Here is a 116,029-nt window from a genome sequence, read left to right on the forward strand (position 1 = left end):
CTTTTTCTTTTTTTTGTAAGAGAAGATTCATTGGGTGAATCACAGAGGTAGATTCCTAGAAGCAATGGACTTAGGAAACAGGTCGTAGAGGTAAAGGAAGGGCCCTTGGAGCTTGGGAGAGAGGAAGCTAATGGTGACGTGCCCGGGGCAGGGAGGGGAAAGGCCACAGGGGCTCCTGGGAGGGAGAGGCACTGGGTCCTCCTTCCTAAGGGCTTTAAGGTGGAGAGTTTAGGGGGGTCCCCAGGGAAGGTCTCAATAGATCATTCAGCAGCTTTCCGGGTATCCTTTCAGGGTTGTGAGCTCCACTGATTGATTGGCGGCACCAGGGCAGGGGTCATTACTCCATGCAGCTGGTCCTAACGTCAGCCTTCAGCAGTGGCGGGTTTTGTCGCTCATCTGGGCCTGGAGCTGAAATACAGCTGAGGCCTAGAGGTTATCTCTCGGGAGGAAAGGTCAGGGGGACCAAACCCCAAGACCAGGGATATGCAAGGGGGTAAAAGTCACCCTGGGGCGAGTCCCACCCTACCATGGATTGTCCATTGCTAGGCACCTATGGCTTTCCACTCTGATGTCCTTCTGACCTGGCCCACCTCCCGGTCTGTGTAACCGCCTACAACACCAGTAGCTTCGGCGTCTGGTAAGAACCTGCTTTCTGGCTCAGCGATGGCCTCTACTTGGGCACTTGCATGGCAAAGGGCTCTTTGTCTTTTCTCGTTAGGGAACTGTCATATGGAAGAAAATGTTCAGACTTTCTCAGGTAAAGTCAGAAGGTATTTTCATTTAGTCTAGAAATGACTCGAGATAAGTAGAACTTGAATAATTATCTGATCTTCCTAAGGGTTATCACTTACTAATTCTTTTAACTCATTGATTTTGTTACTTTGACCAAATGATTCATTTCACCAATGGGGACTCATGTGAAAAATAAAAATGCGTCTAAATTTGATCAATAATAAATGAGATGTTAATTAAGTCATATAAAATAAATTTAACTGGTTTTTCTTTTTCTTTTTTTTCACTTAAAAATATCCTTGAACCCTTATTATATAACTTGTTATATTTAAAAAAATAGGTTTTACATTTTGTCCAAACTCCTCTATGTGATTTCCAGTTATTTAAGTGGAAATTAGTTATTATCTGTAAGGCTTATTTCAGCCAGTTTCCTCTCTTTCAGAGAAAAGGGCATGATTTACTGTATAGCAGTGGTTCTCAACCTTCCTAATGCCGTGACCTTTTAATACAGTTCCTCATGTTGTGGTGACCCCCAACCATAAAATTATTTTTGTTGCTACTTCATCACTGTAATTTTGCTACTGTTATGAATCGTCATGTAAATATCTGATATGCAGGATGTATTTTCATTGCTACAAATTGAACATAATTAAAGCATAACGATTAATCACAAAAACAATATGTAATTATATATGTGTTTTTCCGACGGTCTTAGGCGACCCCTGTGAAAGGGTCATTCAACCCCCAAAGGGGTCGCGACCCACAGGTTGAGAACCGCTGCAGTGTATAGGAAGGGACAGCAGTTTCTTACAAGCAAGTGTTGCGCCCTCTAGTGGATCAAAAGAGACAACACAGTTTTTGAACAACTGGCTGACATTCTGAGAAGAATGTATTTGGGGAAAGCAGATTACTAATGCAGAAGAAAACAAAGACACCAGTTATTTTGCCAAATATCATAATTGTTTTCGATGAAATCAGATAATATTAGGATAATTGATTACCTACTAAATTTAAAACTTAAAAATGTATAAAACATCATAAGCACAAGTAAATTAACTAGAGAAAACACTTCTCACAAACAGGGCATAAAAATAGAGCAAAGTGTACAAGAGATTTGAAAACCTACAAGAAAAAAAAACAGGAAACATACAAAAATGGGTGAAAGTTATGATTAGGTTATATATTCAAGAGGAAACCTAGAAAGCAATACTCAATACTCGCAGTCGTTAGCAATCAGAGAAATGCAAATGGAAATAATAATAACTTCTCACTGTTACATGTTAGAGTGACCAGGACGTGTAGGAAAAAAATGTAGGGATTTAGGAACGCTTATCCACGGCAGGTAGGAATGTATACTGGAGTTCCTATCTGAAGAGCAATTGGCAGGTTAGTCAGATTAGGTATGACCCAGCCCGGTTGGCGTGGCTCAGTGGTTGATCTTGGACCTATGACCCAGGAGGTTGCTGGTTCAATTCCCCATCAGGGCACATGCCCAGGTGTGGGCTCCATCCCCATTGTGAAGCGGGCAGGAGGCAGCTGATCAATGATTCTCTCTCATCACTGATGTTCCTCCCAGTCCCTTCCTTTCTGTAATCAATTAAAAAATACATTAAAAATAACCAAAACAAAACTATGTTTGTGGGTTTTCAGATCTATGTAGTTCAAGGTTGCAGCCTAGTTGAGAATGAAGAGGGCTTAGAGGAGCCAGGCCAGTAAGGAGAGAACCTTTGTCCCTTCTTAGTTAAATTGCTTACCAAGCGTCACCTCTGTCCCTTCCTAAAGTCTCTTAGAGCTCATGCTGCACCTCCTGTTTCCCTGGAGCCCCTTTTTAGGTTTTAAAAACAACAAAGACACGCGGATGCGCTTTGAACTTCAGCAGCTCTGAACAAGGCTGTGGTCGGAAAGAACTACAACTCCCAGCGGCCCCCGCGCGAGAAACAATTCTCCACTCCCTGGCGCCATTCCATGTTGACCAATCAGCTCAGCTCTTCCCGCCCCTTCCACAGGCTGCATGGGCTTCCGGCGGGCAGCGGCACCCGGAGTCGCAGGGCTACGGGACCACGGTCGCTTCCGGGCAGAACGCCCTTCCGGCGTCGCGGAGATGCGTGACGTCACTTCCGCTGGGCGGGGCGCGGGCCCTCCCGCGCAAATTGAAAGATTGGTCCGTGCTGCGCGGCGGCGCCCCGCTCTAGTGCCGGGACCCCGGGAGTCAGCGGCGCTGGGGCCGGGTTTCGGAGCCCCTGCCCGGCTGCCCGAGGAGTGAACGGAGCGGGCCGTGCAGAGGCTTTGGGTGGGTTCCTGCTGGTCCCCGCGGCGGAGGTGGTCTGCGCGTCCCCACGTTCCGGGCTGGGGGTTCGGGGTCTGCGTGGTTCCCGCCCCCCGACCCTGCAGCCGGGCCCCGGGGAGCGCGGGGGGTCGCTGCCTGATGCGGCTCGTGGCCCGGGCCGGTGTGGGGTCCGGAGGGAACGTGCTGGGCTTGGTGGGGGCTGCAGTTCGTGAACCGAGGGGCCGTCCGCGTGGCCTGCAGGCCATTCATTCCCTGCCGGGCCCGGCCCCGGTGGTCGGACCCCAATCCCCCCGGTCTTTGTGCAAAAGCTCGCAGTCCCGTTTTCGCATGCGATCTCCCGGCTTTTTTTTTCCTTTATTGATTAAGGTATTACACGTGTGTCCTTATCCCCCCATTTCCCCCCCTCCACTCCCTCCCCCCCCACTCGTGCCCTCACCTCCCTGGTGTCTGTCCATTGGTTAAATGGGGACAAGTACATTTTTCCTTTCCGCAGGCCAGGGAAAGGCGCCTTCTGGAATGGGCCTGCGGGCCTCGCCCCTCCACCTCTGGGCGACCTAGGAGCCAAGAGGCGCGGGTGCAGCTGCTACGGCACCTCGGGCGCCCCAGGGCGTCTCCGGGAGTGACCGGTGGCCTATGGCGCGCCGCCACCGCCCCTGTGCCGAGGAGACAACATGCATCCGAGGGCATTTACCTAGTTCAGAAGAAACCACGTTTCACGCAATGTCCGCGGCGCCAGTTTCCCTCCCGGTGCAAGGAAGCTCTCTGTGAGGACGGTATCGGAGGGAGACTCATTGTGATTCGGGAACTGTGGCTGGAGGGCCAGCCGCACCCGGATGGCCTGCAGCGATTGCAGCTGAGCATCTGCGAGCTGCTGGCATTTGGGGACTGGCTGGACAAGCGCATCAGGCATCGGAGCTTTCAGCCCGGGATCCGCAGGGTGAGGCTGCCTTCTGGTCCTGCACCTGCTTCCTTCCCTTTCTCCCAAGCGCGGTGTTTGCGGGGAGAGATTCACGGTATGAAATGCCACGCACCTGCCCAGTGCCCACTGCTGCCTCCGCTCATCGTGGGGAGCTGGGAGGTGGCGCTTCTGGAAGGAACGGGGAACGGGGGCAGTTCTGCAATTTCTGTATAGAAAGGGCTCAGAGGGTGCCACCTGGGTGGAAGGGGTGGGAAGTTAAAGCGTTTGTCCTGAAGCATTTACTACACTTTTGAGTTGAAACGCCTGCTTTCCTACAAGCCTTTTTGAGTTTCCACTCCCGTGCTCATTTGCACGTGGCCTCTTATAATGCCTGTGTAGAGGGAGTGTGATGCTATAGCAAGAACAGGTTCATAGGTTTTAGCAATGCCTCTTTTTAAAATGTATTTATTGGTTTCAGAGAGGAAGGGAGAGGGAGAAAGGGAAACATCAATGATGAGAGAGAATCATTAATCAGCTGCTTCAGCTGCTCTGCACCAAATGGGCAGATGGAAGTGGATACTTAACTCTAATCCAGGGGTCAGGGACAGATCCTGGAACTGTGGCCGCCTCCACAACTTGTTGTTGCTGTTGTTTTTAATATTTTTATTGACTTCAGAGAGGAAGAGGGAGAAGACAGAGATAGAAACATCAATGATGAGAGAGAATTATTGATCCGCTGCCTCCTGCAGGCCTCCTGCTGGGGATCGAACCCTGGACCCTTCAGTCCTCAGGCCAACGCTCTAGCCACTGAACCAAACCAGCCAGGACTGCTGCTGTTTTTTTTAAAATATATTTTTATTGATTTGGGAGAGGGAGAGAGTGAAGCATCAATGATGAGAAAGAATCATTGATTGGCTGCCTCCTGCAAACACACACACACACACCACACTAAGGATTGAGCCTGCAACCCAGGCTTGTGCCCTAACCAGGAATCGAACCGTGACCACCTGGTTCATAGGTCCACCCTCAACCACTGAGCCATGCCGGCCGGGCAGCAATGCATTTTTAGAGAAGAGAGACTCATACCTCTTCAATACCTCCCATGTGTCTAGTACTGTGTTAAGGGCTTGGAGCACACATCATGATCCCATGTGGGAAAGCGCTTTGGAAAGAAAATTCTAGACGATGGAAATTGTTTGACAGGGAGGAGCCCAGTTAAAATATTTGAGAACATTGATTCTCAAATATCTGAATAGTAACAGGTCTTTATTCGTTTCCAGACTCTCTTTTTCTTGTTTTGTTTTTATTTTCCTAAAACGTTTGGGTAAATGTATATTTGCCTTTAAATGTTGCTGTTTTCCCCTTCTCCTTTCACGTCATGTAGTTCGCTTGGCACGATGGGGATACAAGGATTACTGCAGTTTATCAAAGACGCTTCGGAGCCCATCCACGTGAGGAAGTACAAGGGCCAGGCGGTGGCCGTGGATACGTACTGCTGGCTTCACAAAGGTGCTATTGCTTGTGCGGAAAAACTAGCCAAAGGCGAACCTACTGATAAGTAAGTTTGGACCTCGTGTTTCTAGTAGCTTGTTGCCAATGAAGAATGAGCCTTATTTTCTATTTTGAGTTAAAAGATCCCCCTTTTAAATGAAAGATGGGAGATGTAAATTAACGTTCATTTCCTATGAAGACACTTTAAAAAAAAAAATGCCTTATTTTTCATTCAGTGCCAGGTTTATCCAAAAGTGTGTTTTAGAACATTGCCTAGTCAGGAATGACTTCCTTCTGTGATAGAGACCTAGTTTTTACTTGGATTAAGCCAGACCATCAGCACACTGATGGACAAAACCCCAAAATCGTCTCCTATTATTTTTTGTCTGAGATAAACAGTTCTGAGAATCCATAGTGATTTCAGACGCCTACTTTCTCGGGTGCCGACAACACTGAGCCCAGTTACCGAAGCAAGGCGTCCGCTTCAAAGGAGCAAAGGGGGTGTGGCTCGCTTTCCCTTCACTTGGAGCCATCTTGACGTCCAGTTATAAACTCCGCGACCTCATTTGAGGCAGGACTGATGTCCTCTTTATTTTTTAGATAGAAACATTAGAAAAACAAGCACAATTTTTGGACAGATTTTCGGCAGGGATTTGGGCACTAATCATACATTTTCTTTTTTGTGCCCTAACTTATCTCCTAGAGCAGTGGTTCTCAACCTTCCTAATGCCTCGACCCTTTAATACAGTTCCTCCTGTTGTGGTGACTCCCAACCATAAAATTATTTTTGTTGCTACTTCACTGTAATTTTGCTACTGTTATGAATCGTAATGTAAACCTCTGATATGCAGGATGTATTTTCATTGTTACAAATTGAACATCATTAAAGCATAGTGATTCATCACAAAAACAATATGTAATTATATATGTGTTTTCTGATGGTCTTAGGCGACTCCTGTGAAAGGGTCGTTCGACCCCCAAAGGGGTCGCGACCTACAGGTTGAGAATCGCTGTCGTAGAGGAAAGGCTCACAGATCTTAGTATTACGTAAGCTCAATAGACAACAGGTGAAATGTGTTAATCCTGTTTGTTTCTTAGAGGGAAGGGGGGAAAGTCATTATTGCATGGTAATGTTTGGGGCTGTTAGGGTTAATTTGACCAGGCGGCCTGTAACTGTGGGATCTGAAGGAGCCTGGGCACACCTGCCACTCCCGCGCTGTGGTCATGTTTTAAAGCAGTTTCTTTTCCACCATTACATTTAAGCAGTTGCAGCTGTGCTTGAAGAATACAGGTTTTCCATTGCTTCTTAAGACCAATGAAGGGTCGTTGTCAGTAGTTTATAGTAAAAAGAGAAGCACAACGTAGTGAGTCTTTCATGAAGATGAATATGTTTTATTTAAATGATTGCTTTTTAAGATTATGCCTTCTTATTTCTATTTTGAGTTAAAAGATCCCTTTCTTAATTTTTTTAAATATATTTCTTTATTGATTTCAGAGAGGAAGAAAAGGGAGAGAGAGAGATAGAAACATCAATGATGAGAGAGAATCATCAATCGGCTGCCTTCTGCACACCCCCCACTGGGAATCGAGCCCACAACCCAGGCATGTGCCCTTGGCGGGAATCGAACCTGGGACCCTTCAGCCCAATGTTCTATCCACTGAGCCAAACCGGCTAGAGCAAAAGATCCCCTTTTTTAATGAAATGATGGGAGATGTAAATTAATGTTCATTTCCTATGAAGACATTTTCTTTAAAAAGAATAAAAACCTCTTTTCATAATTCATTTTATCAGGTTTTGAAAAGAGCAGAAGTATTACTTACAAGGTGCAAAACACTTAAATGCCTTTTCTTTTCATAGGTATGTAGGATTTTGCATGAAATTTGTAAATATGTTACTGTCTCATGGGATCAAGCCTATTCTTGTGTTTGATGGATGTACTTTGCCTTCTAAAAAGGAAGTGGAGAAGTCCAGAAGAGAGTAAGTTGAGCCTCTGTTTCATCTCTGACGTAATTGTATTGAGGTCTGATGCTATGGTTTGTAGAATACTAGTTGTGTTTTTTTTATCTATTTTTATTGATTTCAGAAAGGAAGGGAGAGAGATAGAAACATCAATGATGAGAGAATCATCGATCAGCTGCCTCCTGCACGCCCCACACTGAGGATGTGCCACCTGGGCATGTGCCCTGACTGGGAATCAAACCGTGACCTCCTGGCTCATAGGTCAATGCTCAACCACTGAGTACTTGGCCGGGCTAATACTAGTTTGGTTTGTTTGTTTGTTTTTTAAATATATTTTATTGATTTTTTACAGAGAGGAAGGGAGAGATACAGAGAGTTAGAAACATCGACCAGCTGCCTCCTGCACATCTCCTACTGGGGATGTGCCCGCAACCCAGGTACATGCCCTTGACCGGAATCGAACCTGGGACCTTTCAGTCCGCAGGCTGACACTCTATCCACTGAGCCAAACCGGTTTCGGCTAGTTTGGTTTTTTGTGTGGTTGTTTTTCTCAGCCGCACTGAGAGCTTATTTATTTCCAGGTGATGTCAATAAAGAACCCTTCCCACTCCCACCTGACGCGAGCCCCACGCAGGGGCCCCGGAGAGAGGCAGCCGAGTGTGGCCTGGGCAGGAGCTCGGGGCTCCCTGTGGGGTCAGCTGTCGGCTGTCGGCCAGGCCCGCTCGGCCTCTGCTCCTCCTGCGGGATGGAGCTGGATCTCCATCCCAGGGAGGCCTGAGGTTCTGTCCGCTGTGCTCCTGCAGGGCGGCTGGGGCCTGCTCCCCGCCCCCCGCCCCCGCCGCCCGGTAGAGCGGCAGGAGCCCGTCTGCATGTCCACCCACACGCAGTCGGGGCAGCCGCTCGCGCAGCAGTTTGTGGGGGGCTGCGGCCCAGATGCGGGGGCGCTGGTACGGGGCCTCGGAGGTGCCCCTCCCGGGCAGGGAGAACTGAGGATACCTGGTACCATGGGCACCTGCTTGGGAGCCCTCCTCCCTCGGTCCTTCCCGAACCCTCCTCGGCCTTCCCAGACCGGATCCGGGGGTACCCGTGCAGCGGTCCCAGCGGGGGAGGCGGCCTGGCCTCTAAGAAGGCAGGTGAGCCTGTGAGCCTCCAGGAAGCTGGTAAGGCCTGGCCGCCCGGCTCCGTGGGAATCTCGGCCTCGGCAGTGGCAGAAGGCACCGCAGCCTCTCGGCTCCCTCACCCCGTGTGACCTTAGACAAGTCACCTCACCTGTGGGCTCGGCTTCCATCCAGCACAGGCAGCTGAGGCCGCCGTCGTACCCAATGCCAGCTTTTTGTTACATATTTAATTTATTGAGGCTGTTTTATGGCCTAGGTCACAGTGGTCAGCAAACTCAGTCAACAGAGCCAAATATCAACACTACAACGATTGAAATTTCTTTTGAGAGCCAAATTTTTTAAACTTAAACTATGTAGGTAGGTACATTGTTATTAACTTAATTAGGATACTCCTAAGGCTTAGGAAGAGCCGCACTCAAGGGGCCAAAGAGCCGCATGTGGCTCGAGAGCCGCAGTTTGCCGACCGCGGGCATAGGACATGAACACATTTCCTTAAGTCTTCTGTGTGCTGGAAAGGATTCTGTGTTCTCTAATTATTGAGTGTAAATCGGGCTTATGATTGTAGGATTCAAATCTTCTATATCTTTACTGGCTCTTTGTTTTTCATGTGTGTCTTCTTAATCCATCAGTTTCTGAGAAAAGAATGTTAAAATTTCACTGTGATAGTGAATTTCTTAATTATTAGTGGTGTCCATTTTTAAAATGGAATTTATTGGGGTGACACTGGTTAACACAATTATTTGGGTTTCAGGGGTGCCGTTCTATAATACATCGGTCTGTATGTTGTGTTGTGTATTCACCACCCCAAGTCAGTCCTCCTTCCATCTATCCATTTTGTAAAATTGTTTTACTGATTTTGAGAGAGAGAGACTGCTGTGAGAGCGAAGCATCGATAGGCTGCCTCCTGCACACCCACTGCTGGGGACCCAGCCCACAACCCGGGGCATGTATGTGTGTGTGTGCATTTACTTGATGAAAAAACCTCACTAGTTCAGACTGATAATTCCCTCTCAAATTCAGGGCACAGGCTCTTACTGAACTTCTGTGCTTCATCCGCATCTCCTTCCTTCCATACTGAGAATCCTTGTTCTAAGGGTACAGGGGATGATAAAGTTAGAGCATCTTACAATTACAGTCGTCCCCCCTATTCAGTGGGTACACATGCAAGACCCCCAGTGGGTGCCTGAAACCCCGATAGAACCAAGCCCTATCATACTGTGTTTTCCTGTACATACAGACATATGACCAAGTTTAACTTGTAAATTAGGCACAGTGATTAACAACAATAACTTAATAAAATACAACAACCATAATAACCTATAATAAAAGTTATGTAAATGTGATCTGTCTCTTCTCCCTCAAAATATCTTATATTCTACTCACCCTTGTTCTTCTTATTTTCTTTCTTTTAATATATATTGATTTCAAAGATGAAGGGAGAGGGAGAGAGAGATAGAAACATCAATGTTGAGAGAGAAAATCATGGATCAGTTGCCTCCTGCACAACCCTCACTGGGGACCAAGCCAGCAACCTGAGCATGTGCCCTGGACTGAAATTGAACCCAGGACCCTTCAGTTCACAGGCCGATGCTCTACCCTCTGAGCCACACCGGCCAGGGCCTCACCCTTCTTGTGATGTAGATGATACGATGCCTATGGGATGAGATGGAGTGAAGTTGAAATGGCACAAGATTTCATCCTGCTGCTGAGAATGGCACACAATTTAAAACTTACTAATTTTGTTTATTTCTGGAATTTTCCATTTAATATTTCCAGTCTTCACTTGACTCTGGGTAACAAACCATGGAAAGCAAAACGGGGGATTTACTCAACAGGACCAATACTCCCACCACCAGTGTGATTATTGAAAGCAGTTAAAGTTTATTTTTCTTTCCCACACACTCTCTCCAGTGTAGAGCCACTCCTGTCAGAGCATGTCGCTGTGGCTCTCTGCTTACCCCTTACTGAGTTTTGATTCTACAGTTTACTATGTGGTCATCACCAGCCCTATGTCCCTGCCTCTCATCATGTTATTTTGGCTTTTCTGAAGTTTGTTCTCTAATAGATTTCACAGAGAAGCTCACAGAAGCAGCGTTCCTCAGCTTCCTTGTGTGCTGGTATAGTTCCACCCTTTACGCGTGGAAGTGGGTTTGATGGTGTGAAAGCCTTGACTTGCGTTTTCTTAAGCGTCTTGGTTCACCTTCTTCTGACAGAGGCGTTGCTGTGGCAGAGCCCGCTGAGCTGGCTGTGAGTGTGCCCTAGAAGGCGCTTGATCTTTGCCTTAGGAGCCCAGGGCCTGTGGGCTAATGCTCTCAGGGACCAGGGGTGCACTTTCAAATGAGCCAGACTTTTTTCTATTCAAGGGAAATGCCTCGCGTTCGAGTTGTATCATAGTTTCTTTTTTTTTTTTTTTTTTTTAAATATATTTTATTGATTTTTTTACAGAGAGGAAAGGAGAGAGATAAAGAGTCAGAAACATCGATGAGAGAGAAACACCGATCAGCTGCCTCCTGCACACCTCCTACTGGGGATGTGCCCGCAGCCCAGGTACATGCCCTTGACCGGAATCGAACCTGGGACCTTTCAGTCCGCAGGCAGACGCTCTATCCACTGAGCCAAACCGGTTTCGGCGTATCATAGTTTCTTGATCCAGCTCTGGGTTTTCTTATTCCTTGCAGGCGACGACAAGCCAACCTCCTTAAGGGCAAGCAGCTTCTTCGCGAGGGGAAGGTCTCGGAGGCCAGAGAATGCTTCACCCGCTGCGTCAACATCACACATGGGATGGCCCACAACGTCATTAAAGTAAGCCAACAAGGAATAACGCGCCCTCGCCGGTGTGGCTCCGTGGAGAGGGCCTGCGGACCGAAGGATCCCGGGTTTGATTCCTTCCGAGGGCACATACCTCGGTTGCAGGCTCCTCCCCAGCCCGGGCCCTGGTCGGGGCTCGTGCAGGAGGCAATCAATCGATGTGTTTCTCTCACATCGATGTTTCTCTCTGTCTTTCCCTCTCTCTTCTGCTCTCCCTAAAAACCAATGGAAAAATATCCTCGGGTGAGGATTAAAAAAAAGAAATGATGCCTAAGTAACAAATAGTGACGTTCATGAAAGCTGGTTGTAAGTTGTTTATTGATGGGAGAGCAAGGAAATGGAGGGAGGGGAATTACTGTAGGCCTGACCTTCTGGAGAGGGCTAATGTCAGCAAGAAGGGAACAGTTTGCTTAGATAGAATTCAGCATTTCCAAGGGAGAAAGCCCGAGGAATGAGCTGAGCTCTCCCTTTTTAAATAAGACCCCTAGGTCAGTGATGGCGAACCTTTTGAGCTCGGCGTGTTAGCATTTTGAAAAACCCTAACTTAACTCTGGTGCCGTGTCACATATAGAAATTTTTTGATATTTGCAACCATAGTAAAAGATTTATATTTTTGATATTTATTTTATATATTTAAATGCCATTTAACACAGAAAAATCAACCAAAAAAATGAGTTCTTGTGTTACCTCTGACACGCGTGTCATAGGTTCGCCATCACTGCCCTAGATGACCTCCACCAGCATGTCCCGGAGATGGAGGGATGCACTGCTGGGGGCTCAGTCCCACCCCCACTGGCATCGAGTCTTCAACACCTACTGACACTTCGCTCCTGGATGCCTGTCCGAGACCCTGAACCAGCCTCGCTGACTCGGGAACTCTGCAGACTTCCAGGCTACCTCATCTGCTCTGCTTAGACGGGTCTTTTATCACCAAATATTAGTGTCCACGTGCCCACAGTCCCAGCCCTCCCTCCCCCTTTTCAGGCCTGTGTTCAAACTGCTCGAAAACAACTGGGATTATAACTATGGTGATTAGATTCTATAGTTCTTCAATGTCAGGTAGACTCTTGTCTGACAAGAGAGCCTGTTGTTTTCATGGGGAAAATAGATTCAGAGCTCTAAACATGTCAGATACTTTTGGAGCATTCTTTTTTAATATATTTTTATTGATTTCAGAGAGGAAGAAAGAGGGAGAGAGAGAGAAACATCAATGATGAGAGAGAATCATGGATCTGCTGCCTCCTGCACGTCCCCTACTGGGGATCGAGCCTGCAACCTGGGCATGTGCCCTTGAGGGGAATTGAACCCAGACCCTTCAGTCTGCAGGTGGAGAATAGCCATTCTTCAGATGGAAACTTGTCTTTTGTGACTTACAGTTACTGGCCCCCTCCCCGTGTAAAGCAGTGTTTCTTTTCTCCAAATTTATAAGTTGATTTAAAAAAAAGACTCAGTGGCTATCTGATCAGTTCATTATACACTAGGACTAAAAGCAGAAAAAGCATACTTGAAAGGATATGATTTTTATATGTATACTCGAGGCTCGATGAAATTCGTGCAAGGGTAGGCCTTCCTTCTCCCGGCTGCCAGCACTGGCTTCCCTCTGGCACCCAGGGCCCGGGCTTCCCTCGCAGCCCCAGCTTCATCCGGAAGGACGTCTGGTCTAATTATGCTTTTATTATAGACATTTTTATTGATTTCAGAGAGGAAGGGAGAGGGAGAGAGACAGAAACATCAAAGATGAGAGAGAATCACTGATTGGCTGCTGCCTGCACGCCCCCTACTGTGGGTTGAGTTTGTGACCCGGGCCTGTGCCCTTGACCGGAATTGAACCTGAGACCCTTCAGTCTGCAGGCCCACACTCTATCCACTGAGCCAAACCGGCTCCAGCAAGGATATGGTTTTTGAAAATAGTATCAGCATGTGCGCGGTGAAGCTGGTGATAAAATGGATTTGAAACAGGGAGTTGTTCAGTTCTTTCCAGACGCTGTTCTGCACATTGACCGCCCCTCTTCCACAGGCTGCTCGGGCTCAGGGGGTCGACTGTCTCGTGGCGCCGTACGAAGCAGACGCACAGCTGGCCTATCTGAACAAAGCTGGTATCGTACAGGCCATCGTCACGGAGGACTCTGATCTCCTCGCTTTCGGCTGTAAAAAGGTGCTAAAATAGTGTGAACCAAGGAATTAAAGTTTCTCCTCTGCAGTAATATTTCATTTAATACCTGAAGTTACTTACAGTGTTCATAGTTATATTATTTAAAATGAAAAGACGGGTTTTGCTGCTTGACACTTGTATAATCTGGGTGCTTTTTCAGAGTAAACAGGGTTAGAGCATTTTGTTTTGAACAAATTTTTTAGTAGAATATAGACTTAGTCTTATTTTTTAATAATTATTTGCTTTATATTTTTCAATTAGATTAGGTAAACTTTTTTATAACGGGATTGTGTATAAACTGTTGAATGGAAATTTTTATGATATATTAAGTAGGAAAGTTAAGATACAGAAATATAGGATGATCTCATTTTTGTTATTCTTATCTATACATAGATGACTAGAAGGATCTATGTCAAAAGGATTACGCTGGGTAACAGCAACAGATGAGAGATTTAGGGCAACTTCTATTTTATTCCTTCAGAATTTCTGTTTTCCAAGTTTTCTATAGTGAACATGTCTTACTTTAAAAATAAGAAAACAGTTTACTTTTTAAAAAGTAACAGTGGCAGGTAAGGGTGGAGTGCTTTCTGTATGAATTGCTATTTGATCACCATGACAACCTGTAATGTCAGTAGGAAGTCAAGGTGTGGAAAGGGTATTCCTTGCGTCAGAGTCAGCCCCTGCTTCCCCTTGATTTGTCTACAGATTTGACAGTAGTTACCTGGCCGACCTGTCTCGGCTCTCTCGTTGCCCTGATGAAGAACAAGAAAGATTTCTTAGAAATATTGCAGTGAATTGAATAATAAAAAATAAAAATGGCCCTTATAGGTATTAACAATTTCCTTTCCTCTTAAAGGTGATTTTAAAAATGGACCAGTTTGGAAATGGACTGGAAATTGACCAGGCTCGGCTGGGCAGGTGCAGACAGCTCGGGGATGTGTTCACAGAGGAGAAGTTTCGGTACATGTGCATTCTTTCAGGCTGTGACTATCTCTCCTCACTGCGAGGGATTGGGTTAGCAAAGGCCTGCAAAGTGCTGAGGCTAGCCAATAACCCCGACATTGTAAAGGTACGAGGACTCACCAAGGGTCATACTCGACTTCTGAAGCGTTTCTTCAATAATAGATAAAACACTAAGAATATGGACTTTAAATATTATACTACGTTAATAGCCAATAATGTGTCACTGAAATAAAATGACTAAGACACTAGAACTTTGCTTTTGGCAACTATAATGAACCATGTTTTCAACAATTGACAAACTAGTGGTTTGTAAAATGAGTAATATAAAGAGACTTAAGGGCTATTTAAAATATTCTAGGGTAGGAATAATGTTAAAACGTACCATCTTTTGTAAAAAGAATTTTTTTTAAATATATTTTTATTGATTTCAGAGAGGAAGGGAGAGAGAGATAGAAACATCAATGATGAGAGAGAATCGTTGATTGGCTGCCTCCTACACGCCCCCCACACTGGGGATCAAGCCTGCAACCCAGGCATGTGACCTTGACTGGAATCAGACCCAGAGATCCTTCAGTCCACAGGCTGGTGCTCTATCCACTAAGCCAAATCGGCTAGGGCAAAACGTGTACCATCTTATTTACTTACTTCAGAGAGGAAGGGAGAGGGAGAAAGACAGAAACATCTATGATGAGAGAGAATCATTGATTGGCTGCCTCCTGCATGGCCCCTACTGGGGATTGAGCCCACAACCTGGGCATGTGCCTTGACTGGAATTTAACCTGAGACCCTTCAGTCCCTAGGCTGACTATCTACTGAGCCAAACTGGCTTGGGTCCCTTTATACTCCTAAAAGCTTTTGGTGGTGGTAGTTTGGTTTATATAGGTTATAGCTACTGACACTTACCAAATCAGAAATTAAAACAAAAGTTGAAATTATGTATTACTTTACTTAAAATTAATAAGTTCATTACATATTAACATAGCTGGTACATTTTTATGAAAAGTAGCCATGTCTTGTAAAACAAAGGAAAATGATGAGAAGAATTGCACGTTTATGTACGTGAATCTCTGTGATGTGGCTTAACGGGAGGCAGCGGGCTCTCATCTCTTCCTCCCGCGATCTCATGTGCTATCCCAGGTGTCAGGGAGCCTCTGGGAAACCCTGCCTGTCATTCCTCACATCACATCTCTGCTCGCATCACTGCTCTGGGATTCCTCTGCTGTCTTGGCCCTTCCCCCTGCTGGGTAGTTCTCCAAAGCCCTAGGGTAGCAGAGCAGAGTCCCCTTTTATTTCCAGGGGTCGGCGTGCGTCCTCAGGGCTGAGGCTAGTGTAGTCTCATGGTGTCTGGGGTGGGAGACGGTGGGAGAGCTGGGAATGGAGGGTCAGGCCCTGGCCTCCTGGATCCCTTCAGTTCTCTGGGTTTTCCCTTCTCCATCTGTGAGTTTGATAGCAAATATTTAAAACCACGTCAAGCCCTAACCGGTTTGGCTCAGTGGATAGAGCGTCGGCCTGCGGACTGAAGGGTCTCAGGTTCGATTCCAGTCAAGGGCATGTATTGTGGTTGCGGGCGCATCCCCAGTAGGGGGTGTGCAGGAGGCAGCTGATCGATGTTTCTAGCTCTATCCCTCTCCCTTCTCTGTAAAAAATCAATAAAATATATATTTTTTTTTTAAAAAACCACGTCAATCTTTAATCATTCATGACTGTTAGTAGGGGTTAGAATGCCAATTTTTCTTTCAATATGTGACCTAAGAATACTTGGGGGTTTTTAATTCTCGAGTCGTGTATGTTTTGGTTTTTTGCCTTCTGAATAAAAGGGACTTTGAGTGTGAAGAATATGTACTTAGGAATGTAAACTTGATGTGTAACTGAATTTCTCATTATTTGGATTAATAGTAGAAAATGCAAAGAAAATACTGTTATAGAAACACAGCATTTTAAGTGATCTGACATGGTTGTGTTTGCTGGTAGAGGTTTTTAATGTAGATAAAAGCAACTGGTTTTTCTATTTCTCCTCATCCTCTCATGTAAGCAGGTGGGTCTTGGGGCTGATACGTTCTGTGTTCTTGCAGATAACGCGTAAATATTTTTGCATCATTGTTAGGTTATCAAGAAACTTGGACATTACCTCAAGATGAACATAACAGTGCCAGAGGACTACATCAAAGGCTTTATTCGGGCCAACAACACCTTCCTTTACCAGCTCGTGTTCGACCCCATCAGAAGGAAGCTCGTCCCTCTGAATGACTACGGGGATGACATCGACCCTGCAGCGCTGGGCTATGCCGGGCGGTATCCTTTCTGAACCACGTGGTAGGATTTTTCAGTCCCTCCGTGTGTCCATGGTGGCATTTCTAGCGAGACATTCAGTGAAAAGCTTACAGACTGTTTCTTGCTTTATTTTCTATAATGAAATCTGTGTTTTGTTCATTTTAATTAGCATGCTGGTGAAAATTTCGAGCGACTTCTTGTTTATAAATCTGAGGCTCATTCGCTATAGCTTGTTAATTACTTAGTTTGACTTGATAGGAACATATTCCAAAGGTGACACAACTCCTTTCTGCAGCATTAGGAATGCTGCCTGATCTGTGAATCCTCCAATGAAGCCAAATAGATCTTTAAAAAACAACAAAAACAAGGTGACACTTAAGAGAAACACTTGTGGCCAGCAAGCTGGATGTATTGGGAGAGGCGTTGTGGGTGTGCGAGGACTCCCGATGACGGTGCCCTTCCCACACCCACTGGCCATTCACTGGGCAGTGCCGAGCCCGAGCCACTCAGCTGGCAGCCAGGACTCTTCTCCAGAGGGAATAAGCGATGCCTCGGGGCTTTGCTCCAGGACACAGCCCGCTCCTGCAGTGACAAGTAGAGATGCGTCAATGTGCTTGTGGTTCAGGAGTGCTGAGTGTGGAAGTCAGCATCCACTGACGTTATAAACCTAAGGATTTTCTGTGACAATGGAATACACCTTCCTTTTCTTTTCTTTTCTTTTCTTTTCTTTCTTCCTTCTCTTTCTCTCTCTTTCTTCTCTCTTCTTTCTCTTTCTTTCTCTTTCTTTTTTTTCTTTCTTTGTTTCTTGATTTCTTTCTATTTATATTTTTATTGATTTTAGAAAGGAAGGGGGAGAAATAGAGAAATATCCATGATGAGAGAGAGAATCATTGATTGGCTGCCTCCTGCACACCCCCCACCGGGAATCAAATCCACAACCCAGGCATATGCCGTGACCTCCTGGTTCATAGGTCGACGCTCAACCACTGGGCCACGCTGGCCAGGCCCACTTTTCTTTCTTAATATAGTGGGTTTTGTTCCATTGTTAATAAAAAACATTTTTCCTTAATCTTACCAATCTAGGTATATTGATGATTCGATAGCTCTTCAAATAGCACTTGGAAATAAAGATATAAATACTTTTGAACAGATTGATGACTACAGTCCAGACACTGCTACGGTAACCTAATGGCTTCTTTCTAAATGCACATTCAGTTATGTCTCAGAACTGTGACTGAAGGCAGATCTTCGTTTAGTGAACATCTTTTAAGCATTTTTATAGCCAGGCACTGTGCAGAGTATAGATCAGAAACAGCTTGGTGCTAAAGAAATTATGTCTCTTAGAACATAGGCATATCGGGTAATTTCCTTACATTTAAAAACCTTTAGACTTGAACATTCCATTTGAATATACCAGTGGTTCCCAAACTTATTTGGCCTACCACCCCCTTTCCAGAAAAAATACTACTCAGCGCCCCCTGGAAATTAATTTTTTTTAAATTTTAATAGCAATTAAACAGAAAGATATATGTATTAATGTTTCTACCTTTTTCGTAAAATATAGTAAAGAAAGGTGTAAATTAGAAACATTGAAGTTTGAAATTATGAAACTATTTATTGAACTCAGAATAGAAAGGTAATACAAAAAAAGCTAAAACAAATGCACCTGTGACCATCACCGCCCCCCTAGATTGCTGCAGCGCCCACCAGGGGGCGGTAGCGCCCACTTTGGGAATCACTGGACTATACCAAGCATTTGATGCCTTTTTTCTCCTCTCACCCTGTTCACCCTGTCATGTTGCTGAAGACCCAAATCTAGAAACACTACCCTTGCAAGTACAACTTGGTTTCCACTGATTCACAATTTAGCAAATGTTTAATTAATGAGCACCCCCGCTGTGTTCTGTAGCCCTTTCCTGGTTTCTTCTACTTCTCCCCCAATTCTATTATCCCTTATGGTCCACTCTCCCACCATTCTCTCTTTTCTGTTCATATTTTCATTCAGACTCTGTTCTCATTTCATATTAACTCTAACCCAATCTCTAGTGTGTGTACCAGCCACATAATCTCTACTTAAATGACTTCCTGTAACCTGAAATCTATCCACAAAAACAAACTCTTCATCTTCATCAGCTTTCTCTAATAACATTTCTCTTTTTTTTTTTTTCTTTTTAGCACTTACTGCTATGTAATCTGTGTCTGGTTTATGTTCTGATGCTTCTCAAAATAGTGTAATCTTCATAAAGGCAGGGTTTTATGAGCTTTCATTGCTAAATCCTTACAAGGAAGGGTTATATTTTGTTTTCTTTGTACTCCAGAACATCAGCTAGCCTAACCATATTTTATGTGCTTAGTAAATGCTTAGTAAAGGACTGAATTATTAAATGAGAGTGAGCAAGGGTAAAAGGCCTGGATTGGGACTGGAAACTACGAGAAAGAAGACACTTATTAGCCAGCAAGACAGCTAAAGGAAGCAAAAGGACTTGGCAGTCAAAGCAGGCCAGCTTGTTCCCAAGTGTTCTGGTCTGAGAATGAGAGATCCTGTAACTGACATTCATTCATTCAACAAATCACCATGGTAAATACACCAGTCCTGACTGCAATAAGCCCTTTCTCAGAGAAAGTGTTATGTAAGTCTCAGTGTAGACCGAAGGAGCTATTTCTTCATCTCATCCACAGAGGTCCCTTTGAATCGAACCCGGGACCCTTCAGTCCACAGACCAATGCTCTACCCACTGAGCCAAACCAGCTAGGGCTATTTTTTCTTAGGATGAGCTAATACGGTCACTTGCCTCTCGTTAGAATAGGTACAAACCTAAGCATACAAGGTACATGTAACAGAAAGTGTAGGACATGTCATTAGAGGACAGATAATTCATTAAAAAGCTGTTCTTTTTAAGGATAATTATTTGCTTATAATTTATGTTGCTACAGAGGGAAATAATTGACTATTTTTTTCAAGAAACCTTTTTGCTTTTACTGTTTTAGCCTGCCCTGCCGAGAAGTCGTAGTTGGGATGACAGTACATCTCAAAAGCCGTCTAGTGTTCATAGCATTTGGCATAGGAACTACTGCCCTAGACCTGAGCTGGCCCCTGTTCCAGGTGCGACAAGACTGAAGGAGAACCCAAGCACTGCGGGCAGGGAACAGGTGGTCAGCACCAAAGGGCTGAACCTGCCAAGGAAGCTGTCCATTGTGAAACGGCCAAGAAGCGGTATGTATTTCGTTTTTGTGAAATGCTAGTTAGTAGTGGTCATGTTTGCTAAACCCAGGGTCACTAAGATTTCTCCTGTTTCTTTTAGGAGTTTTATAGTTTTAACTCATATGTAGGCCTGTGATCCATTGTTAATTGATTTTCTTATGTGATATGAGGTAAGGATCAAGGCTGCGTTTTTGCCGGTTCAGTCGTCCCAGGGCCATTTGTTAAAAAGATGATCCTTCCCGACTGAATTGCCTGGCACAGTTGGTGGCAATCAGTTGGCGTGTGTGTGAGTCTCTCTGAAGTGTTAGTATGAAGCATTGCTCTCTCTCCCTATCTTTATGCCGGACACACTGTCTTGATCACTGTAACTTTACAGTCAGTTTCAAAATCAAGTAGTATAGTCCCTTAGTTCTTCTTTTGAAAAGTTTTGGCTAACTCTGTATTTTGCACATTTTCATTTAAATCTTAGAATAAACTGTTAGTCTGTTGTTTTTTGTTTAATTTTTTAAATTGATTTCAGAGAGGAAGGGAGAAGGAGAGAGAGATGGAAACATCAATGATGAGAAAGAATCATCGGTTGGCTGCCTCCTGCAAGCCCCCTACTGTGTATCAAGCCCACAACCTGGGTATGTGCCCTTGACTGGAATCGAACCCTGGACCCTTAGGTCTGCAGGCTGATGCTCTATCCACTGAGCCAAACCAGCTAGGGATGTTGTTGTTTTTAAGAAGCTTGCTGTGATGTTGATTGGGAATTAGTTTAACCCAGCCGTGGGCAAACTACGGCCCTCGGGCCGGATCCGGCCCGTTTGAAATGAATAAAACTAAAAAAAGAAAAGACCGTACCCTTTTATGTAATGATGTTTACTTTGAATTTATATTAGTTCACACAAACACTCCATCCATGCTTTTGTTCCGGCCCTCCGGTCCAGTTTAAGAACCCATTGTGGCCCTCGAGTCAAAAAGTTTGCCCACCCCTGGTTTAACCTATAGTTCAATTTGGGGAGAATTGACATCTGAATATTGAATTTTCTGATCCATTTATTTAAGTCTTCAGCAGTGCTTTATAGTTTTCACTACCCAGGGGTTGTACATCCGTTATAAAATTGATCCCCATATTTCAGATTTGTTATGCTATTGTAAATTATACTTTAATTTCGATTTCTAGTTGGTCATTCTAGTATATAGAAAGATAAATGGTTTTTGTAATTTGCAACCTTGCTGAATTCACTTTGGTAGACTCTCGGATTTTCCATATAAACAATCAGATTACCTATAAGTAAAGACAGTCTTGCTTCTCCTTTTCCAGTCTGGATGCCTTTTTTTTCTTTTTCTTGCCTGCTGGAACCCCCAGTACAATATTGAACAGAAGTGCTGAGAATGGAAAACTAGGTATTGGGAAAAGTTTTTGTTCTTTGTTTTTCACCATAGAACATGTTAAGAAGTAGAAAGAATAACTATGATCTATTTCTTCTTTCCCTCAAGCATCTACATGAATGAATAAAAGACTAACCACAAAAACTAAGCAAACACCTTTGCAAACTTATAGTTCATGCTTTTACTTTTTATTATTTTTTAAAATATATTTTTATTGATTTCAGAGAGGAAGGGAGAGGCAGAGAGAGAGAAACATCAATGATGAGAGAGAATCATTGATCTGTTGCCTCCTAGACTCCCCCTACTGGGGATCGAGCCTGCAACCCAGGCATGTGCCCTTGACTGGAATCGAACCCAGGACCTTTCAGTCTTCAGGCCAACGCCCTATCCACTGAGCCAAACCAGCAAAGGCTAATTTTTAAATTTAGGTATAGTTTATACATGTTTGGTCAAAATGTCCAAATTCCTTATGAACATAAATATTTTTCATGATAATATCTCTCAACCTTTGTTTCCTCTTCTATTATGGGAATGAAACTGACTATTTCACAAACTTTTGTGTTTGTTATGTAAGATAACGTATAAAGGCACCTGGTACATAAGCAAGTAACTACACGTGTTCGTTCCTTCCTGTCCTGCCAGCCACAACATAGAGGATCCTTTTTGTGTAGGGCTCATTATTAGTAGGCTCTTTATGTCACACTAAGTCTGCTTTGTTAAACTACATCTCATCAATGGATCTTGTCCCCTGGGCATACACACAGACCCCAAAATAAAATAAAATAGAGTAAGTCGAATCCCTCTTTCCTGTGACAGCCCTTCATATAGTTAGAGACAGCTCTGTGACCCTCCTGAATTTCTTCCCAAACTGAACGTTCCCCATCTCTTCCCGGGTGAGCGCCATTGTGTAACTGGCGCAGTGAGTGGCCGTTAGCATGTGGTCCGCTAACCACAGCACAGTAGAGGTTTAGGGTTGTGCACTGTTTCAGTCCTTGGTCCAGACGGGGATTTTGTTTTTGCAGACGAAGACAGTGTTAGCTTTTACTTGCATTCTTGTCATTTTGCGGGCATTTACTGAGTTTATCATCAAAATCCACCAGTTCCTATTAAACCAGGCACACTTACACATTTACACTTAACTGCAGGTGAAATTATTCTTATTGAGGTGTTCTGAATTCATTTTAATCCATTGTCCTGCCCACTAGTCTTTCCTTTTTTTTCTTTTTTGAATCTGTATTATCTAATATATGGGTATTATCTTTGTCGGCTACAAATTTGAGAAGTATGGCTTCCTGTGTCTTAAAGTTTGGTTTAAAATGTGTTTGCTTATGTAATGTTCACCTGCATCAGAGACAGTGCAGAACTCTAAAGCACTATAGAGACACCCTCCTTTCAGACTGATCACCGCCACTAGTGTTTTAGCTGACCAGCCTGCTGCTAACCCCACGTAATAATACACAGTAGATTCTGGCTGCTGTCTACTGGGAGAGGCGCTGAGTGTCCTCCTCAGGATATGCTAAATCTCCTGAGTAACTCGTCTAAAGCTTATTCCAAAAAGAAAACGAGGATAGTCTGGCGTGGCTTCTTAAGGAAGCCTTGTTGGGGTTCCTACAATATTTGTTTTCTATAAGGGCTCATAATTCCCTTCATAATAAACAAATTTAGGCTCATGCCAGGAGTCAAAATCACTGATCTATAGCTTTTTAAAAATCTGTACCTTTAAAATTGGATTGAGGTATCTTCTTGCCTGTGGTATTTTGGGGCCCTCAACTATTTTACTGACTTTTTCGAGTAATGGGCATTCAGTCCTATGAGAGTGGAAGCTGTTCAGACTGAGAATTCATTGAACTAACTTAAGACACTACTGCTATCGCTATGTCTCAGCCTATCTCGGGCTGCAGCCTTTGTATTGCTTTGTCTTTGATCTATTCTAATACCACAGGATACGTTTGCCGTGCAGCCGATTAGGGCTCCTTAGCAAATTACTTCTGACTCCTGACAGTCACCATATCACATAGATATGGTTTTACTGGGACATTTTTTAAATCAAACATTAAATTAATTACGTATCTACATGTAAATCCCCTTAAAATTGGTTATTTTTTACATTCAAAATTAAGCCCTTAGTATAATGAGTATATATCCTTACAAAATTGATTGTGTCCTGAAATTTTGGTTTGGGTACTTTCACATAAAATTGTACAAATAATTGATATTAAAGCATACTAACTTGTGCCCTAACCGGTTTGGCTCAGTGGATAGAGTATCGGCCTGCGGAATCAAGGGTCCCAGGTTCGATTCCGGTCAAGGGCACGTACCTTGGTTGCTATCCCTCTCCCTTCCCCAATAAAATATATATTTTTTAAAAAGCATACTAACTTGTGAAATTGTAAAACACAGCCAAGAAAAAAAAAATCAAGTTATCCTTGGATTTTCTTTTCTGGTGCATAGTTAAAAAAAAAAAAAAAGACTTTATCTTTAGGACAAAGGGACATGGACTGTGAAGCTAAAGCCAAATCTGTAACTGCATGTGGACAAACATTTATTCATGGTCACTCTGTTTTTATTTAGAAGAGCTGTCAGAAGATGATCTGCTGAGTCAGTATTCTCTTTCATTTACAAAGAAGACCAAGAAAGATGGCTGTGAAGGTAGTACATCATTGAACTCTTCCAAAATGCTGATGCCTGACCTGGTGGATGGAACTACTATTAAAAAAACCGTAAGCACACCACCTACGACAAGAAATAAATTTGCAGCATTTTTGCAGAGAAAAAATCAAGAAAGTGGTGCAGTTGTGGTTCCTGGGACCAGAAGCAGGTACGGTTCCATCTCTAGGATGCTGTTTGTTGTGTTATCTACTGCGTTGCCATGTGCTTTAATGGTCTCAGGTAAACGTCGAGTCTAGTTGGGGGAGGTGTGGGACCTGACTTAATCCAAGGACAGTTTTTATTGCCTGAGTTCAGGCCTGAATGCACAGCTTTCCCCTTGAATTTCTGCTACTTTTTGTATTAGAAAAACTCTTTTTGGAGGCAGTCCCTACTTCTTTGTTTCTACTTTCTTAGTTTCTTTAAAAACTAAGTACATTTTGCAAAGTATTATTAGAAGCATATTTAGCCGAAACCGGTTTGGCTCAGTGGATAGAGCGTCGGCCTGCGGACTGAAAGGTCCCAGGTTCGATTCCGGTCAAGGGCATGTACCTTGGTTGTGGGCACATCCCCAGTGGGAGATGTGCAGGAGGCAGCTGATCGATGTTTCTCTCTCATCGATGTTTCTCTCTCATCGATGTTTCTAACTCTCTATCTCTCTCCCTTCCTCTCTGTAAAAAATCAATAAAATATATTTTTAAAAAAATGTATATTAGAAGCATATTTAAATACTGATGAATATAAGAGCTCTAATATTAATTAAGAACTTGATACAATAGTAGGTGTGGGCTACAAAAGTGAGAGACGTAGATTTTATTCTTGAGAAGCTTGTAGTATAGTTGGAAAAATAGGTCCATAAACAAAATCTTTTCATCCCATGTGGTAAGTGCTGTGATAGAAGCGTGCATAAAATTATTTATGAGATTTCATTTTAAAAAGAAACTGGGCCATATTCTGAATCTTTACACCTTGCGAGGAAACTAAAATACTTATGCATTCTTTCTGTTGTTTTTTCTATTAGGTTTTTTTGCAATTCTCTGGATTCTATGGACTGTGTATCAAAGAAAGCAAGCCCCCAACCTCTAGAAGAAACTGCTGACACAGATAAAAAGACCAATCTCAATGAATCAGATTGTCTACATGATAAGAAGGTGGTTGATCCCAATGAATCAGATTGTCTGGAGAGCAAGAAGCTGGTTGATCTCAATGAATCAGATTGTCTGGAGAGCAAGAAGCTGGTTGAACTAAAGGAATCAGATTGTCTAGATGATAAAGTTGTTGATCTAAAGGAATCAGATTGTCTAGAGAGCAAGATGCTGGGTGAACTAAATGAACCAGATTGTCTAGATGATAAAGTTGTTGATCTAAAGGAATCAGATTGTCTAGAGAGCAAGAAGCTGGGTGAACTAAATGAACCAGATTGTCTGGAAAGCAAGAAGCTGGTTGATCGAAATCAATCAGATTGCCTGGAGAGCAAGAAGCTGGTTGAGAGGAATGTAGCACACACTCCGAGTGCTCAGACTCCGGATGGTGCAACTGTGATTGCTGATGAAGAGTCTCCGTCTTTTAAGACCATCAGGTTCACAAAGACCATTTCACCACCCACTCTGGGGACACTGAGAAGCTGTTTTAGCTGGTCTGGAAGCCTTGGCGATTTTTCAAGAACTCCGAGCCCCTCTCCGAGCACGGCGTTGCACCAGTTCTGGAGGAAGGGGGACTCGCCCAGCTCTCTGCCTGGGAGTACGGTGTCCGATGTGTCTCAGGTCAAGGGCGAGGCATCGGGTGATGAAGCGCTTCCTGTACATGAACTGAGTTGGTCCTCGCAGTCTCAGGAGAGTGCGGAATTGTCCCCACACAGCTTAAGTGCATCAACACTTCCTCAGCCTTCCAGGAAGGACTGCAGTCCAGAGGTAAGCCACACGAAACCTGTTTTCAAATCTATATGTAAGACAAAATGGGGTGATTATCCTATGATTGAGAAAAGTCTGCCTACATTCTGGGAATAATTGGCTGTCTTAATTTTTCACTCTAGGTATTACTGTGTAGACAATTTACATTCCATTCCACTGAAGAGCTCCATGTCTTTGCTATGTTAAACTCATATCCATTTAATCTAACTACATTTTTTTAATCACTGTGTGTCCCATTGATAGGTGCCTCAAGTTGTGGAGTAGTTAAACCTAAGCAGAATGATAAGCTATGAAATGAAAAGTTGTTATAAATTTAATATTTATTCCTTAATGTACTCTTGAATTCAGAGAACATTTTAAACCTTATAAGGAGAAGGCCCTATTAATGTAATGGTGTTCACCTTAAGTCCTAGTACTTCAGAAATACCTTCTCATTTACTCTTATTCTTGCTAAACTTCCCCTTTATAACAAAACAAGTTAGCATCCTAGCCATTTTTTAATTTATAAAATACCTTTTAATTTGACTTTAATAAAATCAAAACCCTAAATAAGTGTGTTCATAAGACCCAGTGGCATATTTTAAAATGACATGATGACATATAAAAATCTGAGTTATGTCATCATACTTCAAAATCTCAATTTGAGATACCTCAAACAGCATAGCAATGTAAGATACTTCATTTCATATCTGCCATGTTGTGAGAACAATTATAACCTCGGGGGTATTTGACTGAATTTCGATGTGTGATAATCCTGAATTTTGGACAGCATCTAACCAATCAGTATAGCTTATATTTAGCAAAAGGAAAGTATTTTATTTAAGTTCCTAAAGGAAATGTTGTATTGGACTCAAAGAAAAGAACTAAGTTAAGATGTGGAGACAAGTTGTTTTGACTCGGAGAAGCTGAAACCAGTTAGTACATTCGGATCCCCAGTCTGTTCCATGTGGTTTAAGTTGAAGAGAGCGCCGCCCTAGTGCCGGGCTGCCTTTATGGCTTTTCCTTCTTTTCCCTTTGCTGTTGGTTCCCCCAGACTGGTCTGGAAGACTCTGTTTCCTTTAACTTGTGCCTCCATTTCAGTGTCATCTTTTTCTTTTTTCAATTCACACAATGCACCACGGGGTACAGCTACACTTGCTAGCTCTTGAACGTCTTTCATCAAAACACCATCTATTGCCCGGCTCGTGTTGCTTAGAGTTTGAATGTTGACCGGAGGTCACAGTTAGATTCCTGGTCGGGACACATGTCAGGATTCGAGCTCAGTCCCCAGTAGGGGGCGTGCAGAAGGCAGCCGATCCATAATTCTCTGTCATCATTGATGTTTCTATCTCTCTCCCTCTCCCTTCCTCTCTGAAATCGATACAAATATATTTTTTTAAAACGCCATCTATTTGTGAGGATACTTTAAAGTTTGCTGAGCTCCTCTGGGAGATTTTTTGCCCTTTCCCAGCGGATGTCTGTGTAACTGACTTTGTAAGCTCTTAGCCATGGTTTACTAAGAAGCCTTGTTCCAGCTCACAGCCGGTGGGCCAGTCGTGCCCAGAGCCCGTGGGCCAGTCATGCCCACAGAACTCCCGAGCTCCGTCTTCTGGGCTAACCATTTGTTGTACTAATTCATTACGGAAACCTGGACCCTCTTCCCTCCGCAAAAAGACCAGCTGAACTAGAAGTGATTCTTTAAGTCATCTTTTGCTTCGGGTGTAGATATAGTAAATTCCCATTAGGATAAATGAATTGTTAGTGAGAACTGTGTAATCAGTGTTTGATTCAGAAACTGTTTCAGAGCCACAGTGCCTGGGGGTCTCATTCGAATATGGGAGGGAGACTCACTCCATGTGACTCAGTGAGGTCAGCAGCCCCCGGGGTCTGCGTGTATGAGTCCAGTGGCCCCGTCTGAGGTGAAGTAATCTTGGGATCTTACTCGTGATCTGTAAGAAACTGATAGCCCAGGGTCACCTCCTGTTAGCTCTGAGAGGAGAATATTAGAGTTTCTATAAGTTACAGTCCATATTAATGCAGTATTTGTCGCTTGGTTTTTTTTAAGTATATAGTAATACTATGTAGAATCCCAAGATAAATATTAAAAGAAAACCCTCATAAAAGGGCAGAAATGTGAGCCTTCTAAATTTTCCCCCATTGGACAAAGCAGAGTCCCATCAAGATACCAAACCTTCACTTCAGCTAATGTGAAGTTCTATTTTCTTCAGGGAAAAGGAGATAATGTAGATTTTTGTCTATTTTATACTGCTACCAAAATGTGAGGATATCCTTTATAAACATGTGCTTTATGTAATATCTTAGTTTATTTGGTGTTCTGGTACCAAATCTTGCCAATTTATTAACCTTTTCTATTTAGGGTGTATTGATCATAAATATAGATACTATATATGATAGGGCATAAATATTGCAGGCAAAAAAATTGTTCAATCCATTTATATAGCTACCACATCACTATAATCTCTCAAAATGTAACCATATTGTGATTTAGAACAAAAGAGCAGAAATACCAACATTAAAGATTATAATATCGAACTTCCAACTTGGAGGAATCGAAGATGGCGGCATAGGTAAACACCGGAGACTGCCGCCGTGGACAACCACTTCAAAAATACAACTAAAAGTCGGAGCGGACATCAACCAGAACCACGGGAAGGCTGGCTGAGGAGAGTCTCTTCAACTAGAAGCAAAAACAACAGCATTCCGACGCTCAGCGGAGGCGCAGTGTGGAAAATTTAAAGGTACGGCAGTGCGGTGGTGAGGGTGCGCGCGCAAAGCGGGCTGGCGGCTGAGGGCGCGATTGTCGTTTTCAATCAGGAGCGAGTCTCAGACTCTGGGCTACAGATCCGGGCGAGTCTCTAGGGACCCAGACTCAAACGGGAGAAGCGGGACTGTCTGGCTACGGCCCCTCCGAGGTTTGCAGCGGTTGTGGGGACAGAGAGGCAGAGCCCCTGGGGACGGACTGAGAGCGGCCATAGCTGCTCCCTCCCCCCGCCCTGTTGAGCCCGCCCCGCCCAAACCCTGCACACAGCCATTTGCCGATCGCCTCAGGCAAGGGCTGGACTAGCGCCTCCCCTGAGGACTGAAGTTTTCCCACAGCTGATTTCCACAGCCAGTCGGCCTGGTGGTCAAATCCCTCTAGTGTTAACTACAACAATTAAGGCTTGGCTAGAACAAGACTGCGCACAGAGACCACAAGGGGGTGCACCAAGAAAGCATAAAAGATGCGGAGACAAAAAAACATGACAGAAATGGAGGATATGGAGCTAAGAATCGCAATTTTGAGGGCTTGCCATAAATTTGTGCAGAGCCTCACGAAAACTAATGAGACCCTCGATGCTACGATAAAGAAATTAGAAAGTAAGCATACACGGACTGAAATAAAGAATATTATACCCAATAGCAGACCAGAGGAGCACAAGAATCAAACCAAAGATTCGACAAGAAACACCCAATTGGAAAAGCAAAATGAAAAAAGAATCCAAAAGTGTGAAGATAGTGTAAGGAGCCTCTGGGACAGCTTTAAGTGGACTAATATCAGAGTCATTGGAGTGCCAGAAGATGAGAGACAGCAAGATATTGAAAACCTATTTCAAGAAATAATGGCAGAAAACTTCCCCCACCTGGAGAAAGAAATGGACTTACAGGTCCAAGAAGCGCAGAGAACCCCAAACAAAAGGAATCCAAAGAGGACCACACCAAGACACATCATCATTAAAATGCCAAGAGCAAAAGACAAAGAGAAAATCTTAAAAGCAGCAAGAGAAAGAGGCTCAATTACCTACAAGGGAATACCCATACGACTGTCAGCTGATTTCTCAACAGAAACTTTGCAGGCCAGAAGGGAATGGCAAGAAATATTCAAAGTGCTGAATACCAAGAACCTACAACCAAGATTACTTTATCCAGCAAAGCTATCATTCAGAATTGAAGGTCAGATAAAGAGCTTCACAGATAAGGAAAAACTAAAGGAGTTCATCACCGCCAAACCAGTATTATATGAAATGCTGAAAGGTATCCTTTAAGAAGAGGAAGAAGAAGAAAAAGGTAAAGATACAAATTAGGAACAACAAATATGCATCTATCAACAAATGAATCTAAGAATCAAGTGAATAAATAACCTGATGTACAGAATGAACTGGTGACTATAATGAATCAGGGACATAGAAAGGGAATGGACTGACTATTCTTGGGGGAAAAGGGGCGTGGGAGATGCGGGAAGTGACTGGACAAAAATCATGCACCTATGGATGAACTCAGTGGGTGGGGAGTGAGGGTGGAGGGTGGGGTGGGAGCTGGAAGGAGGGGAGTTATGGGGGAAAAAAAGAGGAACAAATGTAATAATCTGAACAATAAAGATTTATAAAAAAAAAAAAAAATTTCCCCCATTGTCCTTTTTATTTGACGTTAGTGGGGATCCAGAGTTTTCTGTCTGTAGAAAAGTCTCACCTGAAGGGTTGGGAGCAGCGGGCAGGCCTCGCGTCATCGCTAACGCTAACTGTGCACTCGATGTAGCACAACCCTACCTCCTGAAAGCAGGTGCCTTCTCTCTTTCACGTTGAACACGTTACACCATTAAAAGGTGTAGAACTATCCTGGTTCAGCGTTTGGGGCTGGGGATTTAGGAAACGGAACAGAGAGCCAGGCTTGTGTAGGAGGCGGCTTGTGTTATCTGAACTTGAGCATTTGGGCCGGCTTCTGGGTCGATGCAGAAACGCCTTCCGTTTCAAATTGTTTTCTCCAGCTCACGCACCTTGCCCGTTCCTTCACTGCATCTCGAAGTGACACTGGCTAACCCCATTCTTTCCGCATTAGGCCCATTTATCTTTACTCTATCCTTAGTTTTATACTTGCTTTTCTGGGGGGGAAAAAACACACAAAAAACCATTTTATTTATACTGATTTTCTCATTTCATTTTATGTTTTGTTGAATTTTGGTTAGTCGTCATATATAAATTCCATAGTAAAAATCTAATTTCATTTTATTTTTTGATCTGGGGGATCTAGGAATCTGATTGCAATTTTAAGTCACTTGCTAATCAAGGTAATCAGAAACCCAAGCTACATGTATCTCACTTTTCAAAAAAAGACATGCTTCTAAGAAACAAGGTAAAACATTTATTTATTTATTCCATGTCAGAAGCAGCGTGTGATTGTTCCCAGAACATGAGAAACATTTCATGTCAAGATTAAAAATTGAAATGCCTATATTTTTATTTACACAAAAATGTCTACTTTCAAACAAACCTTCTAGCATCATGTTTGTGCTTGACCAGTGGTTCTCAACCTTCTGGCCCTTTAAATACAGTTCCTCATGTGGTGACCCAACCATAAAATTATTTTCGTTGCTACTTCATCACTGTAATGTTGCTACTGTTATGAATCATCATGTAAATATCTGATATGCAGGACGGTCTTAGGCGACCCCTGTGAAAGGGTTGTTCGACCGCCAAAGGGGTCGCAACCCACAGGTTGAGAACCGCTGTGCTTGACTGCAGGTGTTTCAGTTGTGAAACCTGCTATGTTTCCTTGTGGTATAAAGTATAAAGGTCTTTGTTCCATGTGCTTATTTAGCATTTATTTGTAATGACTACATAGTCACGTGCCTTTTCACAATGCAGATATGTTCTGAGAAATGCGTCATTTTTATGAAAGTATAGTGAGATATAGAATCAGATATTTAAGAGATTGAATTGCCCTACCATTTCTGGAAAGCAATTTGAAGGAGTTCAAATTATTTAACCCGGTAAGTGCATTCTAGAACTTGAACCTCAGGAAATGGAGTTTTACAAGAACATTTACTTGTGTGTTGGTCACAGTGGTGAAAACTGGAGATAAAAGGCGAGTTATTAAATACATTTTTGGTTTTAGGTCTTAGCTGGTAGGAATAAAGGTGAGTTTCTTTGTTTTCCATGTTTTTCTGTAGTGAACATATTTTTAAAGCATAAAAACTTTTAAGTATTTCAACAGTCTTCATATCCAACTGAAAGGTTTCCATCTCATACTCTAAAATATAATCCCAAATATATTAAAACATTAATGTAGCCCTAACCGGTTTGGCTCAGTGGATAGAGCGTCAGCCTGCGGACTCAAGGGTCCCAGGTTCGATTCCGGTCAAGGGCATGTACCCTGGTTGCGGGCACATCCCCAGTGGGGAGTGTGCAGGAGGCAGCTGATCAATGTTTCTCTCTCATTTATGTTTCTAACTCTCTAACCCTCTCCCTTCCTCTCTGTAAAAACAAAACAAAACAAAAACACAGTAATGTAAAGTAGCAAATATAAGACTTAACATTATTGAATAAGAAAGGCTTTTCAATCATACCCTGCCTTAGAAAGATGTCCATTTTATTTTGAATGAAAAGGAAAAACCATGTTATTAACATGGTGTTTTTGTTTGCTTTATAATACTTAAAAATATTCATGCGCATGTGTATGTTTATATGATTACAGTAAAAAGTCTGGAAACAAATACCACAATTATTTGCAGTAACCGATGGGACTAGAAATGTAGACAGTACTTTCCCCAGAGGAGTTAGGTCCAGACATGAAACCATCATCTTTTGTTGTTGTTCTTGCCGGCAGCGATTCGCCTTGTCAGGGTTTTAACGGTCACTCCTGGTTCAGTGAAAACTCCAGTGAACCCTCCCTCAGTCCCGTTGTCATCACCTTACTTATCGCTAAGCAGTGCTTCTCAGCATAAAATTCTATTATTTTTCTCATTTAGTTTCAAAATCTTAGAGTTGTCCTTTTTCTTTGTAACTGCCAGCTCAGTCCGTCTTGGGCAGGGGATGAAGTGAAACCACCAAACTTTGTCCCGTCCGAGTCGGACGTTTCTTTCTTCGTCCTGTGTCTTGCTCTCTCCGTCATCCCTCAGCCGGGATTTCCCCTTACACCTGTGAGTCTTCTCGTTCTTTATACACCGTCTGCCGGCTTCATGGGTTCTCTCTACCGCACTGTTCCATATGCCTCACTGTTGCTGTCCTGAAAAACACCCACACTCCGATGGCCCCGTATTTCATCCAGTAAAAACCAACCCTTTGGTGTAAATAGCCTCTCAGTAGAGATCTGTTTAAGTAAATGATGGCACATTTACACAGAGGAACAGGCAACCTACTCAAGACAAAGGTAAGTTTTATGTGTGAAGTGGGAAAATCTCCAAGATACATTATTAAGTGAGAAAAACAAAGTACGCAGTAGTGTGTATTATGCTGCCGTGTGTGTGTGTGTGTGTGTGTGTGTGTGTGTATAGTAGTTCCCTTATCCACGATTTTGCTTTCTGCTGTTTTGGTTACTCATGGTCAACTATGGTCTGAAAATATTAAATGGAAAATTACAGAAATGAACAATTCATAAGTTTTAAGTTGCATGCCATGTTCTACGTAGCACAATGAAATTTCATGTCCCCATCCGCCTGGGAGGTTCATTCTCTCTGTCCAGTATATTCACGCTGTAACCTACCCACCCATTAGCTGCTCAGTAGCCATCTCTGCTCTCAGACCAACTGTCCTGTTATCTCCGTGATTGTGTTCAAGTCACCCCTGTTTTACTTAATAATGTCCCCAAAGCGCAACAGTAATGATGCTACTACCACAATTCAGATATGCTAAGAGAGAAGCTGTAAAGTGAAGAGGTGAATGTTCTCGGCTTAATAAGAAAACTGTGTGCAGGCTGCTCAGATCTACGATAACAACGAATGTTCTGTTGTGAAATGGTGAAGAAGGAAAAGGGATTTGTGCTAGTTTTGCTGTCTCACCTCAAACTGCAGGTTACAGCTGCCGGCTGGGTCCGGGCTTAGTGTAGACGGGAAAGGTTTTAAACTTCATCACAGGTGTGTGTGTGTGTAGGACAAAGCATAGAATTTACAGTCAGGTACTGTCCACAGCTGCAGGCATCCACTGGGGTCTTGAAACAGATCCCCACAAGTAAGGGGGGGGCGACTGTAAATGGATTCAGGCAGCGATTGCCTAGAGGCAATGAAGGAGTAAGGCAGAGAGAGACTCGCTTAATTCTTGAATTTAGTGCTAGTTGCTATGTGTATTAACTGCTAACATTATAATTTTTGTAGTACATATCTATAAATAGCACATTTTTACATATTGCCTATGTTATGTTTCTGTTCCGGAGTATAAAGGACAGTTTGAAATTAACTAAAGATAGCTGCGTTAACAAAGGAGTATTAAAACAGGCATGTATTCTTCAGGTTCCTGGGCTGTATAGATCTAGTTCTCTGGACAGTCTCTCTACAACCAAGATCAAAGCGCTAGTGCCTGCGAGAGTCAGTGGGCTGAGCAAGAGGCCAGCGAGAGTCCAGAAGAGGAAACATCACAACGCCGAGAACAAGCCGGGACTGCAGACGAAGATCAACGAGCTCTGGAAAAACTTTGGATTTAAAAAGTGAGTTGTCTTGTTACTTTAAAATAAGATAAATTTTTTCCCCTGCAATTTCAGTCCTTCTCCCAAGTCTTTCTGTTCCCATATGAATCAACTTCTTTTCCTCTTACCTATTTCCTTTAGCTGACTCTCTACAACTATATTTAATTGCAGTATCTGTGCCTTCTTTTAGTGAAAAGATGGCAAACTGAAAAACCTCAGTTCTCAGTCGGCTCTGGGGATCTCTCTCTTGTTAAGCAAATCACATTACTTTTCCTGGCCTGGGTGTCTGCGCTTTCTTTCCTTAGGACTGTAATGAGAACAAGGTTAAGACATGGGGTTTGGGAAGATAATGGTGCTTCTGGGTTTAATGCACTTTGTTTCCTTAAATTATCACATCTAAAATGGGAGGAGCCCTAGCCGGTGTGGCTCAGTGGATGGAGCGTCAGCCTGTGGACTGAAGGGTCCCGGGTTCAATTCTGGTCAAGGGCAGGTACCTTGGTTGCAGGCTCCTCCCCAGCCGGGCCCTGGTCAGAGCTCATGCGGGAGGCAACTAGTTGATGTGTCTCTCCCTCTCCCTCTTTTTTTTTAAATATATTTTATTGGTTTTTTACAGAGGAAGGGAAAGGGATAGAAAGCTAGAAACATTGATGAGAAAGATCCATCAGCTGCCTCCTGCATGCCCCCCACTGGGGATGCGACCCCAACCAAGGTACATGCCCTTGACCGGAATCGAACCCGGAACCCTTCAGTCCGCAGGTCGACACTCTATCCACTGAGCCAAACCGGTTTGGCTCTCCCACTCTCTAAAAAAAATAATTTTTAAATGAATTACTGCCCTGTCCGGTTTGGCTCAGTGGATAGAGCATCGGCCTGTGGACCAAAGGGTCCCGGGTTCAATTCTGGTCAAGGGCACATGCCCGGGTTGTGGGCTCAATCCCTAATAGGGGACATGCAGGAGGCATTATCTCAATGATTCTCTCCATCATGTTTCTATCTCTCCCTCTCCTTTTCTCTCTGAAAGCAATAAAAACATATATACATTAAAAAATAAAAAATGAGCCCTGACCAGTTTGGCTCAGTGGCTGGGGCGTCGGCCTGTGGACTGGGGAGTCCCGGGTTCGGTTCCGGTCAGGGGCATGTACCTTGGTTGCGGGCACATCCCCAGTGGGGGGTGTGCAGGAGGCAGCTGATGGATGTTTCTGGCTCTCTGTCCTTCTCCCTTCCTCTCTGTGGAGGGTCAATAAAATATATTTGGGGGGAAAAAATGAGGAATTACTGAGTTTATAAGATGAATTGGCCAGATTTCTAATGTATGTGGCAAACATGGTTTTAAATGAGTTGACTCTGTGTATATCTACAATACTTGTTAGATTACAAGATTAACCACATAGTAACATTGATTTACAATTCACTTGTTTCTTTTTAAATCTTTATTATTGAGAGTATTACAGATGTTCCCCCATTTCCCCCCAATTGCCCGCCCCCCTCCACCCGGTTCCTGCCCCACCCCAGGCCTTCACGACCCTACCTTTGGTTATCTCTTCCACACCCACCCTCCTTCCCTCTGAGATTCATCAGTTCATTCCATGCTGCTGTGCCTCTGATTATATTTTATTCACCAGTTTATTTTGTTCATTAGATTTATTGTTCATTTTGATTTTTAGATTAGATTGTTGATAGATAAAATATATGAACAATATATTTTCTTCTCTTTCTTCCTTCATTCCTTTCCCCCTGCCCCCCCCACCCCAGCATTTTGACTGCTTCCCTGTGTTTGTTTCTGTGTATTAGGTAGAGCTGCTCAGTCTCCTAGAATTGGTAGAGTGCCCCAGTCACCTGAGCTGGGGGGCACTCTAGGTGCGCCTTGATGGCTGTTGCTGTCACTGGGAGGAGCCGACCCCCAGGCCAGGCTGTGGGACCAGCTGCAGCTACAGTGGAGAGCTGCTGTGCAGGAAACACCCCTATGCAGCAGGGCTTGCTAGTGGGGCCGTGGTGCTCACTGAGTCTGCCTCTCGGTGTGTAGAGCTGTAATCTTCTGTGGTCTAAGGCTGTCCACTGGGTGCACTGGCTCCAGGGCCACTGCCTGGGGCCACCCAGCAGGAACTACAGAGAGATCTGCTATCTGTATTGGGCTTAGAGATGCCCAGGCAAGGCCTGGCCAGGCCAGCTGTGGAACAAGGCGGGCTGGTGCTAGTGCTGGGTCTTGGGCCTTTTGTTGATAGCTTTGAGAGATTTGTTTGGGAGATTTTAGCAAAGTCTGAAGCCAAGACAGGCCATTCATTTGGAAAAGCAGCTGGAAACAGCTTGGGTGAGGCTAAAATTGGATGGGTTGGGGTCTCAGGGAATCCCCAAGGCAGAGCAAACAGTGTGCTGACTGAGACTCAGTTACGGCTGCCAGCACAGGAACAGTGACCACTGTGAGCATCCCTGTCTGGGAGAAAGCCGCCCCCGAGTTCCTGCCACGATGCCAGACAATCCAGTTCCTCCCATGTGTCTGGTTCCCCAGCGCTGGAGCTTGGAAGAAGTGGGACCCTGTAAGTGTGTGTGTGCATGAGCCCCTTTGCTAGAATCCCAGTGTTCCCCTTAGTCTCCTTGTCACTTAGCCACAATCCCCTGCTTTTTACAGCCTGTAGTTGTGTGGACTTCTCTTCCCAGCCCTGGAACCCTAGGCTGGGACCCCTTGCTCCTCGCTGGCAGCCTCCTTAGGACATCTCCCTCCCAATTAAAAAAACACAACAGCACACGTGGCTGTGGGACCAGCCCGTCCCGCCCCTCCTACCAGTCTCGGTGCTTTCTTCATTTCTCTAGTTGTAGGGCTTCTGTTCAGCCAGCTTTTGGGCAGTTCTGCATGATGGTTGCTCTGTATTTTAGTTGTCATGTTGCCGTGGTTGCGGGAGGCTGAGTACAGGCGTTTACCTATGCAGCCATCTTGGTTCGCTCTTCATTTATTTTCTTGTTAAAGCAAATGTGCTAAAAATAAATGAAAAACAAAGAAAGGTTACCTGGGTGCGGTAGGATTAAACCTTACCTAATAGAGATGTCACAACCAGATGAAATGGTGCAAATGGGAACACTTTAAGTTCTGGGCAGTGTTTTTACTATTTTACATTGTGTAAAGTCTAGGATTAAACCATATAGCATGAGTTCTCAAACACCTGTCTTCAGAAACCCTTTATACTTTTTTTAAAAATATATTTTATTGAATTACAGGGAGGAAGGGAGAGAGATAGAGAGTTAGAAACATCGATGAGAGAGAAACATCGATCAGCTGCCTCCTGCACACTCCCTACTGGGGATGTGCCCGCAACCAAGGTACATGCCCTTGACTGGGATCGAACCCGGGACCCTTCAGTCCACAAGCCGATGCTCTATCCATTGAGCCAAACCAGTTAGGGCCCTTTATACTTTTAAAAGTTAAGGGCCCCAAATTACTTTGAGTTACATCTGTCAACATTTAACCATTTAGAAATTAAAATAGACACTTAAAAAATAGTTTTAAACTTATTAAGTATTTAAAACCAATAGCATAGTTGTTTTACAAAATAAAAAGTGAGAATACACATTTGCAAATCTTTATTGCCTAGTGTAATAAATTAGCTGGGTTCTTGTATCTGTCCTGTGTTCGATCTGTTGTGGTATGTTGTTTTGGTGAAGTATATGGAGAAAACCTGGCCCCACCATATTTGCAGTTTGAACATTTGTATTTTGATAGCCTTTTTATTTCACTGTAAATCTTTTTTGACATTACATAATAAGTCAACAAGCAGTAGGTGTTTAGTTATTGTGATGTCGAGCAGGAAACCCTGACCGTGAACTTCCCACGCTGGTATCACGCATCCCACTGGCCCGTGTTGCACTTGTGCTTGACAGCGCGAATTGATCATTTGTAAGATGATGTGCCTGGAGGTGGAAAATACCAAAAAATGGGGGGTGGGGGTAAGAGTAGGGCTAAAACATTTGTTCATGCCTCACTTACATTGGTTCTTAGCAAGACTTGAGGTGCCAAATAGAAAAGAACTCGTTTCTCTATTGGAATCATTCTGCCTTAGCGCGTGTGTATTTACTAGGGAGCCACGCCTATGGGCATTGAAGCAGGATTTACTGGATGTGCCCACACCTATGGGCATTGAAGCAGATGTTATTGGAGGTCCTCAAAGAACTTGGATGTGCATATGATGAACTGAGGCATATTCCACACTAAAGGGTCTTGTCCTCTTTATATGCCGTCACTTTATCCAGGGAGAGCATTCTCTAGGAATCACTGCCATTTAAAGACACCAAATTTGCCCTAGCCGGCTTGGCTCTGGATAAAGCGTCAGCCTGCGGACTGAAGGGTCCCAGGTTCGATTCCGGCCAAGGGCACATGCCTGGGTTGCACGCTCGATCCCCATTAGGGGGCGTGCAGCCAATCAATGAATCTCTCTCATTATTTGATGTTTCTCTCTCTCTCTCCTTCTCCCTTCCTCTCTGAAATCAACAAAGAAATATATTTAAAAAATAAAGACACCAAATTCATGGCATTCTGTTCTGTTTTGCAGAGATTCTGAAAAGCTTCCTTCCTGTAAGAAGCCAGATCCCCTGTCTCCAGTCAAGGATAATATCCAACTCACTCCCGAAACGGAAGAGGACATCTTCCACAAACCGGAAAGTGCGCGAGTGCAGAGAGCCATATTCCAGTGACCGGCAGCTGGGCCGCCCCGAGCCTCTCTGCCCAGTGAAGTCCCCTTGGCAGGGAGGCGGGTACCAGTCTGAGAGATTTCTTCTTAGAGTCACGCCACTTTTTTTTAATAGAGTACATTTTGTATATGAACTATGAGGTGGTTTCCTTTGTTCAGCTTTTTATATTTTCATAAGAAGCTAACTAGGGAAATTATTTTTAACAGTTTTGGAAGTTTTAATGTTATTTAGGCAAGTTCGCTAGAAATTTATAAAAATTTAAAGATTTCTGTTACATTGTCAAGCATAAGACTGGCAAATGGAAAACCACATTTCTGTAAATTATTTTACCCTAGAGGAAATCACTGAATTCTTCCAAGCTTTACAATTTTCCACGTGCCTCTGTCTTTCGGGGTTGAATGGAAAATAAAGTTGCTGGGAGGGGAGGGGAGGGGCAGTTGGAAGGCGTGAAGGTCGTTGCACAGCGGGACAGGGCTTTACTATCCCTGAAGGGTTTGGTTGCGATACACATTTGACAGTGCAAGGAACTACTACTTACATCATTAATATTCTTACACTTCAAAATAGCCTGTTTTGAAATATGTCTTTTTAAAAAATATATATTTTTACTGATTTCAGAGAGGAAGGGAGAGAGAGATAGAAACATCAATGATGAGAGAGAATCATTGCTCTGCTGCCCCCTGCACACCCCCCACCGGGGATTGAGCCCACAATCGGGGCATGTGCCCTTGACCAGAATTGAACCTGGGACTCTTCAGTACACAGACCAATGCTCTATCCACTGAGCCAAACCAGCTGTGCAAGTGAAGATCTGGCATGACGTAAAGAAATTTTTTTTAAATGTTTTTAGTGACTTTAGGGAGGAAGGGAGAAAGAGGGATAGACAGAATCATTGATCGACTGCCTCCTGCACGCCCCACACTGGAGATGGAGCCTGCAACCCGGGCGTGTGCCCTGACCGGGAATCAAACTGACCTCCTGGTTCATAGATCGATGCTCAACCACTGAACCATACCAGCTGGGCTAAAGAAATTATAGAATTACCTAAGCTATAGAAGATAAAGGATAGGGACCCAGAATATTTTAATTTTTAAATGAGACTTAATAGAGGACTATTGGCTAAAAGAAGTCAGTATGAACATAACATTGTAAGAAATAGCATAAAAATTTTTAAATAACCAATCTGAAAAGAAAAATCCAAAGAACAGAAGCAAATCTGAATTTTCTATGAATGTTTCCTGCTACAGAACAATTCAGAATGTGAACCAGCCTTAGCTGGTTTGGCTCAGTGGATAGAGCGTTGGCCTGGGGACTGAAGGGTCCCGGGTTCGATTCCAGTCAAGGGCCCACGCCCGGGTTGTGGGCTCGATCCCCAGTAGGGGGGGATGCAGGAGGCAGCAAATCAATGATTCTCCTCATTGATGTTTCTATCTCTCACTCTCCCTTCCTCTCTGGAATCAATAAAATATTTTTTTAAAAAATGTGAATCAAACACTGTCTACAAATATTTATCTTTTTTTTTTAATATATTTTACTGATTTTTTACAGAGAGGAAGGGAGAGAGTCAGAGAGTTAGAAACATCAATGAGAGAGAAACATCGATCAGCTGCCTCCTGCACATCTCCTACTGGGGATGTGCCTGAAACCCAGGTACATGCCCTTGACCGGAATCGAACCCAGGACCCTTGAGTCTGCAGGCTGATGCTCTATCCACTGAGCCAAACCGGTTTTGGCAAATGTTTATCTTCTCACCCATTTAAAATACCACTTGAAGAACAAGGAATAAAACATACTGTAGACTCACAGAGGTTAAGAGAAGAGACAGGCGAGGAAACGCATTAGTGGCAAGTAGTTTATACCGTCTCCAGGGGCAGGAGCCAACGGGGGTAAAAGTTCAGATGAGCTCAACGAGTGGGGATACCACGCAGGTCCCTTAAAAGTGGGGGCTCGAAGTGAGGCTGAAACGGGGCTCCTCTAAGCACTTGAAGTTGGGGCGGGAGAAGAGGAAATGGCAACAGCGCAGTCGTTCCTCCATCTTCAGATCCCCACACCAGAGAGCAGATCAAAACCTGTGAGCATGACGACAAATCCAGGTAACGGGTCTCCCCGAGTCCCAAACCACCACCAAGACACACGAAGGCGCTGGCATCTGCTCGGGAGCAGAGGCGGGAGCGGGGCCGCTGGTGGACCCGAGAGGACAGCCACCCACACGCACAGCAGGCCCGGTAGGAAGTGGCACAGACAGGCTTTGCCCTCCAGCGGCGTGAGTGCAAGAGGCCTGCGGTAACCTGGGAGACGGACGCCACTTAGTCTAAATGAATCATGGGAACTGGCTGGCCCAGGCTTCCTTCTAGGGTAGGGGGCCCTCAGGAGACAAACTGCTGGAAGCTGAGCCAAAAATGAGCAGGAGAGAGACCACAGAGACAGAAAGAGGTTAAAGGAGAAGGGACAGTTGACCAAGAAAGCTCAGCAGAATACCCTGCTCCTGAGCCCGTCGGGGGCAGGGAAGGGATTAAAGCTCCTGTAAACCATGTTTCTCAGCTTACATTTTACTTCAAAAGAAACCACAGAATAGCTTTTAGATTCATCTCTTACAAAGTTAATATTTTTAAAAAGAATCTCCAGCAGAATTACATCTTTACAGATGATGGAAATCTACCAGAAAGGCCCACAAGTAGATTAAAACCAGTTCCCTAAGATTAGGAAGTGACAAATGTTGAAGTTACAGACAGAAAGTCTAATATGCAGTTAATAGGAGTCTCTGAAGAAAACACTGATTTCAGAAAATCTTCCTAATTTAACAAGATGTATAACTCCTTAAAGTGGGCCCTTGTACCTACGACGATTGATCCTAAACAGCCAACAGCAGGACAGGCAACAAAGTTACTCTAAAGAAATAATTATATATTTGATAAAAACAGCAAGTGACATGTAAGGAAAAAACTAGATTATGTCATTTTCACAATTCTGAAATCAAGAATACTTCTTAAAAAAACCATAGAGAATGCATAAGTAAGTGGAACAACAAATCAATGTTTCTCCCTCTTTCTCGAATCAATAAATAAGTAAAAAAAAAAACAAAGATGACGGCATTTGCCTCTGAGTATCTCCTCCTCCAGGCAGGAAGGGGCTTTTTGGTGGGAAGTGCTCCGTCCACCTGCTGGGACCAGGGGCAGAGGACTGGGTTTCCCCACATCCAAGGCCTCCCACTCAGAACAAAGGCAGGTGAGCGAAGGCCGCTGACTTAGAAAAGCTTAATGGGTTACAGCGGTCACCTGCCAGCTGAACTCCATAGAAAGTGACAGGACACTAAGACAGCTGAGTGGGCGGTGCCTGAAACCTCAAGTTTCCCGCTGATGCAGTTTCTCTGGAGCAGTTACGGTATGTTATGAGCTCCCTGAGAACCTGCCGCAGCTCCGACCTGCTGAGGGTTAGGCCAGTGGTCGGCAAACTCATTAGTCAACAGAGCCAAATATCAACAGTACAACGATTGAAATTTCTTTTGAGAGCCAAATTTTTTAAACTTAAACTATAAAGGTAGGTACATTGTTAGTAACTTAATTAGGGTACTCCTAAGCTGGCCTTTGCTAAAAACGTCCTCATTTTATAATAATAAAGCCACCAACACAAAATAATTTCAATTCTTAAATCGATGACACAAATACCTGTAGGATTTGCAGCTGGTTGGAAAAGTACAGGTAACTTTATGCTTCGAGTTGGTACTTTTGTCACCCGCGTGGGATTTGCGCACGCAACTAGCACTAACCACGGCACATGAGGCTGCTGACTGACTGGCTCACTCAACTCGGGCATGAACCCCGCGCTGCGTATCCCGCGGCCCGCCTGCGCCAGACCGACACCCACCACTTCTTCTAACGCCACTTCTTCAAAATAGACTCGCCCAGGCCGAAAACCGACTTCTGCGCATGGGCCACGAAGTTTCAATCGCACTGAACGTGCGCCCACACGTGGTATTTTGTGGAAGAGCCACACTCAAGGGGCCAAAGAGCCGCATGTGGCTCGCGGGCCGAGGTTTGCTGGCCACTGGGTTAGGTGTATCAGTGGGAATGAAAGAAAAGCCTATGTCAGGCTTAGGTCCTCAGACTATAGGTTGCTGGGGCCATCAGTGGCTTCCCAAAAAAGTGAGTCTTGCCACGCTTTCCCCCTTTTCTCCATACAGGTGCGCCTCTAATTTTCGTGCACCCGCCACTCTCCAGCCCAGTAATTGTGAATCTACATGAAAGCATTTAAACATACTGACAGTGAGCACACTATACCAGGCCGTGTTCTGGGCTCCCCGCAAAGAACGATGAACAAAGCAGATGGAAAGTCCTGCTCTAAACATCTTCCAAACCACAGAGTCCTCACTCCTGGGGACTCCTCAACTTAATCACATGAGAGCCAGGCAGCAGCAGAAGAGATGAGAGGCAGCTTCGGGACAGGAGCCCAGAGCGACAGGGCCACCTTCGGCGCCACCATCTCCCATGCAGACAGGCATTTGCTCACCACAGGAGAGCAGACCAGGGTCAGAGCTCACTCTTTGGATTATCCAGCTTCAGTTAACCGCCTTCTGAAACTATTTCCCCTCCCACCCACCGTGTAAACTTAGCCACTCCTGATGAACAGGGATACCCATTACCAACAGCCTCAACTAGCTTTGTTATCAAAAACAACTCAGGCATAAATAAATAATGAATAAATGAACAAGTGAATGAATTAATAAATGAATGGATGGATGATGAATAAGCAAATGGATGGATGAATGAATGTAGAATAAATGAATGACTGAATAAATAATAGATACATAAATAGATAAACAAATAGCATTTTCCTGCTCCTATTTCCCATTTTGGTCTGTTTCATATAAATTACATTTCCATATTGTGTGGTTATGATTGGTCAGTATAGATGCAAATAAGGATATAATTTGCATAGTTCTGATAGGACGGGGCCAATCTCGGTCTGTTGGTAGAAAGATGAAGCCAAAAGAGGCGAAATAACAACAGACCCCTCAGAAATTCAAAGAATTATTAAAAAATACTATGAACAACTCTAACAAACTAGACAACCTGGAGGAAATGGACATATTCCTAGAAAAATACAATCTTCCAAAACTCAATCCAGAGGATTCTAAAAATCTCAACAGGCCAATAACGATGGAAGAAATTGAAGCAGTCATCAAAAAGCTCCCAGCAAACAAAAGCCTGGGGCCAGACGGCTTCACAGGGGAGTTTTACCAAACATTCAAGGAAGAACTAAAACATATCCTCCTCAGACTATTCCAAAAAATTCAAGAAGAAAGAACACTTCCCAGCTCATTCTATGAAGCCAGCATCACCCTAATACCAAAACCAGATAGAGACAACACAATGAAAGAGAATTACAGGCCAATATCCCTCATGAACATAGATGCCAAAATACTCAACAAAATTCTAGCAAATCGGATCCAGCAATACAGCAGAAAGATCATACACCATGACCAAGTAGGATTCATCCCAGGGATGCAAGGATGGTACAATATCCGCAAATCAATAAACGTGATTCATCACATAAACAAATTGGGAGATAAAAACCACATAGTCATATTAATTGATGCAGGAAAAGCTTTTGACAAAATTCAACACCCTTGATAAAAACTCTCAGCAAGGTAGGAATAGAAGGATCATACCTCAACATAATAAAAGCCATATATGACAAACCCACAGCCAACATCATAATCAATGGGCAAAAACTAAAACCATTTCCCTGAGAACAGGAACAAGACAGGGATGCCCCCTCTCACCACTCCTGTTCAACATAGTCCTGGAAGTACTAGCCATTGCGATCAGACAAGAAGAAGAAATAAAAGGCATCCAAATTGGAAAAGAAGAAGTAAAACTGTCCTTATTTGCAGATGACATGATACTGTACACAGAAAACCCTAAAGACTCCATCAAAAAATTATTAGAGTTAATAAATGAATTCGGCAATGTAGCAGGATACAAAATTAATGCCAAGAAATCTAAGGCATTTCTTTACACCAATAGTGAACTTACAGAAAGGGAGACTAAAAAAGCAATCCCATTTACCATCGCACCAAAAAAATTAAGATACCTAGGAATAAACTTAACTAAGGAGATAAAAGACTTATATGCGAAAAACTACAGGACACTGAAAAAAGAGATAGAGGAAGACATAAACAGATGGAAGAACATACCGTGTTCATGGACTGGTAGAATCAACATCATCAAAATGTCCATACTACCCAAAGCAATCTATAGATTCAACGCAATCCCCATTAAATTACCAATGGCATATTTCACAGATCTAGAACGAATGTTCCAAAAATTCATCTGGAATAAAAAAAGACCTCGAATAGCTGCAGCAATCCTGAGAAAGAAGAACAAAGTAGGTGGGATCTCAATACCAGATATCAAACTGTATTACAAAGCCACTGTTCTTAAAACAGCTTGGTACTGGCACAAGAACAGACATATAGATCAATGGAATAGAATAGAGACCCCAGAAATTGACCCAAAGCACTATGCCCAATTAATATTTGACAAAGGAGGTAAGAGCATACAATGGAGTCAAGACAGTCTCTTTAATAAATGGTGTTGGGAAAATTGGACAGATACATGCAAAAAGATGAAACTAGACCACCAACTCACACCATACACAAAAATAAACTCAAAATGTGCCGAAACCGGTTTGGCTCAGTGGATAGAGCGTCGGCCTGCGGACTGAAAGGTCCCGGGTTCGATTCCGGTCAAGGGCATGTACCTTGGTTGCGGGCATATCCCCAGTGGGAGATGTGCAGGAGGCAGCTGGTTGATGTTTCTCTCTCATCGATGTTTCTAGCTCTCTATCTCTCTCCCTTCCTCTCTGTAAAAAATCAATAAAATATATTTTAAAAAAAAACACAAAACTCAAAATGGATAAAAGACTTAAACGTAAGACAGGAAACCAGAAGAATACTAGAGGAATCCATGGGCAGCGAAATTGCAAACATATGTCGAAGGAATTTCTTCTCTGATAATGCTCCTAGGGCAATGGAAACTAAAGAGAAAATAAACAAATGGGACTACATCAAAATAAAAAGCTTTTGCACAGCAAAGGAAACCATCAACAAAACAACAAGAAGACCCACTGCATGGGAGAACATATTTGCCAATGATATCACCGATAAGGATTTAATCTCCAACATTTACAAGGAACTCATGAAACTTAATAATAGGAAGATAAACAATCCAATCAAAAAATGGGCAATGGACCTAGATAGACACTTTTCAAAAGAGGACATACAGAGGGCCGAAAGACATATGAAAACATGCTCAAAGTCGCTAATTATACGAGAGATGCAAATCAAAATGACAATGCGGTATCACCTCACACCTGTCAGAATGGTTATCATCAACAAATCAACAAACAACAAGTGTTGGAGAGGATGTGGAGAAAAAGGAACCCTTCTGCACTGCTGGTGGGAATGCAGACTGGCGCAGCCACTGTGGAGAACAGTATGGAGCTTCCTCAAAAAACTAAAAATGGAACTCCCATTTGACCCAGTGATCCCACTTCTAGGAATATATCCCAAGAAACCAGAAACACCAATCAGAAAAGATATATGCACCCCTATGTTCATAGAAGCACAATTCACCATAGCTAAGATTTGGAAACAGCCTAAGTGCCCATCAGCAGATGAGTGGATTAAAAAACTTTGGTACATCTACACGATGGAATACTACGCTGCGGTGAAAAAGAAGGAACTCTTGCCTTTTGCAACAGCTTGGATGGAACTGGAGAGCATTATGCTAAGTGAAATAAGCCAGTCAGAGAAAGATAAATACCACATGATCTCACTCATTTGTGGAATATAGAGAACAACATAGACTGATGAACAGGGACAGATCCAAAGACAGAGAAACAGCGATCAGACAGTCAATCCCCAGAGGGAAAGTAGGGAAGGGTGGGGGTAAGGGGAAGAGGTCAACCAAAGGACTTGTATGCATGCATATAAGCCAAACCAATGGACATGGACAACAGGGAGATGAGAGCATGAGTGGGGGATGGGGAGGATGGGGGTTAATGGGGGGGGAATGAGGACACATTTGTAATTCCTTAACTAATAAAGAATTTAAAGATTAAAAAAAAAACTAAGTTCTTACTTAGTTATGGCTATGTGCAGCTCTATTGAGCTCCAAATGTAACCCCTGAAAAACAAACAATTTCAAAGTTTTAAAATCAATTGATAGAGTAACATAAAATGCCTTTCTATTCAGCAAAATAAAAGCATGCGATGGGGTGAATGACAATAATTCTGTTGTTCCACCAGGAATAGCCATCTTTAATTCAAGATTATTTTTGGCTTCACTTCCTAAGGTATAAAAATGTCTAATCACTATGCTGTGCACCCGAAGCTAGCATAATATTGTATGTCAACTCTAACTGAAAAATAAATTTTTAAAAACATTTTTTCTTTCCCTCCTAACCTGTAGCTAAATATTCATGACAAAGCGAAGGGTTTTATAAAATACTACCAGAGAAGGAATGAATCTGTGGAGATTTCTTTGCATAGCACCGATGAAGGGAATTTATAACTTTAGGCTGACTAAGTATTTCTAGATGATGCTTGAAGAACATAATGCATGTTGGATCACTATCTCCACCCCATTCCGTTTTCAACACAGAAATTCTTAGGGGAACGTTTTTACTTTTAAATTACCCTCTTGTTTAATACTACACTGCTATAAAAAAGAAGGAACTTTTACCATTTGCAACAGCATACATGGAACTGGAGAGCATTATGCTAAGCGAAATAAGCCAGTCGGAGAAAGATAAATATCACATGATCTCGCCGAAGCCGGTTTGGCTCAGTGGATAGAGCGTCGGCTTGCGGACTGAAGGGTCCCAGGTTCGATTCCGGTCAAGGGCATGTACCTGGGTTGCGGGCACATCCCCAGTGGGAGGTGTGCAGGAGGCAGCTGATCGATGTTTCTCTCTCATCGATGTTTCTAACTCTCTGTCTATCTCCCTTCCTCTCTGTAAAAAATCAATAAAATATATTTAAAAAAAAAAATATCACATGATCTCACTCATATGTGGGATATAATGATCAACATAAACTGATGAACAAAAACAGATCCAGAGACAAGATGGCACTGAGTAGACCATCCAACCTCAGGGAGAAGGCAGGGGAGGGGGGTGGTTAGAGATCAACCAAAGGACTTGTATGCATGCATATTAGCATGACCAATGGACACAGACACCAGGGTGGTAGGGGTTTGCCCTTAGGGGTGGGAGTGGCGTGGGGGGTGTTATTTGGGGGGCGGGAGACATGTAATACTTTAAACAATAAAAAAAATACCCTCTTGTTTTACTCATAAAAAAAAAGAAAGATGAAGCCAAGAAAAATTAATAAAAAACCATTTAACCCTACAACTTAAAGAATTAGTAGAAAGAGCTCTAGCCGGTTTGCTCAGTGGATAGAGCATCGGCCTGCAGACTGAAGGGTCCCAGGTTCGATTTCAGTCAAGAGCATATGCCTGTGTTGTGGGCTCAATCCCCAGTAGAGGGCATGCAGGAGGCAGCTGATCAATGATTCTCTCTCATCTTTGATGTTTTAACTCTCCCTCTCCCTTCCTGTCTGAAATCAATAAAAATTAAAAAATATTTTTTTAAAAACCATTTTATTTTTATTTATTTCAGAGAGGAAGGGAGAAGGCAAGGGAAAAATAGAAACATCAATGATGAGAATCATTGATTGGCTGCCTCCTGCACGCCTCCCACTGGGGATCGAGCCAGCAACCCTGGCATGTGCCCTTGATTGGAATCGAACCCAGGACCCTTCAGTCTGCAGGCTGACGCTCTATCCACTGAGCCAAACCAGCTAGGGCAAAATTAAAATATTTTTTTAAAGAATTAGAAAGAGAACAAAAAAAAAAATGCCCAGAGTTAAGTAGACGAAAGGAAAAAATAAAGATTAGAGCAGAAATAAATGACGGAGACACACACACAATACAAAATATCAATGAAACCAAAAGCTGGTTCTTTGAAACGGTAAACAAGATTGATGAACTGCTAGACTCATCAAGAAACAAAGGAAGAGGACCCAAATAAATTAAATCAGAAATGAAAGCAGAGAAGTAACAACTGACACTACAGAAATACAAGGGATTGTAAGAAAATACTTTGAACAACTATACGCCAACAAGCTGGGTAATGTGGATGAGATAGACAAATTCCTAGAAAAATACCATCTCCCAAAACTGAATCAGGAAGAATCAGAAAACCTGAATAGGCCAATAACAACTGAGGAAAAAGAAGCAGTAATCAAAAAACTCCCAGCAAACAAAAGCCCTGGTCCGGGTAGCTTCATAGGGTAGTTTTACCAAACATTCAAAGAAGAATTGACACCTATACTCAAATTATTCCAAAAAATCCCAGAGGAAGGAACACTTCCAAGCTCTTTTTTATGAAGCCAGCATTATCCTAATTCCAAAACCAGATAAAGACACTAAAAAGGGAAGAGAACTACAGGCCAATATCCCTGATGAACACACATGCTAAAATCCTCAACAAAATATTAGAAAATCGGATCCAGTGATATATTAAAAACATCATACACCATGACCAAGTGGGACTTGTTCCAGGGATGCAAGGCTGGAACAATATTCGCGAATCAATAAATGTGACACATCACATAAGCAAGTTGAAAGACAAAAATCATATCAATAGACGCAGAAAAAGCATTCAACAAAATCCAACACCCATTTTTGATAAAAACTCTCAGCAGGGTGGGGGGGCAATGAGGGGGAGAAGGACACATGTAATACCTTAATCAATAAAGGAAAAAAAATTTAAAAACAAACAAACCTCTCAGCAAAGTGGGAATAGAGGGAGCGTATCTCAACTTCCTAAAGGCCATGTATGACAAACCTACAGTGAACATCATACTCAATGGACAAAAACTAAAACCATTTCCCCAAAGAACAGGAACAAGACATGATGTCCAGCCTAGCCGATTTGGCTCCGTGGACAGAATGTCGGCCTGCGGACTGAAGAGTCCTGGGTTCCATTCTGGTGAAGGGCACATGCCCAGGCTGCAGGCTCCTCTCTGCCCAGGCCCTGGTCAGGGCGCATGCAGGAGGCAACCAATCGATGTGTTTCTCTCACATTGAAGTCTCTCTCTGTCTTTCCCTCTCTCTGTCACTCTTACTAAAAATCAATGGAAAAATATCCTCCAGTGAGGAGTAAAAAAAAAAAAAACATGATGTCCGCTTTCACCACTCTTATTCAACGTAGTACTGAAAGTCCTAGCTACGGCAATCAGACAAGAAGAAACAGAAGGCACCCAAATCGGAAAGGAGGAAGTAAAACTCTCATTATTTGCAGATGACCTGATACTGTGCGTAGAAAACACTAAAGACTCCACTAAAAACTACCAGATTTAAGTGAATCTGGCAATGTAGCAGGATTCAAAAACTTTTTTTTATATATTTTTATTGATTTCAGAGAGGAAGGGAGAAGGAGAGAGAGAGATAGAAACGTCAATGATGAGAGAGAACCATCAATCGGCTGCTTCCTGTACACCCCCCACTGGGGATTGAGCCTGCAACCCCGGGCATGTGCCCTTGACTGGAATTGAAACTGGGACCCTTCAGTCCCCAGGCTGATGCTCTGTCCACTGAGCCAAACCAGCCAGGGCCATTTTTATTTTTAAGAATTTTTGTGAGTTTATTTGAGCCAAACTGTCCACATATGCCGGGAAGCAGAACCTCAACGAATTGAGATAATGCTCTGGAGAATGGCGGGTTACATTGCAATCAAAGGAAAGGGACGTAGGTGGGTTACCTGAAAACCATTGGTGATAGACTAGAGAGACGGGAGAAAGCAAAGCAGGGAAACCCCTGGGATTGGATAAAAAGTAAAATGATAGACACATACTTAGGCGGGCGCAGGAACAATTAACATGATAATGGAGGAATTTGTGGTCTCTGTCCTGGCGCCCAGCACATTAGGTTGTGCCTCAAGAGGTCCAGAAAAAGGGAAGTTACAAGTTACCCAGACATTTCAAAGGGTATGTTATTTTCGATGCAAAGACAGATAGGCTCAGTGAAGGTGAAGGTTGACCTTGTGGGATTCAAAATTAACACCCAGAAATTGATGGCCTTTTTATATCCCAATAATGAATTCTCAGAAAGAGGAACTAAACAATCGCATTTACCATGGCAACAAAAGTATTAAGGTGCTTAGGAATAAACTTAGTTAATGATGGATGGCCTTGTTAATGATGAATGGCCTTGCACTTGGAGCCCATCTGAGAGTCCCGGGGGTGTTAAATCGCTAGAAAATGTACAGCCTTTCAGCCAGGTTCTCTCATTTCTTTTATTATTATATCTTTAATTCTAAACAAAATGCCATATTACCATTTTTTCTGCTCTGCTTATTCATTTATGTTACTTTTTAAAATATATTTTTATTAATTTCAGAGAGGAAGGGAAATAGATAGAAACATCAATGATGAGAGAGAATCACTGATTGGCTGCCTCCTGCATGCCCCCCACTAGGAATCAAGCCCACAACCCGAGCATGTACCCTGACCGGGAACAGAACCATGACCTCCTGGGTCATAGGTGGACACCTAGCCACTGAGCCACACCGGCCGGGCTGTTCATTTATTTTATTAATTACAATTTTTTTAAGTGAGCAGTTCACTGGCATTAGGTATCTTCACATTGTGGTATAAATGAGAAGGCTAACCCTTATTTTGTAAAACTCCTGTTTGGAATTCTCTGCTATTCTTTAGACCAGGGGTCCTCAAACTACAGCCCGCAGGCCACATGCAAATACAAATATTGTATTTGTTCCCGTTTTGTTTTTTTTTACTTCAAAATAAGATATGTGCAGTGTGCATAGGAATTTGTTCATAGTTTTTTTTAAACTATAGTCCGGCCCTCCAACGGTCTGAGGGACAGTGAACTGGCCCCCTGTTTAAAAAGTTTGAGGACCCCTACTTTAGACGGCCTCTTATTCTAAAAAAATAACTTTGCTTTCTAGCCTGCTTTAGCCTGCTTGAATAATGAGGAAGATAAACTTAGCTGTCTGACCTTGTAGGCCAGAGACTAGCTACGCCCATACTCTCAATGCCATGCCAGGTGCATTTTTTAATTGGATGGAACTGTGTTGTTTTCAAGGCCACCAGCGAGATAACCACTAAGCGCACATAGGCTGGCTCTTTAATAAAAAGGGAAGTTCTGCTTGTAGCTCAGCTTAGAATTTGAATTCATTTCCTCTAAGCCCACCTCGGTGAATAAAGTGTGACTCCGAACGCTCTGAGCGTTGCTTGATTTATTCCGGTTCTCTGTCACATAAAGATCACCACCACTCATCTCCGGAACTTTCTCACCTTCCCAAACTGAAACTCCCTGGTTTTTGACACCAACTACTAGGATTGTGCTTCCAATTCCTATGTGTGGGTTCCCCTCACCCCTCACAAATGAGATGCTGGAATGAGAAGAACTAGAGGAGAATTCTCCAGAAATAAGAAGGGATTCATTTCCAACTGAGAGCAACACTCCAGTTCCACCCACTCCTTCATTACAGGAGGGCTCACAGCTGGCTTCTGGCTCATCCTGGGGGCGCTGCTCAATTGTCGGATAACCGGGAGCCAAACAAGCCTGACTCCCCGCACAGCTGTGTCCCCTTGGCTGCTTGAGACAGCTTTCCTCTGGGCTGGTTCACATTCAAAGCCAGGTGTGGCTCGGAATCAGTGGAGGGGGTTAAAATGAGGCTCAGCCGTTAGCGGAGTTTACTTTGCTGGTCTCCTCCCAGCAATGCATCAGGACTCAGAGCTGATGGCAACATTGAAAGCAGCTCCTGCCGGGCCAGTGTGGCTCAGTGGTTGAGCATCAACCTATGAACCAGGTCAGGGTTGGATTCCTGGCCAGGGCATATCCCAGGGTTGTGGGCTCCATCCCCAGTGTGGGGTGTGCAATAGGCAGTCAACCAATGATTCTATCTCATCATTGATGTTGCTATCTCTCTCTCCCTCTCCCTTCCTCTCTGAAATCAATAAAAATATGAGAAAGAAAGGAAAGAAAGGAAAGAAAGGAAAGAAAGAAAGCTCCTTATTCTGCTGCTCCCCAAGTCCTCTGGGGGTGCCAGGGTGAGGAAACGCAGCGCCCTGCCCACCGACCCCAGAGCTTGTATCTCAGGGTCCCGTACCCCTGCAAGGCCTGTGCCACCCTTATTGCTAAATTCCTAGCAAACACCGATGGCTGTTTTAGCAGCTGATCCCTCATCCAGTGAACAGTGGGGCTGGAGCACTAGGCAGATCCTGGGGACGCGGATTGCCTGCGGGGGGCGGGGGCTGGGCTGTCATCTTGTGGAGGATCCCAGTGCCTATCAATTGGGGGCTAGAGGGACTCGACTAGTTGTCAACCTCCCTTCCCCTTAACCTGCTCCCTGCCTTCCCACCGCCCGGTGACTGCAGGGAAGCCAAGCGGAGAGTCACAGGTGCAAGTGGCCAGTTCACCCAGGGCGGCGACTGGGGTTTGAAAACTGCAGCAAAGCGTGGCCGGCCTCGTGCGCTCGGCGGTCCCGGCTCTGTCTCCCGCTTCTAGGGTTTCAGGGAACAGACCCAGGGACCCCCTTCCCCAGCCCCGACCCCCTCCACGTCCCATCCAGTCCCCACCTTCACAACCGCCTCCCAGACCAGCCAACACCCCTCTTTCTTTCCACCCTAACCCCTTCCTGCCCAACAGCCACGAGCCCCCACATTCACCCCAATTATTCCACCCGGTGGAGGCCCCGCACCCGCCTGGCCACCGGCCCCTGCGGGCCCCACACCCACCTCTCCGGGCGTCTGTTGGCACCAAACGGGGCTTCTCTCCAGGGCAGGGCCGCCTCCTCCTGAGCTGGTGGAGAAGCCGAGGGCGCTGAGCGTCTTAGGGCCGCGAACCCAGCGCGGGGGCCGCATCCCCTCCAGGACGGGAGCCTCCCCAGCAGGAGGGCGACGCCCCGGCCGCCATGGGCGCCCCTGGCCCTGGAGGGGGGCCCCCGACCCAGGCCCTTTGGAGCCGCAGCCGGGGCTCTGCCCGCAGACCCTCCTCCCCGTGACTTCCCGTGGAACCACCTCCGGGAGGAGGGGCAACTCATCAGGAAGATGGGCCACAGATGCCTCACCCGCAGGTGGCCCCCGGCTGGGCTGGGCGAGTGCTCCCGCCAGGCTCACCCGCCAGCACCACTAGGAGCCTCTGGGGCCCAGAGGCCTTTGAGGGCCCCTCTGCACCCCCTGGTGTCTGGCTTTGCCAGAACCTCTCCCTAAGACTACTAGCTATGCATTTTTAAAATATATATATATATATTTTTTAAAAATATATTTTATTGATTTTTTACAGAGAGGAAGGGAGAGAGAGAGCTAGAAACATCGATGAGAGAGAAACATCGATCAGCTGCCTCCTGCACATCTCCTATCGGGGATGTGCCCGCAACCCAGGTACATGCCCTTGACCGGAATCGAACCTGGGACCTTTCAGTCCGAAGGCCGACGCTCTATCCACTGAGCCAAACCGGTTTCGGCTAAAATATATTTTTATTGATTTCAGAGAGGAAGGAAGAGGGAGAGAGAAACATCAGTGATGAGAATCATTGATTGGCTGCCTCCTGCACGCCCGACACTAGGGATCGAGCCCATAACCCAGGAATGTGGCCTGATTAGAATTGAGCCCAGGACCCTTCAGTCCGCACCCTGAGGTTCTACCCACGGAGCCAAACCTGTGTCTGGTTCCCATTCTTTTAACCACCTGAGGAGCCCTCTCCCATGCATTAGACCAAATGGAAACAATAAAACTTTTTCCAGGGGGGAAAAAAAGGATGGCTAGCAGAGTCTGTTTCCTGCTCTGGCTAGTTTGGCTCAGTGGATAGAGCGTGGGCCCGTGTACTGAAGGCCCCAGTTCGAATTGGCTTAAGGGCAGATACCTCAGTTGCTGGATCCCTGGCACGGGTTGGGGCGCGTACAGGAGGCAACCAATAAATGTGTCTCTATCACATCGACATTTCTGTTTTTCCCTCTCCCTTCCGAAAAATATCCTCCAGTGAGAATTAACCAAAAAGATAAAGTGTGGTCCAGCCGGTGTGGCTCAGTGGTTGAGTGTCGACCTATGAACCAGGTCACTGTGAGATTCACGGTCAGGGCACACGCTGGGTTTGCGGGCTTGATCCCCAGTGGGAACCATGCAGGACGCAGCACATCGATTCTCTCAACGTTGATGTTTCTCTCCCCCCTTCTTCCTTTCTGAAGACAATAAAAATGTTTTTTAAAAGATATGGGGAGGAAAGAACTTGGAAACTCGGGCAGAGGCCTTAGTATCAGGCTAAGATATTAAGATCTCATCTTAGCCCTAACCAGTTTGGCTCAGTGGATAGAGCGGCGGCCTGCGGACTGAATGGTCCCAGGTTCGGTTCCGGTCAAGGGCATGTACCTTGGTTTCGGGCACATCCCCAGTAGGAGGTGTGCAGGAGGCAGCTGATCGATGTTTCTCTCCCATCGATGTTTCTAACTCTCTATTCCTCTCCCTTCCTCTCTGTAAAATATCGATAAAATATTATTTTAAAAAAAAGATCTTAAGGTCCGATAAGGATTAAATGTTTTAGGAGGAAGTACTATGATCAGATTTTAGTTTTAAGAAGACTACTCTTGTCTCTTCTGGGCCTTTTGACTAAGATCAAGTATTGAAAGATTACCTTAAGATGTTTTTAAAAAATTAAGGGAGATGATTGGATTTTCCTTGAATAAAGACTCACTTGACTAAAACAGCTCGGGGAGGCCTGCAAGTCCCTAGGGAGGGTCAGGTTTGAGGCGGGAGAGTGAGAGATGAGATATGCATTTTAAAACTGTCGACCTTAAAAGCCCTTAGGAAGTATAAATGGAGAAGTAACTCAGGAGCCAGAGGAAACTTTGAGTCAAGGTGAAAGTCAAGACCTCCACCATGTTCTCCATCTCCTTGACCTGCCATTTCTGCCGCTTCGAGCTTCCCTCAGCTCAGGGGGAGCCGGGAGACACTCTGGAGGAAGGCTCTGCCTCCAGGATGGAGGCGGACCTGGAAGAGCTGCAGGGGAGTGCCTCCGGCTGGACCATCCAGAGGACCACCACGGGCCTTGGTGACCTATCCGGGGAAGAGCTGGGCCACCCCCTGTGCGAGGATTGCACTGACAGTCTCTTGCGGCAGCTGGACAGCCAGCTCAGGATCTCAGAGTCTGAGAGTCAGACCTACAAGCGCTGTTTGGAGACCAGGGATGGATTAGGTGAGGACGTGAGGGAGACGCTGGAGCAGGAGCTGAAGGTCGTGGAGCTGGAGGAAGCCAGGCTGGTCCAGGAGCTGGAGGAGGTGGAGAAGAACCGAGACAGGACAGCTGTGGCCCTGGAGGCAGCCCGGGCAGAGACAGAGACGCTGGAGCAGCAGGAAAGGCAGTACCACAAGGACCTCGGTGAACTTCAGTGGCAGCAACAGAAACTGCAGGACGAACTGTTGAGCTTGGAGGACCGGCTGCTGTACGCCCAGACCCAGCTGGCCCGGCTGAAGAGAACCAACGCCTTCAAGGCCGCGTTTGAGATCTGCTGTGACGGCCCCCTGGCCATCATCAATAGCTTCAGGTTGGGTTGTATCCCCACTGTCCTGGTGAGCTGGAGGGAGATCAATGCAGCCTGGGGGCACACAGCCTTGCTGCTCGTGGCCTTGTCTAACACAGTGGGTCTGCAGTTTCAGAGGTACCAGCTCACACCCCGCTTAGAACACTCCTACCTGAAGTCACTGACAGAGAACCCCGTGGAGCTGCCCTTGGTCTGCATGGGGTGGGTGGGGGGGGCTCTCTCTCTTGGACAGCAAGTTTGACCAGGCCATGGACTGCATGCAGTTCAATGAGGAGGCCAAGAAGGGTGAGCCAGCTCTCAACATGCCCTGCGGGATCCTCGTGGAGCAGGGCCTGAAATGGGGTGAAGTCCACTCCATCAGAACCCACCTGAACACGGAGAAGTGGTGGACAGAGGCACTCAAGCTCATCCTTATACATTTTAAGGCAGTGGCTCTCAACCTTCCTAATGCCGCGACCCTTTAATACAGTTCCTCATGTTGTGGTGACCCCCAACCATAAAATTATTTTCGTTGCTACTTCATAACTGTAATTTTGCTACTGTTATGAATCATAATGTAAATATCTGATATGCAGAATGTATTGTCATTGTTACAAATTGAACATAATTAAAGCATAGTGATTAATCACAAAAACAATATGTAATTTTATATTGTGAAATATTTATTTCTAATTACAAATAAATGAAATTTTGTCTTGAAGCATGGTGTAGCATGGGTAACAGTCTTAATATAACAACAGTAAACTACATTGCTACATTTTGTGACAGTATGCGTAAAAAGCCAACGTCAGTGCGAAGGTTGAGATTGCTTCTTTCTCACCAGATCAGAAATTCTCGGGGCAGTCTTTGCAAGAGCACAACGAAGATCATCTTCCACAACAAGTCTCTTTCTGTATTTAGACTTGATAACCAACAAGCTGGAAAACCCTGTTTCACAAAGATATGTTGTTGGAAATGGAAGAAGAAGGCGCAACACAGTCTCAGACAGAACAGGATATGACTGCAAATACTTGACCCAGAATTTTGTAACTGGCATTGTAGAGAAATCAGTTCTCGCCGCATCGTTGTTAGTAAGTTCAATGAACTCCTCTTGTGCTTTCTCAGGAACATCTTCAACTTTGACTGTGAATGGGCTTCTGACAAGTGCAAATGGGGGTGTCAGGTAGATTTGGAAAGTACCATGAAATTTCGCTTGCAAGCATGTGCAAGTGTTCTTTCACAGAAATTATCATCGTAACCCTTTTGTGTGGTTCAATGTCATGTTCCTCAAAGAAAGCAGATAAGGTAGGCAACATGTAAATTTTATTTTCATCCAATTTTTTTTGCCAAAGCTGAAGTTTCATTTGGAATGATTGGATCTTTTCAGACAAATCCAGGCATGTTACATTTGGTCCTTGCAGTGATAAATTTAACTCATGCAAGATGCCAAAGATGTCAACCAAGTAAGCTATTTTCTGCAGTTCACCTTTATCGCTGAAAAGTGCTTCGAACTGTGGTTTTGCTTTCTGATTAAAAAATGTTTTGAGTTCATCACGAAGCTCAAAAACACGTTTTAAAATTTTTCCTCTCGACAACCATCTCGCTTCAGTGTGAAATAGCAGAGCATTGTTTGGCACATCCAACTCATTGCACAGTTGCGAAAACAGTCGACTGTTTAAAGTGCTCGCCTTTACAAAATTGACACAACTTATGACGCTTTTCATTACTTCTTGTAACTCTTGTGGCAGCGTCTTCCTTGCTAATATTTGCCCATGAGTCATACAGTGAGTTCCGATGACTTTTGGTGACTCATTCAGTACCAAACGTTGAAATCCAGATAGGCATCCTAGCGTAGCTGGAGCACCATCTGTGCAAACACCACAAACCTTTTCCCAAGAGATCTTATGCTCTTTCAGAAAAGAACCAACTGTGTCAAATACATCAAGGGCAGTAGCTGTCGTTTTAAGAGGTTTGCAAAAAAGAAACTCATCCTTAAAGTCGCCATCATTAATATACCTCACGTAAACCAGTAACTGTGAACAGTTTGCAACGTCTGTAGATTCATCCAGCTGGATACTAAATATTGGAAGTGGAGCAGATTTAATTTCCTGGATTACCTGATTAAGAATATCAGCAGACATGTCATGTATTCTTCTGCGGATAGTATCATTAGATAAGGAAATTGCACTCAATTTTGTAACAAATTCGTCTCCGATCATAACTCGAACAATGTCTTTGGCCTCTGGCAACAGTAAATCCTTAGCAATGGTGTGAGGTTTCATAGCTCTGGCGATTCTGAGTGCCACCAAATATGAAGCTTCAACGGCTGCTACGTTTTCTTTTTGGTACTTTCCACCAGTGTCAAGTCTGGCTTTCTTGAGTCCATCAGCTTTGCTTCTAAAATAGTTGGTATCCTTGCCGGCAAAGCTCGGATGCTTGCTATCAAAATGGCGTCTTAGTTTGTTCGGCTTCATAGATTCGGATGATAGAACTTCACAACAAATAACACACTGAGGTTTCTCAATTCCTTCTGTAATTATTGAGGTGAAACCATACTGTAAAAAATCCTCACTATATTTTCTTTTCTTAACATTCTTCTCTACACGGTCCATTGTCATGGGATGGTTTGCTAATGAAAATAATATATAACAACAGCTTTAATAATACAAAAGATGATACATGGCATAGTTCAGTCAATACAGTTCATTAAAGTTTCCTATGATTTACCATTCTGTGTTGTTGTTTTACATACCTGTTACTATCACAAGGGGGCAGTATTCACATCAACCACAGCTGAATATAAAAAGACCGATCAGCATCCAGATTAAGTTCCCATGGTACAGATGTGGTTTTTTTTGCAGTAGTTGATGATTTTACATTACATGATTTTACATTTACCCAGTAATTATAATTCACGAAGTGTTGTTTTACCTCCAATACTGCTGCTTTCAACACAGTAGCTGCTTTTAACAGAGTAGCTGCTTCCAACACAGCAAAACTGCTTTCTACACAGTAGCTGCTCTCTACACACGTGTAACTGGTCCACATAAGTACATTATGGCGCCAACCCTGTCACATACACCTGTATTTGTACAGGGTGTATGTGATGGGGTTGGCGCGATGATGTCATCACGCCGGGTACTCATGTATCTGCATGTGGGCAGACCCGCCTGGAGACGGATAGAGGCGCGGTGTCTTAGGCCACCCCTGGAAAGGGTTGTTCGACCCCTAAAGGGTCACGACCCACAGGTTGAGAATCGCTGTTTTAGTGTGTTCTTCAGGATATCATTCTTAAATTCTAACCAAAACAAGACTTTTTATGATTCTTCCATGTGCACATATTAAATTGGTTTTTCTCGCATTAAAAATAAAAAGAGAAAAAAGGGTCCTTTTAATAACTGAAAATGCTAGGTATTGATTAACTTAAGTTATATTAATAAGTCGATTACTAAATTACTGATTTAAATGACTTTGGCCAGTCATGTTACCTCAGATTTTCCTCAACTGACATATAAGACATACATTACCATGTGTCTCACCAGGTAATACAATATGAGCACATATGAAACAATCTCGACAACAGAGGTAAGGTAATCTTGGAGACTGTCTAGTTCAGCGATGGTGAACTTATGACATGTGTGTCAGAGGTGACACGCGAACTCATTTTTTTGGTTGATTTTTCTTTGTTACATGGCATTTAAATATATAAAATAAATATCAAAAATTTAAATCTTTGTTTTACTATGGTTGCAAATATCAAAAAATTTCTATATGTGACACAGCACCAGAGTTAAGTTAGGGTTTTTCAAAATGCTGACATGCTGAGCTCAAAAGGTTCGCCATCACTGGTCTAGTTCAATTCCCTCATTTTATTTCCCTCATTTATAGTTAAAAAAAAGTAAGGTCCTGGTCATATAAATGATTGACAGAGTGGCCCTTAGAACCCAAACAGTTTTAACTGCTAGGTAAGAGGAAACAACAATTTGGGGTACTACTTCACAGAAAAGATATTTGAAATTTTGTCAACTTACCCACAATAGGGCCAGGATTCACCCCGTATTTCACAAGCTGATCCAGAAGAGCTTTATTAGTGAGTTCAGTTACATCTAAATCGTCTTTATCTTCTAGTCTGGGTTTATCAGTTTTCTTTGTGGCTTTCTGTAAACAAAGTCCAGTTATCATTTAAAATATGAATTTTAAAATGTTCATTTTCTATATAAATAACATTATATACAATAAACATGGAAATTTACCTTCAAGTTGATTTATAGTTATATCAAGCCCTACCCTGAGCGTGACTGAGGGTGGCATCGCAACCTCCCGATCCACCCTGCTCTGTGCATGACAGGGGGCGGTGCCCCAACTCCCCAATCGGCCCTGCTCTGAGCCTGATTCTGAGCCCAGGGATTGCACCTAGGGATTGGGCCTGCCCTCTGCCACCCAGAAGCAGGCCTAAGCCAGCAGGTCGTTATCTCCCGAGGGGTCCCAGACTGCAAGAGGGCACAGGCCGGGCTGGGGGATCCCCCCCCCAAACCCCCCCCCCCCCCCAGTGCACAAATGTTTGTGCAACGGGCCTCTAGTCCTATATAATGAAAGGGTAATATGCAAATTGACCGAATGGCGGAATGACTGGTCGCTATGACACGCACTGACCACCAGGGGGCAGACACTCAATGCAGGAGCCACCATGCTCCAGTGACTTGGCAGCGGCAGTTCTCAGGTGACGCACCCCAGTACCAGAGAGGAGGGAGCCTGATTCCGGGGTGTATCACCCGAGTACCGCCCTCTTGCAAATCAGGACCCCTCAGGAGATGTCGGAGAGCCGGTTTTGGACTGATCCCCACAGGACAGGCTGAGGGACCCCACCTGCCAGAGGGACCCACTCACTCTGCAGACTCCCTTCAAGCTGAGGTGCAGCCGACAGGGGAGGGACAGCAGAAGGTTGGCTCCAAAGCCTGTCCAGCCCTTCTCACCCTGTCCTGGCAGCCACCTTCTAATTAATTTCCTTTCAATGTGCATGAATCCGTACACCGGGCACTAGTACATATATACCTATGAAAAAGTTTAATTTATAAATTAGGCACAGTAAGAGATTAGCAATAACTAAGAATAATATAAAACAATTATAACTACAGCATAATGAAAGTATACGAATGTGGCCTCTTAAAATATCTTGGTGTATTATTATATGTACAGAGTGGATACATTGGACAAGGGGATGATTCGTGTCCTGGGTGGGACAGAGCTAGACAGTGCAAGATTTCAGTCAGCATGCTACTCAAAACCGTGCAAAATTTAAAACTTATGTGTGAACTAAGTTTATTTCTGGAATTTTCATTTAATATTTTTACACTGGCTAATCAAGGGTAACCAAGGGTAACTGAAACCATGGATAAAGGGGACACTACTATAGTTGAAAGAATGTGGAACAGGTTTGAGAGAAATTACAAAGGAATTTTTAAGAAAAACTTAAGCAATGGCAGTATCTACTGGAAAAACTTTGTAAACTTCCAACGGCTATTTAAATAATGGCCACAAATGTCAAAGTCAATGTAGGCCCTGATATTTAAGCAGAACAGTTAACACATGAAAAATTTTATGCAAAAGGGCAAAAATCATAAAGGTGTAATCATAAAACTGCTTACTTTCCAATGATGTGGGGGGTGGGGGTGGGAAGGATCACATTATTTGGCCATGGATTCGAATTTCTGCTTTTTTAACCAAACAAAAACTTGAATATTTTAATCAAGTAAAAATTTGAAGACAAGATTATGAGACATTATTTAAAGAGAGCTGCTAATAAGTGCAATGACATCAATTTAAGGTAAATCTTTAATAAAAATCTGACTGTGATAAGTTAGTGAGGGTACTTTCAGAAAGCTTTAATATATAGGGGTGGGCAAAAGTAGGTTTACAGTTGTGAGTATGCAAGTTTATTCTTGTATCATTATTTATTACTTATTGAATTATTTGTATTATAATTTTAAACCTACTGTTGCCCACCCCTGTACATCTGCACTTATCTAGGATCATTAGGCTCAAATCTTAAAGCAACCCACACCTTGATATCAAAATAGTTGCCCAGAGCCTAAGAGTTCTATATATCAAAGCCCTGAAGTCTCTTTAGAGAAAAGACTTTTAATCAAACAGACCGAATCCCGTGTTGATGATCTACTTGAATTTTCCAAAATGTGTGGATAGGCTGGAAAGAAAACCTCCATTGTATAACATAAACACCTTAAAGAAAACCAATCAGGTAGAGAAGCCTCCCACCATAAGAATGTTCAAACTCTACTATCAACAAAACATCCTGGATGTTCTACAGCTCAATCCACAGAGTGGGGCATGCAGGAGGCAGCCGATCAATGGTTCTCTCTCATCACTGATGTTTCTATCTCTCCCTCTCTGAAATCAATAAAAAAATATATTTTTAAAAAAGTCTTACCCAAGTATGAGTCCTAATCTTGGGCCTGATAATCTGTATTTCAATGAGTAACTCAGGTGATTTTTGGATGCATTTAATAACGTAGCAGAAAGCAAGAGTCTTGTTATACTTATATTTGTCTCCCAAACAGCTAAAATAAAGAGGGTGCCTGAGCCCTGGCCGGTTTTGCTCAGTGGATAGAGCGTCAGCCTGCGAACTGAATGACCCCAGGTTTGATTCTGGTCAAAGGCACATGCCTGGGTTGCGGTCTCGATCCTCAGTAGGGGGCGTGCAGGAGGCAGTCCATCAATGATCCTCTCTCATCCTTGATGTTTCTCTCTCTCTCTCTCCCCCTCTTCCTTCCTCTCTGAAATTAATAAAAATATATTAGGCCCTGATTGGTTTGGCTCAGTGGATAGAGCGTCAGCCTGCGGACTCAAGGGTCCTGGGTTCAATTCCGGTCAAGGGCATGTACCTTGGTTGCGGGCACATCCCCAGTGGGGGGTATGCAGGAGGCAGCTGATCGATGTTTCTCTCTCATCGATGTTTCTAACTCTCTATCCCTCTCCTTTCCTCTCTGTAAAAAAATCAATAAAATGTATTTAAAAAAAAAAAAATATATATATATATATATATATATTAGAAAAAAAAGAAAAAGAAAAAGTGCCAGACACAGGAAAAGGTACTTGATAAGATGTTTTGTTGAATGTATGAAAGTATCACCTGGGAAGAAAAAAAAGTCACATATTTTTAAAAATCCACTTTTTAAAAAATTATTGTTAAAAGTGTTACATGTCTTTTCCCCCACTGAACTCTCCCACCCGCTCCCACCCCCAAAAAATCTATTTGTTAAAAAAATAATAAAGGTTTATCAAATCGAAGCAGGAAACCAACTCCCTTATATTTTCTTAAAATAATGAAAAAACTTCAGTTGTACAAAGAAATATTAGAGGTTAATACATTGGAATAAGGTAAATTGAGCAGGGGTTCATAACAGGCTGCTTGATTTTTATTTTTAATTTGTAGGAAAATTTCAGAAAAGTAATGCCATTTTATGAAATGTCAAATTTAATAAGAATAAAAATGGGAGACAGGTCCTAACCAGTTTGGCTCAGTGGATAGAGCATCAGCCTGTAGACTCAAGGGTCCCAGGTTTGATTCCAGTCAAGGGCATGTACCTTGGTGGCAGGCACATCCCCAGTGGGGGGTGTGCAGGAGGCAGCTGATCGGTGGTTCTCTCTCATCGATGTTTCTGACTATCCCTCTCCCTTCCTCTCTGTAAAAAATCAATAAAATATATTTTTTAAAAAATTGGGAGACAGGTAGTGTGATATACATAATTATCAAGCCAGCAGTTTCAGTGAGGAAGGAACCATTAGTTGTACTGATTCCTGTCTTCAGAAAGCTTTGTTACTTATAAGTAAATCATGTTAATCTCTTAGTTTCATTCAGTCAAAAATACTCAGTACCTAGTATGTGCCAGGCACTGTTCTCCAGTTTCTTCCCAACTACCACGTGATCTCTAATATCTTTTTCAACTTTAAAAACCAACAGTTGGGGTAGGGGGAGAAGGGTGTCCTAATATAAGGTGACAGGAGATGTGATTTTGGGTGGTGGGCACCAAGTGTAATATACAGATCTCCTAACATAGAAACCCAGACCTGAAAGCTGTATGTTCATGTTGACCAATGTCACCCCCAATTTAATAAATATATGCTTTTAAATAATAAAATAAGCCCTAGCAGGTTTGGCTCCGTAGATAGAGCGTCAGCCTGCAGACTGAGGGGTTTGATTCCGATCAAGGGCACATGCCCAGGTTGCAGGCTCCATCCCCAGTAGGGGGCATGCGGGAGGCAGCCGATCAATGATTCTCTCATCATTATGTTTCTAGCTCACTCCCTCTCCCTTCCTCTCTGAAATCAATAAAAATATATTTAAAATAATAATAAAATCCAAGAGTTGTATAGTATCACCTATGAGTTACTTATTTTAAAATCACTACCATTAGTAGTAAAAATGCTGAAGTATAATTATTGTTATGAAACAGATTTTAGTGAATACTTATTATGTACCAAGCTGTTTTCTAAGTACCTTGTATGTACTAAATTAATGAACAATAAAAATCCTATGAGATAGATACTAATATTCCCATTTTACGAGAGAAAACTTAAGTACACTTTTGCATGGGTAACTCAGGCATTCTGCATAATATGCTGTATAGTAACATTTGAATAGACTATGTATATATCACTTTCACAAACTTATCTCACCCAATTCTGAAAAATATATTATGGTAACATTGTATTGTTCTGGCATTAAATAAAAAGAAAAAAGTTTAGAAATCACATGTTATCCTATATAATAAAAGCCTAATATGCTAAGTGTCCGACCGTTCACTCGACCAGTCACTATGATGTGCACTAACCACCAGGGGGCAGACGCTCCGACCAACAGGTTAGCTTGCTGCTGGAGTCCAGCCTATTAGGACTGGGCGAGATGAGCCGAACATGCTCCCGTGGTCCCTCCCCAGCCCCAATCATTCACCGGTGGGGTCCCTCAGCCTGGCCTGCACCTTCTCACAATCCAGGACCCCTCGGGGGGTGTCAGAGAGCCAGTTTTGGCCCAATCCCCGCAGGCCAGGCCAAGGGACCCCACCAGTGTACGAATCCATGCACCGGGTCTGTAGTAGTAGTAGTAGTAGTAGTAGTAGTAGTAGTAGTATAAATTGCTGAGCACTAGACACTTTCAGAAATGCAACCTACTGTAAGCCTCAACCTAATTAAGTAGCTATTAGATTATTTCTATTTTCCAAATGAAAACGGCATGTAATGGACAATGTTTATTATTAAAAGCCATCTAAATAAGCAGCTGACCTAGAATTTAAATCTATAACCCTGATTCAGAAGCCTGTACACTTAATACCTTATTGAAGAGTCTGATGGCCAATTTATGATTTAATTAATATTTACCATCATTAGCATACTTTTGTTGTTGTTAATCCTCACTGGTGGATTTCTTCCCATCGATTTTTAGAAAGAGTGGAAGGGAGGAGAAGAGACACAAAGAGAAACAGCATTGCCTCCCATCTGGAGGATTTGTGCCCGCAACCAAGGTACACACCCTTGACCGGAATCGAATCTGGGACCCTTCAGTCAAAGGGCTGATGCTCTATCCACTGAGCCAAACTGGCCAGGGCACATTAGCATAGTTTTTAACGTTTTGTTTCATGTCTTCAAATATTTCCTGGCAAGAATTCATAATCCTGACCCGAGCAAGACCATTCAAGAATGTTGAGCTCCACTGAATTCAAAATTGCCACAATGCCTTGCATCTTGGCAGTAACAGGCAGACTGCCAGCTCCATAAATGTTTATTTTGTGACAACGATCTAGATCATCTCAACACCTAAAAATACTGGTAATCACCCAAATGCATAAAATAAAAACCAAAACCAAATTTTGGACATGCAAACATTTTTGTCATGTTACATCAAATGAATCTGAGAGACCATAGCAATGACAGAAAACAAGTGCTCAGGTAGTTGAGTGTTGTCCCTTGCACAAAAGGTGGCTGGTTTGATTCACCATCATGGCACCTACCTAGGTTGTAGGTTCTAACCTTGGTCTGAGTGCATATGAGAGGCAATCGATGGGTGTTTCTTTCACATGTTTCTCTCTCCCCTCATCTCCCTCTAAAACCAGTAAGAACATTCTTTTAAAAAATATTCCTGATAAAGCCATGTTTAAATGCTATGCCTTTGGCCAAATCCACAGTTTGACTTATTTTAAAATGTTAAAAATTCACCACCTAAAAAATGTGCCTTTTCTGCAACTCTCAAACATAATCTGGCTTTCTCACAGATTGAAAATATTCTTTAAGAAATGTGAGGCTAGCCCAGCTGGTGTGGCTCAGTGGTTGAGCATTGACCTATGGACCAGGAGGTCACAGTTTGATTCCTCGTCAGGGCACATGCCTGGGTTGCAGGCTCGATCCCCAAGAGCCTCAAGGCAGCCGGTCAATGATTCTCTCATCATTGATGTTTCTCTCTCCCTCTCCCTTCCTTTCTGAAATCAATAATAATAAAAAGTTAATTCTTCCCACGTTCCCATTTAAAAAAAGAAATGTGAGTCTATATTGTTACTATAAACAGGGCTAACAATGACTAGAACATAAAATGTTGTACACATAAGAGGAATGTTCAATAGAGAATAATTTCACTATTAAAAATGCCAAGATGGCCGTAACCGGTTTGGCTCAGTGGACTGAGCATCAGCCTGCGGACTGAAAGGTCCCAGGTTCGATTCCGGTGAAGGGCATGTACCTGGGTTGCGGGCACATCCCCAGTAGGAGATGTGCAGGAGGCAGCTGATTGATGTTTCTCTCTCATCGATGTTTCTGACTCTCTATATCTCTCCCTTCCTCTCTGTAAAAAATCAATAAATTAAAAAAAAAAATGCCAAGATGCTTTTCCTATATATTCAAGGTATTTTTCCTATGTCTGACAAACCTGTCTATTACATTCCGAAGTTAAATTATAACAGATGATTTTAAATTTCTGCTTTTATGATGCTATTGACCAACTACCACTATTAACTATTTTATTAAGAGACTATTTTTAAAAAATATTTTTTATTGACTTCAGAGAGGAAGGGAGAGGAAGATAAAAACATCAATGATGGGAGAGAATCGCTGATCAGCTGCCTCCTGCACACCCCTTACTGGAGATCAAGCCCATAACCCCGGCATATACCCTTGACCACATTCAAACCTGGGACCCTTCAGTCTGCAGGCTGACGCTCTACTCACTGAGCCAAACCAACTAGGGCCCACTATTAACTTCTTCAAGTTGTTCACACTATTAAGCCTAGCCAAGGATGCACATTTTTTTTTGAATTTTAAATACACAAGTAGAGAGGTCCTAAATCTATGGCAGTGAAATAGTTTTTCTCTATATATATCAAAACATGATGCCAAACCGGTTTGGCTCAGTGGATAGAGCATCGGCCTGTGGACTAAAGGGTCCCGGGTTCGATTCTGGTCAAGGGCATGTACCTCGGTTGTGGGCACATCCCCAGTGGGAGGTGTGCAGGAGGCAGCTGGTCGATGTTTCTCTCTCATCAATGTTTCTGGCTCTCTATCCCTCAACCTTCCTCTCTGTAAAAAATCAATAAAATATATTTTAAAAAAACAAACACATGAAATGACATATAAAAGGCTTAGCATGCCACTGAATATAGTAGGTTCTCTTAAAACGTTAATTCCTTTCACCCAGAATTTATTTGCATAGTGCTAAACAATAAACAACTTGGATAATATGGGAAATTTGTTGATTCATCAAAATAAGAACAGTAATCCTATATAATAAAAGCCTAATATGTAAATCGACCAAAGAGCAGGATGACAGGTCACTATGTCGCACACTGACCACATGGGGGCAGAAGCTCAATGCAGTAGCTGCCCACTGGTGATCAGTGTGCTCGCTGATCAGGCAGAAGCCGGGCTCAGGGCAGTGCTAAGGAGCAAGGAGGAGGTGGAGCAGGTGGATGGTAAGGGGCGAGATCGGAGACTGTGAGAGGGTGCAGGCCAGGCTGAAAAAACCCTCCCCCACCCCCACCCAGTGCATGAATTTCATGCACCAGGCCTCTAGTGCTATTATAAAACATACAACCAAATACTTCTATGGTTCAAGAATGTTTGTCTTGGCCAGTGTTGCACAGTAGTTAGAGCATTGGCCAGTGGATATAAGGGTCTCAAGTTTGATTCCTGGATATGGAATGTTGTACAACATAAGTAGAGCATTGGCTCAGTGGATAAAGCATCAGCCCTTTGACTGAAGGGTCCCAGATTCGATTCCGGTCAAGGGTGTGTACCTTGGTTGCGGGCACAAATCCTCCAGGGGAGAAAGAAACATGACCTGGTTTGCAGGTTGTAGGTTGTAAGGGCTCCTGCAGGAGGCAACCAATCAATATGTCCCTCTCACAACCTCACCACAATGTTGCCAACCCCGAACTCTTTCACAGCCTCCCTCCCTCCTTTCCACTCTCTAAAAATCAACAACAAAATATCCTCGGTGAAGAATTAACAACAAAAAAGAATGTTTGGCCCTAGACAGTTTGACTCAGTGGATAAGAGGGTCAGCTGGCAAATTGAAGGGTCCTGGGTTCCATTCCGGTGAAGGACACGTGCCCAGGTTTCAGGCTAGATCCCCAGTAGGGGTCATAAAGGAGGCAGCCAATCAATGATTTTCTCTCATTCTTGACATTTCTAGCTCTTTCCCTCTCCCTCCCTCCTTAAAAGCAATAAAAATATATTTTTTTAAAAAAAGAATGTTTGCACAGACCAAGATAGGGTTCTATAGAAGACCTGTTATTTTTTTAAAAGTGTGCTCGTTTAAATGGAAAACATTTCATTTTCAGGCAAATCTTTACTGAAATAGTGTGAGCATTACTTTCTTTTTCAAAGGGACTGGAGAAAACAGGTAAGGAATATGCTTTACTTCAAATGTAAATTTCTGTGTTTTTTTTAATGGAAGAGTCAAGTGGCTTTCTTCAAATCCACAAAAACAATAATGTCAGTCTTTTATTTGCTTATTTCTTTATTATTTTTTAAAAAATATATATTTATTTCAGAGAGGAAGGTGGGAGGGGAGAGGGAGAGAAAGAGAGAGATGGAGATGGAGAGAATCATTGACTGGCTGCCTCTATTACCATGAAACTCCATCTGCAACCCGGGAGTGTGCCCTGACCTGGAATTGAACGTGACCGCCTGGTTGATAGGTCAACGCTCAACCACTGAGCCATTCCCGCCCAGCAGTCTTTTATTTATTGAACAAATACAGATCTCGTACTACTATTTTCCAGGCACTGGCTTAAGTTATAAGATTTTCAATTCTTGAAAGCCCAGGCTAAGATTTTCAATTAAATTTACATGTATCTATTACATCTTTCTTTCATTTCTATAGGGTAGTCCAGAAAGCACCTCAGAGAGATCTTTTAAAACTAAAGTTAAACAACATAACTTGGAAAGAAGTACTTCTGAATTATAGCAATAATTAACATCAACAGCTTCAAGCTCAATATTAAGTCTTACAAAGCACTGTCCTACTTCTGTTAGGATTTGAAGTCTGGTATAACCAGATAGATTCTTACCAGCAAAACAACACAGAAAAAAATCCCCAAACTGTTCTCAAAAGAAAATATCCATTTGCTGGAGCCAATCTGAGATTTACCAGCGATTAGAGATTCCAAACTGTGACACTCACATACCAGAATGTCATGAAATAAACGTGTCTCATGATTCCTAAGTCTTTGCTTTCCTCCTACAAAACTGACCAAAAAAAAAAAAAAATCCAAAAACCCAAGCCCTTAAAAAAAAACCCGAATTTTAAAATATTTGCGTGTCTAAGATAACCGCCTTAATGGCATCTTTTTAGATGCTCATTTTAAGGTCCCCCGCCAAAAGATGGCCCGTTCCTGGAAAAGAATAACACAAACAAGAAAAACACAAACGGTTCGAAAAGCCCTCCAGATTAAAAAACAAAACAAACAAAAAAACCCAAAAAAACCCACAACATACAAAGGCGGGAATTTATTTCAAAGTTTGGTGAGAAGCGAGTATGCACACATTGCCCTCCAGGGGGCGCTCCGAGACTCGGTTACCAGTCACCCCAGTTCAGGAAGCGGGGAAACGCTCGCAGGTGACCCGGGGCCGCTCCTGGGCTGACCCCCCCCCCCCCCCCCCAAGCGCTTCCGAAAAGGGCCCGGCAGTCCCCGTCCCAAGACCATCCCGCGTCCGGTGCCGCAACACAGAGCCCCCCACCCACGCTCAGCCTCCGCGCGCACGCGCACTTCACGCCTCCCGGGCACTCTCAGCCCAGACGCCGGCCCTGCGGCCCCAACTCCGGGACCCTCCTCTCCAGCGCCCTCCCCTCCCCTCCTCTCCCGTGGCCGGCAAGCCTCTTCCAGCCCCGCCGCCGGGGCCCGACGACGGGAGACCCGAGCCCATGGGGAGCGATGGTTGTAATGTCCCCCGCGAATCACACGAGGACGCCCCAAGAAGTCGAATTAAGGGGTCACATTTATTGCAAATCCGGGACTACAGGGGGCCCGCACTCCAAACCTCCCGGTCCTAAGATGGCCGCAGCCCCAGATTTATAGGCAAAGATCGCAAAGGTACCAATTACATCTTTGGGTTTGCAATGAGGGACCCGGTGTGCACAAAGCAGTTACAGAAGCGAAATGGAGCCGATGAGCTATCTACGAAGATTAATTATAGTTTGGGGTCTGGGGACCACTGGGTCAACCGGAAACACATTATCTGGAGCCATCGCGGCCATTTAGGATAATTGCGCTGTCCTGGTTCCCAGGCGCAGAGGAATGTGCTTCCCAAAACCAGTCTGACCACAACCAATGGGGCATCCACATGACAAACCAATAAGGTATTCGATCGGATGGGATGATTTGTATAATTCAGAAAATCAAAATAACTTTTCCATTACTTTAGCAAGCGAATAAGGACGGAAGCCAAGTCCGCAGGGTTAAACTATGAAACATTTACCCACACATGGTTGCCCACCATGCTTCCCGACCACCGCCAAACGGCCGCCTTGGTGGCCCGGGCCGGACGCCCTTACCCTGCGGCTGCGGCCCGCGGCGGCGAGGACAGGGGCGGCGAGGACCGGGACGGCGAGGACGGGGCTGGGCTTGCGCTCCTCGTCGCCGGACAAGTCCGGGGCCCCTTGGCTGTCGGCGCCGGCGGCGAGCGGCGGCCGGTTGCGCGCCGTGAGGTGCTGCAGGTAGAGCTGCACGTACACGTCTTTGCGCGGCTGCCCCGCCGGCAGCGGCACATTGTGGGCCGCCAGCTCCCTCTTCAGCTTCTCCGTCGTCAGGACCCAGGGGTCTTGCAGGAACTCCGCCATCTCCGCGGCGAACCCCTTCCCCGCAGCCGCCGCTCCGGTGCTCACGCCGGCGCGCGCGCTCCTCGCCCCGGGTGAGGGCTGCTGCCTCGGGGCCTCCCGGCTTCCGCTGGGGAGCAGCGCGCGGAGAAAAAAAACAAAGACAAAGACAAAAACTAAAACTAAAACAAAAACCCGCACAGAAAGCAAAGCGAACGGCGGACACAAAAGCCCCCGGAGCAGAGCCGCGAGCCAAGTGCAGCCCGCACCAACCCAGCCCACACGCGACAGCCAACAAAGCAGCCGGCTCCGCCCACGCCCCAAGAACGCACGCCGCCATTGGCCGGCGGCCGGAGGAAGCGCGGCGCTGATTGGCCCGACGCCTCGCGCGAGTTAAAGCCGCTCGGGGCGGGAGTTCCCCGCCGGCCCCTTTGTGTTTCGCCTTTGTCCACCCTCCCCCTGGACGCTGATGAGGAACCAGTCGGGATGCTTTTGTGCGCGGTTTCCTCCCCCGTCCCGGCTGGAGAAGAAGCCTTCCTCCCCGGGGTCGGGCGCCCCCCGAAGAATGGCCACAGCCCCTCCTTCCCCAGCCGCTGGCCCCGAAAGGAAGGAGCAGAAGCGAGGCGTGTGTGCGGACACTCCCTGTCCTTGATTTGATTTACTTACGAGTAAATGTAAAACCAACGCCTCCACGTCTCGGCTTGGGAAGGCTTCTTTTGTTCCCGAAACTCTGGGAAAAAAACCAGACCTCGACTACTGGGAACTTCAGATCGCCCTTGAATTGGTGATCAAATTGTATGGTCGAGTCTTCCATTGGCTTCTGACCCTGAAGGTTGGGGGCATTTATTATCACATGCGAACAGGTAGTTGGGGTTCAGCTGTCTTTTTGTTGGGGAGCCGTCTCTGAGTGACCCTCCACCTGGATCTGACCATAATTTAAACCTAACGTTGAATCATTCAACAAAACGAAAGGAAACATGTAGGCATGCCTGAATGGGCGACTTGAGATAACGGAGGTGGGTACACACTCGGTTCTCATGCCCAGTGACTGTGATGAGGCCGGGAAACCCTAACCACGTTACTGAATCAAATAAAAACCTGGTAGAGGCTCAGAAACCTGTTACAATTCAAAGATCCTCCTCAGAAATGCCACTGGTGGCAAATATCTGTATTTCTTAGGAACTTACAGATTTCACGATGCTTTCTTTCTTCCAAGAAAAGAAAGAAGCTGAGGTTGGATCTACGGGGGTGTCTTAATCATTTACCCAGATTCTGATCTCCAAATTAGTTTATAAGTTGCTTTTAAAGTGATTTTTACACGTTTGTCTGATTTCTGAATGGTTAAGTTCAATGAATTTAAACGCTTTCATTAAAAATGTGGGCATATCTGCATATGAGCAGACACGGATAGAGGAGCTGTGTCTCGGTTCCTAAGACCATCGAAAATATGTGTTTTCCCATGGTCTTAGGCGACCCCTGTGAAAGGGTCGCGACCCACAGGTTGAGAACCACTGTTTTAAGGAATGTCTGGACTGGGTCTCCTTAAGGTATCCTCACAAATAACTGCATTTGAACATTTTGCTAAGAGAAAGAACACACTATAGAAACAGACTCAGAGAGAACAGGCAGACAGCTCTGATGGGGGTAGGGTGAGAGGGGTGGAGGGATTGAGCAAAAAAAAAAGAGAATTCATGGGCACGGACCCGGGTACGGGGTAATAAATGGTGATGGAAAATAACAAAATAAAGGAATAAAATAAATTTGGGGTTTTTTTCTTTAAGGTATCTTATCAGATCAATTGTAAAACTGAACATATGACAAGTTTACACCTTTAGTAATAAATGACACAGAAATTCATCGAAGAGGAATGAGAGAATTGCCCACAGCAAAGCAAGGCCATTGTGCCTTCCCCAGCACAACCCTGTCCTCTTGTACTTTCCTCCTTCCCCTTCCTCTCCTGGACAAATTCAAAATGGCAGCAAAGGTTAAATGGGAAAGTGATGGGAAGAAGCTTTGTAGAGGGAAAGAACAGGGTGGGGATAAGAGGAGAGGGGGTGGTAAGGAGCAAGGTACAGGTCTTCATTTTTTTAATAAGAACATAAGTGTTGACCTATGAACCAGGTCTTCAGTTAGATTCCCAGTCAGGGCACATGCCCGGTTGCCAGCTCCATCCCCAGTAAGGGGCTGGGGGGTTGTGCAGGAGGCAGCCGGTCAATGATTCTCATCAGTGATGTTTCTCTTCCTCTCCCTTCCTCTGTGAAATCAATAAAAATTTATATTTTTAAATAAAGTGTTTCCTGCTAGAACAATGTCCCTGACATGTGATCCAGCCATGCACGCAGGCTTGAAGCCCCAGGCCACAGCCCAGGGAGACTGCAAGACCACACCTGCCCCTCCAGGATTGGGTGGCTGGCACGCTGCCTTCTGCTGGACACTGGGACAGGCAGGCCCTATGGCTTCACAGCCTTATTGTGGTTGAGGAATTGAGGTCTGTGTTTGTTTTTTTTCAAAATATATTTTTGTTGATTTCAGAGAGGAAGGGAGAAGGAGAGAGAGAAACATCACTCATGAGAGAGAATCACTGATGAGCTGCCTCCTGCACGCCCCACACTCTGGGTCAAGTCCACAACCTGGGCACGTGCCTTGACCAGGAATGGAACCGTGACCTTCTGGTTCCTATGGCAACGCTCAACATGTTGTCACAATGGCTGGTCCTTCTGTGTTTATGTCATACTCTGCTCCACTCGGTCAATAACTGCAGGTTTAAAGCTCTGGTTTGTTAGTGTGCTTCACTGGGTGGTTGACAGAAGTCAATGTTTTGCTCTCACATTGATGTTTCTCCCTCTCCCTTCCTCTCTCAATAAAAATCAATAAAACGAGAGAGAGAGAGAGAGAGAGAGAGAGAGAGAGAGAGAGAAATGCAATTGTTTTTCAGGAACACAGAGGAGCCCATGGGTGAGGGTGGCGAGAAATGGGCAGAGAGGTGATGGGCGGTGTCAAGGGCCTGGGGTGTGGAGTGTCCAAGTGTCTGGGATGCCCACCTGACCTGTTCCCTCCTGGTCCCCAGTCCCGGAGCTGGGCCCCCGCCTCGGAGTGCTGCAGGCCAACCTTTGCACCAGGTGGAGGGCCTTGGTGGCCTCAGCTCCAGACTCTACCCAGCTCTTCCACCAGGGACCTAGGTTTCCAGCCCCTGGGCTCAGTACACCCACCTTCCAGAGGTTCAGCGCTGAGGATGTGCTCTGGGAGGGGGTGTCCACTGCGTACCCCAAGTTCATTCATGAGGCTGTGTACTAGCAGAAGGGCCTTGCCAGCTTCCAGGCTGAGAAGCTCAGGGTCTCCATGCCCGCTCTGCCCACGCTGTCCCCCACCCCCACCCCGGCCCCTTAACCCAGGCCACACCTGCGCTGCCTCAGCACCTTCTGTGTACCATGATCCTTGCCACACACCCACCTCCAGCCTCAGTGAACCATTCTATCGGGTGGAAGGTGATTTAAAAGTCTTAGAAAAAAAAAAAGCCAAAGCCGGTTTGGCTCAGTGGATAGAGCGTCAGCCTGTGGACTGAAAGGTCCCGGGTTCGATTCCGGTCAAGGGCATGTACCTGGGTTGCGGGCACATCCCCAGTAGGAGATGTGCAGGAGGCAGCTGATCGATGTTTCTCTCTCATCGATGTTTCTGGCTCTCTATCTCTCTCCCTTCCTCTCTGTAAAAAAATCAATAAAATGTATTTAAAAAACACAGACACACAAGAAAGAAATAGGAGAGAAGAACCTGGAAACATGGGCAGAATCATGTTAAAAGGTTAAGACCTTGCCCTAACCGGTTTGGCTCAGTGGATAGAGCGTCGGCCTGTGTACTCAAGGGTCCCGGGTTTGATCCCAGTCAAGGGCATGTACCTTGGTTGCGGGCACATCCCCAGTGGGGAGTGTGCAGGAGGCAGCTGATCGATGTTTCTAACTCTCTATCCCTCTCCTTTCCTCTCTGTAAAAAATCAATAAAAATAAAAAATTTAAAAAAAAAAAGGTTAAGACCTTGCCCTGCCTGGTTTGGCTCAGTGGACAGAGCGTCAGCCTGTGGACTGAAGGGTCCCAGGCTCAATTCTGGTCCAGGGTACATGCCTGGGTTGCAAGCTTGATCCCCAGTGGGGGGCATGCAGGAGGCAGCCAATCAATGATTCTCTCTCATCAGTGATGTTTCTCTCTCTTCCTCTCCCTTCCACTCTGAAATCAATAAAAATATATATTTTTAAATAAAGTGTTTCCTGCTAGAACAATGTCCCTGACATGTGATCCAGCCTTGCACGTAGGCTTGAAGCCCCAGGCCACAGTCCAGGGAGACTCCAAGACCACACCTGCCCCTCCAGGGTTGGGTGGCTGGCACGCTGCCTTCTGCTGGACACTGGGACAGGCAGGCCCTATGGCTTCACAGCCTTATTGTGGTTGAGGAATTGAGGTCTGTGTTTGTTTTTTTCAAAATATATTTTTGTTGATTTCAGAGAAGAAGGGAGAGGGAGAGAGAGAAATATCACTGATGAGAGAATCACTGATCAGCTGCCTCCTGCACGCCTCACACTCTGGATCAAGTCCAGGACCTGGGCATGTGACCTTCCGGTTTGGCTCAGTGGATAGAGCGTCTGCCTGCGGACTGAAGGGTCCTGGGTTCGATTCCGCTCAAGCACATGTACCTTGGTTGCAGGCACATCCTCAGTAGGGGGTGTGCAGGAGGCAGCTGATCGATGTTTCTTTCTCATTGATGTTTCTAACTCTCTATCCCTCTCCCTTCCTCTATGTTAAATCAATAAAATATTTTAAAAGAAGTTAAAAAAAAAAACACAAAAACACAAGAAAGAAATAGGAGAGAAGAACCTGGAAACATGGGCAGAATCAGGTTAAGAGGTTAAGACCTTGCCCTGACAAGTTTGGCGCAGTGGATAGAGCGTCAGCCTGCGGACTGAAGGGTCCCAGGTTCAATTCTAGTTAAGGGCATGTACCTTCATTGTGGGCACATCCCCAGTGGGGAGTGTGCAGGAGGCAGCTGATCGATGTTTCTCGCTCATCGATGTTTCTAACTCTCTATTCTTCTCAGTAAAAAAATCAATAAAATATATTTTTTTAAAAAAGAAAAGAGGTTAAGACCTTGCCCTGGTTGGTTTGGCTCAGTGGACAGAGCGTTGGCCTGTGGACTGAAGGATCCTAGGTTCCATTCCGGTCAAGGACACATGCATGGGTCGCAAGCTTGATCCCCAGTGGGGGGCATGCAGGAAGCAACCAATCAAAGATTCTCTCTCATCATTGATGTTTCTATCTCTCCCTCTCCCTTCCTCTCTGAAATCAATAAAAATATATTAAAAAATAAAAGAGATTAAGACCTTATCTTAAGGTCAGATAAGAGCATTACCTGTTTTAAGGAGGGAAGCACCATGATCAGATTTTATTTTAAATATATTTGTATTGATTTTTTACAGAGAGGAAGGGAGAGGGATAGAGAGTCAGAAACATGGATGAGAGAGAAACATCGACCAGCTGCCTCCTGCACACCCCCTACTGGAGATGCGCCCACAACCAAGGTACATGCCTTTGACCGGAATCGAACCTGGGACCTTTCAGTCCGAAGGCCAACATTCTATCCACTGAGCCAAACCGGTTAGGGCAATGATCAGATTTTAGTTTTAGGAAGGTTACTCTCAGTTCTGGTCCTTTGGACTAAGATCAAGTGTAGGAAGATTACTCGTAAGATATGCCTTAAAAATGTTAAAGAGAGTGAGATGCTTGTCTTTAATCCTGGTATCTAAGGAGGGTCAGGTTTGAGTCGGGAGAGGGAGACATGAGATATGCATTTTAAAACTCACTCCTCTGAAAGGGTTTTGGGAGAGGCCTCCTAATGGAAGCTGGTCCATCCATGCTGCTTGACACAGTCGCTGCAGGGAAGAAACATCTGCACCGCATACGTTTCAAGGGACCTGGCATATATGGCATACTGTTCTTAATATGTTTGCTCCCCCTTTTTCAGCGTTATGTGTTTGAACCAAGGTCACCTCTCCCAGAAAGGTTGTTTCCCCAGGTGGGGATTTTTCCCTGGAGTTAGGGAGGGAATAAAACCCCTTAACTAAGTGCCAGGCGGGTACCTAATCACTTTAACTACAAACAATCAGGCTTCAGCTACATAATCTTTACCTAGGATAATCTCCTTCAGTTACTTCCTTGTAGCTTAATAGAAGGATAGAGTACCCGGTATAAATACAGGTGTAACAGTAAAGACAGAACCTGGCTAGAGAACCTCGCTGTGCTGATCAACTGAACGCTGCCTCCGTCCACACCTTTGGGAACCTCTGGACCTGCTGGGGCAAGACCCAGACAGCTTCCCACAAACCTTCACAGCGGCCCCCAGTGCCTTTTCCCTGGTGCCTGACTCTGTCCCTAGCCTGTGTCCCGGGACCTGCCTGTGCTCCGGCGCCACTGGGGACAGGCTGGGCGACAGCGCCCTCCTCTCTGGCGGTACACGGAGGTGGTTCCAAGGGCGACCTTTGGAAAAACCTTTGTGGAGGAGTGAGTGCACCAGGACTGGGGAGCTGTCTGAAGGCGAGGCGAGATCAGAAGAGACGATGGCTTCCTCCTCCGGCAACGATAATCATCCCACTCTTCCCAGAGCTGCGATCAATAAGATGATCAAAGAGACTCTCCCCAATGTGCGGGTGGCCAGCGATGTCCGGGAGCTGGTGCTGAACGGCTGCACTGAATTCATTCACCTCATCTCTTCGGAAGCCAAGCAGATTTGCAACCAGTTGGCAAAGAAGAACATCTCTCCGGAGCATGTCATTCAAGCCCTTGAAAGTTTGGGCTTCAGCTCTTATATCAGTGAAGCAAGAGAAGTTTTACGAGACTGCAAGACTGTAGCATTAAAAAGAAGAAAGGCCAGTTCTCGTTTGGAAAACCTTGGCATTCCTGAAGAAGAGTTATTGAGACAACAACAGGAATTGTTTGCAAAAGCTAGACAGCAACAAGCACAACTGGCCCAGCCGGGATGGCTTCAACTGCAGCAAGCTGTCCAAGAAGCACAGCTTGCTGCTGCCTCGGCCAGTGCATCTAACGGGGCAGGAGCTTCTCAGGATGAAGAAGAAGATGATGATATCTGAAATTCACCAGCTGAGGTTCTGTTTCCTCTATAAATGTTCTCCCTGCACAATAAAACAGTGAAAGGAATGCTCATCTGTAATTTTGTAGGCATCTTGGTGGACTTGCCACTGGTACCTAGGTATGTCTGCTATTGATGTTCTTTTTCTTTTTTCCATTAAATCTTTATTCAGATTATTACAGTTGTTCCTCTGCGCCCCCATAGCTCTCCTCCACCCAGTTCCCACCCCACCCTCTGCCCTTACCCCTACCACTGTCCTCATCCATAGGTGTACGATTTTTGTCCAGTCTCTTCCTGCACCCCCACATCCCTTTCCCCCCAAGAATTGTCAGTCCACTCCCTTTCCATGCCCCCGGTTCTATTATATTCACCAGTTTACTCTGTTCATCAGATTTTTTATTCACTTGATTTTTAGATTCACTTGTTGATAGATATGTATTTACTGTTCATAATTTTTATCTTTACCTTTTTCTTCTTCCTCGTCTTAAAGAATACCTTTCAGCATTTCATATGATGCTGGTTTGGTGGTGATGAACTCCTTTCACTTTTTCTTATCTGTGAAGCTCTTTATCTGACCTTCAATTCTGAATGATAGCTTTTGCTGGGTAAAGTAATCTTGGCTGTAGGTTCTTGCTATTCATCTCTTTGAATATTTTTGCCACTCTCTTCTGGCCTGCATGGTTTCTGTTGAGAAATCAGCTGACAGTCGTATGGGTACTCCCTTGTAGGTAACTGAATGTCTTTTGCTGCTTTTAAGATTCTCTCTTTTTTTTAAAAAAATATATTTTATTGATTTTTTACAGAGAGGAAGAGAGAGGAAGAAGAATAGAGAGTTAGAAACATCGATGAGAGAGAAACATCAATTCAGCTGCCTCCTGCATGCCCCCTACTGGGGATGTGCCTGCAACCCAGGTACATGCCCTTGGCCAGAATCGAACCTCGGACCCTTGAGTCCAAAGGCCAACGCTCTATCCACTGAGCCAAACCAGCTAGGGCTAAGATTCTCTCTTTGTCTTTTGCTCTTGGCATTTTGCTTATGATGTGTCTTGGTGTGGTCCTCTTTGGATTCCTTTTGTTTGGGGTCCTCTGCGCTTCCTGGACTTGGAAGTCTATTTCTTTCACCAGGTAGGGGAAGTTTTCTGTCAATTATTTCTTGCCCTCTCTCTTCTTCTGGCACCCCTATAATTCTGATGTTGGTACGCTTGAAGTTGTCCCAGAGGCTCCTTACATTATCTTCATATTTTTGAATTCTTTTTTCTTTTCCAGTTGGGTATTGTTTGTTTCTTCATATTTCAAATCTTTGACTTGATTCTTGGTATCCTCTTGCCTGCTGTTGGATCTCTGTATATTATTCTTTATTTCAGTCAATGTATGCTTAATTTCTAGTTGGTCTTTTTTCATATCCTCCAGAAAATTCTTGAAAAACCTTATAACTGTGGTTTTGAACTCTATATCCAGTCGTTTGCTTTCCTCCATTTCTGTCATTTGTGACCTGTTTCTTTGTCTCTGTGGGTGTTTTTTTTTAATCTTTTTTAAAAATATATTTTATTGAATTTTTACAGAGAGGAAGGGACAAAGATAGAGAGTTAGAAACATCAATCAGCTGCCTCTTGCACATCTACTGGGGATGTGCCCGCAACCCAGGTACATGCCCTTGACCTTTCAGTCCGCAGGCTGATGCTCTATCCACTGAGCCAAACCGGTTTCGGCAGTCTGTGTTTTTTATGCTTCCCTGTGTTGGTAGAGCGGCTTTGTGTGCTAGGTGTCCTATAGGGCCCAGTGGCTCAGCCTTCCCAATTACCTGAGGTGGACACTCTTGGTGCACCCCCTTGTGGGTTTTGTGCACTGTCTTGTTTCAGTTAAGCCTTGATTGTTGTAGGTATCACTGGGAGGAATTAACTTCCAATTGGCTGTGAGAAGTAGCTGTGTCTGCAGTGAGAAAACTACTGTGCTGAAGACACTCTTCTGGGGCAAGACTTGCTTCTGTGGGGCTTTGGTGCTCACTGAGTCTGCCCCCTGAGTGTGTTCCTTATGGATCTGAGGAGTTGTAATCTGGATGGTCCCACTCTGACCACTGGTACACTGGCTCTTGGATCTAAAGAGGTGCTAATTAAGCCTCTTCCTGAGGTTACCCAGCAGGTGCTACAAAGAGATCTGCAGATTCCCCTTCCTTTTTTGTGGTTTGGAGATGCCCAGATGAGGCCCAGCTGTGAAGCAATGCAAGCTGCTGTGGGGCCTTGGGCCTTCTCTTGGAAGTTCAGGGTCTGTCTGGCCCAGCTGCAAATTGTTAGGTAATTTTCAGATTGCAAAGGGCCAGGGCATTCATATGCAAATGCCTCTGCCACAGCTTGGGTGGGGCAGGGTCTCAGGGAATCAACAGGGCGGAGCAAGCAGCTATGGCTGATCCTCAGCCCTGCCCTAAGTGTCCTGGTAATTGCTGCAAGCACCTCTGAGGGAAAGCCACCCTCAATTTCCGAGTTCTGCCTGCTGCCAGACAGTCCAGTTTCTCCCCATATGAGTTCTGGGTCCCCAGAGACTTCCCAGAACTGGAGTGCAGAGCAGTCGGGAGCTTGTGACTCCCTCCGGATTCAAAAAGACAGCCGTGTCCTCAGGTGCCAGACCTTTTCCGCCTGCACGTGCACACACACACACACACACACACACACACACACGCTCGAGCCTCCGAACCTCTGCACTCTACTTCCGCAGCTCCTCTGGGTGTCAGTGTGCTTTTCTCTTTCCTTCTAGTTGTGGAATTTCCACTCAGCCAGCCTTCCTGTAGTTCTGGATGATGTCCATTTTGTCTTTTCATTGTATTTTTGAAGTTGTTGTGGGAGGCAGCAATTACCGGTGTTTACCTATGCCGCCATCTTGGTTTCTCCTCTGCTATTGATTTCCATCTATTGTGTGCTATTTATGTGAAAACTGTCTCTTTGAACAATTGAAAATTTAAGTTTCAGTAGAATATCAATTTTGATTTTTTAATGGTGTTTATGAGATTTTAGATAGCAGTGAGTCCTTCATTGATCAATAAACAGTGTTACAGAAAACTTCAACTTTATAAAAGTACAGTGAAATTTATACAGAAACTCTAAATCAGTATTTTCATTTCCTCCGCCCTTTTAACTAAACTAAAAATTGGGAATATTAAATTATTGTGGGAAGGGGTGCTGTGTAATACGGTAGGCATTAGACCAGTTTGGTTAAAAAAAAACAAAACAAGTTCATTTCTGTAGTATGTGATTTTTTTTTTCTCTTTTAAAATGAGTATGTATACAGGTCATGTATATATGGCTGCAGGGTAGAGCCTATGCTGGACCATCCCTGGTGATGGCCAGATGTCCAGGGACAATCCCAGCCACTTCACCCTGCTCAGGAAGTGGCCTCTGGAGGACTCTCAGTAGCATCCAGAGGACCACGACAGGCTTCTGGAATGTCCTATCCAGTGAAGAGCTGGGCCACCCGCTGTGTGAGGACTACACTGACAGTCTCTTAGAGCAGCTGGACAGCCAGCTCAGGATCTCAGAGTCTGACAGTCAGTCCTACAAACGCCATTAGGAGACCAGGGATGGATGAGGTGAGGACGTGAGGGATATGCATGTGGGACCCGACCCGGGTTGGCCGGGCAGGGCAGCAGCAATCGGCCGGCCTGCCCAGGCGTCCCGTGTACGACCCGCCTGGGGCGGCGCCCCAAACCCCGGATCGGCCCTGCCCTGTGTGCAACCCGGGGAGGTGGGGCAGGCATCGAGGGATTGGGCCTGCCATCTGCCACCTGGGGAGTGGGTCTAAGTCAGCAGGTGGTTATGTCGTGAGGGGTCCCAGACTGTGAGAGGGCACAAGTGGGGCTGAGGGACACCCCCCACTTCGCCTCCCCCGCCAGTGCACAAATTTTTGTGCACCAGGCCTCTAGTATTTTAATAAGAAAATAAGTGTTGACTTATGAACCAGGATGTCATAGTTAGATTCCCAGTCAGGGCACATGCCTGGTTGCAGGCTCGATCCCCAGTGAGGGGTTGGGGGGGTGTACAAGAGGCAGCCGGTCAATGATTCTCTCATCAGTGATGTTTCTCTCTCTTCCTCTCCCTTCCTCTCTGAAATCAATAAAAATATATATTTTTAAATAAAGTGTTTCCTGCTAGAACAATGTCCCTGACATGTGATCCAGCCATGCACGTAGGCTTGAAGCCCCAGGCCACAGCCCAGGGAGACTGCAAGACCACACCTGCCCCTCCAGGATTGGGTGGCTGGCACGCTGCCTTCTGCTGGACACTGGGACAGGCAGGCCCTATGGCTTCACAGCCTTATTGTGGTTGAGGAATTGAGGTCTGTGTTTGTTTTTTTTCAAAATATATTTTTGTTGATTTCAGAGAGGAAGGGAGAGGGAGAGAGAGAAACATCACTCATGAGAGAGAATCACTGATGAGCTGCCTCCTGCACGCCCCACACTCTGGGTCAAGTCCACAACCCAGGCATGTGCCTTGACCAGGAATGGAACCGTGACCTTCTGGTTCCTATGGCAACGCTCAACATGTTGTCACAATGGCTGGTCCTTCTGTGTTTATGTCATACTCTGCTCCACTCGGTCAATAACTGCAGGTTTAAAGCTCTGGTTTGTTAGTGTGCTTCACTGGTGGTTGACAGAAGTCAATGTTTTGCTCTCACATTGATGTTTCTCCCTCTCCCTTCCTCTCTCAATAAAAATCAATAAAACGAGAGAGAGAGACAGAGAGAGAGAGAGAGAGAAATGCAATTGTTTTTCAGGAACACAGAGGAGACCATGGGTGAGGGTGGTGAGAAATGGGCAGAGAGGTGATGGGCGGTGTCAGGGGCCTGGGGTCTGGAGTGTCCAAGTGTCTGGGATGCCCACCTGACCTGTTCCCTCCTGGTCCCCAGTCCCGGAGCTCGGCCCCCGCCTCGGAGTGCTGCGGGCCGACCTTTGCACCAGGTGGAGGGCCTTGGTGGCCTCAGCTCCAGACTCTACCCAGCTCTTCCACCAGAGACTGAGGCTTCCAGCCGCTGGGGCCCGGTACACCCACCTTCCAGAGGTTCAGCGCTGAGGATGTGCTCTGGGAGGGGGAGTCCACTGGGTACCCCGCGTTCTTCCATGAGGCTGTCTACTAGCAGAAGGGCCTTGCCAGCTTCCAGACTGAGAAGCTCAGGGTCTCCGTGCCCGCCCTGCCCCCCACCCCGGCCCCCTAACCCAGGCCATACCTGCCCTGACTCAGCGAATGCTGTGTACCAGGATCCATGCCTCACACCCACCTCCAGCCTCAGTGAACCATTCTATCGGGTGGAAGGTGTGCAGGGAATTTAAAAGTAAACAAGAAAGAAACAGGAGAGAAGAACCTGGAAACATGGGCAGAATCAGGTCAAGACGTTAAGACCTTGCCCTGCCTGGTTTGGCTCAGTGTACAGAGCGTCGGCTTGTGGACTGAAGGGTCCCAGGTTCGATTCCGGTCAAGATTTACATGCCTGGGTTGCAAGCTCGATCCCCAGTCGGGGGCATGCAGGAGGCAACCGATCAAAGATTTTCTCTCATCATTGATGTTTCTATCTCTCTCTCCCTCTTTGAAATCAATAAAAATATATTAAAAAATAAAAGAGGTTAAGACCTTATCTCAAGGTCAGATAAGGGCATTACATATTTTAAGGATGGAAGCACCATGATCAGATTTTCGTTTTAGAAAGGTTACTCTCAGTTCTGGGCCTTTTGACTAAGATCAAGTGTAGGAAGATTACTCAGACGACATTCCTTAAAAATGTTAAAGAAATGAGATGCTTGTCTATAATCCTTGGAGAAAGAGTCACTCCCTGGAATCTAGGGAGGGTCAGGTTTGAGGCGGGAGAGTGACATATGAGATATGCATTTTAAAACTCATGCCCCTGAGGCCCTTACAAAGTATAAATGGAGAAGGAACACGGGAGCCAGAGGGAACTTAGAGTCCAGGGTGAAAATCAAGATCTTCACCATGTCCTCCACCCCCTTCATCTGCCATTTCTGCCGCGGGCCCCTGAAGCTGACCCGGTCCACGGAGACCTCAGGCCTTGACCTCAGCCAAGAACCTGCAGCTTTGGCCTTCCCCTCAGCTCAGGGGGAGCCGGGAGACACTCTGGAGGAAGGCTCTGCCTCCAGGAAGGAGACGGACCTGGAAGAGCTGCAGGGAGGCGCCTCCGGCTGGACCATCCCTGGTGATGGCGAGATGTCCAGGGACGATCCCAGCCACTTCACCCTGCTCGGGGAGCTGGCCTCTGAGAGGACTCTCAGTAGCATCCAGAGGACCATCGCGGGCCTTTGTGACGTCCTATCCGGGGAAGAGCTGGGCCACCCCCTGTGCGAGGATTGCACTGACAGTCTCTTGCGGCAGCTGGACAGCCAGCTCAGGATCTCAGAGTCTGAGAGTCAGACCTACAAGCGCTGTTTGGAGACCAGGGATGGATTAGGTGAGGACGTGAGGGAGACGCTGGAGCAGGAGCTGAAGGTGGTGGAGCGGGAGGAAGCCAGGCTGGTCCAGGAGCTGGAGGAGGTGGAGAAGAACCGAGACAGGGCAGCTGTGGCCCTGGAGGCAGCCCGGGCAGAGACAGAGACGCTGGAGCAGCAGGAAAGGCAGTACCACAAGGACCTCGGTGAACTTCAGTGGCAGCAACAGGAACTGCAGGACGAACTGTTGAGCTTGGAGGACCGGCTGCTGTACGCCCAGACCCAGCTGGCCCGGCTGAAGAGAACCAACGCCTTCAAGGCCGCGTTTGAGATCTGCTGTGACGGCCCCCTGGCCATCATCAATGGCTTCAGGTTGGGTTGTGTCCCCACTGTCCTGGTGAGCTGGAGGGAGATCAATGCAGCCTGGGGGCACACAGCCTTGCTGCTCGTGGCCTTGTCCAACACAGTGGGTCTACAGTTTCAGAGGTACCAGCTCGTCCCCTGCGGAGACCACTCCTACCTGAAGTCACTAACAGAGGACCCCGTGGAGCTGCCCTTGTTCTGCACAGGGGGGAAGAACTCACTCTTGAACAGCAAGTTTGACCGGGCCATGGTGGCCTTCCTGGACTGCATGCAGCAGTTCAATGAGGAGGCCAAGAAGGGCGAGCCAGCTCTCTCCATGCCTTACAGGATCCACGTGGAGCAGGGCCTGATGGAGGACCCAGGATCTGGTGAATTCTACTCCATCAGAACCCACCTGAACACGGAGGAGCGGTGGACAAAGGCGCTCAAGCTCATGCTTACAAATTTTAAGTGGAGTCTGGACTGGGTCTCCTTAAGGTATCCTCACAAATAACTGCATTGGAACATTTTGCTAAGAGAAAGAACACACTATAGAAACAGACTCAGAGAGAACAGGCAGACAGCTCTGATGGGGGTGGGGTGAGAGGGGTGGAGGGATTGAGCAAAAAAAGAGAATTCATGTACATGGACCGGGGTACGGGGGAATAAATGGTGATGGAAAATAACAAAATTAAAGAAACAAAATAAATTTGTGGGTTTCTTTGCTTTATAGTATCTTATCAGATCAATTGTAAAACTGGACATATGACAAGTTTATAACTTTAGCAATAAATGACACAGAAATTCATCAAAGAGGAATGAGAGAATTGCCCACAGCAAAGCAAGGCCTTTGTGCCTTCCCCAGCACAACCCTGTCCTCTTGTACTTTCCTCCTTCCCTTCCTCACCTGGACAAATTCAAAATGGCAGCAAAGGTTAAATGGGAAGGTGATGGGAAGAAGCTTTGTGGAGGGAAAGAACAGGGTGGGGATAAGAGGAGAGGGGGTGGTAAGGAGCAAGGTACAGGTCTTCATTTTTTTAATAAGAACATAAGTGTTGCCAAAACCGGTTTGGCTCAGTGGATAGAGCGTCGCCTGTGGACTGAAGGGTCCCAGGTTCGATTCCAGTCAAGGGCATGTACCTGGGTTGCGGGCACATCCCCAGTAGATGTGCAGGAGGCGGCTGGTCGATGTTTCTCTCTCATCGATGTTTCTAACTCTCTATCCCTCTCCCTTCCTCTCTGTAAAAAATCAATAAAATATATTTTTAAAAAAAGAACATAAGTGTTGACCTATGAACCAGGACGTCACAGTTAGATTCCCAGTCAGGGCACATGTCCGGTTGCAGGCTCCATCCCCAGTGAGGGGGGCGTGCAGGAGGCAGCCAGTCAATGATTCTCTCTCATCAGTGATGTTTCTCTCTCTTCCTCTCCCTTCCTCTCTGAAATCAATAAAACAATATATTTTTAAATAAAATGTTTCCTGCTAGAACAATGTCCCTGACATGTGATCCAGCCTTGCACGTAGGCTTGAAGCCCCAGGCCACAGCCCAGGGAGACTGCAAGACCACACCTGCCCCTCCAGGATTGGGTGGCTGGCACGCTGCCTTCTGCTGGACACTGGGACAGGCAGGCCCTATGGCTTCACAGCCTTATTGTGGTTGAGGAATTGAGGTCTGTGTTTGTTTTTTTCAAAATATATTTTTGTTGATTTCAGACAGGAAGGGAGAGGGAGAGAGTTATAGAAACATCAATGATGTGAGAGAATCATTGATCAGCTGCCTCCTCCACACCCCCTACTGGGGATGGAGCCCACAACCCAGGCATGTGTGCTTGACTGGAATCGAACCCAGGACCCATGTCTTGCTGCTCCCCTGGGGGCCGCCATCTTGAAACAGCGAAGGCCAACCCCTCCTTTTGAATTAGCCAATCTGGAAAGACCGTGTGCCTGAGCTCCAATCAAGAGCAAGGGACAGGTCACGTGGGTTGTTAAGGCATCTGCTTCAGAAAGGAACTTGTAGAGATTCAGAGCCAAGTTCAAACAGGAAACTTTCAGGGGGGTAGGGTAGCATGTGTCCTGTTAGGGACCCCGAACAAGCCAAGAGTCATGATTCCCCGTGAGGGCGTCTGCCAGTGATGCTCTAGGAGGTATTTGCTTTTCACAGGTTGGGAGTTTATGAATTATTTCCAATGCTGAATACACTGCCTGCAATAAGCCATGTGCCTCATTTTAAAATCTTACATATTATTTATTATTTATATGCTGAATTATTATTATTTTTTAAAAAATATATTTTATTGATTTTTTACAGAGAAGAAGGGAGAGAGATAGAGAGCTAGAAACATTGATGGGAGAGAAACATCGACCAGCTGCTTCCTGCACACCCCTCACTGGGGATGTGCCCCCAACCAAGGTACATGCCCTTGCCCGGAATCGAACCCGGGACCCTTCAGTCCACAGGCCGACGTTCTATCCACTGAGCCAAACCGGTTCCGGCTATATGCTGAATTATAATTGAATCTAAAGGTATACAAATTTTGCCCTAATTGGTTTGGCTCAGTGGATAGAGCGTCCGCCTGCGGACTGAAGGGTCCCGGGTTCGATTCCGGTCAAGGGCATGTACCTTGGTTGCGGGCACATCCCCACTAGGGGATGTGCAGGAGGCAGCTGATCGATGCTCCTCTCATGGATGTTTCAAACACTCTATCCCTCTCCCTTTCCCTTCCTCTCTATAAAGAAATCAATAAAATATATTTTTTTTAAAAAATAAAGGTAGCCGAGACCGGTTTGGCTCAGTGGATAGAGCGTCGGCCTGTGGACTGAAGGGTCCCAGGTTCGATTCCGGTCAAGGGCATGTACCTTGGTTTCGGGCACATCCCCATTGGGAGATGTGCAGGAGGCAGCTGATCGATGTTTCTCTCTCATCGATGTTTCTGACTCTCTATCTCTCTCCCTTCCTCTCTGTGAAAAATCAATAAAATATATTTTAAAAATTATTAAAAAAAAAAAGGTATACAAATTTTATATTCTCTATGTCATTTTACAGGGATTATTACTTACAAAGAAATTGTTGTCTTGGAATGTTATATTTTATAGAAAAGCAAAGTTTTTTATCAAATGTATAACCATGCCACTTTTAAATTTTGTCATTCGTGTACAGCTTTATTCCGATGCATTTGTAGGTATATTATATGTTTAGAGAAATCCATGAAAAGACTCTGACTTACTCTAAATTGCAGGCTTGTCAGCAGGTCATATTTTTGAACTGGATGAAGATTTATAGAACTTCAAGGAATAACTGAATTCAAAAACTACTGGCAAATAATCAGGATAAAGAAAAATAACTATGGGACTAAATGAATTGAGGATAATTATTCTTATGACTGTTCAAAATATTGTTGACTTTTCAACCTTTTGTTTCCCAAATATAAGGAAAAGTAAAGAGAAGACATTCTGCATTGTAGGAACTAACAAATTGGTAACAGATTCATTTCACAGTTCACTCCCGGGAGACGAAGATTTCAAAGATCATGGCTTACAACCAGGAGATTTGGTGTAAACTTGGATACCTGCTAATCTTTCCCACCTACTGCACAAGGATGTTCTGATGATCAGGTATGATAGTGAAGTTAATGCTTTGTTAGCCACACATTGGTCTTCTCCTACTATCCAATATAAGCTTTGGTACATTTTTTTTTCTGACTATATCTATTATAAAGGACCCACCTTAGGCAAATACCTCCCTGATAATTCCACTGGTAGAATTGTATATGGATCTAATCTGGATGAATATTGTATAGCTATAGAGATGGATGATGAAAAGCTAAAACACCTGGATATGATGGCAAAAGGCTTGCAGCAGCCTGTCCTATCTGTCATAGAATATCTTGTCCTCGGACTCACCAGCCATACTCTTGTGGCTGGATGTCTGTGAAAAAGAAAGAAACCGATGGATCCCCATTTCAGAAATTATTGGGATCACTTGGTAGGTAGATATGTCTAACTACCCCACCATCCTTGCATCCTGGATGCTTGTGGGAAGCCCTATGGAATGCTTAAACTCCAGCTCATTTGGGGGTCACCTTCACACATTTAACTATGCCATGGGAAACTCAACATTTTTGGGTCCACTCCGTATACCCTAACTGCTCCCAAGCCATAACTACCCAATGGCAACAACATTCCTGGTGGATCCAACAACATTGGTCCCCTAAAAGAAGCAAAAGGGGAATACTTGGAAGAGTAGGGGCTGGCCTTGGTATCCTGGGACAAGCTGAACTTGCAGCTAATGAAGAATGTCATTCATTAGAAAAAGGCTTTTAATCTCAAATAGGTCATACGGAGGGAATACTGCCGGGAACCAATTCCAGGATGTCATAATTTCAAGAGTTTCATCAAAAGGTTGATATGGAGAGAGGTCGACCAAGATGGCGGTGTAGGTAAACACCGGAGACCGCTGCCGCAAACAACCATTTCAAAAATACAACTAAAAGACTGAACGGACATCACCCAGAACCACAGGAAGGCTGGCTGAAGAGAGACTCTACAACTAGAAGGAAAGAGAACAGCAAATCGAGGCTCAGAGGCGGCGCAGTGTGGAAAATACAAAGGTACCGAGGTGCGCGCGAAAGCGGGCTGGTGGCTGAGGGCGCGGTTGTCGTTTTCGGTCGGGAGTGAGTCTCAGACTCTGGGCTCCAGATCCGGGCGAGTCTCTAGGGACCCAGACTCAAACGGGAGAAGCGGGATTACCCGGCATCAGTTGGAACCTGAGGGCAGCTTTCTCTCCGAGCTTTGCAGCGGCTGCCGGGGTTCTGAGAAGCAGAGCCTCTGGGAACGGGACTGAGCGTGGCCATAACTGCTCCCTCCGCCCGCCCTGTTGATCCCGCCCCGCCCAAAGCCTGCGCACAGCCATTTGCCGATCGCCTCAGGCAAAGGCTGGATTAGCGCCTCCCCAGAAGACAGACGTTTTCCGCACAGCTGATTCCTATAGCCAGTCGGCCTGAGGGTCAAATCCCCCTAGTGTTAACTACAACAATTAAGGCTTGGCTAGAACAAGACTGCGCACAGAGACCACAAGGGGGTGCACCAAGAAAGCATAAAAGATGTGGAGACAAAAAAACATGACAGAAATGGAGGATATGGAGCTAAGAATCGCAATTTTGAGGGCTTGCCATAAATTTGTGCAGAACCTCACGAAAACTAATGAGACCCTCGATGCTACGATAAAGAAATTAGAAAGTAAGCATACACGGACTGAAATAAAGAATATTATACCCAATAGCAGACCAGAGGAGTACAATAATCAAACCAAAGATTCGACAAAAAACACCCAATTGGAAAAGCAAAATGAAAAAAGAATCCGAAAGTGTGAAGATAGTGTAAGGAGCCTCTGGGACAGCTTTAAGCGGTCTAATATCAGAGTCATTGGAGTGCCAGAAGATGAGAGACAGCAAGATATTGAAAACCTATTTCAAGAAATAATGGCAGAAAACTTCCCCCACCTGGTGAAAGAAATGGACTTACAGGTCCAAGAAGCGCAGAGAACCCCAAACAAAAGGAATCCAAAGAGGACCACACCAAGACACATCATCATTAAAATGCCAAGAGCAAAAGACAAAGAGAAAATCTTAAAAGCAGCAAGAGAAAGAGGCTCAATTACCTACAAGGGAATACCCATACGACTGTCAGCTGATTTCTCAACAGAAACTTTGCAGGCCAGAAGGGAATGGCAAGAAATATTCAAAGTGCTGAATACCAAGAACCTACAACCAAGAGTACTTTATCCAGCAAAGCTATCATTCAGAATTGAAGGTCAGATAAAGAGCTTCACAGATAAGGAAAAGCTAAAGGAGTTCATCACCGCCAAACCAGTATTATATGAAATGCTGAAAGGTATCCTTTAAGAAGAGGAAGAAGAAGAAAAAGGTAAAGATACAAATTATGAACAACAAACATGCATCTATCAACAAATGAATCTAAGAATCAAGTGAATAAATAACCTGATGTACAGAATGAACTGGTGATTATAATAGAATCAGGGACATAGAAAGGGAATAGACTGACTATTCTTGGGGGAAAAAGGGGTGTGGGAGATGCGGGAAGTGACTGGACAAAAATCATGCACCTATGGATGAACACAGTGGGTGGGGAGTGAGGGTGGAGGGTGGGGTGGGAGCTGGAAGGAGGGGAGTTATGGGGGGAAAAAAGAGGAACAAATGTAATAATCTGAACAATAAAGATTTAATTTAAAAAAAAAAAAAAAAAAAAAAAGGTTGATATGATCTGGGGACCCTGTTGGGAATGGCTTAAAGGCATTTTCCCAAACCTGAAGAGGATACATTTAAAATCTGTTTTTCTATTAAGCATGACTTTGGGAAAAAATACGCCATCTGAGTCATTGGCTGAAACTTCCCCCAAAGCAGGATGTGGGGGAAGGGAAGGAAGGAGCCAGGTGGTGATCCAATAAGGATGCCCCTCCCCGAATATGCTAATTTAAAGTCTCCTTCTCACCACGAAAAGTTTTACAAAATTTAGAAATGTGTCTGGGATTTCTGTGCTCATAAAGAGAGAAACTAGCTTGGGACGAAATGTGCGCACAGTCCGATTTTGGATTTTAATAAGCTAGGCTTAAATCTCTCTTTGTGATGGTACAAAATAAAACCCAAGACTGATTATTTCCTAAGAAAAATGGCAAATTTGACCAAAGGAAAGAATGCAGGCTGGTTCTAGCAACAAGATTGGTATTTTCCATAATAAAGAGTAGTCTTTAAATTGCTAATGAACCGCATTGCAAAGTTAACTGTTAGGCAGCAAAGAAATTCAGTAAAATTGTCTCCGTTACAAAAATTAATCTAAAAAATAGGCCTTGCCGAAACTGGTTTGGCTCAGTGGATAGAGCGTCGGCCTGCGGACTGAAAGGTCCCAGGTTCAATTCCCGTCAAGGGCATGTACCTGGGTTGCGGGCACAATCCTCAGTAGGAGATGTGCAGGAGGCAGCTGAACGATGTTTCTCTCTCATTCATGTTTCTAACTCTCTATCTCTCTCCCTTCCTCTCTGTAAAAAATCAATAAAATATATTTAAAAAAAAAAGATTGGTATTTTCCACAATAAAGAGTAGTCTTTAAATTGCTAATGAACCGCATTCCAAAGTTAACTGTTAGGCAGCAGAGAAATTCAGTAAAATTGTCTCTGTTACAAAAATTAATCTAAAAAATAGGCCTTAAAATAATAATTGGATTTGAATCTCAAGAATTATTGAAATAGCCAGAGCCGGTTTGGCTCAGTGGATAGAGCGCCGGCCTGCGGACTGAGGGGTCCCCGGTTCGATTCCAGTCAAGGGCATGTACCTTGGTTGCGGGCGCGTCCCCAGTGGGGGGCGTGCAGGAGGCAGCTGATCGATGTTTCTCTCTCATTGATGCTTCTGGCTCTATGTCCCTCTCCCATCCTCTCTGTAAAAAATCAATAAAATATATTTAAAAAAAAAAAAAAGAATTATTGAAATATATTAATTATAAAAATCTAGGTGGCCCAGGTAAAAACTGGAGACGCCCTTTGTTAATTGGGGGGCTAGTTGCCCTTCCCCCAACAGAACAAGCTGGTAGGCCAAAAAAATTTCCCACCGGTGGCAACTTGTAAAGACAGGCTTGCTTCCCAGGTCTCCCATCCTTAAGGCTAGTCACATTTCCAGCAGAAAAGAATATGGTCAATTTACATCTGAAAAGACCAGGTAGGTCAGAACCTGCTTTACAAGCCTCAAATGTGGTTTTCCAGAGCCGCTGGAAACTAAAGAGTAAAGTTTAAATTTGCCTCATTAAAAATCTAGAGGACAGAATTGAATCTATTGATTGTGTCTTGTATTTTTCAAATTTATTCTTAAGAATATAAGGTGTTGCCCTGACCGATTTGGCTCAGTGGATAGAGCGTCGGCCTGGGGACTGAAGGGTCCCGGGTTCGATTCTGGTCAGGGGCATGTACCTTGGTTGCGGGCAATCCCTGGTAGGGGGTGTGTAGGAGGAGGCAGCTGATTGATGTTTCTCTCTCATTCATGTTTCTAACTCTCTGTCCCTCTCCCTTCCTCTCTGTAAAAAATCAATAAAATATATATGTTAAAAAAAAAAAGAATATAAGTTGTTATTAATCTAAAGAAATGCTAAATGTTTAACTTGCCAGCTAAGAGTTTAAAGTTCTAGTTAAAAGAAATTGGGAGAAATTATAGTTGTGGTAACTAAATGCATAAGTATAGAAATTTAATTTTAAGAAAATCTTGAGTTTTCTCTGAAAATAACTAGGAATTCAAAATATATTGCTTATTGGTCTAATTGAAAAAGAGGATTAATTCTCTGATCCCAACCGAAATTTTTTTTTTTAAATATTTTATTGATTTTTTACAGAGAGGAAGGGAGAGAGACAGAGAGTTAGAAACATCGATGAGAGAGAAACATCGATCAGCCGCCTCCTGCACACCTCCCACCGGAGATGTGCCCACAACCCAGGCACATGCCCTTGACCGGAATCGAACCCGGGACCCTTGAGTCCGCAGGCCGATGCTCTATCCACTGAGCGAAACCGGTTTCGGCCCAACCGAAATTTTTAATACTAAAACCGGTTTAAATATAATTGATATCTTAAAATAATTATAAAGGTATATAATCTTTAAATCACATATATATATTTGATGGTCTTCAAGTTGGATTTCAAAACTATAACCAAGGAATAACCTTGAGACATTTCACGGGCCCTGAAATGTTTTTAAAAGTTACTCTTAAAGAAAATATTTTTAAATTTAACCAAATTTAATATACTTGAAATCACATGGAAAGCTTTATCAAATAAAAATTAATAAATACATTTTACTTATATACATATAAGTAAACCCTTATGTGTTATAAGGGTTTTGGCCTCTAAAAAGGGCAAAACAAGTTATTTTGTTTAATATCTCTTAAAATATAGCAGTGGAATTTTAAGACAATTTAAAAAACAAAAGCTCCTCGCCGCCTGCATTTTTAATTAGGCTGGAGGTGGGGCAGCATTTGCGCCTTGTGAATGAAATGTATAACTTTATTAAATTTACTTGCTTTGCTGTGTTAATAAAAATGCCTACTTAAATTACTTAATAAATTAGCTTTTTAAAAATATAATCAAAGTTTCATATAAACTAAGTTATTTGAGAAGCCAATGTCTGTGTGAGCAATTTAATCCTAGTAAAGTAAATTCTTCTAAGAAAGTTACTAAAGGATTGCCATAATCCCTCTGTATATGCAAATAAGCCAAAAGGGAATGCAGTTTAAAAATATTCTAAACTTAATAAAAAGGAGAAATTTAAAAATTTTGAAATATATTTCACTAATATTTACAGAATAAACTAAAAATTGTTAAAATACCAAATCTGAAAATAAGTACAGTCACCATAAATGAGTAATGACTTAAAATATATGGCCTTGCAGCAGTATTTGTCAAAACCTCAAGATGCAACTCTGTAGGTTCCTCTGTGGAAAAGAAAAACATTTTTAATTTTAGTTGAAGCATTTTCAGTATGGTCTGAAAGCTCCTCTGTAATGAAATAAAGAGAGATTTTCTTCAAACATTTGAAGGACAATAATTAAATTACTAGGTCTCCTATAGAAAGCTGAATAATTTGTATTTTTTCCTGTTTGATAAAGTTTATGTAAAGTTATTCATAGACTAGTTGCAGAAATTTGATTACTGTTCATAACCTAGGACAAGTAAAGTTAAAAAATAAACCTTATGTTAGACTAATTTATTGAAATAAGTGAATATTTGAGAAAACTTAATTGTACTGAACAGGAAAGTGTTCCTGAAGCATTAACTAAAATTTTTTATTGATGGTTCATCTCAGTAAAAATTGCTTAATATACAATAAATCCAGAGCAGTCATATTTCTATGCAAAAAAATTAAAATTAAAAGTTATAAAGACTGCATTGTAAAATCCCAAAAGTCTCCTAATATTTAAATCAAAAAAGGGGGGATAGTGTAATAATGCCCTGTAAATAAAAGCCTTAATTACATCAAAAAATTTTTTACTTTGAAAATTAATTTTCATTCGTAATGCTAATAACAAGACACCCATGAAAACACACATGGTGTCAAAATAAGCCAAAGGAAAATTGTTTGGGCAAAAAATAAAAAGGATCCCAAGTCTAATTTATAGATGACTCCTTTATTAACCTTTGGTCGAGAATATGTTTGTATATTTTCAGAAAACTCCAAGCCCATGTGGATTCCTACAACAACAGATCCCAGAGAGGAACTGACAGGACTGCTCCAGCCACAGAATAGCAGTGGCCCCGTGAGACAACAAGAAGAGAAGCAGTCCAGAAAGGAAGATGGTGAAGACGCCTTGCCATGCTAGCAGTCAGTAGCTGTGAGTTCCTGCAGGTTTCCCAGGACCAAACCAGAGAGGGTCGGACCTGCATTGCCAACGTTTGTCCACCATCCAGAACTGAAAAATCATTGCTGACATGTATGTGCTAGGGGCAGGGGCCTGGCAGAGAAGAATTGCTGAGTGGGCTGAGGGGCAGGGACCATGGGAGAGAAAAATTGCTAATTATCTCGCTAGAAAAGCAATGCGTTATGATTAAACCCAGCCAGGTGTGACCCTGCTCGTAAATTTTATGTAAACTTTTTACCCTGCCAGTACCAGGAGCAGCTAATGAACCGCTTTGCAGTTTGTTTTTTCTTTATTTTAAAAAATACTTTGTAGTGTTGCAGATAAAAAGCTTTGCTGTACCCTCGGTTGCTGCTGCAGTATGAGGCTCCTACGAGAGGAGGGAACGTGCTGCAGTCAGCTGGCCAGCTTAATAAAGGCTCTTAAATTTAAATTCTGAGTCGGTGGTCTATCTCGCTGATTGAACCCATAACAATGTACACCTAAGAACTGTTGGACATTGAAACTGGGACTCTAAGAACGGTTGGCCCAGAAAGAAACTTACTGCAAACTGATTCCTTTTAATGCCTGGCAGCAATTTAAAGGGACATGATAGAACTCTGTCTTTTCCATTGAATTTAAAAATCTTAAACATACATTCTTGTTAAATTTTAAATAATCAAAAAGGGTGAGATGCCGGTGACCAATTCCAGCATGTCATAATTTTAAGAGTTTCATCAAAAGGTTGATGAGACTTGGGGACTCAACAGGGTTGAGTCACACATATAGTCACCTGTTGGGAATGGCTAAAGCCATTTCCCCAAACCTGAATAGGATACATTAAATTGGTTGCTTGACTGCCTGACAGTTAAAAGGCACCTTAATCTACATGTTATTGCCTCCTACCTGCCAAACACCTGAACAGCCTAGGCTAATTCCCCCATTCTGACAATGCTTCTGTAACCTTTGAAACCTTACCCTTTGAAGTGTATTATCTCCACCTTGCCTTAGGACAAATTGTGTTAATAAAAGCAAGGGTCCTAGACAAGGAGGTAGTCTTCAGTTCCTTTAGCTGAAGGTCCTCTGACCCCCAATGCCTTTCAAAATTATATCTCGTCTCTGGACTCTTTATTAGTCTCTGGATTCCTATGTCATCTACACACAGCCTTTTCCAGATTCCTGAACCCTTCTTGATGCTGGGACGAGAACCCCAGCAGAATACTGTTTCAGGAAGAAGGAAAAAGGGTGGGAAGCAGCATGGAAAGACAATAAAGCCTTAGTTTCATGGATAGAACAGACTCGGTAGACTGTAGAAACTCATGGACAAACCCAACACCTTTGGGACTCATATGGTTTCCAGGAATTGGAAAATTTTGGGTGGGAAATGCAATCTAAGACATTGTGTTGTTTTTTTTTTAAATATTTTATTGATTTTTTACAGAGAGAAGGGGAGAGGGATAGAGAGTTAGAAACATTGATCAGCTGCCTCTTGCACGCCCCCTACTGGGGATGTGCCCGCAACCAAGGTACGTGCCCTTGACCGGAATCGAACCTGGAACCCTTGTGTCCACAGGCCGACGCTCTATCCGCTGAGCCATACCAGTTAGGGCGACATTGTGTTTTAAAAGGCCAGGTGCCTCAGTTAAATCCTAAGCTTAAATTCCCAGTAGTTCAACTGGCCGGCATAGGGACCATCCTCAATAATACTAGAATACTTCCAATGGGAAGTAGACGGGCCATATTTTAAAAAAATAAACAATGTGAACCCATCTCACTGTCTGATTGTGAAAGTCAGAAAGGTGAATGGTTATGCCCCCAATCCATATGGAATACTGAATTCACCCAGTCCTGGCCTATTGTATTTACCCCAATGAATAACAATATATGGTATATGGGAAAGGGGCATTTTTGCTGGGAAGGGTTAAAAAAACTCTTCTGTTATATATACTAAGCGATTTTTACTGTAATATCACCAAGTTTACATTGAACAATACTGGAATATGGTGTAGTACTGAAATTATAGGCAGAGTGACTTTGCCTGAGGTTCATAAAACCTATGATAATATTGATACTGAAAAACCAATGTATTGGGAAATTGAACTCCTCCCCATGAAGTCATTTCTATGGAAACTAACTGGCCAGAAGAAAATTAGAGTTTTTAGATAATGAAATAGTAGAGAGTCTTAATTCATCTGGCCAAACATATCATAAGGTACAAGTGACAGTGGATGAAGGAGGAAAACATACAATTAGCTTAATAAAAAATTATGATAATACATGTAAAGTTTTTTGGTTGGCTGGGATGCTTATTACCCTCAGACTTCTCCTCGTCTAGTATTAGACATTTTCTGTTCCTAATCAATGTTGGTTTGGTATTGTTACTTTTGTTCCTGATATGTAAATGTTATACTAGATGCAGAAAAGCAAAACTTGACAAATAGCAAAAAGACTCGGATCATGGTGGTTCAAAAATTAGAAATGATCCAGAATACTTTTTAACAAGGACATATAGGATCCGACTGCCTCCCATTTACCTGCCCTTTTTAAAATAATAATAATTCCACCTTAAATGCCATCTAAGGTTATGGTCTTGCCCCATCCCCAGTGGTCCACCTGTTCAGCAAGACATGCTGACACTGAGACATCCTGGGAATGAGCCGTCCTAGCACCGTGGGACTCCATTATCCAACCAAAAGGTTGGTCATCAATGCATCCTTTGGATTGACTTATGGCCAAAAGGGGGATGTGTGGACGAAAGGGGCCACATGCTGACCTGACAAGCTCAGGAGAGGCCTGCATGGCAGTCTTGCAAACTCAGAGACCTAAAGTAACCACAAAGGATGGTCTGAATTTAAACTTTAACTGAACCAGTTTTGGTGGGCAGTTACGCCCTAGGCCAGTATCTTCACTGTCAAGGTCAACCTTTACCTTAACTGAGCCTGTCTGTCTTTTTGCATCTGTGATAACACACCCTTGAAATGTCTGGGTAACTTGTAACTTCCCTTTTTTCTGAAGCCCCTGGGGCACAACCAAATGTGCTGGGCACCAGGACAGATACCACAAATTCCTTCATTATCATGTTAATTGATCCTGAACCCACCTAAGTATGTGTCCATCATTTTACTTTTCATCCAATCCCAGCGGTTTCCCTGCTTTGCTTTCTCCCGCTTCTCTAGTCTATCACCCATGGATTTCATGTAACCCACCTCCGTCCCTTTCCTTTGATTGCAATGTAACCCGCCATTCTCCAGAGCAGGGGTCCTCAAACTACGGCCTGTGGGCCACATGCAAATACAAATATTGTATTTGTTCCCGTTTTGTTTTTTTACTTCAAAATAAGATATGTGCAGTGTGCATAGGAATTTGTTCATAGTGTTTTTTTTAAACTATAGTCCGTGAAAGGGCGAGGGCTATGCCCTCCATCTTGCCCGTATCCTCCATGTTGGGGCAGCCGCCACGTGCGGCCTTCTTCCTGGAAGCCCAGGCCTCTGCTGGCCACACCTGGGATTTTAAACTAACCAATGACAAATCAAGGGATGTGGGCGCCATAGAGATGACCACATCCTGTGTAACAAGACCCGTCTTGCGCCTGGCCAATCGGCAGGGCCCACAATCCCTTCACTCCACCCCCTATTAAAACCCTGTTTTTCCCAGGCGGGGGCACTCTGCTTCCGGTCGCTGCGCTGGCCTGGAGTGGAGTCGGGTTGGCTAGCCCCCAATAAAAAGACCTTCTGCTTTTGCATCGAACTGGCTGGCTCCTAGTGTGGTCTTTGGGGATCTTGGAATCTGGGCATAACAGTCCGGCCCTCCAACCATCTGAGGGACAGTGAACTGGCCCCCTGTTTAAAAAGTTTGAGGACCCCTGCTCCAGAGCATTATCTCAATTCGTTGAGGTTCTGCTTCCCGGCATATGTCGACAGTTTGGCTCAAATAAACCCACAAAAATTCTTTACAGGTTTCAATGGTTTTTTAAGATAACACAATGAATGAAAAGTCACATGGAGGAGCACCATTAGCGGAAAAACACTATACACAGGGCTTTGGGCACAGACGAGGAAGCTCCATGAAACATAAAATGCCCGGCTGGTGTGGCTCAGTGGTTGAGCATGAACCCAGGAACCAGGAGGTCACAGTTCAATCCCCGGTCAAGACACATGCCTGCGTTGCAGACTCGACCCCCAGTGTGGGGTGTGCAGGAGGCAGCCGATCTATCATTGTCTCTCATCATTGATGCTTCCCTCTCTCTCTCTCCCTCTTCCTTCCTCTCCGAGATATATATATATATATATATATATATATATATATATATATATATATACATATATATATATATATATATATATATTTAAAAAAAACCAAACCATAAAAACCTTTCATGCAAAGAGCTGAGCACAGTGCCTAGCTCACTGCTGTCACTAAATGTCCAATATTAGGATTTCTGGGAGGAATAAACTTGCCTCCACCCTCCCAGGTGCTTTCGGCAGATCTAATAGTCAAATCGACAGGAGACAGAAGAACAAGAGAAAATGGCCAAACTTACGTACATACGTATGTATGGGAATCCCGAGTACAGGACAAAGTCAGAGGCCCCACATGCAAGAGAGGCTCAGAGACGGAAAGGGAAAATGTGGGTATAAGGCGCTCTGAGCTGGGGGTGAGGAGACACGCCCTGGGGCCGCCAGGGGTCATCACAGGACAATTAGGAGACCAGCCGTTTAGTAACCAGAAGCTGGCCCTACCACGCAGGTAGGTCAAGAGAGGTCATCTCCGAACATCTCTGGGGAAGGCTCCTAATTCGAGTTCTCATAGGTGGATAAGGGTGGCGCAGAAGTCTGTCCTGAGCCCCGGGCTAAAGTTGCCTTTGGCTCCAAACAAGCTGGACCTCCAGGGGGCTCATCTTAGGGTTTTCCAAATCTAGTCAGAAACCCCAATTTATTGTAATTAGTCCTGAAGAATAGAGGGAGGTGCAACTCTATTGTCTTTTCCACTCGCTCCCACCCCCACCCTCCTATGCGGGAACCACACCTTCTCACTACTCCTCACCTGGTCATCATTCCTTTAGGTTTCCATCTGAAAACCACTTTTTCTTTTAATTTTTTTTCTTTCTTTTCTTTATTCCCCCCTGAGGTCTCCAGAACTATCTTGGGAAATCTGAGCGAACACAATCACCAAAACACTGTAGCTAGGCATGACTTTTCCCCTTCATCGATCTGATCTCACGATCCAAAGAGCTGGGCTTTTTAGCATTTGCCTGCTGGTGGGTTTTTTGGTTTGTTTTTTAATCCTCACCCTTCAGTCCACAGGCCAACGCTCTACCCACCGAGCCAAACCAGTGAGGGCAGGGCACCCTCTCCTTAAGGTCAAGTTACTTTAGAAGCTGAATCAATTCACGGAGATTCTGGCCCACTGACCCCACCCTCATTCGGATTCCTGTTTCCCATTGGCCCAGGAGTCGACACTGTTGATATTCAAGCGTTAATACTCTTTCGGGCCCTAGCTGGTTTGGCTCAGTGGGTAGAGCATCAGCCTGTGGACTGAAGGGTCCCGGGTTCGATTCCGGTCAGGGCATATGCCCCGGTTGCAGGCTCGATCCCCAGTAGGGGGAGGGCAGGAGGCAGCTGATCAATGATTCTCTCTCATCATTGATATTTCTCTCTCTCCCTCTCCCTTCCTCTCTGAAATCAATAAAAATATATTTAAAAGAAAATACTCTTTCGGTAACTGAAAAGCCGTTCTAATACCATAGCTTAGTGTGTGAGAGGCATGGCGGTGGCTAAGCTTTCTAAACTAGTATTGATCTTTCGTTAAAAAGCATAATATACAGTAACTAGCATCATATAAAGATAAAATAACATGAACATCTGGGACTTGTGATTAGAAATTCTCTGTTTTCATCCTTTTCCTGACTTCTTTCCCACACGCTGGCCGGTGGTCCTCGCTCCCTAACCCTGCTCCCAGGACCCACCTGGGCCACTTGTGCCCTGAGGGGGGCTCCTGTTGCCATGGCAGCACCAGGAGGTGGGAGAAGGATGCTTCCTTTGTGAGGTTTCATTGCCCTGAAGGTCTCAGCAGCTCTTTTCTGTGGGCGTGAGGATTCCTGTCAAGGGGACACCTTTCATGTTTTAGCCACTGCTTCCCCCACATCTATGTCTGCTCTCCCCTCCGGCTAGAGTCAGCCTTCCTGAAGTTTCAGATACTCTCTTTGGAAATTGTGGCCGTATTTATGCCTATTGCCAACCAAGTGGTTGGCCTTTTCCATGTGATGAAGGGTGCTGGTGCCACCTGGTGGCACTTGTCAGGCCTGCCTTCAATGCCAACAGGGACCGGGTTTGGAACTGGCCGGAGTGTCCTGGACAGAGAGAGGGATTCATTCAGGCATCGCTCTGGCTGTCTTTGCCGTTTCCTCGCTGTGTGGGGAACTCACACAAAGCAGATGCGTTGCCAACGTTGCCCTGCCCGTGTGCTGACCTTCCCGATAACCTGCTCAGGAGCTCTCCATGTTCTGAAGCACAAGTCCTAGCTTTTTCAGATGAGGACACTGACCGGAGGGAATAAGCCCCAGGCCACAGCGGAGACCCTGTTCCGGGGCCCAGGTCTGCCTAGTGACAGAGCCCCAGCTCTTCCCAGGACCCCACACGGCTGGAACACAGGCCCCGGGATGTGCTGGAAAACTGAAACAGCCCGGCAGGCGTGGCTCAGTGGTTGAGCGTGGACCTATGAACCAGGAGGTGGCGGTTCGATTCCTGGTCGGGGCACAAGCCCGGGTTGTGGGCTCCATCCCCAGTGCGGGGTGTGCACGAGGGAGCCGGTCAATGATCCTCTCTCATCATTGGTGTTTCTTTCTCTCTCTTCCTCTCCCTTCCTCTCTGAAATCAATAAACATATGTGTGTGTTTTTTAAAAAATATATTTTATTGCTTTTTTTTACAGAGAGGAAGGGGGAGGGATAGAGAGTTAGAAACATCGATCAGCTGCCTCCTGCACACTCCCCACTGGGTATGTGCCCGCAACCAAGGTACATGCCCTTGACCGGAATTGAACCCGGGACCTTTCAATCCACAGGCTGACACTAGCCACTGAACCAAACCGGCTAGGGCTGTTTTTTGTTTTTTTAAAAAAAAAAACCACACAAAACATCTAAAATAAATAAATAACCAATCAACCTTCCCTGGACTCTACCTGACATGACTGTCATGGAAAGAATCATTGATTGGCTGCCTTCAGCACACCCCCTAGTGGGGATTGAGCCCGCAACCCCGGCGCGTGCCCGAACCATGAATCGAACTGTGACCTCCTGGTTCAGAGGCTCAACCACCTGAGCCACTGAAGCTGGGCATCCTCCCCCAACTCTTTCTTGTTGTTATTAATCCTCACCCGAGGATATTTTCCCATTGATTTTTAGGGAGACTGGGAGAGAGAGAAACACATCGATTGGTTGCCTCCTGCAAGAGCCCTGACCAGGGCCCAGGCCAGGGAGGAGCCTGCAACCAAGGTTCATGCCCTTGATCGGAATTGAACCCGGGACACTTCAGTCTGCAGGCCGGCGCTCTATCCACTGAGCCAAACCAGCTAGGGGCCCACCCCCACCCCCACCCCTTAACTGAGTCTGGGAGCTCCAAGAAGAGCAGAGGCAGCACATTTCCATCTTTGAACCCCCTCAGCCCTTATTGTCATGTTCACACACGTTAGCTGCCCAATGATTTCTGGCTTCCGTGCATGTTTTATCGCTGGTGTGTCTACACCACGCCAGGAAGAACCGGAAATTGGTGACTTTGGCCACTAGATGTCACACTACACTTAACCGTCCACAGAAAATTCCTAACCCTGATTCCAAATTTCCTTGACATGTTAGTATGAAAGCAAATCTCATGTTACTGCAGTCTTTAACCTCAACCATTTCAAGCCAAGTCCGGACCAGACTTTTCTCGGTGTAAGTTTCAGCTTTTAATGTCTCACTTTATACGGGAGGAGAGGATGTCTAGGGGTACAAATGCACAAACAATTTGTCATTGACTTTGGAATGTATTATCATGTAACATCTTCCCAGCCCAGTTGCCTTTCTTATTGTGTCTGGTTCATACTAATGTGCACTCCTGAATCCCGTGTGAGATAACGTAGGTGGAGTGGCGCCGGGGACTGATCTGAGAGTCACAGTCAATTAAACACATTGCGGACGGATCACGAGAATTCTCGCATCATATTACACAGTGTTTTACAAAGTCTCATACTTTACAAAGATATTAGCTTGTAAGAACATGTAATACATAACTTCAAAATGCCATGGGTATTTCATTTTATTTTATTTTTTTTTAAATATATATTTTATTGATTTTTTACAGAGAGGAAGGGAGACAGAGAGTTAGAGACATCGATCAGCTGCCTCCTGCACATCTCCCACTGGGGATGTGCCCACAACCCAGGTACATGCCCCTGACCGGAATCGAACCTGGGACCTTTCAGTCTGCAGGCCGACGCTCTATCCACTGAGCCAAACCGGTCTCGGCGGGTATTTCATTTTAAAGCGTGCCTGTAGCCGAAACCGGTTTGGCTCAGTGGATAGAGCATTGGCCTGCGGACTGAAAAGTCCCAGGTTCGATTCCGGTCAAGGGCATGTACCTGGGTTGCGGGCATATCCCCAGTAGGAGATGTGCGGGAGGCAGCTGATTGATGTTTCTCTCTCATCGATGTTTCTAACTCTCTATCTCTCTCCCTTCCTCTCTGTAAAAAATCAATAAAATATATTTAAAAAAAAAATAAAGCGTGCCTGTAACATTTATGTAAAACGTTTTTTGTACTCGTTCAGTAGAAACTTAATCTGGCCTCTGGGTAAAGCTAGCAATAAGACTGCTGGTCCGCAATGTGTTAAGTGAGTCTGATGATGCCGACATCAGGCTTAAGTCCTTCAGTGTGTCCCCACTGCCTTCATTTTAATTTTTAAAATATATATATTTTATTGATTTCAGAGTTGAAGGGAGAGGTAGAAACATCAATGATGAGAGAGAATCATTGATTGGCTGCCTCCTGCACTCCCCATACTGGAGATGGAGCCCGAAACCCGGGCATGTGCCCTAACACCCTGGTTCATAGGTCAACACTCACCCACTGAGCCACGATGGCCTGGCCCTGTTGCTTTTATTTTTTAAAAAAAATATATTTTATTGATTATTTATAGAGAGGAAAGGAGAGGGATAGAGAGCTAGAAACATTGATGAGAGAGAAACATCGATCAGCTGCCTCCTGCACACCCCCTACTGGGGATGTGCCCACAACCAAGGTACATGCCCTTGACTGGAATCGAACCTGGGACCCTTCAGTCCACAGGCCGGCGCTCTATCCACTGAGCCAAACCGGTTAGGGCTAAGGTCATTCTTTAGTTGTTTCACAAATGAATATCTTCAATGCGATTTACTCAAAAGCAAACAGTGCTACAAAAAGTCCTCCCATCCTTTTTTAGAAATGAAGATTTAAAACAAAAATTTAAAATTAATTTTCAGGGAGAGAGAAAAAGAGAGAGAGAGAAACATCGATATGCTGTTCCACTTATTTATGCATTCATTGGTTGATTCTTTTTTTTTTTTTCATTCTCAAATACTGTGCAATTTATTTTTGTAATTCTTAAAATGATTATTATCATTGGTTGATTCTTGCATGTGCCCTGACCTGGGATTGAACCCAGAACCTTGGCGTATCAGGATGATGCTCTAACTGACTGAGCTACCTGGCCAGGGCTCCATTTTTTTCTTAATTAACCTCTCTGAGATGACTGGACTTTTCTACAAAAACGTCATGACGATGCTTATAATAACCTCTGCCTTTACCTATGCATCATAGACTTCCGTGAGGGCAACTGAAATATACCATGTGGAAACACTTTTGCAAGATGTAAAATGTGGTGCAATGATATTTTCAGGCTTCCTTTCCTAACACTGGATAGCAGTACCCTTGGGAGACTTCAGGCCTCTGGAGAAATGATGACAAAGCAGATGTTCCTTTTTCTACGTGTGTGCCGTGTAGCAGACCCCAAACCGGCACAGGTGACGGCCAGGAAAAGGCATTTCGTGTAGGAATTTGTCATGTCTGACACCCAGGCCTTCTTCCCTCGTTTGTCTTCTAGTCACTCTCTGTTATGAGTAAACAGCTGGTACTCACCAGGAGAGAGCAGCAGGGCAGATAAAAACCACCCAGCAGAATAGCTAACAATAATTCCCGTTGCCAGTGATGGAGAATGTCAAGCAAAATCTGTAATCACCACCCTCTAGATTGGAGGCTGTTGTTTCTGAGTCAGTTATGGTTGTGGTGGGAACAAGGTGTCATACCTACTTGTCCTAACAAACCAAAGAACAGGATGCATAAGGGGAAATCACTTCCCGGTCCCAATTCCAGAGAAACGCCATATTGAAAGTTGGATGTGAGTTCTCCCAGACATGGATGAGTTTGTCCGCCAAGGGCGATGAGAGCCGTCGGGAGAGCGACCTTGAATGTTGAGCTAGGGCAGTGGTCGGCAAACTCATTAGTCATCAGAGCCAACTATCAACAGTACAACGATTGAAATTTCTTTTGAGAGCCAAATTTTTTAAACTTAAGCTATATAGGTAGGTACATTGTTATTAACTTAATTAGGGTACTCCTAAGCTGGCCTTTGCTAAAAACGTCCTCAATCTGAGGGGTCGACCTCAGAGAACGTACCCCCACTTCTTCTAACGCCACTTCTTCAAAATAGACTTGCCCAGACCGAAAACTGACTTCTGCGCATGGGCCACGAAGTTTCAATTGCACTGTACGTGTGCCTGCACGTGGTATTTTGTGGAAGAGCCACACTCAAGGGGCCAAAGAGCCACATGTGGCTTGCGAGCTGCCGTTTGCCGACCACTGAGCTAGGGAATCAATACCTGCTTCCTGGAGAAACAGCCTCCCGCAAGCATACTTTCCAGACGATCGCAAGCCGGTTATATGGGAGATAAAGTCTTGGAGATAAAGTTTGTAAGAGTGCAAGCCATTCTCTCGTCAATGACAAGCCCCCACTAGTCACATGGAGGGAAAATAATTCAGAATTTGATCATGGCACATTCCTGTGCCAGAAACATGCGTTCAAACTTCCCTACCCTGATGCTTAGAAAGTCCTTACTCCTTAGCACTGAATTCAAGAGAGTTCTGATTCTTTGAAAAATATAATTTCGTTGATTTCAGAGAGGAAGGGAGAGGAAGAGAGAGATAGAAACATCAGTGATGAGAGAGAATTATGGATCGGCTGCCTCCTGCACGCCCCACACCAGGGATGGAGCCCACAACCCGGGCATGTGCCCTTGACCGGAATTGAACCCAGGTCCCTTCAGCTGCAGGCCAACGCTCTATCCACTGAGTCAAACAGGCTAGGGCTTCATTCTTCTGATTTTTGAATGAGGGTAGTCTGTGAAACTGAGCACGTAATTACTGGTATAGAACTTCTTCTGATATTCCTAACCCTACCTACACTCAGTGGGAATTGCTGCCCGGCTAAGGGTGCCTTTTCCCACCCCCGCCTCCTCCATCCCCTCCTGTGGCATCATAAAGACCCATGTTCCCTGGTCAGACCTCTTAGGAGTATTTTTACTTCCATCTTTTACAAATCCCTGTAAAGGAACCGTTTGCCCCCAATATTTAGCATATTATTAGCAACGTTTGCATTTATTAAGTCCATCATCAGAATATTTTTTACAAACAATTTCTAAATTTATAACACACCTGCTTCTACATAACTCAGTGTGCATTCTATGCCTCATTTTTCTCAGATAAGAAAAATGATGGCTTTGGACTTGAAGAGTTTTAATATTTTGCCAGCTCTGACCTTGTATCCTAAATGGCTTTTCTTTTTTTAAATAATTTTTTAAAAAAAATATATTTTATTGATTTTTTACAGAGAGGAAGGGAGAGGGATAGAGAGTTAGAAACATCGATGAGAGAGAAACATCGACCAGCTGCCTCCTGCACATCTCCTACTGGGGATGTGCCCGCAACCAACGTACATGCCCTTGACCGGAATCGAACCCGGGACCTTTCAGACCGCAGGCGACGCTCTATCCACTGAGCCAAACCGGTTTCGGCTTTAAATAAATTTTTATTGATTTCAGAGAGGAAGGGAGAGGGAAAGATAGAAACATCAATGGTGAGAGAAAAGCACTGATCGACCGTCTCCTGCACGCCCCACACTGGGGATTGAGCCTGCTGCAACCAGGGTGTGTGCCCTGACCGGGAATCGAACTGACCTTTTGGTTCATAGGTCGACGACCCTCAACCACTGAGCCACACAGGCCGGGCCTAAATGGCTTTTTGATTTCTATTTTTGATGCTTCTAATTTATCTCTATGAGTCTAGGATATCTGGTTACAACTGATTTATTGTTAACACTTATAGAGTGGATCCAGGTAATTTACTGTGAAGATTTCCAATGTGAGTCCATGTCTAATTAAAAGATGGTTTACTACAGTGCTTCTTTAACTTTCTCATTTACTTCCAAGCTACTTAGAAATGAGAATAGCTTTAACTTTAGTTACACCCCTGGGGATTGCCAAGAACAACGTGCAGTCAGGTTATCTCAATTAATGTGAGTTTATGTGTGTTGATACATACGAAAGTACGGAAGGTAAGAAAGCAACCCAGTAACTACGAAGTCCAGCCTTGTTGTTCAGGAATCAGTAAAGATTACTCCAGTAGCCTAGGAGCAGAAACAGTGATCAACAAGAACTCTACTATAGACTGTCGAAACTCAGAGGGAAGGTAGGAAGTGGGAGTGGGGGGGGGGGGCGGGAGGGAAGGTGGGGTGTGTGGAGGGGTGGGAGGGAAGAGATCAATCAAAGACCTTGTATGCATATATGCATAACCCATGGACACAGACAATAGGGTGGTGAAGGCCTGGGGGCGGAGGGGAGTTGGTTCAGGCTAGAAGGGGTCAATGGGGAAATAAAGGGACATCTGTAATGCTTTCAACGATAAAGAGAAATTAAAAAAAACAAACAAGAACTCTACTTGTCTTAACTGCTGAAGCAGCTGCCATTACTGCTCCAAGTCGGCACCATTAGGGTCACTGCTCCTCTCTCCATTTTGGCTGCTCTTAGTGGCACTCCTCCTTTCTATTTCCTATTCAGACTCCCTAAGGGAGGGCTCTGGTGTGTTGGGACAGGTGCCATCCAACAAGAATACCAGTGCTGGGTATGTCTCCTTTCCCAGGCCACTCCCTGGCACATAAGTGGTTTTTTCATATATATATATATATCTCCTATATAACAAAAGCTTAATATGAAAATGGACCGAACAGCGGAATGACCAGTTGCTATGATGCACACTGACCACCAGGGGGCAGATGCTCAATGCAGGAGCTGCCCCCAGCCCGCAGGCCCCAGGCTGGCCAATGCATGTGCCAGCACCCACCCCGCCCCCCCCGCCATCACCCTGCCAGTTGCCCCACAGATCAGCTCTGATTGCTGGCCAGTGCACAAATTTCATGCACTGGTCCTCCAGTATATAAATATATAATTGATTTCAGAGAGAAAGGGAGAGAGAGAAACATCAATGATGGCAGAGAATCATTGATCAGCTGCCTCCTACATGCCCCCTACTGGAGATCGAGTCCCCAACTCCAGGCATGTGCCCTGATAGGGAATTGAACCAGGACCTCTCAGTTGATAGATTGATGCTCAACCACTGAGTCTTGCTGGGCCAGGCTAAATGGGTTTCTTTGGATCAGGTATGAACTTTGGTCCAATGAACTGTGGTTAGTGTGGAGAGGTTACGTGACAGAAAATGGGATTCTACTCAGGCTTCAGCTGTGGGCATGGTCTGTCCAGGACTCCGGGAAATCTATAGATCCACCATGAAATATGGAAAACATGGAAATTTTCAGTCTCACCAATTCGGTAACCTCATGACACCATGGTGCTGCCTCTCTCTCCTTACATTTTGGTGGGAGATGTTGCCTTTAGTAACATGCACTTTCTAAAGAAGCAGATAATCTCCACTTTTAAGTAAGTGAAATGACAGATTAAGCTTTGATCCATATAAATATTGTTGGAACATATTTTCTGAATTGTCTCGAAAGATCTTCTTCCCCCATTCATATAGAAAAGTCACAACCCTGGCCAGTTTGGCTCAGTGGAGAGAGCGTCAGATGCCTGCAGACTGAGGGGTCCGAGGTTCGATGTCGGTCAAGGGCACATGCCCAGGGTGCGGGCTCGATTCCCAGTGTGGGGCATGCAGGAGGCAGCCGATCAGTGATTTTCTCTCATCATTGATGTTTCTCTCCCTCTCTCCCTGTCCCTTCCTCTCTGAAATCAATAAACATTTATTCAAAAAAAGAAAAAAAAAAAAGAAAAAAGGAAAGTCACATATAATTTCAGTGTTTTTGGTCCTGGAACTTGAGATCATACTCCCAAGATCTGTTGTATACCTATGTGGGGACACCCCAAATTAGAAACCAGGGGTGTTTGTGTTTGTGTCTTATCAGCTCAAAATGTCTTGGCCATTCTGTAGAACTTTCTACCCACAGAAGACAATCAAGTTCCTAAGAGAATTAACAATTTTTTCAACATGTGTGGAGCTAAAAGAAATGGTTTTGAAAGGAAAAGTTTTTCCTCACTAATTTTTCTCTTACATGGCATAACCATGAATCATAAATAATTTTTACCCTTACTATCATTTAACTGGATTCTTCTCTCATCTCTGTTAGCCCAACTAAAAAAAAAAAAAAAGCCAATAAATGAAAGGATTCAGAAAATGCTGATAAAATCAAATTAGTATTGACTATTGCAGGTTCCAAAAGTTGGTTTTATTAGCCTTTGCTAAATTCTCAAATGACGGCTTTAAAAAAGTATGTGATTGAGCTCCAGCTGGTGTGGCTCAGTTGGCTGAGCATCGTCCTGTGCACCGAAAGGTTGCTGGTTCGATTCCCAGTCAGGGCACATGCTCAGGTTGTGGGTGCATTGATGTGCCTCACATCGATGTTTCTATCTATCTATCATCCTCTATCTTCTTAAAAAGCATGCCTCTTCAGATTTCTCCTCTTTATATAAAGGTCACCCATGGTATATGCACATAATATGCACACTCTTTCAGAGATAAGACTTTGCCTCAATCTAATTTCCTTGAGCAAATCAACAGAATTGTCCTGTGTGGGTCTTATGAAAGGCACTGTGCTAGAAGCACCGATCAGAAAGGATATATGCATCCCTATGTTCATAGCAGCACAATTCACCATAGCTAAGATTTGGAAGCAGCCTAAGTGCCCATCAGCAGATGAATGGATTAGAAAACTGTGGTACATCTACACATGGAATACTATGCTGCTGTAAAAAGGAAGGAATTTTTACCATTTGCAACAGCATGGATGGAACTGGAGAGCATTATGCTAAGTGAAATAAGCCAGTCAATGAAAGAAAAATACCACATGATCTCACTCATTTATGAATAATAAAGACCATTATAAACTGATGAACAAAAATAGATACAGAGGCAGAGCAGCATGGAACAGACTGTCAAACTACAGCGGGAAGGCCGGCGAGGGTTAGGGTGGGGGGTAAGAGATCAACCGAAGGACTTGTATACATGCATATAAGCATAACCAATGGACATAAGACACTGGGGCGTAGGGGAGGCCGGGGGAAGGTAAGAGGGGGCGGGGGAAGGAGACATATGTAATACTTTTATCAATAAAACAAAACTAAAAAAAAAAAAAAAAAAAGAAAGGCACTGAAACATGTCTGCCTTGAGTAGACTCCCAACTTCTGATTGGACAAATGGGAAGGGCATTTGTGCATTTGGAGGCGCTGGTTTGGATGGTTATGCTTTAAACCCATGATTTAATCTGGGCTTAGTGAAGAGAAACCGGCTGTTTTTATGATGGAGTAAAGCCTGGAAAGCAGAGAGAGTGGTGGGGAAGTAGAGGAGGCAGCTGCAATCCTATCCACAAACGCCATTCCTGTCCCTGGGCCGGAATGCACAGCCTGGTCTCTACAATGGTTTTTCTTCACTAAAAACCAACCAACCAACCCATCATTTATTTACTCAAAACCAAGGCATATTGGAAACAAACTTTTTTCTTTATAGAGACAGGAATGTTGTTACAAAGATGCCTCCCTGGGCCAATATACCCCATGGTGGGAACATAGCCCATTGGCAGCTGTGTTGACCTTGCTCATGACTTGGGGTCCAGCTTGGATCCTCAGAAGAGACTGGTTTGTTTCTGAAATCAAGCTGAGGTGGGAAATAAATGCCTCATCTTCCAGAATGGAAAAAAAAATTCTTATCTGAAAAAATTGGGCACGTGGTTATAGGAAAGGTTTGAGAATTTTAATCGTGCCCCCAAATTAGCCCTTTCTCACACCGATTTATTTATCTTAAGGTGACTAATATAGATATGTGTCCAGGTACACCTTTATCCTATTTACATAAAGAAACATAAAAAAATTCAAGATATCCTTTGTAAAAGAATGAGAAGCTTAGTAGTTAAACATAGCAAAAGAAAATGCATTATGGCCTCTTCAATCTCATATTTCATTTCATCAAATTGCCAAAAGGTACACAAGCAATCAGTGACCCTTTTTAGAACCCTGTAAGTACAAGACTGCTAACGGGTCAAAAATAAGAAAATTCAGTTTTTGCAATTTTAAGAAACTCCCGAAGAATGCCTCTGTAGTCGCCATAAAACGCAATATCTTCATAATTCAGCTACAGATGGAAATTCCCTCAAATGGGAAAGGCAGGCTATGAACTGGGGTTGGCTTCAGGGATATTCAAGAGCTTCCACCAATTTAAACCAATAAGATAAAAATAATAAAATAGCTATTCGGTTACCAACATAGAAAAGGAGGTGCTAAATCCCTGCAAATGGAAAAATGCTAAATATGAATTAATTTATCCAATCTACCTTAGGCCAAATGGGCATTATATGAATCTCTCCTTCAAAGGGTGTTATAATATCCCTTAGGCACTGTTGGAGGGACTGCACACTGGTGCAGCCACTATGGAAAACAGTACGGATTGTCCTAAAAAAACTACAAATAGGTATACCACATGACCCAGCCGTTCCACTTCCGGGTATTTATTCAAAGAAAATGAGAACACTGATTTGAAAAGATATATGCATCCCTATGTTCACTGCAGTATTATTTACAATAGCCCAGGTCTGGAAGCAACCCAGGTGTCCATTGAAAGATAAATGGATAAAGAAGAGAAGGTATATGTATACAATGGAATGTAACGCAGCAATAAAAGAGAATGACATCTTGCCATTTGTGACAACATGGATGGATCAAGAGGATATTATGCTAAATCAAGTATCAGGTAGAGAAAGACAAGTACCATATGGTTTCACTTATATGTGGAATCTAAAAACCAAACCAACCAACCAAAAAAACCCCAAAATCACACCCACAGAAACAGAGACCAAAGCGGTGGTTACCAGAAGGGAGGAGGTGGAGGGTGATTGGGAAGGGGACGGAGAACTTAGTCAATAATATTGTGATGTTTACCTGGTGATTTACAGATGATTACTAGAATAAGTGGGGTGATCACACTGTAAGGTATAAAAATGCTGTCACTATATTGTACACCTGAAACTAATATAGCCAATATAAGATTGTATAGCAGCTATACTCAAATAAAAATTATTAAAAAAAAGATTTATAATAAAGTCTACCAGCTCATTGAGAATAAGTACAGAAAACTGAAGAATTGAACATTTGTCCACACTATACAGTGCAGTTTATAAGGGACTGAGTTTGAATAACCAAAGTACCTTTCATTAGAGAAGATAACCTCTCGGTTGCCAGTGAAAACAGCTCCTTACATTCCTTAAATGTTAATAATAAAGGAATGCATTTGGGACAAAGAAACTCACACAAGTGGTCACACAGGTGATAAAAAGGCAGATTCTGTGATAAAATTCCTGAGACAGCCGGACCCTGGGTCTGATCTTATCAAGAAATTCAATGTGGCTCATTGGTTGAGTGTTGACCTATGAACCAGAAGGTCAGGGTTCGATTCCTGGTCAGGACACGTGGGGGTGGTACAAGAGGCAGCCGATCCATGATCAATGATTCTCTCTCATCATTGATGTTTCTATCTTTCTCTCTCTCCCTCTCCTTTCCTCTCTTAAATCGGTAAAAATCTACACTAATAAAAGAGAAACATGGTAATTAGTGTACGACCGCTACCCTTTTCATTGGCTAATCAGTGAGTATATGCAAATTGACTGTCAGCCAAGATGGCGGCTAATTTGCATATGTTGGCTCCAAGCCACAGACTGAGGCTTTAGGCCTGGGTAAGGGAGGAGCCAGCCAGCGATCGTAGATGGCGGCAGCTGCGGTGGCAGGGAGCTGGGGGTGCCCCTGCCCAGGCCTAAAGCCTCGGCCTGAGGGTTTAGGCCTGGGTCAGGGAGGAGCCAGCCAGGGATCGTTGATGGCTGCAGTGGCGGGGACCTGGGGGTGCCCCGGCCGAGGCCTAATGCCTGGGCCAGAGGCTTTAGGCCTGGGCCGGGGAGGAGTCAGCCAGTGATCCTTGATGGTGGTGGCGGCCCGAACCCGGGCGCAGCCAGCCAGCGATCCTTGATGGCCACGGTGGCTTGGAGCTGAGGGTGCCCTGGCCCAGGGCTAATGACTCGCCAGAGGCGTTAGGCCTGGGCAGGGGCCAAACCAGCAATTGGTGTGAACTACAGAGGAAACACCTTTTCTGACCTCTGATTGGTTAAGCTCCCTATATGCCACTGGTAATATTCTTAGTAACTTGGGTAATAAGAGTCCAAAAAGTGATCTAGGGTTTTTTTTACCACACTCCTGGAGAAAAAAATGAAGATCTGCTGCTGGAGGGTTAAGAAATGTCATATCCTGTCCTAGCCAGTTTGGCTCAGTGGATAATGCCTCGGCCTTCCCAACGCAGATTCTGGGTTCAATTCTGACCAAGGGCATGTACCTAGGTTGCAGGTTCCTCCCTGGCTCCGGCCCAGGTCAGGGCTCATGCAGGAGGCAACCAATCAAAGTGTTCCTCTCACTTTGATGTTTCTCTCTGTCTTTCCCTTTCTCTTTCACATTCTCTAAAAATCAATGGAAACATATCTCCAGGTGAGGATAAAGAAAGAAAGGTCATATCCTATGAAAGACACATCTTGAAAGTGCCTAAAGAAAGTTGTCATTTTTTCATGGTAAAGGGACTGGAGTCCGTGTTGATGAAAACACCTTGGTGGCTGCGGTGACTGGCAGTGGCTGCAGCAGCGGGGTGATGGGGCTGGTGCCTTCCCCTGATCAGCCCGGTTGCCTTCCACAAAGGGAGGCCAGACTGCGGCTTAGGCCCGCTCCCCAAGGGGAGCAGGGAGCAGGTAGTAGGACATCCCCTAGGGCTCCCAGTATGTGATAGGGGGCAAGCTGGGCTGAGGGAACCCCCTCCCCAGTGCACAAATTTTTGTGCACCTGGCCCCTAGTATATATTATAAAAAGACTATTCTTATAGTCTTTTAATTTTTTTCCTTAGAATTAAGTTCTATGAAAGTTCTTAAAAAAAAGAGAAAACAGAACGAATTGAAGTCACTTGAGAATAACCCCAGCCTGGCGGGACGTGAGCCTCTGTCAGTCCCAGGTGCTGCGAGGCACTTGTAACTGCAGTCACAGAACACACTTTCCAGGGGGTGAGATCAAGTCCAAGTGTGATCAGATCACAAAGATGGGATCGCACTAAGAACCAAGTCAGGAGTCAGACAAACACGAGGGCAGCCCTGATGGGGAAGGCGGGGCCCAGAGCTACCTGGAGGCAAAGTGTGTCCACAGCCCTGTCATTTCCTTTATAGAGTCTGCTTTGACTTTTAATTTTTATTCTTTATATATATATTTTATTAACGTCAGAGAAGAGAGGGAGAGAGAGACATAGAAACATCAACGGCGAGAATTACTGATCAGCTGCCTCCTGCACGCCCCACACTGGGAATCGAGCCCACAACCCAGGCATGTGCCCTTGACCG

At 44.5% G+C, this 116,029-nt stretch overlaps 4 protein-coding genes and 1 pseudogene across 8 annotated transcripts; 4 read left to right on the forward strand and 1 right to left on the reverse strand.

Moving 5' to 3' along the window:
- The first annotated feature begins 3,601 nt into the window (after window positions 1–3,601).
- EXO1 (exonuclease 1) lies at window positions 3,602–39,151 on the forward strand. The gene is made up of 13 exons (XM_070401115.1): window positions 3,602–3,956; window positions 5,302–5,475; window positions 7,267–7,386; window positions 11,165–11,288; window positions 13,312–13,449; window positions 14,303–14,515; window positions 16,514–16,701; window positions 17,764–17,860; window positions 19,669–19,894; window positions 23,828–24,074; window positions 24,924–25,812; window positions 34,010–34,203; window positions 38,721–39,151. The coding sequence occupies exons 2-13, from the start codon at window positions 5,315–5,317 to the stop codon at window positions 38,860–38,862; spliced, it is 2,739 nt and encodes a 912-aa protein (XP_070257216.1). The 5' UTR covers window positions 3,602–3,956; window positions 5,302–5,314; the 3' UTR covers window positions 38,863–39,151.
- Window positions 30,947–72,056, reverse strand: LOC138999095 (lamina-associated polypeptide 2, isoforms beta/gamma-like). Of its 5 annotated transcripts, XR_011469321.1 has the most exons (5): window positions 71,523–72,056; window positions 60,499–60,625; window positions 36,962–37,152; window positions 33,563–34,188; window positions 30,947–32,790 (listed from the first exon to the last, which is right to left on the reverse strand). XR_011469321.1 is itself a non-coding variant. In XM_070401117.1 (3 exons), exons 1-3 carry the CDS (start codon window positions 71,805–71,807, stop codon window positions 37,139–37,141), a joined length of 426 nt encoding a protein of 141 aa, XP_070257218.1. In that variant the 5' UTR covers window positions 71,808–72,056; the 3' UTR covers window positions 35,957–37,138. The 5 variants fall into 5 exon arrangements, 2 of the variants coding, with proteins under 2 accessions (XP_070257218.1, XP_070257217.1); XR_011469320.1 differs by having other exon boundaries at window positions 30,947–34,188; XR_011469322.1 differs by lacking the exon at window positions 60,499–60,625 and having other exon boundaries at window positions 30,947–34,188.
- LOC138999328 (beclin-2-like) lies at window positions 55,827–56,952 on the forward strand. The gene is made up of 2 exons (XM_070401452.1): window positions 55,827–56,689; window positions 56,721–56,952. The coding sequence occupies exons 1-2, from the start codon at window positions 55,827–55,829 to the stop codon at window positions 56,950–56,952; spliced, it is 1,095 nt and encodes a 364-aa protein (XP_070257553.1).
- Window positions 72,057–78,381: 6,325 nt separating the features above from the next.
- Window positions 78,382–78,912, forward strand: LOC138999251 (protein Dr1 pseudogene; annotated as a pseudogene).
- A 5,968-nt stretch (window positions 78,913–84,880) lies between these two features.
- BECN2 (beclin 2) lies at window positions 84,881–86,185 on the forward strand. The gene has a single exon (XM_070401450.1). The coding sequence runs from the start codon at window positions 84,881–84,883 to the stop codon at window positions 86,183–86,185; it is 1,305 nt and encodes a 434-aa protein (XP_070257551.1).
- The last annotated feature ends 29,844 nt before the right edge of the window (window positions 86,186–116,029 follow it).

Source organism: Myotis yumanensis, unplaced genomic scaffold (assembly GCF_028538775.1).
Source record: "Myotis yumanensis isolate MYYU_CA2020_CCGP unplaced genomic scaffold, mMyoYum1.0.hap1 SCAF_22, whole genome shotgun sequence".
Lineage (NCBI taxonomy): Eukaryota > Metazoa > Chordata > Mammalia > Chiroptera > Vespertilionidae > Myotis > Myotis yumanensis.

What these genes read in the sequence shown, in the direction of transcription:
- BECN2 (XM_070401450.1), top strand. Translation starts at nt 84,881, where the DNA reads ATGTCCTCCACCCCCTTCATCTGCCATTTCTGCCGCGGGCCCCTGAAG.
- LOC138999328 (XM_070401452.1), top strand. Translation starts at nt 55,827, where the DNA reads ATGTTCTCCATCTCCTTGACCTGCCATTTCTGCCGCTTCGAGCTTCCC. An exon ending in CTGCCCTTGGTCTGCATGGG is followed by an intron (nt 56,690 to 56,720) that starts GTGGGTGGGGGG and finishes TCTCTTGGACAG; the next exon opens with CAAGTTTGACCAGGCCATGG.
- LOC138999095 (XM_070401116.1), bottom strand. Translation starts at nt 71,807, where the DNA reads ATGGCGGAGTTCCTGCAAGACCCCTGGGTCCTGACGACGGAGAAGCTG. An exon ending in CCGCGGGCCGCAGCCGCAGG is followed by an intron (nt 60,626 to 71,522) that starts GTAAGGGCGTCC and finishes CTTTGTTTACAG; the next exon opens with AAAGCCACAAAGAAAACTGA. An exon ending in GAATCCTGGCCCTATTGTGG is followed by an intron (nt 59,097 to 60,498) that starts GTAAGTTGACAA and finishes TATTTTCATTAG; the next exon opens with CAAACCATCCCATGACAATG.
- EXO1 (XM_070401115.1), top strand. Translation starts at nt 5,315, where the DNA reads ATGGGGATACAAGGATTACTGCAGTTTATCAAAGACGCTTCGGAGCCC. An exon ending in AAAGGCGAACCTACTGATAA is followed by an intron (nt 5,476 to 7,266) that starts GTAAGTTTGGAC and finishes TTCTTTTCATAG; the next exon opens with GTATGTAGGATTTTGCATGA. An exon ending in GTTCCTGGGACCAGAAGCAG is followed by an intron (nt 24,075 to 24,923) that starts GTACGGTTCCAT and finishes TTTTTCTATTAG; the next exon opens with GTTTTTTTGCAATTCTCTGG.